Here is a 144179-nt window from a genome sequence, read left to right on the forward strand (position 1 = left end):
ATTCAGGTGTTTGCTTTCTCATTGAGGGTTTTAATATAGTTTGGATACAAGTCCTTTATCAGACATTATTTGCAAGTATTTTCTCCAAATCAATATTTTCATTATCTAATCAGTTATGTTTAAGAAAATAGAAGTTTTAAGTTTTGGTAAAGTCCTAATTATATTCATTCCTTTTATGAGTCACACTTTGGTATTGTATTTAAGAAATCTTAACCCAACCCAAGATCACTAAGATTTCCTCCTTTGCTTTAAATAATTTTAGGGTTTACATTTGGGGCTATGATCCATTTGAGTTAATTTTCATATAGTGCAAAACTCCAATATGGATTAAAGTTTATTCACTTATTTTGTTATGTATGACTATACAATTGTCCCAGCATCATTTGTTGAAAATATGGTCCTTGGCTCACTGAATTGTTTTTGTTTGTCAAAAATCAGTTTTTCGTATATGTGAGACATATTTGGAATGTGTATGTGTTCCATTGACTTATTTGTTAGTGTTGATGTTGATAGTACACTGTACACTGTCTTGATTAAAATCAGACAGTGTCAATCCTCTTAACTTTGTTATTATTTTGCAAGGTTATTCCAATTATTACAGATTCTTTGCATTTCCTTAAAATTTTAGAATCAGCTTGCCAGTTCCAACAAAAAAGCTTAATGAAATTTTAATTTGGATTACATTGAATATAGATCAATCTGGAAAAATTGAGTGCCTAACAATATTGAGTATTCTAATCCATGAATGCATTATCCTCATCATTTATTTAAATTCCATTTAATTTTTCTCTGCAGTGTTTTGTAAATCTCGCTTTAATTCTTTTCTCTTATTTTTTTGTTTTTAATTTTATAGAATTTTCTTTGTGTAATAAAGTTATATACTATAGTGTTATTCATAGTGAATATGTTCATATATGCACACAACATACCTTGGTGTTGTTTCCTTCTAACCCCATCCTGCTACCCTCCTCCTACATACTAATATACTAGTAAACATACTAGTAAAGTATTAGTAAAGTTGTTAGTAATATCTTCATATATGGACATAACAATCTTACATAAACTTCATGAAATGTTTCTAAGATTTCTACTTTTGTTGACACTTTAAATAGTATTAAAATTTTTTCATTTTCCATTTGATTGTTGTTCATATATAGATTACAATTGACTTTGTACATTGATTTTGTTTTCTGCAATCTTGCTAAACTCAGTCTCTAGAAGCTTTTTATAGACATAATTGTATTTTCAACATAGATATTCATGTTAGAATATTCTTTAAGACTTTAAAACAATGCTTTTGATACATGGATATGTGATCTTAATGACAACCACTGAAGGAGAAAGGTTGAATGCTATAACAATTCACTCCTGGTGATTGCTCCTTTGGAAACTGGGAGGTGATGAGTGGCACAGAAGTTTCTCGTGCACACACACACGGATCCTAGATCTTTGATTTCTCTGCACAACAGTGGATCTTCTCACTTTCACTTGCTCCAGCTCTGGCTGCTGTGGGTCTGTAAATTCCATTTAACAGTCATTTTTCATGTGCACTTAGAATACCTCTACAAGCCACATATAGGGAAAACCCTATATGGCTAGCTAGTTGCTAGCATACATTTCAAATTAATTATAGCTTTCAATTCACTGAGGGTAAGCTATGACTTTTTAAAACATTTTAAGGGCTCGTTTTATAAAAGGGGGAAGAAATTTAAGAAAAAAACCCAACTTCAACAATGGTACATTTTGCATTTTAGCCTTTCTTTGTAGTCCTACAGGTTTAAGAGTAAAAATGAAAATTTATTTTTTTATTTTTCCTAAGGAGGAAGGGACAGGGAGCTCAACCACATGATGAAAATTCATGTGAAGACTGAGCTTTTGAGGTGTTTATTTTTGCTGGCTCAGGGTGGCCTGATAATTGACAGGTGGAATTCTTGCCTCCCAGATGGTGCAGGCAGAGGGTTATAGAACATGCACACTCTCACCTCATTCCCTGACATGTGTCCATAGGCACTGACGGTGTTGGCTGCAGAAGCTCTGACCTGAACACAGGTGTTTACCTTCCTCATCCCATCCTCCTTTCCCCACCCTTCCTGGCTCAATATGTCTTGATGTACTTGCTGATGATGGTGCAGATAGTATCATTTGTGTGTGTGATTCTGGAATAAAAGGAAAGATCGCAAAAATCCTATACGTGTGTTCAGGGCAACCCGTGGCCTTTAATGCCTTACCATCTCCAGGACAATGGAAACTAGAAGGAAGATACTGAGTGGTCCAGTCAGGAACTCATAACCATCCACTGAACACGTTTTTCACAAGGTAGAGGTGTGGGGAGTGAGAGTCAGGACAATATGGCCTCCACTAGTTTCATTTATTTAAAAATATTTTTGATTGTCAATATGTTTTAGCCTCTATCCTACAGATAGTTAATCAATAAAACCAACAAAAATCCCTGCCTTCTAGGAGCTTATCTCTTAGATAAATGAGAGGATAAAAGAGAGGATAAATGATTCATGAGTAAACTACATAGTTTTATATTAGAAGGTAAAAAGTATATGGGGGAAAGAAATAGAACAGATTTCATATAACTGGAGAGGTGGTGGAATCTGGAGAAGAGTGAAGGATTATGATTTTAAATAAAAATTTCAGAGTGCAGAATTATATTTAAGCAGAGGATTGAAGGAAGCGAGTCAGTTATGCCAAAGAGCCATTTTAGCCAGTGTGAATGGTTTAAGTGGGACAATGCCTGACATGTTTGAGGACCAGTAAGTGGATTGCACCATAATACTGAGACCTGGTCCAATCTGTCTCAGCTTCTGATAGGCCTGATGTTGGAAAGAATCCCAGGAAAAGACTGGAAAATGGGTTAGGTGCTTTCTTAGAGTCCCTTTCAATCTCTAACACCATGATTTTTGACAGCCCTTCCCAGGAGGGTGCCAGCCTGTGCTAGGGTCATTTGATGTGTTTCCTTTTAATCTCCAGCCACTTCATTTAGAAGAATTGGGGTGAGAATGAACAATGAACAATAGTAGAAACTTCACAAGTGAAAATTAGTTTGAGTATTCTTGGAAAGGTATTGGAGTGTGAAGAACATGTGTGTTAGGAGAGACATAGTTGCCTGCAACTCTTCTAAATATTTCTGATAATGACATAACTTTGTCTTTGTCAAAATTTAAGTCCCAGTGTACATTGTGGGTGAGAAAAATAAAATAAAATATAACATATAAAATAAAATATAACAAAATTGATGACCTTGACTGAGCCACAATTTTGATATAAAGGCAATTTGCAAAGTGAATTTCCCAAAGCGGGGTTAGCATAAGCAAGACTGGTAGGATGTGTATATGGCTGCTCAAGGAGCTACTATAAGGATTCAACTAAATAAGTTTGATTCTCAAGAAAGAAAGGGAGACTATTTTTCCTTAGTATCAGAAGCTGGGCCATTTCTTGTCTAAACTAGCACTCTAGTTTCCTAAAATGCGGATATTCTGCAGAAGGTATCAGAGGTCAGAATGCTTGGGCCTCAGCTTTTCTAGAGGGAACAATATCTCTCAATTGCCCTCAATGTATTTGTCAGTATGAAAATGCTGTAATTATTCTATATTTTGATGAAAATCTGGGGACTCTAGGTCTGGTGTACCCTCACAGGGGGTGATGACTTTTCTGGTATGAGAAAGTGACGGTTCAGTTCAGTAACTTGCTACAAGAAAAAAGATCATACAATGGTTTCAGGTGAGAATCTAATTCTATTATTATATCGCTCTAATGTTTGGTCTTAATCAGGAATGAACATGTGATGTTTCAAAGGGAGCCACCAGGTGGAGGGACTTTATGTGGTGGGTTCTTTGTGGAAATCAGTTGGAAGTTAGAAGCCAGGTAGTAAGGGGGCTGTGCAGTTGTACCCATCCTTTGGTGGCTAGATTATAGGTGTTTCACACAAGGTGGACAGAGTTTGTGAACCTTGGGATCAGTCAACTGAAGTGATCAAATTTGTGATTCTTTGTGGTTCTTGATCCCTCTTGGCCTCTCTTATGTGTTTCATGAAAAGATTTTGGGAGTTTTGAATTATGTTAAGGAAATTAGTGTTGATGGAAAAGCAACTCACCACAAGGGCCAGTAAAATGCTGGTAATAGGTATTAGAATTAGAGGACTCTAAGGCAAAGAACAGAGAGGCCAAAGGGATCAATCAGGCTGCATACTTCTTTACCTCTTCTCACCTGGTGTCTCTTGCTTTTTACAAGTGTGCATCACCACACCTGGCTTGGTTAAGTTTGATAAAGGCAGTATTGTGCCATTTTGCACAGGTTTCTGAGAGCTGACTGCACACATTGCCTCCTGACTGACTGATCATTCAGTGACATCCCATGGATACATTGCCTTTGATGCTGAGGAGATTTACAACACAAATACTGTCAAATTGTACAAGTCAGAGCTTCCCCTGAGAGATATAGATGTTAAACATTTGCTAGCACAGTACTTATCCTAATGCTTTTTTTCACTTTCAATAGAAGAAAAATACAGTAAAAGTATTTTTCTTATGAATACATAAGGTAAAACAACAAAGAGCTTCCAAAAGTTTTGTATCTATCTATCTATCTATCTATCTATCTATCTATCTATCTATCTATCATCTTTCTATCTAGTTGCCCAATTTCACTCACAAAACAAGAGAGACATTTGGCTAAATATATTAAAAGCCAATTCAGAATTTTCTAGGTATGTTTGGCTCATTTCTTTTTACAGCGTGATGAAAAATTTGAAGTACTTTTTGAAGTTGGAGAACTTGGAACTTGATTCTTAACCTCTTGTCTTTAAGACTGGTGACACCAGGTAGATTACTTAAATTCTCTAATCCCTATGTTCTTCACCTATAAAATTAGAATAAAAACAATTTTACATGTGAGGAAGTTTTAGTTTGTAGAACTTTAATACTGGTCTACGACGATGATGGTGGTGATGACAATATAAACTCCCTGTGTAGGTGGCGATAGTGTTATTAGATTTGTGTGGTTATTAAGGACCAGTTAACTTTTTCCTAAAATAAGTAGGTTGGCTAGGTTGGCTTTTTCTTTTATTCTTTCCTTTCTTAATAGCAATTACGGTATTTTACAATAGCCAAAACTGACCAAGCCCTTTCCTTTTTGAATGGGTGCAGAGGAGGTCTTTCAAGTTCTAAATGTGTAACTGTTTAGCATTAACATTTGAACAGTGCTGGCTGGTTCTGCTGCTGATTGTCACCTCCTGCACTAGAGGATAGTAAAATATAAATACACATGGTTTACAGGCCAGTGGAAACAAGGAAGGGAAGCTTTTCCACACTCATTTCCCTCTTTCCCCACCCAGTCCCTTTCTCAAACTGAGCTTCCCTTTTCAGCCTCTTTGGAGTATCAGATGTTGATAATGACCTAAATACAGAAGTGCACTTTAGTGAGCTTGCCTGCCACTTATCAAAGCTGTACCATCCAGTTTACCCTTTCTGAGATTTCTGACTTCCTCCCTTATCTCTGGAATTGTCTTGCTCTTTCTTCACCACCCACACCCATCTCCAGAGCTCAGTACACACTTGTAGTTGTTCTTCCAGTTTGTCATCTCTTGCTTGTGGATTCACATATTATGTTCTCATTCAAAACACAGTCTTTGCGTCTCTCTCATTCACATTGTATACAGTTTGGATGATAGAGTTTGCTGTGACGTTATCAGTTATTTCATTTGGGCTTATTGTGCATTGGAAACTGACTAAATTCTTCTACGTCTTTTCTATGACCTTTCCAAGCCTTAATTTACTCATTTGTATAAAGAAAAAAAAGTATACTAACATTTTTCTCTTGGATTTGTGTGGATTAAATAAAATGATGTTTGATATATGTAAGAACTACTAACATAATGCTCAGCACTTAGTAGGTGCTCAACAAATATATTAGCTTCCTTCTCTTCTTTTGCTGTTCTCCTTAATGCCCAATACATTTAGCAGATTCTTATGGGATGCATTTAGCATCCCTGGAAGCATTTATTATATTCTCAAGAGATGAATGATAATAGAGCCACATAGATAGGAACTGTTTTTCCTGCACTGATACTTCTTTCTGTGTTGAGGGATTTCTGTTAGCAGAACACCTTGGTCTCACATCTCCAATAAGGACTATCTTATTGGAGAATAAGTTTGAGATAAGGAAGCTTTGGATAGGGAGATGGGAAAATTTGGATAGGAAGATGGGGAAGTAACTTTAACATGCTGTTTGTGTGCGCGCACGTATGTGTGTGTGTGTGTGTGTGTGTGTGTGTGTGTGTGTGTAGCAGAGAAAGATAAAGAGTACAAAGATTCGACTGCTTGTAAACACATTCTAACCTGCTCTTTCATGCTGAAAATTTTATAGGGGCAAGCTTGTTTGTGTGTGTGTCAACATTTTCTTTCAGTCTTACATGTTACCTTTGGGATTCAGTAACAAAGGGTTCATTGTTACTACACATGTGAACCATGTTCTCCAATATGAGATTGATAATGAATAAAAATAGTATCTTTATCTCCATGTGTTACTCTTTTGCTTCTCAATTGGATCTAAAATGGGCACTAAAAGTAGCTTTTTGTTGTTTAACCAAGTCTCTCTAATATCACCTGGAGCCTGTTCTTTCATTATATGGAATTTAAAGTTATGTCACTCTCATATACTCTGCTTCTCTTCCCCTATTTGAGTCTCTCATTTGAAATCACAAGTTTTATAAAATCATTGGAAGCCGTTTTTTCAATAATCTAAGGTATCTTTTATCACTTTGACTCTTTAAAGATGAATCTTTTTAAGTGTTTTCTGAAAATAATAGCTTGTCTTGGAGTTTTAATATTTTTAGTGTACTTCTCCCAAATTGAATGATTGTGGTGTTTTCCTTCTTAATCTTTATTTTGTGTAAAAATTATTTTTTTGTTCATTCCAATTCTTTACCAAATGACAGGATTTCACTGTAGATAGTGGTTAGAGAGCAAAGCTGTCAACTTCTGAGTGATTTTAAAATGCCCAGTGTGTGTTCTTTTATTTATTTTCTTTGGTTTTGCTCTGAACCTTTGTTAAGGGCCACAGAGAAGAGAGACCAGGAAGGAACTGCTGAGTAAGTATCAGGCCGAGGGAGGCTAGACCACCAAATAGGCTTGTGACTCAGGATGGGGAGAGGGGGCGTGTTCTCCCACCAAGCGTTTTTTTCATAGCTCAATGAATCCAGGAATAATTGATCATTCTCATGTGGAATGGGTAGCTATGAATCAATGCCATTGTTTGAGGGAGCAGGTTGTCAAGCATAAGGATGCGTCAGCCCCAAGAGACTGGCTGCAGAATTTCGGGGCATTTTGATGGGGACAAAGATTGCCAGTGAGCTCTACACCGGGGTAGAGGAGAGGCACAGGCGACTTACTCCTCTTCTGAGTCCTGATGGGTTTTGTCTTCATCATTTTTCAGAGTTGAGATTGGGGAAAATTTACCACTGACTGTGGAGCAGCGGGAATGGTTTGTCTTGTGACTCATTATCCATTCAGAACCATGGTTCGGTCTACTGTTCACAGAAGTGGACCACTTCGATGATGAGAAGTCAAGAAAACACAATTACATGTACTCTTAGCCTGATTTCGATGCCAGTTTTCAGAATTTTCACTTCATTGGCCCTGCCCACAGGAAACTAATATGAGTGTGTCCTCAGGGTCATATTCATGCATTAGGTAATCAACAGTTTATTGGTTTAATGTTTTTTGAACCTCTGACCTTGGTCTTGATGATGGGAATGTGAAATGAGTAAACTGTGGCTCTTGGTCTGGTCTGCTCTTCAGGGAGCTCACAGGCTATGGGGGGTGATATATAAATAGATGAACTGAGAGCTCAGGCAAATGAAAAATTAAGTGTTGTGGGAGAACAGAAGAGAAAGAAATGGATGAGGATATGTGTGGTATGTCTTTTCCAGGGGAAAGGGCAATCAGAAATGTTTGCTATTCCAGAAGACTGTATATGAGTTGGATGTCATTAGAATTTTTCATGGCCTGCTTCACTGAGTTGTTTTACTTTATGTGAAGATAGTCTGTTCTGAGCATAAATGATTTTTATCTCAGTAATCATTATAAAATCTAAATAAGTGTGTTTTAGAAAAGTAAATGTCCATGAAGCCATTGCCTAAGAAGAAAGTCTGGTCAGGCTGGATTATTGCAGTTGCTGGAGAAATTTCATTTTTCAAACATATTTGTAAACCAGGCACGTGCTTATCTGGGTGACCTTCTGGCAAGTAGGAAGGCTAATGCTAACTCTGTGCATCTGGGAGTGGTGGGGTTTGAGTTGTTTATGCCCAGAAGGAGAAAGAGAAGATTTTTATTCTCCAGACACCTCTTATCAGATGCAGAGTTGGAAGTATCCTGATAAATTTGGCACTAGTTAAACATCCGCCGAATTATATGCTCCCATGGGAAAAACCTACCCTTGAGAACATGGTCTTTTTATTTGCTCTGAGAACCTCAACTGCTAAACTGCACAATTCCTGGAAGCATCTTGACAGCCTGAATTGATTATGAAGATGGTGTAAGTAGTACTAAAGTTCCGGTGCCTTAGGGCATTAAAGTTCTTCATTGTGAAAGGAATAGTTGGGACATTTGCTGAAAGGGTGATGACATGAAGGAAACACCATTTTCCCTCAAATTGTAAAGGTTATCACAACATTACCTGAGAGCAGCTTGCACAATATTGAAGATGTTCTGTAGAACTGGGCGTGGTAACACATGTTTATAAACTCAGCTTTGGGAGGCGGAGACAAAAGGATCGAGGTCAGCCTCAGCAATTTAGCTAGACCCTGTTTCAAAATAAAAATTAAAAAAGGGCTGAAAGTATAGCTTAGAGATAGAATACACCCGAGTTCAATTCCTGTAACAAAACAAACAAACAAACAAACAATTATGTAGATCTTATGGTAGTCAGTGTTTTTATTAGTATCCCCTGGGAATGGACATGATCTGTCAAAAATGCTAATTTATTTTGGTTGTAAAAATGTGTCATGGAGGACAGGGCATGGTTCTGTGACTGACGTAATGGGTAGAAGTAGAAAAGGAAGGAAAATGATTTTTCCAAGCACATAATAGGTACATATGTGAAATCACTTAATCATCACAAAAAGGAGTTAGAGATCATTTCTCATTTTACTTTCTAGGAAGCTGAGGCACCAATAAATTAATGAATTGAGTCACAGCTGGAAGTGGAAAAGATACTGGACTTGGACTTAACACTCGGAGTATATACCCAAGTCTCATTTCTTTGCACAGGAGTCTTGAGTAAGTTATTAGTCTCTGAACTTAGTATCTGAAGTCTCAGTTTAATAATTGAAATGATAATAATTCTAGTAATACTATATTAGTGTGGTAGCTTATACTTTATAGATGATTTTGATATTGATTATCCCATTTGTTTGCTATATAATGCCTATGCAGTAGCTAGGGTAAAAGGTACAGAATAATGGAAAATTCTAGTGTCCTGGGTTCAAATTCTAACTCTGAGTGCAGCCTGCCTCCTTGAAATTCAGGCTCATTTTCAGTAAAATGGAGATAGCAGTACCTATCTGGCAGCACTGCTGAGAGACCGAAAAAGATAGATCAACAAGATGGGAAGCATGCTACTCAAATGTTACATGATTTCCTGAAATTGGTACACATCACACCAAGCAGTGAGGAGTTAGGAGCATGGACTTTGGAAGTGGGTGGATTCGACATTTAGTTCCCACTCCAGCTACAGGCTTTATGACCTTGTGCAAGTGGTCCAATCTCTCTGACCTTTAGTTTTTTTATATGCAAAATTGCCCATAAAACAATTACAACTTCATAAGTAGGTGAAGGGGGGATAATAAAATTATTTTTTAACAAAGTTTAGTGAAGTGCTCCCTTTTTTCTTACTTCTTTTCTCCTCTTTTTCTATCTTCCTTTTTTCTTTCCATTTATACTCTGGCACATGCATAGTACACTTTAGGGGATTAAATATGATCTTTATTAAAAGGTCCAGCTTGATATCAGAAAAGCACATAGGTTTTGGAGTTGGAAGGTTGAGGGCTGAAGTCTGGGAGTCCTGTTCTTCCACTCAGCAATCTGTGAAAGCCACTTCACAAGGCTGTTCATCAATCCATCTGTTAACAATTCTTACCTTACAGGGGCATTATAAGAAGCACAGTAGATGGTGATTCTGACGGCACTACTGTCATAGAGATATTGAAGTGCCATATTACAGATGTGAAATTTGGGGTATCAGACAGTGAATTAGAGTTTGTCTGAGGGCAAGTGGGCCTATATGCCAGTAGGTTTTAGTACAAGAAGTAAATCCTGAAAACAACAGCAACAACAATAAAACAACATACACAACAAAACTTAACAAAAGAAACCCCACAAATTCTGCCTCACACTGAACTAAGCAATAAGTCACTTCTCATCAAGCTACTTTCATTATTTGTCTCATTCGCCCAGTGCCTCTCTGCCCCTAAGACTGCCAGATTTATTGCAAGGAATCTGAGGCCCATAGAGGATTCATGTATTTTCCCAACCAGTATATTTTCAGAGTAGACTTACTATCATCATTAGTCTCACTAAAGTTCTGAATGTTAAAAAGAAGTCCTTTGACAGCAAATGTTGGGCACAGCTGCATCTGAGAAGGGCAATTCTTTGGTGACAAGGGCTGGATCTTAGTGATCTCCATATCCTAGTGCCAACCACAGTATGTCAGACACTGAGTAGATGTTCAATAATTAGTGAGAGTGGACGGATGTGGTTTTTCTTTGACTTAATGAAATGGCCACTTTGGAAAACCACACTTCAGGTGTGGCCAGCTTGACTTTGGCTTCCTTTGCTGGTTGTCTTCTATGGTTACAGAGCTCTTTGTCTGGAGAGCATTCCGCTCATATGGAGTCCTTTGTCTTATAGACTTTTTCCCCTCACAGGAACATAATATCACTTGAGAAACTCAGCTCTTAGAATCCCATAACTTCCCAAATAGGACATGAACTCATCCTGGTTAAGCTATCTTCACGATTCTTTTCCTACCATCCTGTCTTTTTAAATATATTTTTATTAGTGAATTTTAATTATATATCATAATGAGGTTCAAAATGACAGAAACATACCTACACACTATTCTTGGTGTGTTTCTCTCCATATTCCACTTTGCTTTCTCTGTACTGTTGTACTATCATTGAGATTGGGGATGATAACATTATATATATATATATACATATATATATATATATATATATATATATATATATATATATATATCACTATTTGAACTGTTCAATTGGAGTCTCTCATTTATTCAAAGTCTCTTTTGTTTCCAAATTTATCTCTAGCTTTCATATATGAGAGAAAACATCCTACCCTTCAGTTTCTGAGACTGGCTGATATCATTTAGCATGGTGTTTTCTAGCTCCATAATTTTGTTCTTCTTTATGGCTGAGTAAAATTCCATGGTGTGTATACACCACAATTCATCTGGTGACAGACACCTAGGCTGGTTTCATGATTTGGCTATTGTGAATTATGTTGCAATAAACATGGATATGCATGTATTGTTACAGTATTCTAATCATTCAGGAAAAGAAGAAAATAAACAGCCCCAGATCACTCATATGAACCCTTCTGAAAGTCTTTAACACTTAACTTAGTTATTATCATCGCCCATGGAGCAGAGCCTTAGGCAAAATGTGGGAAATGGAAATGGCCCCTGAAATGGAAAAAATGAAGAAAGGAGAAAAGTGAGATTAGTGAAAATGAATACAGTAGAAATCTCAGATTTATTCAGCTTTCTGAACAGTAAAGTGCTGATAGGTACAGGGAGCAATGTGACTGTAGGCTGTTTTCTGAAATCTCAAACAAAGGATTTGGAAAGCTGAAAGTCAAAAGCTATCTCTTAAGCTTCCCAGACAGTCCTAACATCTGTAGCTGCTTGGGGAAGACCACCTATTTAAACAAGAACTCGGAGCCCTGGATTCACGTGGGAATAGCATACAAAGTCATGAATATTCATGAGTAAAAGTGTGCAAAGTTCTCGAGTGTGCAGTGTCTAGAGCCAGCTAGACTCATGGTATTTCTTCAGACACTGAGCATAGTCCTTATCCCTGCAGACTCTCTCTATATCACACAACACTATCCAGGAGCTCTTTAGGGATCCAGAATCTTCAATACCTTCAAATGGAAGATCCATTTTGTCCTAAAGAATGTTCTCAGGAGCAGAGATATGTGACTTGGACACCAATATAGTCCCTTCTGGGTGGGTGGTTTGTGATTGGTGCATGGTACAGTAGTGGTTTGAGACTCTACATTTCTAGAATTTGAAGTTTTAGGGCACATGATCTAGGAGCACTAGTGTCTCCTTTTTCATACTCATTTTGGCTCTTTTTAGGGATGTGTTAATCTACACAAACTTTAATAGTTATTTAATTTCAAAAGAATACCACCTATTACGATTCTAATTAAAATTGCACTGCCTGAGTATATTTACTTTGGGAAGGTTACACTTGTTTTTAATGAGAGGTTTTCTTACCCAAGAATCAGTGTAAGGACAAATAAAGATTAAAAGTAGGAGGCTTGGGAGGATAAGACAGAAATATTTCAGGTTAGAAGTCAATGTACACTAACTTAGTGAGACATCATCTTTTTAAAAAATGGCTGGGAGCATAACTCAGAGGTAGAATAGATAATAACTAAGTTAAGCATTGAGGTAGAGGTGGGTCCAATCGTCAGTACTCCCCTCCCCCTAAAATAGGAGGCTTGAGTCTCCCTGTTGAATAAAGAAGGAAACTTTTAATTTCAGATTGTCATCCTGAATTTCTGTGTTCCAAAGACAGGTGGTTATATGAATCTGGAATCAAAGTTAAAAGTTTCATCTAGAGATACTAATTTGGAATCATTGGCATATAGTATTTAAGGCCATGAGATTGTTTGAGACCACTAATGGAGTGTAGAAGAAAAAAAAAGAGACTGATATGCTATTGGAGGATTTATGGAAAGGCCAGATTGCTGAAAGGAAAACTAGGTGATTATGGTATTTTGGAACTAAGTGAAGAAACTCTTTCAAGGAGAGGGAGTAATTAATTAATGCTGCTTAAGGCCAAGTAAGTGAATGTTGCATTTAATATGGACTAACATGGCAGTTATCTATTGCCCTGGACAGGAGATTATTCATGGAGTGGACTGTTTTCAGAATCAAAGGTGATAACTAAATTTATGCATAATCCTTAATTGTATCTTGATTAAAATACCACCAGCACCACCTCATCACTATTGCCACTACCACCAATAATCAGAAAGCCTATGAAGGAACAAATAGAGATTCTTTATTGGTGTATTATAATAATATATTGTGATGGAGTTTAGGATGGTAAAGGAATATGAGCACACAGCATTCACTGAGCCTTTAGCCAGGACCTACCCTGCTCCTCTCTGTCCCTACCTTCTAGTGTACCAGCTGCACTGTGATTTGAAAATGGATTTTCAGTAACATAGTATCAATAGAAAATTTTATGAGTGGGACAAATATACTGCTGTCCTATAAGAAATTATTTATATGTATATATATTTTGAAGTACTAAGGAATGGCATTATGTCTATAACTCTGAATGGTTCAGCCAAAAGAATGCACGTGTATACATGTACTATACATGTAAATCCATATGATATATACATAATAGTATATTTGTATATAAAAGGAAAAAGGGAGAGACTTTAAGAAAGTATGGGAAAATGTTGATAATTAATTAATTAATTTATTTTTGTGGTATTGGAGATGGAATCCTGGGGCCTTATATCCCCAGGCTATATCTCAGGCCATATATATATGCATATATAGTATATATATAAATATATATTATATATTATTATATATAATATATATTATATATAATATTATATAATATTATATCTATATCTATATCTATATCTATCTATCTATCTATCTATCTATCTATCTATATATTTCAGTATTGAACCCAGGGGTATTTTACCTCTGAGCTATACCTCCACCCTGTTTTTTTTATTCTTTATTTTGAAAAAGACTCACTGAGTTGCAAAGGGCCTCACTAAGTAGTTGAGGCTGTCCATGAACTATGATCCTCCTTCCTGTCTCAGCCTCCCAAATGCTGGGATTACAAGCACCATGCCCTACTCATTAAGAGTATCTTATATATGCCGGACAGTTACTTTTAAAATTGGCCAGTACACTGTTTGATCAGAATCAATTTCTTTTTCTAAAAAAATCTTATGAAGCATGTGTTGCCGACGGGCTCAGTCCTGTGGGGGGCAAGTCCACTCGCGGTCGGAAGCCTCAGAAAGATGGGGCAAAAGGCAGGTGAAATTCTGCAGAATCTTATCTGCAGTGGTTCTTTACCCTCTATGAATTCCTTAAGTTTTTAGGTACGACACTTTGGAAAAGAACCTGAGATGGACAAAGGCTTCTTGAGCCAATGACACTTTATTACAAAAAACCCCAAAATTTATACCCTTCACCAGTAAAGTTAATAATAAGAGAAGAAGGGGGTGGGTGTAATCACTGTGAAATAATAATGAATGACATGTAAACAAAGGTAATAAAACTAGTCCTTCAGCTGGCTGTTGATCTTCGAGAGATTAACTCCCTCCGGATTCTTTCTCAGGTTTTGCAGATAAGCAGTTCCAAACAGGCATGCCCAAGGCTTGGGGGCTTCTCGGGGAATCTTCTTTAACTTTCTTGGAACTTTCCATCTTTTTGGGCTCAGTTCATATAGCAAGTGTGGGGAGATGTGGTGATTCAGGTGGATGCGATAGAGTTTCTTCAGGTGTTGGCATCTTATCTTCTAAATCTGAAAGCTTAAGCATACTCACAACACAGTTTTGCAGACAAAATACCACAAACAACACCACAAAGTTCTTGGTTTTAATTGTCAGATGTATTTCCTTAACTGCTGAGCACTCTTCTTTAGACAACAAGCCTATTAAAAGCCTACTCATCTTTAATAATCCATTTTTCTGTCACAAACCCTCTGCAACTTGCTTCTAACTTTCTAATTCCTTTCTTTCCCAGTTGGGACTTTCTTATGATAAGCTCTTCTTCATGCAAAAATGCTTTTCTTACTCTTACACGGTATTTCCTTTCCTTCATACATATATATTTAGAACGTCTGTCCTTTATTTTGTCATATTCATTTCTAACCATGGGTCAGTCTCTGTCTCCATGAATGCTCATACTGAGGTAAAAGTCAACAATCTTTCTCCTTGAGTCTATTGTATTTGGGCAACTAAGTTATTTATCAACTAAATTGCTGTACGGTCACACACAAGGTTTTTATCTTCTCTGTCTCTAGGCAGGATCTCAAGGGTAAACAGAGTTACCTTAAACTGAGCTACCTTACCGGAGTTAATAGCTTAACCTAAATTAGTGATTGGAATGAGGGTCGGAGGCCATTTGTGATTGCTGCAGCTGGAGTGCTTATCACAGCATCTGAGTTCTGGCCAGTTTTTATTATTATTGAGCAGAGCCAAGGACGTTTAGACAAATTATTAGAGAATTTATTTCCTCAGACTCAATTTCTTTCATAGTCCTGTTCTCACATCACCGGAGCAATTCGTGTAGAGAGTTAAAAGAATACTAGAAGAATAATAGTTATGCAAGAATATCTAAAAGTGGAAAGATGCTTTTGGCCAGCGAGCACACCTTCTCTCGGGGCTTATTTCTCACTTTGAGATTTTGCCTATTTAACTGCGAAAATGCAGATGCCGAGAGAGCGTGGCTTTTGCTGGTATCTGCAAGCATGAATAATAAATATGGAACTCATTACTTCCTGAGATTATGTAGAATAAATACATGAGGAGGCTCAAGCAAGTTTTAGTTAAATTCTTAGATAAAAAGACCCATCTAGAAAAAGAGCAAGAAAGGGGCATGGAATATGGCGGCGGCGGTGGCTGCAGCTGCAGCAGTGACAGCTGGCAGTGGCTGAATTGGACATGTATTCCTCTGTGAAACCCCGGACAACAGATTTTGATTTAGTATCTGATAAGGACAACATACAGAGACATTTCCAGCCATAACTTCCTATCTAAAATACAAGAGAGGCTGGGCCCGGAGTCTGCTGCAAGGTGAGGCCAGGCTGGAGTCTGTCCTGTGGCAGGGCTGGGACTGGAGCCAGCAGGTCCCTGCAACTGTGCGGCCAGGAAACACTAAAAGCTGCCACTGCCTCACCTCATCTCTCAGCAGATTCCCAGAACCAAGTGATCTCTATTAAAAAAAATTGGTTGTGAGTAGATCATCTTGTCAAAGTTGCTCACCTCCTGGCTTTCAGGATTTCAGTAAGTGGTAATCAGTGTGGAAATTAAAAGAAGGACTTCCAAGGAAGAAAGAAACTGTAATTGATCAGATGTGGAGAAATAGAAGCTCTAATACTTTATTGATAGGACTGCAAATTAATGCAACTACTTTGGAAAACAGTATGGAAGATCCTCAGAAGAAGGAAAATGAACTTACCACATGATCCAGCAATACCACCTCTGGTATCTACCAAAAAGAATGAAAACCAAAATACCAAATTACTGCATGAGCAACCATGTTCATAGTTGTACAATTCTGAACTATAGTCCATTACTGAACTATGGAACCAGCCAAGATGTCCTTCAACAGATGAGTGGATTCCAAAACTATGGTATGTGTACACAATGGAATTTTGCTCAGCCTTAAAGGAGAACAAAATTATAGCATTTACAGTGAAATGTCACAAAAAATAAGAAATCAGGTGCTTCCCCTAATGTGTGAAAACTAGGGAAAAATGGGTAACAGGAGGAACTCTAGAAGAAGAAGGGATCCTATAGAGGAGCAATTAAGGTGGCCTATCTGAGGGGATGGGGGGGAGAGGGAAACTCTTTAAAGCACATGATGTACTTAAACATATCAAAGTCAATCAGGAAGCCAAGCATGGGAAGGAAGAAGGGGTTAGGGGTTGGGTAAGGGCTGATTGGGTGATTGTGTGCATGTATATCTCCACAAGTTTTTTTTTATCCCATTAAGATGTATGACTACAATGGACCAATAAAAATTTATTTAAAAAGGACCCATCTAATAAATTTAAATGGCACATAGGGATGTTCAGAGCCTATAACATTTGAAGATAATAAATGGGAACCAATTCTCATAGATTGCTATATCATTCTTGCATCTAATGTCTAAGGGCAAGCTGGTAAATGTTCAACTACACCAAGAAAAAGGGCGCACACTCTCTCTATTTCTCTATGTCTCAAGACTGGGTAATTTATAATGAGTAGAAATTTGATGGTTCATGACATTGAAGACTGGGGAGTCCAAGATCAGTGCCCCAGCATCTAGTTAGGGCTTTCTTATTGCATCATGCCCTGGTGAAAGGCAGAAAGGCGAGAGAGAGCCAGAGGAGAGAGAAAGGGAGATCAAGAAGGCAGGAGGGTGCTTAATGTATTCTTTGGTGAGGAACCCATTCCCAGGATAAAGAGCCCACTTCTACAGTAACAATATTAATCCACTCAGAAAGGCGGGGCCCTTATCATCTAATTCTCTCTTACAGGTCCCACCTCTTAAAAGTATTGTATTAGGGATTAAGTTTCTGACATGCTCTTTTTTCTTGTTTTCTTTTCCATGACACTAGGAATTGAACCCAGGACCCTACACATAAGAGGCAGGTGCACTACCACTGAACCACAGCCCCAGCTCTTCAACACATGCTCTTTTTTGGGGGGAGGATACATTTAAACCATAGTAATTTGTGTGAGTTATGAATATATTTGTGTGAAGTATGCATATATATGCATATATAAACTCCTATAAATATAACAGATATTTATATACAGATATATAGCAAACATTTACAAATAATAACATATCTAATACTCTACATTGTAAATTCCATCTAGCCAATTGATTCTCAAAGAATGCTTTTGCTGATTTTTGCAAAGTTCTTGTGCCAATCTGTAGTTTTAATTTAACCACAACCTGACAAACGGAGTTTCGTCCCAACTTGCTACCTCTTTTCTCAGTAAAATTTACTATCATTACATTTGTTATTTGACCTATACTTCAACTATTTCTTATTCTTGCATAATCACTTTTATTGAACAAAAATCCAGTCTCTGTACTATGCATATGAACTTCACTCATTCAAGTATATATGGCTTCTTTGCTGAAATGAGATAATAATTTTCATATATTGGAATAATTAAAAAATATTGTTATTTAAAATGCTTGGCTACAGATATGCCACACTTGTAAGTTTAATTTGCATAATTACCATTTTCTCCATCTCTTTTTTATGCCTGAGCAATGAGAACAACACATCAAACCCTGATTTTCAGCTTTTGCTGATTTCCATAGTGTAAATCCTATCATCATGGGCTGATTTCAAGTCATCAACATTGTGCCTGAGAGAGGAACTGGGAAGAGATGTCCACTAACATACCACTTGAGGAATTCCCAGTATGCAAAATGATAGACGTACCTGACATTGATAGCACAGAAAATTGCAAAATGTAGTAAAATAATTTAATGAAAAATGTGAGCATTTATTATCTTTCTATTTCAGTATAATTAATTTGATTGTTAGCTTATGTAATTTAATTTTGAAATTGGCTGTGTTTAATCCTGGCTCATAAAATTTCTGAAATTTCTACAGATGTGGCCTTTTGCCAGCTCGTGTTAGGCAGCTGTGTCACTGTGAATGCCATTGTCAGAGACAGAGTACTGGGCTAATTTTGGTCTATAATGGAATCATGATTTTCTAAAGCTGAATTCTCAAAAATAAACTAATTTTTTTCCAGTGACATTTTCTTCTACTCTCATGAATAGAGGTTAGCATGAGTTTCTTATCGACCTCTCTGTCTTATACTTTGCCTCTTTAATTCCACTGACCACCTTTTTCAGAAATAATGAGCACTACAAAGCCAAATGAACTTTGAAAAAGCAACTCCAGAGGCAGAAAACCATAGGAGTGTCAAAAAGCAATTCCTGGTCCCAGAACTCTCCCTGAGAACAAAAGCCTTCTTTTCCCTTCTTTTCCTTACTGAACTTAGTACAGCCCATTGGGTCTTTTGGACCTTTTCCAGTTAATAGGTTGCTTCTTCTGATATCCTAAAATACTAAGGTAATGGCTGTCCATCCGTGGAAATCTTTCATTGAGTGTTCTGAGACACTCCTCTCACAGATTGTCGGCAGGCTGGGTCCTCACTGCTCAGCTGAGTCACCCTGTGCTGCCATAGCAACGGCTTCAGGTTATCTCTGAGAAGAAGAGACCACTCTCATCATTGGCCCTGGGCTCTTGCAGCCTTGTTATCAGACATAGATCTCCCCTGCCCACCCTAACAGTTGCAAGTGATTCCTTTCCGTTGCTAGTGGTGATATCTGTGAATGATATGATGGAGCTCCCTCTGAATTTGCTTCGTATGTGCATACTATTTTTATTCCATCAGCAAAATGTGTTCTGATCCCAGCGTGACAGGCAAAGAAGGTTAACAAGACTGTCCTGGGAAATATGCAATACAATTAAGAGTGATACGGAGAAAACTTGCAAAAATGTTTGTTGAGAAAGAAAGCTGGCAATATAAACCGGGCATGGTGGCACACACTTGTAATCCCAGCATTCAGGAGAATAAGACAGGAGGATTTTGGATTGCGGAGAGCTTCAGCTACTCTCTTTCCAACTCAGTGAGACTCTGTTTCAAAATAAAGAAAAAATAGGGCTGGGGGTGTAGCTTGGAGGTAGAATGCCCCTCAGTTCTATCCCTAGTACTGAAGAGAGAGAGAGAGAGAGAGAGAGAGAGAGAGAGAGAGAGAGAGAGAGAGAGAGAGAGAGAGAGAGAAGCTGGAATTATAAACTTTACATTAAGCTGTGTAGAATTCATGGTAATTCAGTGAGGACCTTTTACTGCATTTGAAACATCAATGACAAGAAAACAGCCTGCAGTGATTTCTTTGATCCTCTTTGATCTTAAAAAGAAACATAATTTGGATGTGGAAAAATAGATTTAACTAAGAGAATCCGGGAATTCTATTTTTTCTTTCATTTAAATGGAAAGATGACAGCTGTGTCTATAAAAGCAGTCTGATGAGTTTTCTTTTGCCTACCTGCTGTGGCTATGGCCCCATTGTCTTAGAACTTAATACCTTTCTTCTAAAAGTCTGAGGTTGAGTTTCAGAGCTGTGGTCTCAGACCTGAAAAATAATACTAGAGAATGAGGAAGTAATTGCTTCTATGTACAGCGCTGAGTTAGAGATAGCACCTGATTCAGAAGAGATTCATGACTGGGGATGGAGCCCAGTGAAGGGTGCTTGCCTGGCAGGTGCAAGGCCCTGTGTTCAATCTTCAGCTTTGCCCTCTTTCCCCCACCAAACAAAAAAACAAACAAAGAAACAAAGAAACCAACCCCCCCCCCCACCCACCCACACACACAGAGAACTGGAAGTAAGGGCAGCAGGTGGGAAGGCATGAGAACCAAGTCTCAGCTCAGGTCACACAGGTAATTTAGAACCAGGAAAGGATGAAGAAGTTGGAGAAGGATTTGCCAGAGCCAAAGGCAGTCAGTCCACAACAATCCAACTCAGGGGGGTTTATAGAAAGAAGGGTCTTCCATGGGAGGAAAAGTCTGCCTTGGATGGAAAGTTGTATTTGTTGATGTTCCAATGACATGTGTGCCTTGCAAGTTTCTAGTCCTAGGATTACCAAGCTCTCGTGATCTTGACAAAACTCAGATATGGCAGAACCTGTAGAAAGTGATTGTCAGTTCGGGAGTTCACAAAGTACTTTTTGGTATCATTTAACGAAAGATTACATCTGTCTTTATAATCAGTGGATGTCACTAATTTTTCACTTCAAAACAAACCAGTGTGAAGGATGCTAAGGATGGATGTAGTGAACATACGAGCTTGTTCGTGATTCTATCACTCATCTAATTTGTTTCTCAGATGAACTCTCCCTTCCCATGTGGGAATACAATTAAAATGATTTTTTTGTGGTACAGGGGATTGAACCAGCTGGCTTTCTGCCTCTGAGCTACACCCCAATCCCTGTTTATTTTTTATTTGGAAACAGAGTCTCACTAAGTTGCTGATGATCTTGCTAAGTTGCTGAGTCTAGTCTCAAACCTGTGATCCTCCTGTCTCAGTCTCCCAAGTACTGGGATTATGGGTGTGCACCACCATGCCTGGGTGATTTTATTCTTATATATACTTTTTAGTTTGCTCTCTCAATATATAATTGGTTAAATGTGGGATCACAAAGAGCATTGACACAGAAACAAGAGAATAATTTTGTAAATTAATTTCAAGATGATCTTTCTACTTCATGATATTTAAGGTTCATTTACTTGATGAAAATTCTTCTATAATATCTTGATATATTTCGAGCAGTTAAAAAACTAATGTTGCTGGGCATGGTGGCACATGCTTGTAATCCCCGCGCTTGGGAGGCAGAGACAGGAGGATCGTGCAGGTTCGAAGCCAGCCGTGCACGCTGGCTTAGGAGACCCTGTTTCCAAATAAAAATATAAAATAGGTCTGGGAGTGTAGCCCAGAGGTAGAAGGGCTTCCAGGAACCCCAGTATCACCAAAAATAAATAAATAAATAAATAAATAATTAAATAAATAATAAAAACTAATGTTTATAGAAAAATCATGATGATGACTTTATTTTATTAGGAAGAAAACTATGTACCAGCAATGCATTGTTTGTGGAAAGAATTGTATTAGTCAGTTTTTTATTCCCCTAATGAAGTACCGGAGGTAGTTAACTTTATAACATGAGGTCAAATGTGGAACTTTCTGATTGTGACACATGTTGGTGCTTCAAAACTTGCAGATACTGAAACATTTCAGATTTTGGAATATTAGAGATACTCAACTTGTATGACATATGGCACTTTAACTTTTTTTTTTTTAATAAACTTTTGTTTTTTGGTGGTACTGGGGTTCCTGGAAACCCTTCTACCTCCGGGCTACATTCCCAGACCTATTTTTTATATTTTTATTTGGAAACAGGGTTTCTTAAGCCAGTGAGGCTGGCTTCGAACCTGTGCGATCCTCCTGTCTCCGCCTCCCAAGTGCAGGGATTACAAGCGTGTGCCACCACGCCCAGCTTTTTCATAAACTTTTATGCTGCAAAATTAATTTAGTGAAACTTAGATTAAAATGACTTCATATATCATGGTTATTATTAATAATAATATTAACAAGACTTTAATGATTCACACGATACTATCCAGAAATAAAAACAAAGCACATATTTATTTAAAATAGTTCTTTATCATATATGACTCAATAGTTTAGAACATTGTCCTAAGAGGATCTGGAGAGGCTTACTGCTGTTAAAGAATTTCATAGTTATATCCTATTAGAATTTCTATAGTATAAGATTGAAGCTGACAGAGTCCCTTTAAAACCATCTGGGCAGGGGTCTCAGTTAAATAGGTAAGAAATAATATCACTTAAAATTGCAGGCATCTGTTTGCGACAGACCAAATGCTGTACCCTGGGACAATGTCACACACTGTGAAAGTTTGATATGATATGACTTGTTAATAGCACAGATGGTACTCAAAAATGCTTTCCCTCTGTGGTTTTCTCTTTTATAAACAGAACACTTGAAATTCATTATTTTTGTAAAGGAACACTGAGCAGGAGGCAGCAGGAAATTTAAAAAAATAAATCTCCTAGCTCAAGAAACAACCTTTTTGATAGTCAACACTCCCCTGTAGGTGGAGTCAAATTATAGTTAAGTAGTGAAGAAATATATTTTGGGATAATTTTTTAAGATATACATATTTAATAATATCTGTATGGTAAGTATAACTATCAAATAAGGGAAGATTAGTTTGAACTTTTACTCAGTAGTTTGAATTTATTGGATGGACTTCTGGGATATGTATTTTTCTCATCTCTTCCACTCCAATCTTATAGAATAGGCCCCAGGTGTCTCCTGCCCTGCTAGCCTGTGGAAACCTGGAGAGTGTGTTAAAATTATGTTTTCCCACAGTAAGTATGGAGGCGTTGACACTACCACACAGTAAATATGGAGGCTTTGGCATTCTCTACAGGAACTATGGAAGTTTTGCCATTCCCCACAGTAAATACAGAGGCTTTGACATTCCCCAGCATGTCTTCTATGCACTTCCTGTATGTATGTAGCTTTCTTTTATTTTACTACCTGACAATATCCCCAGCCCACTGTCTACTAGAGGGGAATATGCGGGGGCTGCTATTAGAGGAGTGCTGGTGAACAGCGCAGCTTCCAGGCCTAGTGCTGCCTGGTGGGAAGCCTTTGGGTCCAGGAACGGTAAGCCTTCTATATTCATGGGTTCTGGGTTCATAGATTCATCCAATTGAGGATCAACATTACTCAGAAAAACACTGCACCTGTACTGAACATGCAATATAGGCTTTCCCCCTTGGCACTATTTTCTAAACATTATAGTGTGATAACTGTTTACATGGCACTTATATTAAGTGTTGGAAATCTAGTGATGATTTGAAGTACATGGGAGGATGTGCATTCATTATACACAAATGATGTATCACTTAATTAAGTGACATGAGCATTTGAGGATTTTGGTATTTGCAGGAGTCCTGGAACCAACTTCCCATGGATACTGAGGGACAGAAAACACAACTTTATTGTTTCTTCTGGGTCCTCCTTCCATGCCCAGACCCTTTATCAAAGTGTCCCACCCTCCAACTGGATTCTCCCAACTGGAGAATCTGGTTTCTTGGGTCCTGAAGTCACCCTGATGGATCTTGAGATTGAATTCCACAGGGAAATGTAGAGCCTTTTCTAAGTGGCTTTTAGTCTTTTGTCTTAGAAACACCTGAAGCTTTCCCCAAATAAGGGCAACACCTGGTGCTCTAGACCCAGGCAGGTGTACATGCACTAAAATATCCTGTCCACAGGCCTGTCTTCTGCCTTCCTCCAAGATACTGATACAAGGGTTTTCCTCTTATGGTTTTTGGTCTGTGAAATTCAAGTTGGCAAACAATAGAAGGGTTGTTATAGAGATATAAATATTTATTTAAGCCAAGGGAAGACAGAAGACCAAAAAGCTCCCCAACCCCACGCAGCAGGGAGAGGGTCCCTGAAAAAGAGTAATCATTAAAGTTCTTGGGAGATAAAATTTATTCCTTCTGCTCTTTTGTTATTGGTCAGAATTGGATCCTGGAGACCCGATATAATTTGCCCAGTTTCCATCCTTAATTTGACTCTCGATTCAAAAAATCAGTGAGCTCTTGGTGTCACTGTTATTAACCTTTTAATAAGCCTTAGGGCTGAAGTTTTGTACTAGCTTGTCCCATTATCTCTGTATCCATCAACCCTCTCTAGTTTTGTTATACAGATTGCCTCTTTTAACTAGTTAGGTTCCCAGGTCCTCTGCTCTGCTTCAGTATCACTAGTAAAACTTTCTTCTGTTTAGCCTCCCTTTCTCCATTTTTTATCACCTCAGATCTTCACTGGCTCACAGGTTCACCCCACTCAGCCAGACCCTGAATCCTGGTTTGGGCTCGGGAGGAAAACTCTGCTTTGATAACTGATAATGGCCAGGTGTACTTCTGCTGCTCCACAAATCCCTGCAAGATGGGCTGTTTCAGCTCAGACATCACAGCCACTAAGAAGCAGAGCAACCCTATTCTGAATGCACCTTCCTGACCCCTCCTCCATTGCTATTTCAACGACATCGTGGTTTCCCTCAGGTGTTTTTCACCAACCATAGAATGTTATATCTGTTCAGGACATTTGTGAGTGTGAAGGTTACTTTGATGTGTCAAATTGCCTGGGTTCAGCAGTGTCCAGATAGCTGTAAGGATATCTGGGTCTGTGAATGTTCCCAGAAGAAAGTAACATTTGAATCGGTAAACTAAATTTATTTATTTATTTTTATTTATTTATTTTTTTGGTGGTACTGGGGTTCCTGGAAGCCCTCCTTCCTCCGGGCTACACTCCCAGACCTATTTTATATTTCTGAAACAGGGTTTCTTACGCCAGCACGGCTGGCTTCGAACCTACGCAATCCTCCTGTCTCCGCCTCCCAAGCGCGGGGATTACAAGCATGCGCCACCACGCCCGGCGGTAAACTAAATTTAAATTAAAATTTTTAAGTTATATTAAAGAAAGATGTATTCTCACTGAGCCTAATAGGCCCATCCAAATTATTGAGGGCACAGAGAGAAGAGGAAGGTGAAAAAGAGCGAATTCTTTCTTCTTGCACTGATACATCTACCTTTTCCTGGCCTTGGACATCAACTTCTCTGGTTCTCCAGCCTTCAGATCTTGGCTTCAGACTCAGACTGAAATACACACTGGTTTTCCTGGTTCTCCAGTTTATAAGTGGGATGTCATGGGACTTTTTAGTCTCCATAATCATGTGAGGCACTTCCCATAACAAATCTTTTCTTGTATATCTCTCTATATGCTATTGATTTGGTGTGGAGATTTGGTTTCTCTCGAGGATCCTGGCTTGTATAGGAAATTCCTGATTTAAGCTTCTCATTTTACAAATGAAGAAGCTGAGGTCTATTTAAGTGGTCTTCCAAAGACTGAACTGAGACTGAAGGGCAGTTAGAAGAGGCTCTGTGTCTCCTTTTGCAGAGTATGTAGGGGTGACAAGATGTTTACCTACTTTACTTACTTTCTCTAGAGAGGTTCTACTTGGTTATTTTTTCTTGTACAACAGTCTGAATATTTTGAACAGAGAAATTATTAATTAATGTGATGATTATTTATATATTAAATTGGTAGTAACAACTTTGCTTTTTTTTTTCCTTTGGGCCTGGATGCTCATAATTATCTGATAATTGGCCAGTAACTAGAACAGCTTGGCAGATGTGATGAATTCTACTTTGGTGAAATAGAAACCACCTGGCCTATTTGTAAAATGATACTTATGTGCCATAACTTTCTAACAATAGTGTGACATAGTGGAAATCTTTGAACTGAGTCTCAGAATACTTTTGCTCAGACTCTACCTCTCAGTGTCTATATGACTGTGGAAAGTCATGCCATTATGGAATCTACAATTTTTTTTGAATCTGTAAAATGGGCACTGGAGTAACCCCTCTTTGCTTTTTAATGAGTATGAGGTTCAGATGTATAAGGCAGGTGAACATCTTCAGTATTAACAAGTGCTCTGCACATGTGAGCCACCATTAGTAATCAAGGTATATCTTAGGTTTTACTTCTACAAAAAATTACCCAAGATCAGGTAATTTATAGTTACAGAACTTTATTTCTTATACTTCTGGAGGCTGGGGTGTCCAAGGTCAAAACTCCATACTGGAGTATGGCCTGGTGAAGACTGCTTTCTACTCCCAAGATGGTACCTTGTTGGTGCACCCTCTGAAGGGAAAGAGTGCCATGCCCTCATATGGAGGAAGGAATGGGAGGTCAAGAGCGTGTTTGTACTCTCTGGGCTTGGGCCTAGGTTTTTGTGACATAGAAAAATTCACCAAGAAGGTCAGAATCAACAGTAAATACAGGATCTACTATGGTGCCTCTCTCTGGAAAAGGTTGAAGAAAATTGAAACCATCCAGCATGCCAAGAACACTTGTTCTTTCTGCGGCAAAAACAAGATAAAGGAATGGGAAATAGAGATATATTACTGTGGTTTCTGCATTAAAAAATGTGGCTGATGATACTGGGAACTACAATATCAGCGCTGCCCTCATAGTCAAGGCTACCATTAGAAGACTAAAGGAACTGAAAGAGCAGTAGGAGCCCTACAATTTGAGATGTCCCTAGCCTATAATGCATGAGTTAATTTATGGAACAATAACACAAAAGAACAAATAAGGAAATGAAAATTTAAGAGGGTGCTTTCATTGGCCACCATCTCTTTTAAATGTGTTGCTAATTCCATTTGTGAGGGCAAATCTCTTGTGACAATACTGTTGCATCGGGGATTAAATTTCAGCACAAGTTTGGAGTGTAATTCTCATTCATTGCAAGGTGGCTTAAGCCCACAGTGTCCTCTGTACATTCAGACTTTAATGAGGTCACATGATTGTCACTAAGCTTTGTTATTCTAGAGAAAGAATGAACCACAGAAGTTGTCTTTGACAGCTAAAAATGTATTTTCTTCTGCTGTGTAGATCCCAGAAAAGTTTTTTTTAAATTTTAAATGCATAACTGTTTCTTTTTTATATATTATTGGATAATTATAATTACAGCTCATAGTGATATTCAAAGAAGTACAAATGTACATGCACACAGATCTTGGTGTATTTCCCTCCATGTTCCTCCTCGTACACATTAGTGAGATTGGTAGTGGTACCTTAGAATATGGATGTATCATTATTTGAAGTGTTCAGTTTCTTTTTTTCCTCTGATTTCAAACTTTATAAAGCTACAATAATTGAAACAGTGTAGTACTGCTATAAAGGAAGATATATAAACCAGTGGAGTAAAGTAAAAGGCCTAGAAATAAATTCTTCCATATATGGTCAAGTTATTTTTGACAAGGTTTTCAAGAACATTGGGTGAAGGAAATAATAATATTTTCACTAAATATTGTTGAAAAATAATAATTAAATGAAAAAGTAAAATTGGGCCCTTATCTAACACCATATACAAATATTAACTCAAAATAGATAAAAGACCTAAATGTCAATCTTAAGACTATAAACTTTTAGAAGAAAACCTGGGTCATAAAACTTCACAACATCGAAATTGGCAGTGATTTCTTGGATATGATTTCAAAGGCACAGGCAACGAAAGAATAAACAAACAAACTTCATAAAAAATAGAAAATATTGTATATCCAAAGCAGAATTAAAAGTTACTGATAGAATGGGATAAAATATTCCCAAATGCTATATCTGAGGGTATATTAATATTCCAAATAGAAATCCTAAAAAATAGCAACAATAAAAGCACAATTTAGCAATAGGTAAAAGACTAAAATAGATAATGAATCCCCAAAGATTTTTATATGACCAATGAACATATGAATATCACTCATCATTATCATAATATAACTAATCATTAAGGAAATACAAATAAAAACTATAGTGAAATACTACTTCACATTTGTTAGGATGGCTACTTAACATGAATTACCTTACTCCAGCTCTTTACCTTGAGTTTGTTACTATCTTTATTGTAAAGTGTGTTTTTTGTAAGCAGCAGATGGATGGAATCTGGATTTTAATCCATTTTGCCACTCTATGTCTTTTTATTGGGGAATTAAGGCCATTTACATTCAGTGTGATTATTGAGAGATAACTTTTAATTCCTAACATGTTAAGATTTTATTTATGTTTGAAATACTGTTTATTCTTCTTTGCTTAGTTTTCTGCTGGATGGAAAAGCTTGTTTCTCTGCTTCTGGTGTGTATTACCTATTTCTTCTTTGTAGTTAATCTCTTTGAGTATTTTCTCTAGCACTGGTTTTGAAGACATATATTCCTTCAGTTTCTGTTTGTCATGGAAGCTTCTTATTTCCCCATTGAATATGATAGATAGTTTTGCTGGGTAGGAAATTTTTGGTTGTAAGTTGTTTTCTTTCAGAGTTTGGAATATGTTACGTCAAGCCCTTCTGGCTTGCATGACTTGGTTTGGGAATTCTGGAGTGATTCTAATTGATTTGCCTCTGAATGTCACTTGGCCTTTTGTTTTTGTTGCCTTTAAGATTCTCTCCTTGGCTTCTACATTGGTCATTTTGACAATTATGGGGTATGGGGAACCTTTTCTCTGATCCTGTCTAAAGGGAGTTCTATAAGTTTCCTAGACCAATGTATCGACCTCTTGCTCTATGTTTGGAAAATTTTCTGCTATTACTTCTTTGAAGAGATTATTGATCCCTTTGGTTTCACCTTCTTTTCCCTCCTCTATTCTGATTATTCTTAGGTTAGCTCTCTTAAAATGGGCCCATATTTCTTCAATGTCAAATTCCTGCTGTCAAATTGTTTTTTTTTTAAGTTATGCATTATGCATTTGATTTTGGCGTGATCATCTTCTAGGAGCAAGATTCTATTCTCCATGTGGTCTAATCAATTGTTTATAGTTCGAATTGATGCCTTTACTTCAATGATTGCATCCTTTTCTTTTAGACTCTCTCTAAATTCTTTTAGAAGGTCCTGTTTTATTTCTACAGTTATATTCCTGATTTGATCTTCTGGAGATCTCTGAATTTCTGTGTTTTCAGGTTCTGATATTGTGGGGTTATGGGCATTCATTGCTCTATTGTTGTTCCTCTTTTCCATGATTTCAGAAGTTTGTGCCTTCTTGGGGTTCTTCCTGGGTCACCACAACTTCACTTAGGGTGCTCTGGATCTTGAGTTTGTGGTAATCTCAGCTGCCACTACTCCTTTACTAGGTTGTATTGTAAAGTCTCAGACCCAGGGAGTTAATTGAGGCTGCGTGAGAATGTAGGGGTGCCGAGGTGGGTGTTTTCCCACAGGGAGCTACAACTAGGATGTGGTATCTTTGCCACCACTACTCCTTCACTGGGTTGGACTGCAAAATCTCAGACCCAGGGAGATTATCAAAGCTGCACAAGTCCCTAGGGGTGCAGTGCTGGGATTTCTCCTTTAGGGGCTGCAATTTCACTTATGGTTATTGTGCTCGCTGATCTGGAGCTGTCTCAAGCATGGTGAACTCGCCACTGCTGCTGGCAATATGGTGCCACTGTTTTGCCCTCGGCCGCGAGGCTGATGCATTTCCTTTCTGGTTTTGAGCTCCGTTCTGAGTCCCTGGAAGGTGTGATGAGCTTGGCCAGAGGGAGTTTTAGACGTTCTTTGCACTGAAAGAACTGCTGAATTACATCCAAGTGATCTGCAGCTGCTCATTTCAGCTCCTTGTTGACCTTTCCTCTCTGGAGCCTGGTGCTGTGAGGCAAGATGGCACTAGTGCAGCTCTGCTGCCGTGAAGTGGGCTGGTTTCTTCTCTGGTTTCTAGTTGTTCTTCTAGTCTTCTTTTTCTCTGTTCCTTGTGTTTACATCTCTGCTGATAATGTTTTCTGGCAATGAAAAGCTCTGATTTTGTGGCAATAGAGATCGAGTGTTAGCAGGACTCGTAAACGCTGCTTTTCTCAGTTGCCATCTTGCCAGAAGTCCCCAGAAAAGTTTTGACTGAAACATTCAAGTCAGTGGTTCTGTTGCTTGTGCAAGTTATGAAATGTACCAACTTCATCATATATTCAGGGCATCTGCTTTTTTTCTCTTCAAATAGGGCCATTGAGAATGTGGTTCAGCATGCAATGGTGAATATTTTAATGCAGAAAAAGCCTCCAAAGCCCCTTCTACTGTGGTTGTGTAGAGTTTAGGAGCTTAGCACTCTAGAAATTTGCAGGATAACTAGGATCTTCTCTTCCTGGTTCTATCTGCTACAAAATAAAGTGAGAATTGTCCCTTTTAGATCTGATTACAATGGAAATTTCAGGTTGAAGATTAAGCATTTATCCTATAAGCATTTCCTTTACAAGGAGATAGATGTTGGTCCTGATCCCCAGCTGTTGGGGATGAGGATGGATGAAGTATTGGTAACAATGCATTCCTGAGTCACATGACTGTGGTGGCAACTTTTTCTACCTGTGGTAGAAGATGACATGGCACATTTCCTTAGGAAGTGTCTTTTCATCTCCTAAGGAAAGTTAGGGGAAAAGTAAGATGGGATTAAATTCTACTTTTTCAGTTAGGTTTAATCAGAGAAGTAGAATCCAACTACTGACATAAAATAAAGGCTATAAAGTAGGGATTAGACTTTATGCAATTGTGGGACCCAGTAAATAATTCTATGGGAAGCAGTGATTTCTACATCTGGTGTGGGCATAGAATTGCTGTGGATCTGTAGGACTGCTGGGAAGAAAAGCTAAACACAAGGTAGGAAAAAGAAAAAACATCTGGAACTCACAAGGTTAAATTGGACTCCTCAAGGACAAACTGAGTTGGACTTCTGACAGCTGAAGGAAGCTCTCCAGTGAGAACTGGTGCTGCTACAAGCCTGGAGGATCCCACATCCTTAAGAAAAGCCAGCAGACCAATGATAACATCCATGACCTGCAACTGTACTTCATGCCCTTGACCAGTCTTCAGAGTGTAAAGGTTGCTTTCTGAAACTTAGGAAAATTCTTTTGTTGCCAATTCTAATCTGTCACTGCGCTGGGAAGGAAATTCTGAGACGCATGGTCCAGTTTATCTGACACAGTCCAAAGCCAGTGATTACATCTTCATGGGTTCCTTCTCCTACTTACATATTCAGATGCCGACTTGGAGATGGATTGCTCTCTTACCTTCCCAACAGAATTCTGTGCTCTTTAGAGAAGAGCGGATGACATCAGCTTCTGATTCATCTGAGGTTTGGTTCTGCAATGTGTAGACCATGTGCTTTTGTGGCTCTTTTCTCACATATTCCCCCCAACAGCCTTGAAAAATAGGCATTACATCATTGCACCATCTACATATCTCTTATTCATGGAGGACATGAGGTTTGGGAAGAGAAAAGGACAATAACTATCACAAAGAAGGCATTCCTTGCCTTTCTTGTCAGTAGTGATAAACTGAAAGTCTGAAGAAATTGTGAGGTTGGGCAATGTTGCTTGGAGACACTCTTTTTTGGATGGCACAGGCTTGAATGAACTGCCTTGGAACTAGTTGCCAGCTATGTGATGTTCACTGGCTTCTCAGGGAGCACGTGAGCACTTTCCCCATGAGCATGGACTTCTGCCCATATTCATTCTGTTGTCAAGTTAATCTGAGAAATAAAAAAAGGATTGTTCTGGCAGCTTCAGCCTTCCATTCTGCTTTTTTGCCACATCAAGAGCATTCCTAGCATTTTAAAATATGAGGTTATACTCATTTCAATCATAACTTGAAGCAAAAAAAGTTGACATTTTTAATGCATTTATAAACTCTTCACCTCCCAGAATCTTTTTCTTCTTTCTGATGAGAAACATCTGATTTTGGAAGCATCAACTGACAGAAAACATTCTGGCAGAAAAAAACATAGCCCATTGGGTACTTAGAACTTAGTTTCATAAAGTAGCCATATCTTTCTTTCTAGAATAGTTATTATTTGAAATACTAGCATTTTGCTTAGTCATAGTAGTAGTTTGGAAGCTTACCTCTAGTAAAAAAGGGTTTGGAGGAACAGAAAGAAACCACTAAAACAATATACATATATGAAAGTAATGATTGAAGGAAACTAAACCAACAGCCATGCAACAAGCATCTAGGAGACTTGGACTAAGAACTCTTGGATCTTTCTGGTTCCTTCTTCTGTTCACTAGTCATTCATCTGGACACCATCACTGTATTCTGAAAATTCGCCGATGGGTAAGTTATGTTTCTAAAGGGGCTTTTGGTCACAGAGAAAAGGTTAGAATATAAACAAATCAAGTATTCAAAGTGTTATTAAAAGTCTTTTAGGGTCACCAAAGTTAAAGGAAATACTTCCTAGATAAAGCTACCCTTCAGTTTGACTCAAATGTTGACTCAAATGTTACTAAATTAGGAGTTTCCCACAATACCTACCAACATGGTTCATGGGATGTGGATTATAGATGTGTCAAGTTATCAAGTTGCTCAGCTTTTGGCCTTTGGGTGGCTCCTCTATCTACTTCTGCATGTGGTGTAACTATTTTAAAAAGTATTTAAAAATATTTTAAAGTATATTTTAAAAGCATTTTAAGTATGTGTCATGGCAGAAGAAATGTTAGGGATCACTCTTAAGACACATTGGGAGATGAAAGAAAAAGGTGCTAGAATAAAGAGACAGGTGTGAATCATCACCTTTGACAGCTAAAGAATTTCGAACTGGAGAAAGCCATGCTCAGATTTTTATTTTAGGAACTTTGCTATTCTCAAACTATGTAGGTTTGATGAGAATACTATGAGATCAGAGACATAAAGACCTTTAGGGACTTTTGTAACTGATTAGGAGAGAGGTTGTTAAGCTTTGAATGAAGAACATTGGGATGGAGAATTAGAGATGAACTGAGAGATGTTAAGATGTTAGGATTGAAGTTGGTACAGTGTTGGACACCTGTAATCCCAAGGAATCTGAGACAGTAGGATACCTAATCTGAGGCAATCCTCAGCAATTTTGTGAGACTCTGTTCCAAAATTTAAATAAAATAAGCAGTGTAGTTCTGGGGTAGAATGCCCTTGAATTAAATTCCCAGTATTACATACACACACATGAAGATAGGATTGAGAAAGATACTTGGCTGCATGGTTTAGAGAAGGAAGAGATCATTCATTCATATCAATATTTATTGTCTATCTACAGTGCACTAGAAATTGTACTAGGCTCTGGAGAAATAATGGTGAGAAAAACAGATATCATCCCTACTCATGAAAATTACATTTTGATAGGGGGCTTAATGGTCAAACACACACACACACACACACACACACACACACACACACACACATATTCACATATATATAAAATTGTAAGTGTTCAGAAATACAGGAACAGAATGATCTGTTTTGTGTCTGTATATCGGATTGCCTAGCCTTGTCTACAGTGGAGGGATGATTGCCTTGAGGAAGGGTGGTGTAAATTGGGAGCTGGAGCATAAATAGAATTAAACTAGATGCTGGAGAAGGAGAAAACCCCAGGCAGAGCCAGCATGTGGATGGCATGTCAGTGTGGGAAAGGTAAAAGTGTTTGGGGTGCTGAAAGAAGAGCAGTGTAGCTAAATGCAGAGTAAGTAGGATGTGATGTGAGCTAAGGCTGGAGCAAAGGTAGGAGCCATGCAGGGCCTTGAACAGTGCACACAGGTCTTTGGTATTCCTCAGGGGAAATAAGGGCAGAGGTTTAAGCAATTAGGTTGTGTGTGTTTGATATGCTGATCACTTTTGTGTTATATATTTTGTACAGATCCCCAGGTCAGGACCATGGAGACAAATCAGAGAGGAACAAGAATGGAGGATTGTAGGAAGGCAGTCAAGTCTCCTGCAGTGGTCAAGCCTAGCCTTGGAGGGAACTTGAATGAGGGTGGTGGCATTAATGATGGAGAGAAGTGAATGGCTCCCAAAGGCACTGGATGATTAGAACCAAAGGGATGTGGTGACATATTGGGATGGGGAGTGAGAGAGAGAAGGGGTACTCATATGTGTTTGGTTTGGATGATGGGCAGGAGATTATTTCATATTTTCTGAAACTAGAAAAACAGGGAAAGGAGTAGGTAAGGGAGGAATGTTAATGACTTGGAGTTTGATGTGTGCCTATGGGATTTTTAAGTGGATCTGTGAAGTACTCATTTAGAGGTCAGAAGTACAATTTGGGGGAGATATAAACTTTGGTGTCATGAATCCAAAAATATAATAGTAGGATATATCTGATGAGCAAGCAGATTGAGTAGGATAAAAACAGAAAAGAGTTGAAGGCAGAAACCTGGGTGGTGCCCAAGGGCAAGGGAGGACCTGGGCAGAGGAGCCAGACACCAGGGGAAGGAAAGGGAGAAGCATCATCTTCAGACCAGGCCACTGATGACAGTAAAAGGGACAGATTTGCCAATGGCAAGAAGAGAACCATTAAGTGTTAAGTCTTTAGAGAACACTTATCACTCTTTCTAAAACAAGGCCTATGAAATAGCAAGATAACTTGCAAATCCAAGCAAGTAAGTATCCCAATCATCAGATATCCTGAATTTGTGTTTGTCCTTTAATCTGCTTTTTATTTTCCCCTAATATATTGGATACAGCATACTGAGACTAACTATCTTCTTTCTCTGGAAAATAGATTAAAATGAAGTCAGAAGAGTAAAAGAAACAATCTATCAGTAAAGCTATTGAATTTAATCTAACAACCAATTCTTATGTCCCTCCCCCTTTGCCCACCACATGTACAGAAAGGATCTCAAACTGTCAAGGTGTGAACTAATTGATTGAGAGATAACTGGGAAGGCTTCTGGTGGACTAAGTGATTGGGAAGCTTCCTGGTTCTTTCCCAGCAGGATGCTCAGGAAGTAATGTTTACTCACTGGGATGTAGCTTCCACCCTAAAACCTTGAAATGATGTTCAACAAATGTTTCCACTAATTGAAATCTCAAGGGTGTCTCTATTGGTGATTTATTGAGAAGTCTATTAGTCCATATTGGCCTCCCTTTTCAATCAACACATAGTTATTACCTAGCTGTCATTTGTGAGACACTGTTAAACACAGAAGTGGATAGAAAGGAAGATGAATTCTGGTTTCCTTCCAGTTGGGCTCACATTTACTCCAGGGAATTTCTTGACACCTCCATTCTCTGGTAACACTGCTCTCCTTTGAAAGCTTGGCAGGCTTCACAGACTCTTTTAAAAAGACAATGGGTTGGAGATGCTTGGACTCTGCAGTTCTTCTAAGACAGCGCTTGGCAGGTTAATTGTAAATTAATCAGAGGCAGATGTATTTAATCAGACTTTCTGTAGAAAGCACTGAAATGTCTACCAGCCTTGGAAACATTCTGATAAAGATAACAATGATTTGTATCACTCAGGAGAATTCTACATATTTATAGGCATTGTCTCAAAGCTTTCTGATGTAATTAAATAAAAATATTGACCTTCCTAACAGAATTAAGCATTTTTAGACCTACATGTGGGGTCATATCTCTCCCAGGTGGTATAAGACCTGTTCTTGCAATGGGATCAGAACTCAGTTTTATAGCCTGTTTGTGCCCATTGACCTTGAACAGGCTTTGTCCACACAAATTTACAGAGAAGTCTGCCTTGGACACTCTCTTCTCCATGCTTTTGTGCTCTCTTTCCCATAGGTGCTAATGCCCTCCTCTGGACTTTCCCCTATTTAATTACTTCTGCTGTACCCTTGTTCCAGGTGTAGCTTGTCCAAGTGTCCTATCCCTCCAAACTCTACCCTCTTCTTTCAAAGGTGATTTAGAAATCAATATCCATGATTTAGAAATGCAATAGTCCATGTTTGATTTTTAACAGTGGAGAGAGATGCAATACACTATTCTTCTTTTTGGTGGTACTGGGGTTTCTGGAAACCCTTCTATCTCCGGGCTACACTCCCAGACCTCTTTTTATATTTTTATTTGGAAACAGGGTCTCTTAAGCCAGCAAGGCTGGCTTCAAACCTGCGCATCCTCCTGTCTCTGCCTCCCAAGCGTGGGGATTACAAGCGTGCACCACCACGCCTGGCTTGCAATACACTATTATTCTCTAGTATGTATATACCTGAAATCTCAGCAGTCTGAATTGAGCAAAACAGGAAGCATTAGAGAAACTTGTCATGGATGTACTGCAGGCAATAAAGCTGGGCTTGTCTTTTGTGGTATCTCCTGAACGGTGAGTCAGACCATCAAGTCCAGAATGTCAAAAATTAGTTCATGGATTTCAAAATAAAGGTGATAATGTGATTCAAAAGGTTAGAATCATATCTACTTCATTTTTAAGGAAAATCTGTCTCTTGCTAAGATTTTATTCTCGTTAATCACTGGAGCTACTACGTAATGACCCCATCAGGTAAAAACCACAGGTTTCTTATGGCACTATAATTTAATAGTGTAGTATAGTAATTTAACCTTAATTATAGTTATGCATTAATTTGTATTTAATTGTGCTAATTAAAAATAGCTTAATGGCATACTGTCTAGACTCTGGCTTCTTAGCCTTTCTAATCACGAGCACTACTACAGTCAATATCAATATATTTGCTTCTATCTGCACTTCATTTTCTTTTATGTCATTTTTTTTTTTTTTGGTACTGGAGATTGATCACAGGGACTTTATACTTCTAAGCTACACCCTCAGCCCTTTAAGAATTTCTTTTATTTTGAAACAGAGTCTTGCGAAGTTGTCCAGAATCTCGCTATGTTGCCGAGGCCTTCCTCTCTCAGCCTCCTGAGTGCTGAGATTTCAGGTGTGTGCCACGAGACCAGCTATATTCCCCTTTCTTTATCATGCTTGTCCTCCTTTTGCAGAGGTGCTCTGGTCACAGATAGTGAGTTGTGCAGCTGCTGCCTTCTATCAGACACTCTGGAAGGGCTGGGTCAAATCAGAGCACAGTTGCCCAGAACTGTTAGAAGGCTCCTTTCAGCGGCCTGGTGTGGATAGAATGCCCACAGGTCACTCCCCGAGCTCTCCTGCAGGGCCGTTCTGTTCACACTTCTTCTCTTCTTCTCTGCCCTCATTCCAGGCAGAATACCACCAAGTTATCTCCCTGTGGTTTTTCTACAGCCTGTTCATTTCATCACGTTAGTCATGCTTCCTTTTGACTCCTCTTGAGGGAAGTTCATCAGTTACGTCAGCTAATCCCACAGATTCCATTTCACAACCCTTGTGTAGGTCCTCCACTTACCATTTGATGTACATTTATCATGCCTGATAAAATAGGCCCTGAACCAAGGTTTTTATGTGTTTTTCTTATTGTCTTCTTACTGCCACTCTGCTACCTACTTTATGGGTATGGAAACTGAGGCTGAGGGGATGAATTACCAAAGGAATTGACAAATGAACTGAACAATGATTAGCATATTTTTATGTTTGTTCTGTGTATTACAGTATGACCTAGTGTGTTTAGCAGTCATTCCTAATCATGATGCTTGGACACAATGCTGTGTGCAATCCAATGAGGCTTGCTTGAGAAGAGTTAAAACAGTTTTCCAATGACTTACTAAAATAGGTTTTAGCCTAATTCGAGGCCACCATAGACAGTCTGCTAAATTTTCTTGAACAGGAGATAAAAACCCAGAATCTGTCTGATCTTTTATAGATGGAGAGATTTTCAAATCTCAAAAAGTTTGCAGCACTATTTGCTTTACTTCTTTGCTAACAAGAGGGTGAGGGATTTTTTTCTTCCCCCAAATCTGGTCATGCTCATGAGATTAAGCAGACAGTGGCAGAGACAATGCAGTGTGCTCACAGTTATTTACCAAACTGTTTCATTATCCTCCAAGGCACAGGAGAAGATGGTATTTTCCAGACTCCTTGAAACTAGATAGTGTGCATGACTAATGCAAGCCAATGGAGTGTGAACAGGAGAAGCGTGTGTTACTTCTGTGAGATCACACTGTACCCGGTGCATCTTCCTTTCTCTTCCTGTCAGCTTGGCATAAGAACAGAAAGATTCCAAGATTGTATATCAGCATGATAGAAAGAGCCTGAATCACTGCGTCACCACATGGAGAAGAGGTGTGAACTCAGAGCAGACTGTAAAAAGGAACTGTTATTTTGTTAAGCCACTGAAACTTGTTTGTCATTAGTGCCACTTACCATGACTAATAGTTATATCTACACCGTGATATAGCTAAACCATAACAGAAAAATAAAGAACCGCTGGTATATATTTTTAACTCTCTTTAACTCTAAAAGTATATGGCCCAACTCTGACACTGGAGAGTTTATTCTCCTTTATCTCTAAACATTATTGTCATGATGATGATGATGATATGATGATTACCGCCATTATCACAGCCATTGCACTATTAGGACACTGACTATAGGTTAGACAAGATCCTAAGGTTTTCACACATGGCTTGTTAGGTAAGCACTTACCATCTGCTTCTCTCTATTCTACTTGCTCTAGTCACACGGGTCATATTCTTCAATACTTGAAAAATCCAAGCATGTTACTACCTTAGGGTTTGGCATTTGTTTCATCTGGCCTGAATATTTTCCCCAGATATTTTTCTGGTTGGTTCATATGAACCATTCAGGTGGTATTCTCAGGGGGTCTTCTCTGATTATTTAAAGTGCTTATCCAGTTCCTTTCTCTCTAGTCCTGTTATCTTGTCTTCATGGCTCATCTTTGAAATTGTCTGTTTCCTTACACATTGTCGGTGTCTTTTCTGGGTCTTTCTCTGTATCACTGTAGCTTCCGTGTTAGAAGAATGCCTGGGACATAGCAAATGTTCAGTAAATACTTGTTTATGGGGGAATAAATTAATTTTATGTGGTAGGAACTATTACTTTTTTTCTTTTTTTTTTTCTTTTGGTGGTATTGAGGTTCCTGGAAACCCTTATACCTCTGGGCTACACTCCCAGACCTATCTTATACTTTTTATTTGGAAACAGGGTCTCTTAAACCAGCGAGGCTGGCTTAGAACCTGCACGATCCTCCTGTCTCTGCCTCCCAAGTGCGGGGATTACAAGCGTGCGCCACCACGCCCAGCACTTTCTTTTTCTTTTTCTTTTTTTTAATTTATTTTTTAAATTAAATTTAATTTAATTTATTTATTTTTTTATTGGTGCACTGTATTCATACATCATAGTAGGATACATACTTTTGTAGACATACATGCACACTTTTCCCAGTCAGCCCCCACCCAATCCCCACCCCATTCTCTCCCTATCCCTCCCTCCCATGCATGGCTTATTAGTTGACATCTAGTATTATGGCAATTTATCTAAAATAAAAAATGATAATGTCACATAACAGTTTCATTTGTCTGATACCAAGCTTTTGATGACTTAAAGATAACATTTCAATATTTCTTTTTGCTTTCTTTCTTACCAAAGAATATTTTTTTTCTATTTTTTTTAGGTGAAACTATCATATATTTATATATTTATTTTTCAGAAAAAAAATCTATCCTAATATGGAATATGGAGTCTAGGTACCCAAAACGATCTTGAAAAAGAACAAAGCTAGAAGATATATATTTTCTGATTTCAAACCATATAAAGCTACAATAATTGAAACAGTGTAGTACTATTCTAAAGGCAGATACATAAACCATTGGAGTTAAATAAAAGCCTAGAGCTAAATTCTTCCCTATATTGTCAAGTTATTTTTGACAAGGTTTCCACAAACATTTGGTGGTAGAAATAATAATCTTTTAACTAAATATTGTTGAAACATAATAATTACATGGAAAAGAATAAAGTTGGACCCTTACCTAATCCCATATACAAATATTAACTCAAAATAGATAAAAGACCTAAATATAAATCTTAAGACTATAAACTTTTAGGAGAAAATCTGGGTCATTAAAGCTCACAACATTGAAATTGGCAGTGATTTCTTGGTTATGATTTCAATGGCACAGGCAACAGAGGAGTATACAAACTCCCTAAAAAATAAAAAAAAATTGTATATCCAAAGACAATGTAAACAGAGTTAACAGTTACTAATAGAATGGGTTAAAATATTTCCAAATGCTATATCTGAAGGTATATTAATATTCCAACTAGAAATCCTAAAAATTAACAACAATAAAGGCAAACAATACCCTTTAGAGATAGGTAAAAGACTAACATAAATAATGAATCTCCACAGATAACCAATCTTAGTTGTCTGTTGGATGGAAAATCTTGTTTCTCTAGTTCTGGAGTGTGTTACCTATTTCTTCTTTGTAGTTCATCTCTTTGAGTATTTTCTCTAGTGCTGGTTTTGAAGACATAAATTCCTTCAGTTTCTGTTTGTCATGGAAGCTTCTTATTTCTCCATCTAATTTGATAGAAAGTTTTGCTGGGTAGGAAATTTTTGGCTGGAAGTTGTTTTCTTTCAGAGTTTGGAATATGTTACTCCAAGCCCTTCTGGCTCTCATGACTTGGTTTGGGAAGTCTGGAGTGATTCTAATTGGTTTGCCTCTGAATGTCACTTGGCCCTTTGTTTTTGTTGCCTTTAAGATTCTCTGCTTGGCTTCCACATTGGTCATTTTGACAATTATGTGGCGTGGGGATCCTCTTCTCCGATCCTGTCTAAAGGGAGTTCTATAAGTTTCCTGGACCTGTGTATCGATCTCTTGCTCTATGTTTGGAAAATTTTCTGCTATTACTTCCTTGAAGAGATTGTTGATCCCTTTGGTTTCACTTTCTTTTCCCTCCTCTATTCCAATTATTCTTAGGTTAGCTCTCTTAAAATGGGCCCATATTTCTTCAATATCAGATTCCTGCTGTCGGATATTTTTTTCTAGATTAGAAACTATGCGTTTATTTTTGGTTTGCTCATCTTCTAAGAGTGAGATTCTGTTCTCCATGTGTTCTAATCGGTTGTTTGTGCTTTGAATTGAGGCCTTTACTTCATTAATTGCATCCTTTATCTCTTTTTGGCTCTCTCTGAGTTCTTTTTGAAGCACCTCTATTATTTCTACAGTTATTTTCCTGATTTGATCTTCTAGAAATCTCTGATTTTCAGTTTTATCGGGTTCTGATGTTATGGGGTTGTGGGCATTTATTGCTTCAGTATTATTCCTCTTTCCCATGATTTCGGATGTTTGTGCCTTCTCTGGTTTCTTCCCTTGGGTCACTATGACTTCCCTTAAGGTGTTCTGGATCTCGAGTCAGTAGTATCTCAGACCCCACTACTCCTTTACTGGGTTTTATCACAGAGTCTCCGACCCAGAGAGTCGATAGAGGCTGCTTTAGACTGTGGGGGGTGCCAGGTTGCACGTTCTCCTATGGTGTGATATCTCTGCTACCACCCCTCCCCCACTGGGTCAAGTCCCAGGGAGTACAGTACTGGGATTTCTCCTCTGTGGCCCACAATTTGACTCACTGTTCTTGAGTATGCAGATGTAGCTGTACTGGCCTCACTGAATTCGGTGCTGCTGCCGCCGGTGGCAATATGGCGCCGCTGCTACGCCCTCGGCTGTGGGGCTGGTGTTTTTCTTCTTGGTTTTGATTTCCACTCTGAATCCCGGCAGCGTGTGCTGAGCTCGGCCACTGGGAGCTTTAGATGCTCTCTGCGCGGAGAAATCCCGCCTGGCTGTTCCACAGTGGCTCACCTTGGCTTGCTGTAGCCGTCCCGTGAATTTGCCGGTGCCGCCGGCAGTATGGCGCTGCTGCCGCGTCTGCCGCGTCCTCGGGCGTGAGGCCAGTTATCTCCTCTGTGGCTCTGTTTCAGTCTGCTTTCTCTCTGGAGCTTGGTGATTTTTTGTTTCACTGGTGATGGTGTTTTCTGGCTATGAAAGGTGTTGATTTTGTGGTAATGGAGATTTGTTGTTAGCGGGGCTCTTAAGCCCCGCTTTTCTCGGTCGCCATCTTCCCGGAAGTCTCTTTTTTTTTTTCTTTTTAAAAATTATACCTGTTATGTAGGTTCTTCTGTGATGGGAAGTGAAAAATTCAATCCAAGGATTAAACATTTTTATTTAAATAATGCCAAGCCTCCAGATATTTGGAAATATTAAATATTTAGAATGGCATAGACTCAGCTACTTGACAGATAGATTCAAACAGTTTGGGTGGACTTAATACCTAAAAGCATTAAAATAAATTATTTGATGCACATTTGAACCATATCCACTATTTTAAAAGGCTAACTCCTATAAATATTTTTTTCTTTACAAATAAAAAATTTTTTTTGTTAAGGGAAAGTACCTCTTCAAAAAGCATACTTTGGAAATGTATTCTCTATAATTCTTCCTCTAAGACCCATCATGTTCATTAGCATATGCAAGGATTTGAGGAGTCTTATATTTAAGCCACCTGTTTAGTTTAATTGACTATTTCTCAACTTATTTGCCCTTGGACTCCCAACCCCATACTAACATTGCTTCAGGATATGTTCAAAGTTTATAGTAATTTTCATGGCTTCTACTAAGAGTTTTGCTCCTGAGTTTGCAGTTCTCCCTATGCACAAAAGCTTTGTCGTTGTATTTCAAAAACCTCTGGGACATAAATAGAAATAAGCTATGCATTGTTACATATTTGAAGTTCTCTATCTTGTTGAAAGGACTGTTTATCTATTTGTTATTTATTATTGCCTTCTTGATGTGGTCTAATCAACTTTCTTGTCATGGGTAGGGTTTTCCACATCTGGGTGCTTACAATATTTTCTTTAAAAATGTTGCGCTCACCAACTATTTTCTCTTATCTTAATCCAATTCTGCAAATGCAGACAGATTTTTTTCATAAATTCAGAAATGAAGTGTTGACTGAAGAAGAGGAATATATCCCAGATATACGATCAGCCCAACAAAAGAGGTCTTTTTTTTTCTGTAGGAATTTTCTGAATTTAAATTTCTCAATTATTCAAGCAATCATCAGTGCCTATTAATATATTTATTATGTATCCAATTTTATACTTGTTGCTGAGGTTTATGAAGAAGGATGGGACTGTCAATCCCAGGGGAGTTAGAGTCTGACTAGAGAGAAATCATACTTTTCAAACAATTAGAGTAAAACTCAGTCCATACACTATTGGGTATGAAATTCATAGCAAAATAAGGTCTCTCGCTTGGTAAAAATAATTACACATTCTAAGCTTATTGTTGTAGTTATCTCTACAGAATTCCTAACTACTCATTGGCCTACTATAATTAATTTGAAAACCAAAGAAATTCTTTGTGTGAACCTGTTAAGGCAAAATTGGGACATTTTGTCCAGTCTTAAGTATTGGATTGGTCAATTTCAGAGTTTATTTTTCATAGTTAACATATAAAATAAATTCTCATTTTTTTAGTTGTTATTTTCCCCATATACAAGTAATGTGGATGTTTTTAGACTAATAACTATAGCAATATTTTTTTCCTGATATTCACTTATCTTAGGCTATATAAACATGCAAATATGACTTAAAGTTAATTTTTAAGCTTGTCCTACATGCAGAAACAAATTGTCTTGTGGAAAGTTGGAGTGATGCTAGACCTACAATTCCCATAAAGTTGGGGAGTTTGAAGAAGAGTATGGTGCAAGTAGTTAACAGGCCAGTAAATAACCTGAGATCTTCAAATAGACGGCAAGGACCCATGAGTTTCCTTTAGACCTAAAACATAAAGCAAAGACATCATCTGTGAACATGATTCAAGAGAGGCTGTTGGCAGTGTAGGCACACCCCATGAATAAAATATATGGGGGTGATGTAGCTAAAGGTGAAAGCTGTGCCATGCCCCCATAGGATCATTAGGACAAGAGGCTTCTTAGGGAATCAACTGGGTGGCTTAGAAGGCTTCCTGACTGAGTCTGTGACAGATGCTAACCTTTCACATTAGGCTATGGGGCCAAATGCCCATACAGCTGAGAAGATGGGGACAAACCATACCAAGAATGGGAAGATAATCCTTGCCTTTTTCACCAGACCTTCCCTTACTGATACAGGACTATATTTTCCATACTTTCAGTGGTACGTGGTACATGTGGTAGGGCAGAAGAAACTGGGAAGAGTTTCTTTTAAAAAATAACTGAGTTTAGCTGGGTGTGGTAGCACACTCTTGTCATCCCAACATTTGGGAGGCTGAGACTGGAGGATCACAGTTCAAGGACAGTCTCAGCTACTTAGTGAGGCTCTCTGCAAGTTAGTGAGACCCTGTTTCAAAATAAAGAATAAAAAATAGGGCAGGGGGTGTAGCTCGGAGGTCTAGTGCCCCTGGGTTTCATCCCCAGACCTGCAAAACAAAAACAAAAACAAAAACAAAACCCTGAGTTTAAATTAAATTTTGACTTATTCTCTATTATAGTCCATTTTTTGTTTGATTCTGAATTCAAAATGGAGGACCCAGAGCTGAGATCAGTGAAATAAAATAGAGTTTTACTTTTGTAGAATTATTGTAACTAAGAAATCTCATGTCCACTACACATATAACAAGATTACACATTCTCTTCAAAATGCCACCAAAGCAAAGTGCTAGGACCTGGCCAGCTCAGCCACACAGGTCTCTATGTTAGGTGACATTCTTCTCTTTTTGTGACTTTTCATAAAAAATGAACCTGTTTTTTTGTTGCATGAAAGGAGGTCTAATGGCAGGGAAGTATGGAGAGAAGGAAGAGATCCTATAGACTTTTTTGCTCCAGGAAACTTAGGACTCTACACAAGTAAGTTCCAGAGTTGCTACAGATCTCATTCATTCATTTATGGAATTTGTTTTCACAGTGTTACCATTTGGAGCCCAATCTTAGGGATGATTTTCCTAGAAGAGTACAAAGTGTTAGAGTTCTGGCTTCCATAGATGGTCTAATAAGTCCCAATAGACAGCTATAATTTTAAAGCCTTTAAAGCATTTTCAAAGGGTAATGTCAATAGTAAAAGAATAAAGAAGAAAAAATATCCACATGCATCATAAATATGACATGGCTCATTGAGTCTTCTCATCTTTTTGACCTTTTCCTGTGATAGTGTTGGCATTATTTCTGTTAAGGAAACAATACGTGGCATTTTAATACTAAATTAGAGTTAAATGGATTTGAGGAGATTTCATCTGGGAAATAAGATCAAAGTGTTCTTTAAAAACACTTCTTTAAATTTTTTTGAGTGCAGTGTCTTTGGAAAATGTTATTAAAATATGAAATGCATTTAAGGGCAAAGTGAAGGAGAGACATATAGAAATCCAGGAAAAATATTTCTTAATTATGTGGTAAACCTTTTATTTAACCTCCTTCCTTCAAGATTAAACAACTGCTAGACTTTTTTTGTGTGTACATGTAGGAGTGGTCAAGATCCAGCTACATGTTGGAAGAATTTAGGTCTGGGAATGCATGGCTATGGGTAACTACCTTCTTGTGGGGTGTTTTTCCCATTCTTAGGTATAAGAAGAGGCAATACACATCTAAATAGCTGTAAAATATATAGTAGAACCATTAGCTAGAAAATCAAAGCTGTTTTTTTACTTAGTGTTTAGATGTGTCTGGGTACTTTTTAGGGTAGGAGTGAGCTAGCCATCCTTCCCTACAGCTACGATCTTTGCAAAGTGAACTTACAGTACCTCCCATGGTGGGATGAGATCTAACTGCCCATTCCTGGCATCTAGGTAGGTCTTGTGATTTGTTTTAACCAATGGCCTGCAGAAAAAATGAAATCATGACAACTCTAAGCCTGGGTCTCGGGAGTCCATGAGTGTTCCTATTGTCCTTGGAATCTCATCAGTATCCTATGAGCCAGCATCAGCTAGCATACTGGATAGTGGCATGTGACCCAGTCACCCTCGTCACTGACAAGTAGCTGACAAGTAGCCACCATACATGTGACACAATTTGAGATCAGCCAACTTCCAGTTAGTTGACCCTGGCTGCATGAGTAAGCTCAGCTGGAGATCAACTAAGTTGGCACAAATCTGCAGAAATATCTTGTTGAATCATAGACTCACTGGCAATAATAATAATAATTTTAAGCTACCATATTTTGGGATGGTTGGTTATGCAACAATTCAAACTCACGTAGAGATGAGGAGATGTTTTCTGGGAAAGCCACTGACATGGGATAGATTGGTACAAACACAATAGGGTCATTTGAGAGTGGAATAGTGGTTCTTGTTGCAGATGAAATGTGCGTGGTATGTGTGTGGGGAGAAGTAATTCCCCCCCACCATCACACAAACAGACAAATAGAAAAACCGTGGATTCTTGTCGTAAGCTAAGAATAAATATTCATTGCTTGGACAGCTGCTGAAGATTTAAAGAAGTTTATTAAAAAGATAGAAATATAGAGATAGTTACAGCCCTGTGCTGGAGCGGGGCACAGGGGGGCAATTCGAATGAAAATGCCATAGAACTCCAGTTTACTAAGTGTTTTATCCCGACCAAGTCCACGGCAGGTCCTTAGATCCATAGATTTGCCCATATCTCTACCCCCATCCTGTTTTTGCTATCTCTCTAGCCTGATTTGGGGCGGGAGGGGGATCCCTCCTGTCTCCAAACACAGGCCTCTACCTTTTGTTTCATCCCCCAAGATGTGTGAAATTGTTTCTTTTAGAAATGTAAAGAAACCTTTTTTCCTGGCTCCAGCCTTCCTCCTCTTTTACAAATGTAAATTACAAGTCTCTCCTTTCTGCCCTTACTGGCTTTTTTTAGTATACAGGAGATATATTTTCAAAATTGGAAATCTTTCCCAATATGCATACATTAATACATTTTGAAACCTCTTCCCAATACTAGTACGGTTCTCAATGTGTTGTTCCAGGATCAGCAACATCAACAAATTCTTAGAAGATCTTCTTCTAAGAGATTTATCATCTTTCCCATCTTTCCGTAAGATTTTGATGCACATAGATCAATTTTTTTTTTCTGCTTTACCTTTGGAACTTCTTCAGGTGACACTTAAGGATTTGATAAATTTGGAATTAGCTTAAACTACCTGAATAAGTACAATTATTTATGAAAGATGGGATTTCAGGCAGTTCTTTGAATGGCAAATAAGTCTTATTCAACTTGGTCCTATTTTGCTTTGAATCTCAGAAATAAAATATTGGCCTCAAAATGTGCAATAATGATGTTAAAAAATTATTTCCTAGTTTTTAAAGAATTGACTAACAAGATGGATCCTGCTGATGCCATCAAGGTGCCTGTTATTAGCACATCACTCTGGATACTATGATTATCACTACCAGAGCTGCTTCCTATGTGCAGAAACTGTGCTTAATCCTTCACACAAGTTATTCCAATTAATGCAAGCTGCAGTCCCTTGAAGAAGGAATTATTATGCCCACTTAAGGAATTAAGATTCAGAGGGACTTGGAGTGAGTAATTCACCAAATGTCATAGCTAGAATCTTTACTGAGCAGAAAATTGATGTATCTCTTTCTAAACACAATGAGAAACAGGAGTTGGTAAACATTTAACAGCTAGCTTTCTGGAAAACAATAACCACAGAATCCTGATCTGTAGCATTTGACAATTTCCTTGGTGTAAATATTTACACCATAGCTGATTTCAAGATATCATTGTTAAGGCAGTGAATGAGGACTTGGGAAAAAATGTGCACCATTAATTCTCATGACCCAACATGAGCCAGTGTTAGCCTGCTCTTTAAGGAAGGCATGATTGAATTCATGCTTGGCTCATGGTCATATGGACATATTAACCTTTTAAAATTTATCTTTAAAGTAATAATTCTCAGAGAAAGTCCATTTTGTGACTTTTGAATAAGATCTAATAGGCATTAGAATCACTTCATGTTAAATTCAAGTTTCAGCCCTAACTAAATATATTGAATGAAGTTACTTTCATAAACTTTGAGAAAATAGTCCTTTTATGAAATCAGAGCTGGGTGGAACTTTGGGAAAACATTCTGTCTTGCCCTCTGACTTTAGCCAGAGGTAATTGTCCAGGACAGATATTTTATCTTTTTAAAGATCTGTAAGCATAGAGACTCTGCTGTATTTCTCAGGATTCCTAATGAGTACTTTATCATCCTCAAGAAAGCTTTTTCCTAGGAGATATGAAAGCTCTCCAAATGTAATTTAAACCCATTCCCTTTGTTTTATCACTACAGACATGAAAAGCAATTGATTGGCATTCACCCTTTAGAAACTCTTCTGCTTTGACAAAAGACGTTAAAAGATTTCGTTAGTATCTAATTCCAGCTTATTTAAAAATAACCTTTCATCATCGCATAGAGAGGGAGATTTCCAGCCAGGCAAGCTGTCATTATTGGTCCCCTAAGAGTACAATCTAAAAACCTCTCAAATTTCCAGGCAAGAATGTCCTGATCAGAATTTGACATCTTCCCTTTTTGGTTTCATCCAGGGTTGATTTTTCTTTTTATTGTAGTAAGGACATTTAACATGAGATTTATCCCTTAACACATTTTCCAGTGTACAATACTGTTAACTATAGGCAACCTGATGTAGGGCAGATCTCTAGAATTTTTTTATTTTGTGCAACTAACACTTCATGTTAGATTGTTAAAGAGCAAGTTACACCAGACATATATTTTTAGTGATGTAAATGTATTTTCATTTATTGTTCATTGGGTTCAGATCTAAGAGGTGAATATATTTGGAGAATCTTGGCTATAATTCTTTCAGTAAAATAGGAAAAATTATACTGCCCTTAACGGGCATGGTGAAACTATGCAACAGAGAGGGAAAGAGATAATTATTTTAACAACACATTTGATTGTCTAAGGAAAAGCATAAGAAGTGGCATAAAGTGATAATTTTTTCCTCATATTGCTCTTTTCTATCCCAACCTCTTAACTAATAATAAACCTTTCAAATTCTCTAGGTAACTTCTCTGTCAGTAAGCTACCTAGAAGAATGGTATGAGAGTGTCTTTTTCATAAATTAACACCCTCTTCTCACCTTTCTCTCTGCCTATTGGTTTTGCTTATATTTTATTGTTGCCATGGGAAAATTAGATGCTGAGTTTTTAACCTCATTTTGAGTAGAACCAGAAAATTCTCTGGGAAATTTACAAGCTCTGACTTTTATGTCCCCAGCACTTATAGCCTGAGGATAGGGGACAATGGGGAAATCAGGTGCTGGTTTATGAGATGACCAAGAAAGTTGGATAATGGAAGGCATATCAGAAAGGGAAATTCAAATTCTGTACTTAAACTGACCAGGTTTAAATGTTAACTTTCCTGACTTAGCTGAGACTTTAGGGAATCATTTAACTTCTCAGTATTTTTATCTATCAAACAAAGACCAGAACAATGTACTGTAAAAGATAAACTGAATTAAAGTATATTTAACTACATAGTTTAATGTCTGGCACATAATAAGTGCTCAGAAATGCTTACAGACCATCTGTGTCCAGAATGCTTAGGGCTCCTAGGAGGCACTGGCCTCAATTTCCATGTGTTTTCCTTTGTTAGTGGAATAATGTCATTTTCCCTAATCCATGAATCTCTTTGCCTTCTGTCCTGATTACTGACCTTTCTCAGGTAAGTAGAATATGGAAAATTCCTATACCATGCATGAATGGGGTTTTATTTTTAAAAGATATTTTGGTTGTTGCTTTACAATTATGCATAATAATGGAATGTGTTGTTACATATTACTACACACACATGGAAATGGAGTTTAAAAGGAGTGCTTTTCAAACGAATCTACTTTAACTCCACGAATTCCAGATGAGTAGGATTCTAGTATGTTAGATTGCTGGGCAAAGTTTTCAGGTAAATCAATTCACTATTACCCGTGTCCTCCAAAGTCTTGAAATGCAATTCAGAATGAAAGATGCAGGATCAGTTCACAAAACGTGATTTCAGGATTAGAAGGTTCTCCTAGATAATAAAAATGTGGCCTCCCCAAACTTCAGAAAGACAAAAACCATTCCTATACTGCCATACCTATAAATACTGGTTGGATAATATACACATCAAGTCACTTCAGTGATTTATACAAATGTGAGAAAAAATTTGAACCTTAATACATTTTGTCATATTGTCCTAGATGTGGAATATTCCCCCAAATTTAATTTGAGCAACAAATACTAACCTATTATAAGGTACCTGCATTATTGAAATAGTTGCAGAATTGAAACCTTGGGATTTAATGGGTTAAAAAAATTTTTTTCTTCTGAAAACAAGCTCTGAAAGGATCTAATCATGCCTGCTGGAAGCGATGAGGGTGCAGGCACATTGGACAGGACTTTGTTCTTGGATAATCCTTAGACAAAGAGCAGACATAGGAGATGACTCACATTTTCGGATCAAAACAAGGACTCAGCAATTTTCTGCTGACCACATGAAAAAGAGAGACTTCACCTACAATATAGATTTGCTTGCAATCTGCAGCTTACAGACCGACCACTTTTTATTGTCTGGCTATTCATCATCTAATTCCAAGCAATTGTGAAGTTGTAGAATTAGAATTTGCTACAGCATAAAAATATTCATAAAAACTATGAAAACCAGGTAATTTCTTCTTCCAAGACAGGGGAAGCTAGAACTACATTTCCCAGAATCCCTGGAAGCTAGGACTGGCCACATGACAGTGTTTTGGCCAGTAGAATTTAGATGGCAGTAATATGAGTAGTATGTAAAACATCTGGGCCTTGACCATGAAACACCTTCTTCCACACACAGTATTATCACTCTCCCGTCAATTGTTCATTGGCTGTTGAAGTCCAGAGAAATTGTTGAGGATGTTGAGGTTTTGGAGCTTATCTGTTGTAGAAATTTGTATTGTATCTGAAATTTCTTGCAAAGGGATTAATTTTAGATGCTCTTACCACACAACAGGGTAACTGAGGCGATGAACATGTTGATTTGCTTGACTCTTTTAGCCATTCCACTATGTATATCAAGACGCCACATACACCTTAAAGATATGCAATAAAAATAAATGAGCACAGATATCTGTCCATATCAAATAATGCGAACTTTCTGCACTTAAGATTTTACATGGAGTTGTCATTCTACTCACATTCTATAGGATTTGTAATTTTTATTATTCATATGATCTTGAACTCTTGAATTGTGCTTGTTATTTCTCTTATAAGAACAAGTGAAGTCAAAATATATAGTTTTAGGGAAATTGAAAAACAGATATTTTTTTGAGTGTGTTTACTATTATTAACTTTACTTAGCTAATTGTTATAGTTTGCTTAAGTTTCCCTCAAAGGTCCAGGTGTTAAAGGCTTGGTCTCTAGCCTGTGGTGCTATTGGGAGGTGGTGGAGCCTTTATGAGGTGGTGCATACTGGGAAGGAATTAGATCACTGTGGGCATAGCCTTGAGAGGGGTACTGAGGCCCCAGCCCCTTCCTCTCTTTTTGCTTCTGACTCCTGTAGGGAGCAACTTTCTCTGCTCCACACTCTCACCATAATGTACTGTTTTGCAACAGGTTTAAAAGGAATGAAACCAAACAACCTTAGACCTCTGAAACCACGAGTCAAAATAAACCTGTCCTCCATATAAGTTGATTATATCATTTATTTTCCTGCAGTGGTGGAACGCTCACTAACATACCAGTTTTGAAAGCAAGAGCTGAGCTCAGGTAAGAATTGTCTGGTTTGCGAGCAAAACTAAGCAAACAAGCATAGAGATCAGAAATGGAGGCGGGTGCTAAACATTGTAGAAACCAATTGTTTCTAGACTCCAAACAATAGAAAGGATGAAATAACTGGGTTGACGAAGGGTCATTAGAACTCAGCTGCACTGCAAGGATGAAATTAAGGTGGGAGAATTTCTACCACCTTAATTTCATCCTGATGGCCTCCAGAGAATTGTCATTGATCATTAAATTGAGAAAAATAGGTGTGGTAGGGAGAGGAAAGTTTGGAAAATTCAGAGATAAAACTGATTTGAGAATTCCAGCTAGCAAAAATAATTCAGTTGTTTTTTTTTCTGACACATGAAACTGACAGGAAGCAAATAGACATGAGACTTACTAAGTTTCAAGGAGATGTTACTCTTAAGAAGCCATGGATATGAATTAAAAACCTTGGCAATCCATGTCTTTGGAAGTCAGGCTGTCACATGAGAATAGAAGGGAAGTGAATTGGAAAATTTGTACTGTCTTTAAAGACCATGCTTTCTTATTTTGTGTGGTGCTTTGGAGGATAACATGTGGGGAATCCTTCTGAGAGCAGAGAAAGGGTCAACAAGAACAATGGACAATAGAGTTCTTTCCAAGAAGCCTTCCTTATAATTGAAGAAGGCAGAGTTCTTGTTGATACCAAGTGGGTGGATCTGATGGGCGTTCATTTTCACATGGGGTTTGTAAAAACCTCTTGCGTGTAATTCTTTTTTTCTTTCCTAATCTGTTTCTTGGTTGTCACTCCCCAGGATAATCTTGGGGGCTATTTTTCTGTTTTTTTTTTTTTTTTTTTTTTTTTTTAATAGCACTGGGGATGGAACCCAGGGGTGTGCTACCTCTGAGCTATACCCGCAGCACATTTTTTTATTCTTTATTTTGAAACAGAGTTTCACTAAGTTGCAGAGGGCCTCACTAAGTAGCTGAGGCTGACCATGAACCACAATCCTCCCATTTCAGCCTCCCAAGTACTGGAATTACAAGCATGTGCCACCATACCTGGCTCTGTTTTGTTTTTTGTTATGCTTTGATACAGCAGTTATTAATAGCTGAACAAGCAAATTAGCCCCATTCAAATACCTCCTCCTTAGAGGCTAGCATCTAATGACTTTGTCAGTTCCATGTGTAGTAAACTTCAAAAATGTCACATCTTTAAAAAGATGTGAGACTTAGCAAAGCCAGTGAAAATGATATCTAATAGTTTCTTGAACTACCTGTGAAGTCATATTGAATGAGGATGTGGTAGAGTTCAAGTGATGGACACATGAAGAATGTTAGCAAGGCAAATGACAATATATGTACTTCCAAAGTACATATATTAAAATAGTTTTAATACTAGGGGCCATCCTTAGGAGAATGAAAGAAGTTCTTCAATATTTTTCAATAATGAATCTCATCATAATTATATAAATAATGTCAAATGTAAAGATAATTGTTCTATCATACTATCATTTTAAAAGTCAATGCTTGATTTGTTCTTTGTTTTAAGAATTAGAGCATAAGTGAATTTGTAACCTAAAAATGTAAAATCACTAAGTTTATATTCTTAGTTTTAATTTTTTTACTTAATTTTTAAAATGTTTAATATACTTTTATTGGTGCATTATAGTTTCACATCCTAATGCAGCTCATCGTGATAGTGATGTACATGCACACAGCACTTAATGAGGTACCCCGGTCAACTGCCCCATGCCTGCTCTTCCTCATCTATCATACTGAGGTTGGCATTCGTGTTCTCATGTATGTCCATAATATCAGTGGAAGGGCCTCCTTTGCTAATTATCCCTCCTTCGCCCATCTCATCCTGATCTTACTTAGCATGATATTCTCTAGTTACATCCATTTTGTTCTTCTTTGTAGCTGAGTTATAGATCAGATATATCCTTAATCTTTAATATTATTTTCAGAATAAAGGGTGTTTATTAGTATTTATTATTTAGGTGAAGGAAGACATATCATAAGATAGTGCTACATTAGTACTAGGCAGAGAGTTTAAATAAAGGAGAAACAAAGACAATGGTGCCTTGTGGAGAGGGAGAGAGTCAAGGGTGGAAGCCAATGAGAAAGAAGTGTGATGAGAGTGGGTATGACGCATGGTTTATCTGGCACATTGTGATTCAATGGATTATTTTTATGGAGTGTTTTAAATTTATTAGTTGAAAGTAGTCCCTTAATAGGATCTTATGTTTTCTCTTATATGTGGAAGCTAGATAGAAAAAAGACAAAAAAGAGGGGACTCTATAAAAACAGAAGGAAAATCCGTTGAGTAGAGGAAGGGCAACAGGAATGGAGGAGGGGAGAGAAAGGAAAGATACTGGGAATAAAATTGACCAAATTACGTTATACACATTACAAATATTTTACAACGAATCCCACAATCTTTTATAATCTTATTATAATTATAATGCACTGATAAAAATTTAAAAGTAAAATAAAAAATGAAAGATGAAGAAACGTCAGTGAGACATTCTGGTGGGCTTTGAAGGAGAAAACTGGCATGTTATGGAGAGGGCTGTCTGGCAGAGACAATGATTGCAAAAAACTGGATGTTGCCAGCACAGTGAACTTGAAAGAAGTCCCCGGGCCTTAGATGAGATAGCAGCCCCAGCTCACACCTCAGGCGCAGTGGGCAATGCCCTATTCAGAGAATCCAGTTGAGTTGTGCTCAGACTACTGCTACACAAAACTATGAGAAAATAAGTTGGCATTGTTTCAACCTCTTTTAAAAAAGTAGTCCCTTGATAAAAAAAAAATGAGTACCATAAAATTTTATCTCTGAGTTTGCTAAATCTTAACTTTAAATGGTTCAGCTCTTTCTGCAAAATATTATTTTCATAGTGCTTTTCCATTTTAATTTGATATTTATTTATTTAAAAAGGATGCAGATTATATCCTTAAGATACTTTTTAATAGGATGATGAAATTCATTTATGTGGTTTTCACTAGAATTATAAAATATAGCAGAGATTTGCAATAGGAGATTTTATTTTAAAGAAGATACTGAATAAAATAAGCTACTTTTTTCCACCTCTTCTCAACTTTTCAAAAAATATTTAGTTATTTGAAGTAATGAGCTTTTACTTGTGTCTGGATTGATAAGCAAGATTCACTCAACATGGTATATGAATCTTGGATATAAGTAATTAGAAATCTTTTTTGAATGCAGCAATTGATAGTCATGCTTAAAATGGCAGGCTCCTTTGATACAAATGCAATCTTATAAGTATTGTAACTGGGCATGTGAACTAATAATCACAGAACATTTTTTGTTCTTTTTAAAAAACATATTATTATATATCTTTTGTGTAATACTTTTAAAAAGAAACTATGTATACATCTCTCGCTTTCATCACTAAATTAGCCTCTTGAGTACTTCTCTGCCTCTTTTCCCATGCTGGAGCGAGTGTAAGTTAAATTGCAAATCTACTTATGTAGTATCACTTGTCTAAAGTTATTTGACTATTTTATCCTGAACTGAACTATACACTCTATCTCCAGTAACAATTCTCCTATTCCTGTTTTTCCATAGACATTGACATGCTGATTCTAAATTTATTTGGAAATGCAAAGGACCTAGAATAATCAAAGTAACTTTGAAAAAGAGTTGAAATACTTCCTCTACCTACATTCTAGACAGATATGTAGTAGTTAAGACATTATGGTACTATCATAATGATCAAACAAATTAATAGAACAAAGTAGACCAATATATAATCTCATATTTATATGGTCATTTGAATTGCAACCAAGACAATAGAGCAATCCAATGAAAAACATAATGTCTTTTAAGCAAAAAGTGCTGAAACCCCTGGAAATGTATACTGAACAAAATGAACCTTGGTCCTTATTTTACACAAAAATTATACAAAAATTATCTCTAGATGCATCATAGACATAAGTATAAAATAATAAAGCTTTTAGAAGGAAACATATCTGAGTATCTTCATAGTTTACAAAAGACACAGTTTGGAATAAACAAACTTTATAAACAAGACACTCAGGAAAATAAAAATAAAATTGTAGTGCTTTACCAGTATACATTCATTGGAATATCTAAATTTTAAAAGTCCAATTATACCAAGTGTTGGCAAGAAGATGGGTATAACCGGAACTCTTATTTGTTGTTGTTGGGGCTGTAAAATGTTAAGATTGATTGGAAAAAGTCCTGGCAGCTTCTTAATTATACATACACCTGCCTTATAGTAGCAATTTGACCACTATTATATATTATATTTGGTATAATCCCAACATAAAGGATAACTATAATTTTATTTTTCTGCTATTGGGAATCAAACCTGAGGGCATTTTACTTCCTAACTATATCCCTAAACTATTTTAAAAAATTTGAAACAGGTCTGGCTTAATTGCTGAGAGTCTTGCTAAATTGCTGGGGCTCATCTCAAACCTGAAAAATCTCCTTTCTCAGTCTCCCAAGTACTGGGATCACAGGTATGCAATACCACGCCTATCTAAGCATAACTCTTTTTTAAAAAAAAATTTTATTTTTTGGTGGTACTGGGGTTCCTGGAAGCCCTTCTACCTCTGGGATACACTCCCACGGGCTACACTCCCAGACCTATTTTTTAACTTTTTTATGTGGAAACAGGGTCTCTAAGCCAGAGAGGCTGGCTCCAAACCAGGGCAATCCTCCTGTCTCTGCCTCCCAAGCGCCGGGATTACAAGTGCCACCACGCCCGGCTAGCATAACTCTCTAAAGAATGGTCATGACAGCTTTATTCGTATTTTTTTTTTTTTTTTTGGTGGCACTGGGAGTGGAGCCCAGGGGATTTTCTACCTCCGGGCTATCCTCCCAGTACTAGTTTTTTTTATACTTTATTTTGAAATAGGGTCTCACTAAGTTACTGAGAGCCTCACTAAGTAGCTGAGGCTGGCTTCCAACTGTGCGATCCTCCTGTTTCAGCCTCCCAAGCGCGGGGATTACAAGTGTGTGCCATCATGCTTGGCTTACTCGTAATTTCTAAATAATGGGAATGGCTCTGGTGTTCACTAATAAAAGAACAAGGAAGTTGTAATATGTCCATACAATGCAGTATTTTTTTGGATTTTTTTTTTTATTGGTGCACTGTATTCATACATCATAGTGGGATACATACTTTTGTAGACATACATGCACACTTTTCCCAGTCAGCCCCCACCCAATCCCCACAACATTCTCTCCCTATCCCTCCCTCCCGTGCTTGGCTTAGTAGTTGACATCTAGTATTATGGCAATTTATCTAAAATAAAAAATGATAATCTCACATAACAGTTTCATTTGTCTGATACCAAGCTTTTGATGACTTAAAGATAACATTTCAATATTTCTTTTTGCTTTCTTTCTTACCAGAGAATATTTTTTTCTATTTTTTTAGGTGAAACTATCATATATTTATATATTTATTTTTCAGAAAAAAATCTATCCTAATATGGAATATGGAGTCTAGGTACCCAAAACGATCTTGAAAAAGAACAAAGCTAGAAGATATATATTTTCTGATTTCAAACCATATAAAGCTACAATAATTGAAACAGTGTAGTACTATTCTAAAGGCAGATATATACACCATTGGAGTTAAATAAAAGCCTAGAGCTAAATTCTTCCCTATATTGTCAAGTTATTTTTGACAAGGTTTCCATGAACATTTGGTGGTGCAAATGATAATCTTTTAACTAAATATTGTTAAAAATAATAATTACATGGAAAAGAATAAAATTGGACCCTTACCTAATCCCATATACAAATATTAACTCAAAATAGATAAAAGACCTAAATATAACTCTTAAGACTATAAACTTTTAGGAGAAAATCTGGGTCATAAAACCTCACAACATTGAAATTGGCAGTGATTTCTTGGTTATGATTTCAATGGCACAGGCAACAGAGGAGTATACAGACTCCCTAAAAAATAAAAAATAAAAAAAATTGTATATCCAAAGACAATGTAAACAGAGTTAACAGTTACTAATAGAATGGAATAAAATATTTCCAATTGCTATATCTGAAGGTATATTAATATTCCAACTAGAAATCCTAAAAATTAACAACAATAAAGGCAAACAATACCATTTAGAGATAGGTAAAAGACTAACATAAATAATGAATCTCCACAGATAACCAATCTTAATTGTCTGTTGGATGGAAATTCTTGTTTCTCTGGTTCTGGTGTGTGTTACCTATTTCTTCTTTGTAGTTCATCTCTTTGAGTATTTTCTCTAGTGCTGGTTTTGAAGACATAAAATCCTTCAGTTTCTGTTTGTCATGGAAGCTTCTTATTTCTCCATCTAATTTGATAGAAAGTTTTGCTGGGTAGGAAATTTTTGGCTGGAAGTTGTTTTCTTTCAGAGTTTGGAATATGTTACTCCAAGCCCTTCTGGCTCTCATGACTTGGTTTGGGAAGTCTGGAGTGATTCTAATTGGTTTGCCTCTGAATGTCACTTGGCCCTTTGTTTTTGTTGCCTTTAAGATTCTCTGCTTGGCTTCCACATTGGTCATTTTGACAATTATGTGGCGTGGGGATCCTCTTCTTCGATCCTGTCTAAAGGGAGTTCTATAAGTTTCCTGGACCTTTGTATCAACCTCTTGCTCTATGTTTGGAAAATTTTCTGCTATTACTTCTTTGAAGAGATTGTTGATCCCTTTGGTTTCACTTTCTTTTCCCTCCTCTATTCCAATTATTCTTAGGTTAGCTCTCTTAAAATGGGTCCATATTTCTTCAATATCAGATTCCTGTTGTCGGATATTTTTTTCTAGATTAGAAACTATGAGTTCATTTTTGGATTGCTCATCTTCTAAGAGCGAGATTCTGTTCTCCATGTGGTCTAATCGGTTGTTTGTGCTTTGAATTGAGGCCTTCACTTCATTAATTGCATCCTTTATCTCTTTTTGGCTCTTTCTGAGTTCTTTTCGAAGCACCTCTATTATTTCTACAGTTATTTTCCTGATTTGATCTTCTAGAAATCTCTGATTTTCTGTTTTATCGGGTTCTGATGTTGTGGGGTTGTGGGCATTAATTGCTTCAGTATTATTCCTCTTTCCCATGATTTCGGATGTTTGTGCCTTCTCTGGGTTCTTCCCTTGGGTCACTATGACTTCCCTTAAGGTGTTCTGGATCTCGAGTCAGTAGTATCTCGGGCCCCACTACTCCTTTACTGGGTTTTATCACAGAGTCACTGACCCAGAGAGTCGATAGAGGCTGCTTTAGACTGTGGGGGGTGCCAGGTTGCACGTTCTCCTATGGTGTGATATCTCTGCCACCGCCCCTCCTCCACTGGGTCAAGTCCCAGTGAGTACAGTACTGGGATTTCTCCTCTGTGGCCCGCAATTTGACTCACTGTTCTTGAGTACGTAGATGTAGCTGTACTGGCCTCGCTGAATTCGCTGCTGCTGCCGCCGGTGGCAATATGGCGCCGCTGCTACGCCCTCGGCTATGGCGCTGGCGTTTTTCTTCTTGATTTTGATTTCTACTCTGAATCCCTGCAGCATGTGCTGAGCTCGGCCACTGGGAGCTTTAGATGCTCTCTGCGCGGAGAAATCCTGCCTGGCTGTTCCGCAGTGGCTCACCTCGGCTTGCTGTAGCATCCCGTGAATTCGCTGCTGCCGCCGGCAGTATGGCGCTGCTGCCGCGTCTGCCGCATCCTCGGGCGCAAGGCCAGTTATCTCCTTTGTGGCTCTGTTCTCAGTCTGCTTTCTCTCTGGAGCCTGGTGATTTTTTGTTTCACTGGTGATGGTGTTTTCTGGCTATGAAAGGCGCTGATTTTGTGGTAATGGAGATTTGTTGTTAGCGGGGCTCTTAAGCCCCGCTTTTCTCGGCGCCATCTTCCCGGAAGTCACAATGCAGTATTTAATTCAGTAAAATGGGATAAGCAACTGATAAATACAAAAATGAATCTCAAAAATATGCTCAATGAAAATCTTAGAGTTGGAAAAATAAATGTATGTTGGAAAAAAATAACATAGATTCAACAATATTTTCATCTGAGGGATAAAATTGGATTTACTGGGAAGGAGGATAAAGGATATTTATGGGATACATGCAATATCTTGTATTTTTTTTCAAGGGTACTTGGAATCAAACCCAGGGTCATTCTACCTCCAAGCTACATCCCCAGCACTTTCTGTTTTGAAACAGTGTCTCATTAAATTGCTGAGGCTGTTCTAGAACCTGTAATTTTCCTGTCTCAGCCTCCGAAGAACTAGGATTATAGGTATGTGCCACCACACTGGGCAATATTTTGTTTTTTGATATAGCTTTGGCTTGTGCGGATGTATACATTTATTGGAGCTCAATGAATAATTCATTAAAGATTTGTGCATTCCACTGTATTAAATTTTACCTCAAAGGAAATAAATCATAGGTACTAAAATCTAATAATGTACATGCTGATTTATTTGGGAGGAAGTACATTAAGATATACAACTTTGAAATGCACAAATAAATAGATTGAAGACTACATAGAGGAGTAGATGGATGGTAGAAGTGTGACAAAGCATTATTAAATATTAGTTCTAGAATTTCAATGAAGAGTATGTGAGCATTTGCTATCAAGGTTTTAAAATGATTCTAAACATTTGGAAACTGTCAGAATGCTTTTGATTTTCAAACTTTACTATGAGTTCTTATTTCTACCAAAAGAAAGAAAAAACTACCTAGTTTCTCCTTAATTTCCTGCTTTGAGCACTTGGCTTTTCCTTCTTGGCTTACTTTTGTCCTGACTCTGACCACTGTGTTTTGTACTCTTTTGTTTACTTGCAGGTCTCCCCTACCAAACAGGAAAATGTTGCAGAGAGTGCTTCCTTTAATCTCACGACATCATTGTCTACATAAATCTTTGCACATAGCAGGTATTAGAAAATGGAAGATACAGAGTCATGGTTGCTGATTTTCATAAACATGGTGAATTTAAGGACTTGAAAGTCATAACTTTTCTTTTATGATTATCCTGGTGATTTTTCTTGAGAATGAGTTACAAGTCAGGAAAATAGTAATGTGCCTTCATCACTATTATAATGACAAAGGGTGAAAAACAAAACAAGAGAAACACCCAGAATGTTCAGAATTATCTAAGTCAGAAAGTATAAGAAAGAGAAGACCCAAATTTTCGTTAAATAAGATAAAATTGAGATAAGACTCTACATTAAAAATAAAAGCCAGCTGGGTGAAGTGGTGTGTGCTTCTAATCCCCATACTCGGGAGACATTTAAACAAGAGGATCACAGGTTCAAGACCAGCCTCAGCCACTTAGCAAGACCCTGTGTCAAAATGAAAAATAAAACTGGGCTGGGGGTGTAGCTTGGTGGTAGAACATTCCTGAGTTCAATCTCCAGTATTACAAAAGTAATAAATAAATAAATAAAGAAAGAATAAAAAATAAAAGCTAGTAAAAAGCTTCTTACCAAACCAATTAGTGTTTTCCTATAAGAAATAGGACTTAGGAAATTAACAATAATCTCTAAACAACCTTAAACTATGCTCTAAAGCCATTTTCTTACTGCCTATCATGTTTCACAAGTCTTTTTTTAGAGTATAAAACATAATATAATATATGGCATATTTAGTACCAAATGTTAGAAGCAGACTAGTTAGAAATAGACTTTATATAATTTTTTTTTTTTTTTGGTGGTACTGGGGTTCCTGGAAACCCTTCCACCTCTGGGCTATACTCCCAGACACCTATTTTTTATATTTTTATTTGGAAACAGGGTCTCTTAAGCCAGCGAGGCTGGCTTCAAACCAGTGTGATCCTCCTGTCTCCGCCTCTCAACCACAGGGATTACAAGCATGTGCCACCATGCCTGGCCTAAACTGAAAATTTAAAGTGCTTAAAACTCATGACATACCTAGAGAAAACTTACCAAAATGAGCCATAATATATATTCAGACATATTCTGTTTATGGATTAGAGGAATTTAATATCATTAAGGTGTTAATTTTCCTAAAATTGACCTATAGATTTTCTATAACACCATTAAAAATCTTAGCATGCTTATTTTAAAATTTAAGAAATAGTAAATAACACTGCTGAATTGCAGGGAGAAAGAATAGATGTATGTAGCATTGTAACAAAACATTTCCTAGAAACAGCTCATATAAAAATCTTTAGTAGTTTTTCTCCAAAATTACTTAAAACTGAAAACATTGCAAATACCTATTGAATGACTAGCCACATGTGGTATATCTGTTCAGCAGAACATCAACAGCAGAAACAAAATCCCCAGAAAAATAAGCCACTGCTACACACTACAGTCTGAATGCATCTCCAATGTATCAAGCTAAGTGAAAGAAGCCAGACCCAAAAACCTATATAACTACCTAAATACATTCCATATTCTTGAAAAGACAATATTAAAATAGGAGAATGGAGATCAGTGGTTGCCTGCGGGCTTTAGTTGGTGAAAGCTAACTGGCTATAAAAAGTCACAAGGGAAGGTTTGGTGAGATGTAGCTACTAAGCAGTTTAATTATTCATGATTACATTATTATGTTTTTTTCAAAATTCTTAGAACTATACAACTAAAAGGAGAAAAATTAGCTTTGTACAGATTGCATATCAATATTCATGATTTTAAAATGCAACTTGATAGAAATCACATACCTGTTTGCTACACAGACATAATCTCTACATTCTAAGGATATGTGCTCTAAAAAATCTTATAAAAATTGTCAGAACAAAAGAGAATCTTGTTTGTTAGCTTTATTTGTAAGATGTACAGAGATACAAGAGACCTATGACCAATTAGTGGTTTCTCCCAATTAGTGGTTACTAATTTGCTGAAAAGATAGTTTATGTATTTAAAAAATTTAAGAAAGTTCATTTTATCTTGATGTTCATTCTGTCAAGTTGTCTACTGCTTTATGAAGAAAAAAATATATATATACTTTTACTAAATGTGCCTTCCTTTTTCTATGTGGAAAATATGGAAACAATTATGAAGATTTTCATCATTTTGGGGTGAAAAGAATAATTGTTTTTGGTGGTATTGGGGTTCCTGGAAACCCTTCCTCCTCTGGGCTACACTCCCAGACCTATTTTTAAATTATTTTTATTTGGAAACAGGGTCTCTTAAGCCAGCGAGGCTGGCTTTGAACCTGCGTGATCCTCCTGTCTCTGCCTCCCAAGCATGGGGATTACAAGCGTGTGCCACCATGCCCAGTGAAAAGAATAATTTTAATTGAAAAGTATATAAAAATTTTTCCAAGTATTTAAAAATCAATCGATTGTACATAAAATCTGTTGAGTGAAGAATATGTTGAATTTAATTATCTAATTACAGTTGTGCATGGTGACACAGATTGAAATCCCAGGACTTGGGAGGTTGAGACAGGAAAATAGGTTCAAGGCCAGCCTCAGAGACTTAGTAAGGTGCTCAGTAACTTAGTGAGATCCAATTCAAAATTAAAAATAAAATAAGGCTGAGGGTGTAGTTTGGAGGCAGAACACCCCTGTGTTTCATTCCCAATACCATTCTCCTTATACTATATAAAGAAATATATGCAATTACATGGAAAACAATATGCCAAATAAGAAGTATCTTGCACCTATTAAAGATGGCAGAAGAGAGGAGTGCATCACATTTTGGGTACTCTGAAACTCAGAATTGAGCCACTAGAAAGATTGCTTCTTAGCAAGAGAAGAAAATCAGTCAAAACTCATCAGAAGAACATCAAAGCTTAGCTGAACTGGAAACTGCAAAGAGCAGAGGAAAGAAAGAACCCTGTGCATTTCATTTGATGAGTGGAGAGCTAAGCCAGGAGCCATATCAGTGGATTCATGAAAAAGAACTGAAATTGTCTGTTTGTAGATGACATGATACTATATCTGGACGACCCTAAAAATGCAACCAAATTTGTCTAGAGCTGTTTACCAAATTCAGCAAAGTAGCGGGATACAAAATCAATCTATAAACATTTCTATATACCAATCATGAATCCACCGATACAGAAATCCAGAAAACAATCACATTCACAATAGCGCAAAAAACAGTAAAATACCTAGAAATAAACCTAACCAAGGAGGTACAAGATCTATAGTGAAAATTATAAAACACTAAACAAATAATTGAAGAAGACCTTAGAAGATAGATTTTCCATGCTCTTGAATAGGCAGAATAAATGTCATAAAAATTGCCATTCTACCAAAAGTGATTGACAGATTCAATGCAATCTATATTAAAATATCAATGTAATTCTTAACAGTGCTAGAAAAATCAGTTACAAAATTTATATGGAAAAACAAATGACCTAGAATAGCCAAAACAATTTTAAGCAATAATGACTATGCAGAAGGTATCATGATATTTGACTTGAAACTATTCTACAGAGCTTTGGTAATTAAAAATAGCATGGTACTGACACAAAAACAGATACAGACCAGTTGATTAGAAGATTCAGAAACAAATCCATACACTTATGGTCAATTGATTTTTGACAAAGATGCCAAAAACATGCTGGAGAAAAGATAGCTTCTTTAAAAAATGGTTTTGAGAAAACTGGTTTATCCACTTGCAGAAAAATGGAATTAAACCCACTCCTCTTACCCTGCACAATAGTCAATTCAAGATGTATCAAGACCTGGAAATTAGACCAGAGACTTTTCAATTACTAGAAAAGGGCACAGGACCAAGGCTCCAACATACACGCACACTCGTAGAAACTTCCTTATTAAGAACCCCAAAGCACAAGAAATTAAAATGAGAATTAATAAGTGGACTGGTATTAAATTAAGAAGCTCCTGTGCAGCAAAGGAAACCATCAAGAACCTTAAGAGAGCACTAATAGAATGGGAAAAGATATTTGCAAGTACTCCTCTTATAAAGAATTAATAGCTAGAATATACAAAGAACTAAAAAAATTAACAATTGAAAAAACAAATAACACAATCAAGAAATGGGCAATTGAGCTAAATATTTCATCAAAGAAAAATATAAATGGTCAGTAAATATATGAAGAAATGTTGAATATTAATAACAATCAGAGACATGCAAATCAAAACTATACTGAGATTATACCTAACCCCAATGAGCATAACAATCATAAAAATACGAACAATAATAAATGCTGTGAGGAGGTTGGTAAATAGGAACTCTTCTACACTTTTGGTAATATTGCAAATTAGCACAGCTGCTTTGGAGATCAATGTGGAGGTTTCTCAGAAGATTAGGAATGGAACCACTATATAATCCAGCTATACCACTCCTGGGCATCTTTACAAAGGAATTGAAGTTAAAATATTATAGTGATACATGCTTATCCATTTTATAGCAGCACAATTCACAATAGCTAAATAATGGAAAGAGCCTTGGTGTCCACAAAGAGATGAATGGATTATGAAATTATGGGGTATGCACACAATGGAATTCTACTCAGCTATAAAGAATAAAGTCATGTCATATGCAGAAAAATAGATAGAACTTGAGAATATTATGCTAAGTGAGACCTGCCAGTCACAGAGTGTGAAGGGTCATACATTTTCTCTCTTTTGTGAAATTTAGGGAGAAAGTGGGATACAAAAGGAATTCACACGAAGGAGGAGAAACCCCAGTGAAGTAATGAAGAGCATCTGGAGGAGGGGGGTGGGCGGAGCATGATGAAGGAAACGCTTTAATTGACAGTATGCACATATACAATATCATTAATGTTAATATTAATATTATGTATGAGAAAGGTGGGGGTGGGGTGAGCTCTGGGGGGAAGCTCACCAAGTGCTCTGTGCATGTATGTCCCTATCATTCTGAGCTTCATTATGATACGTGATTGCAATGCACCAAAAACATTTAAAAAAAGATCAGTAATAGAATAGTAATTATGAATAAAAGATTTTGAGAAGATTAATATTAAAAGTATGGTATGAGGAGAGGTAATTATAAGAAGGTGAGTCTTTGAGAGAACTTGTATTGGGAGGGATTTAGTTAATATTTATAAACTTGGTTTCAATAATAGGCGAAGGAGAGATAAACAAGAGTTACATCCTATGGGCAAAGCCCTGGGCTTGCTCCCCAGCAGCTTATGTAAATTTATATGGGGAAAGAAAAGGAAAAACTTGCCATTGGAGTTCATAGACTTTACAAGAAAATGTGGGAGATAAGTCCTCCTCCCATATACTTACAGGCTGAATATTTTTTCCCTGTCTAACTTTGTAATTTGAAACCCTGACCCTCACTGTGATGTTACTGGGAGGCAGGGCCTTCTGGGTTGTTAGATGACAAGGGTGCTCCTGCTTAAAACAGCATGCCCTTCTTAAAGAGACCCTAGAGAGCTCTCTAGACCATGTTCCAGCACACAAGGTTCAAGTAGAAATTGGCAATCTGCAACAAGGAAGGATCTTCCAGAAATGACTGTGGGGCACTTTGACTTCAAACTTGTAGCCTTCAGAACTATAGGGAAATAGCTTTTGTTGTTTATAGCCTTCTCAATCTGTGATGCTTTTTTTTTTTAATTGCAACTGGAACTAAGACGCTCCTTCTCCTTTCTTCTTCCCCTAAGAACAGGTACAACTGGAACTTGCAAACATATATTTAAGGTGTCATTGCCCGGGCTATCCTAAATTATCATGAGCCCTAGGTCAGTTTTGTAAGTTAGGACTTCTTGAAGCAAGTGAATTAGGAGCTCTGATGCAGAATGAAAACGGGGGAGGGATTGAGATTCTGAGTGAGTTTTTTACAAAGTGATTGAGTTTGTAGCCTGCCTATATATTGAAATTAAATAGAAATGATCTTTACATTGTTTTATTTATTTATTTTCTTATATGTTTTTATATTATTGTCTATATATTCTTACATATTTCATATATTACTTAAGAAACATTCAAAACCACTTAGAACTGCAACAAATATTAGAAGGTGAATATGTGAGGTATTATATAAAAATATAAAAAACAAAAGTCAAGTATTAGGCATTATATTTTTTTAGATGAGGAAACAAAAAATTAAAATAGATTGAGCTGGAGGTGCTGGCTCACTCCTGTAATCCCAGGACTAGGGAGGCTGAGACATGGGAATGGAAAGTTTGAAGCCAGCCTCAGGAACTGAAGTGAGACCCTCAGCCACTTAGTGAGGCCTTGTTTCAAAATAAACAAGGTCTGGTGTATAGTATGGAGAGAGAATGTCCCTGGGTTCAATCTCCAGTACCTACCACAGTGTAGAGCGCTTGCATAGTATCTGCAAGGTCCTGGGTTCAATCCCCAATACCATGAAAACATCAACTAATTCCAGGAATGAGGAGAAACAGAAGTCTGTCTCCAACCTGTTGGTCCGTTTCCCTCAGAGTGTTTGGTCTAGTTTTGAATATGTAGTGGCATGCACTCACTGAAGTTTATATCCTAAAAAATAGGCACATAATTTGTCATCATGTCCTTTTGTTTATTTGTGAATCGGTTCCAGAGGTATTATTTTCAAAACAGTTTCATTTAGCTGAAACGTGTTGATGAATTATACAAATGAGGCTTTATAAGACAACAAGATTGCTTCATTTATTTCTATGTTGACATTTCTTTGGCTTCTTTTGGAGAGCTTATTTTCTATTAAGTCATTAATTAGTGATTTATCTAAAGAAACTCCTTAAGTATAGAGATTGTAGAAATGGATAGAACTCAGTCCCCAACCTAAGGATGTGGGTAGAACAGTGGGAAAGCATAGCCAGCTTTGCTGGCAGGGTGTTTTGGAAGACCTCACTGAAGTGATGTTACTGTGTTCAATTAGAATTTAGAAGGACGAGTATGATTATTTTAGGTGAATAAAGGGTATAAAGCATTCAGGGTATAGGGAATAACATGTTCAGTGCATAGAAGAATGGAACTGTAGTTGTGTTTAGATAAGAGCAAGTAGCTCAGCATTTCTAGAACTTACAGTCCAAAGAAGCATAGAAACAAAGTAGAACAGATTGAAAAGGGCCTGGCTCAGTAGGAGTATTAATTTACCAAGACTGCTACGAAAAAATCTCCAAAAACCAGAAGGCTTAAAACAAGAGAAATTTTCTCTTCTAAGTTACGAAGGCTGTTAAGTCTGAAATCAAAGCTCTGGGCCCTGCACCTTCTGAAGGCTCTAGCGAAGAAACCTCCCTTCCTACCTTGTGGTTGCTTGCAGCCCTAATGTCCTGAGCTTGCAGCTGCATCACTGTAATTTCTGCCCCACATTTATCTGGCCTCCTTGCCTATTTGTGTCTCTGCATCCAACTTTCTCTCTATAGAAAGACAAGAATTACCAGATTTGGGGCCCAACCTAATTCAGTATGATCTGATTTTAAACTTGTTTACATCTACAAAGGCACTGTTTTAAAATATGATCACCTTTGCAACTCCTTGGTGGGCTTGAATTTGTTTTATCCTTTTTTGTGTATATTTTTTAAAGCAAATTTATTGCCAGGTGTGGTGGCACATGCTTGCAATCCCAGCATTTAGGAAGCTCAGACAGGAGGATTGAGGTTCGCAGACAGGCTCAGCTACTTAGTGAGGTGCTTTGTAACTCAGTGAGATTAAAAAATAGGGCTGAGGGTGTATCTCAGAGGTAGAATGCTCCTGGGTTCCATCCCAAGTACCACACACACACAGGCAAAAAAGAAATTTTCTTATAGCAGCTTTAGATTCACAGCAAAACTGAAGGAATGTACAGATATATCATATATATTCCTCACCCTTACAGATTCACAGCCTCCTCCACTATCCATGTCCCCCACTGTAGTGGTATATTGGCAACTGGTGAGTCTACATTGATGGCTGTGAATATAGCTTAGTGGTAGAGCATGCATGAGGGCTTGCATGTAATGCTTAGTACCACAAACAAAGCCAATTTAGGCATCTCTCACTCTGCATATGACCCATATTTTACTCTGAATATGTATTTCTTGTTTTCCTAATTAAATCTCCACAGTGAAAACAACAATAACAACACCCAGGACATTTACACATCATTGCCACCCAAAGTCAATAGTGTATGTTAGGGTTCACTCTTCTTGAACCTTCCATGGGTTTGAACAAATATATCATGACATATATTTACCATTATGGCATCATACAGTGCAGTTTTACTGCCTTAAAATCTTCTGTACTCTGCTTACTTGTTCCCTGTCCCCTCTCACCCCTTAGTTTTGCCTTTTCCAAAATGTCATACCGTTGGATTCATAGACTACCTAGCATTTTAAGATTGGCTTCTTTCACTTAGTAGTATGCATTTAGGTTTCTCCATGTCTTCTCATGACTTGACAGCTTTCTTAGTGCTGAATAGGTATGTGAATTTTTTGGTTATCCAGTTAAACTAAGAACATCATGTAAAAAATGTACAAGATATGGTAGTCATTGATTGTTCTATACACTGAACCAGAGAGGAGGAAGCCTATGAGTGGTATACCAATACGAGAATATCCTTGAGGAAATCATCAGAGTATCTGAGGTAAGATAATATATTAATTCATCAAAGGTTGGGTCCATTCCCTTTCTTCTGATTTTTCCTAAACATTTATTTATTGTAAATTATATTTATATATTCTCCTATTCTGATTAATTTTGGATGAGACAGATTGTAGAAGTTCTTGATGGCAGATCTTGGATGTCATGGAACAGTAATAATCAAGAAAAAAAAAGGGATTTTACTAAAAAGTTGTGAAGAGATTTTTCTGATTCCTCTTATATATACTTCCATGGGTTCCAAGAGGAAGTGCTTTCTGGTCAAACTCTCAACAGGGTATACAGATTCAAGCCCTGATTTAGTATTTTGTTTTTATCTTAATAAAAATGCCTGAGTTGTGGGGGTTCCATTTTTAAGCAAAGTTGGAAAATTGATAAAAGAAAATATCAGAACTCTAAACATTAAATTTTAGAGCTAGTACTGAAACTTTTGGTATCCCCAAACCTGATTAAAATTATAGTAAAATACATACAACATAAAATTAATCATTTTAATCATTGTTTTTATATATGACCCACCATCCAATTCAGTCAGATTCTTTTCTACCGCCCATTTCAACTATTTTAAATGTACCATTCAGTGACATTAAGTACTTTCTCAATGTTGTACAACCATCACTAGTTGTGCAACCATCAGTACTAATTTCAAAACGTTGTCATCATCCCAGAAACTCTATACCCATTAAACAATATTCCTCATTCTCCATTTCCTCCAGCCTTAGTAATGTCTATTTTTTTTTCATTCTCTGTGGGTTTGTCTACTATACCCACAGGTGGAATCATAAACCGTGTGTCCTGTTGTTTGGCCTAGTTCATTTAGTCTAGTGTCTTCAAAGTTCCTCTGGGTTGTAATATATAATTCCATTTTGTTTTTAAGGCTGAATGAGATGTCACTCCATGCAGATACCACATTTTGTTTATTCATTATTTTATTGGTATTTGAGTTGCTTTTGTCTTTTGGATATGAATTTTGGTGTATTAATATGTGAATCTCTGCTTTAAATCCTTGGGCATGTATCTAAGATGAATGAATTTTGCATATATCATTTTTCTTTCAATTGAGTGGTAGCTGGGTCAGATGATACAATACCTATTTTGTAGATATATGAGTGAAAAGGGATATTAAATGACTTGTACAAGAACATTTAGCAAGTTAAAAGTAGAATTGGGAGAATTCATGTCTCCTAATTCATCCACTCCATTCATCACTCTACCTAATATCCCACTGGGCTGATTTGTTGCTAAAGCTAAGTAAAAAAATGTCCTAGAATGTTGATTATAAGGGTAGTTTCTGTGGACTTTTTAAAGGATAACATCCCACATCTGGTGATAAATCATCCAATTTAACTACACATTGGTCTGTATTCTGAGCATCAAGTCTGTACCAAGACTTGATGTTATTTTTATCTGCTTCTGAACATATTTTAGGATGCTATTTAGATCATGAAATCTTTTGCAAGGAGACCTCTCATAGCCCACATGTATCACCGTGGAGCAGCCAGGAGCACAGCTTTTCTCTTCATGACCTGAAAACAGTCTCTTCATTCAGTTCATAGTAAGAACCACACAAATCTGTTGTCCTGGAAGCTCTTGGGTCAGATAAATATCAATGAGCTCTCTTATATACTGTATTTACCAGTACACCTTTTAGAAATATAGTAATGATATTTGATAATTTCCAGAATTATAAGGATGAGTTGCCTGTATATTATGGGTTTGTGAAGTATCTATTTTGTCTTTCATTTGTTTCATACCTGTAATCTCAGCTACTTGGGAGGGAGACTGTGACAGAGAATCACAAATTTGAGGCCAGCTTAGGCAACTTAATGAGACCTTGTCTTAAAATACACAATAAAATGGCCTGGGGATGGATTTCAGTAGTAGAGCACCCTGGGTTTCATCCCCTGTGTCTGTCTGTCTGTCTGTCTGTCTGTCTGTCTGTCTGTCTCTCTCTCTCTCTCTCTCTCACACACACACACACACACACACACACACACACACATGTGCACACAGAGTTTTGGAGTTTCCCACTGATATAACCTGGAGCCTGGTATTCCATATTCTGGGTCTGGGGGAGCTTTTTTTGTGCTTTTTCTCACTATCTTTGAAGGCTTGCATACTCTGGGCCTCAGGTCTTGAGCAAGGGCCCTTTGTATTCAGAAAGAATTCCCTCCCCCTCTCCCATAAAAATTTGATTTTCATCTATGACTGGATTGTGTTGAGAGTTATCTTTCAATTTTTGGCTACCACAGCCAGCAAACTCTGTTAGCTAATTGCATTTTTGTCTAACTACAAACCCAGAGGCATTATACAAAGTTTTTATCTGACACTCCAAGGGGAAAAAGAAGAAGAAAAACAAGCATGCTGTAGGCTTTCTACTGAGTAAGTGTACAAGCTCTTTAGGGTTCTCAGCATCTCTTGCACACTGTGACCATGGTTTGAGAGGTAGCCAGGTTTGAACAGGGGTCAAACTCCTGTCTCCCATCTCCCTCAGGAGCGCTGTCCCTGATCTAAGGCACAGACTAAATTTGAACCATGCTATCTCTGTTGTGTTTCTAAATCTGAAACAGGGAGGTTGATTATCACTTTGCTCCTCCTCCAAACAAGAATTTCCTTGTAATGATGGACTTTGTTCTAGGGAGCGTGTTTCTCAACCTGACTCTCATGCTTGAGTAACTTGGCAGGCTCTCTGGTGCTTTGGGGCAATCTGAATCGCGCCTGAAACTGATGGGTTGCTGACATCTGGAGCTTTAATTAAACACTGAAAGAGAAGAGCATCTGGGAGCCAGGGCTGGGCCTTGAGAGGGTCTGTGTGGTGCTTTTTGTGTGTATATATATGAATATATATATTTTCAAAGACCATGTTTATATTTTCTACCCCAAAAAAGTTGGAATAAAGCCAGGTGTGGTCGCACACGTTGGTAATCCCAGTGCTTGGGAGGTTTAGACAAGAGGATCAGGGTTCGAGGCCAGCCTCAGCTACTTAGCGAGGCCTTGTTTCAAAATAAAAAATAAAAATAGGGCTGGGGGAGTAGCTTGGAGGTAAAATGCCCTGGGTTCAAATCCCCAGCAGCACAAAAAAATAGTTGGAATAATATAAATAACCAATCTTAAGTTGATCAAAATGTTGTGTCAAGAGAGATTTGTTTTCTTTTGTGAGTGTTATAGGTAATACCTGAAAGAACTGGAGTAGAATTTGATCATGAAAACAGATGATTGAAGGACACATTATTTCTCTGTTTTAACAGAATATCCCCCCCCTTTTTTTTTTGGTGGTACTGGGGGTGGAACCCAGGGGCTTTCTACCTCTGGGCTACACTCCCAGACCTATTTTATATTTTATCTGGAAACAGGGTTTTACTAAGTTGCTGAGAGCCTCACTAAGTAGCTGAGGCTGGCTTTGAACCTGTGCAATCCTCCTGTCTCAGCCTCCCAAGCTCAGGGATTACAAGCGTGCGCCATCACGCCCAGCTAGAATATCTCCCAAGATTTATTTTCACTGGTGTTAAGGGAAGGTGGTGGATTTCCACAAAGTTAAAGGTGATCAGAAAGCTCGTACTAGTGGATTTTCTGATTTATATATCAAATATCTAATTTAGTATATTATTGACTTTGATTATGCAAAACATTAATTACATGATCTTTATGTGGGCTAAAATCTAAATGATAGTAAATTAAAAGAAACCAGAGCACATTTCTACTTATCAAGCATTTATTCTGCAGTTGACCCTTGGGATACAAGCATTCATTCATTCATTCTTTCATCAAATACTTATTCTGTCCCTGTTATCTGCTAGACACTGTTGTAGATACTGAGATAAAATGATGGACCCCCCATAGTCTCTGTTACGGTGGAGTTTGTTTTGTTGTGGGAGAATCAAACAATAAAAAATTAAGCAAGAGTACAATTCCAGAGACTTATAAGAGATCTGAAGAAAAACGAAATGAAGATAGCATGCCAGATAATGCCTTTGTTCATTTGCTCAAAATAATTTTATTGAGAGCTCTCTCTGATGGGCAATGTACCGGCCACTGAATACCTAGTGGGGACTCAACTGGTGATAATTACTGAAAAGAAAACAAGGGCTGAGACTGACAAGAAGTGGGCTCTGGGATGGAAGTGTGTGTGGACACGGCGGTACATTAGACAGTAGCCTGGAAGGGTTTCTCTGAGAAGCCAATGAATGAACTGGAAGTGGCAGTGGGAATGGTGCTCTGTGTGTGCTTGTGAGTGTGTACATGAGCATGTATGTGTCAGCACGTGTGTGTTAGTATATGTGTATGTGTGAGAGCATGTGTGTACTGCATGTGTATGTGTGTTGGAGGAGTTAAATGGGGGATATAGGAAGATCATTCTAGATTGGAAGCTCCACACATTCAAAGGCTCCAAAGTCGAAAAGATTTGGTGAGAATTGGTCATGAAAGGCAAATTTAGTGATGTTTTTGAAGACTTGAAAACTTGTATGACCCAAAATAAAGTTGAGGTGAGACCATATGGGGGTTCTTGAAGGCCATATTGAATTTTTTAAAACTTGATTGTAAAGGCCATACAATGACCCGGAAGAATTTTGAGCCAGGATATAACACAATCTTATGTACACTAAGATTTTTCTTAACCATAGTGCAGGGAGTAGGTCAGAGAGGGCAAGAATAGAAGCTACAAGACCAGCATGGAGACTGTCTAATAATCTGGACAAGAGAGGGGGAGGAAAAAGCCACTGGCAGCCTGTATGAGGCACACACCTCTCTGATAGTCCTCCTCTTGTTCTTCCTCATGAGAACAATTAAGCAGAACACCCAATCTAGGCTTCTGCCTGTAGTCTGTTGAACGCCTTGACTAACTTGAAATCCATGATTTAGAGGTATCTGAAATAATAACTCCTAACTTGATTTTATTTAAAATGTTTCCTAAGAGAGACTTCCGGGAAGATGGCGACCGAGAAAAGCGGGGCTTAAGAGTCCCGCTAAAAACCAATCTCCATTACCACAAAAAGAGCGCCTTTCATAGCCAGAAAACACCATCACCAGAAAAACAAAAAAACCACCAGGCTCCAGAGAGAAAGCGGACTGAGAACAGAGCTCAGGGCCACAGAGGAGACACACGCGCCCGAGGACGAGGCAGCAGCGCCATACTGCCGGCGGCAGCGGCGAACTCAGCGGACGGCTACAGCAAGCCGAGGTGAGCCGATGCGGAACAGCCAGGCGGGATCTTTCGGCGCAGACAGCATTTAAAGCTCCCAGTGGCTGAGCTCAGCACACGCTGCAGGGATTCAGAGTGGAAATCAAAACCAGAGAAGAAAAAATACGCCAGCCTCATGGCCGAGGGCGTGGCAGAGGCGCTATATTGCCACCGGCGGCGGCAGCAGCAGTGAATTCACCGAGTCCAGTACAGCTACATCTACATACTCAAGAACAGTGAGTCAAATTGCGGGCCACAGAGGAGAAATCCCAGTATTGTGCCTCCTGGGACTTGACCCAGTGAGGGAGTGGTGGTGGCAGAGATATCACACCATAGGAGAGCGTGCAACCTGGCACTCCCCATAGTTTAAAGCAGCCTCTATCGACTCCCTGGGTCGGAGACTCTGTGATACAACCCAGTAAAGGAGTAGTAGGGTCTGAGATAATACAGACTCGAGATCCAGAGCACCTTAAGTGAAGCCATAGCGACCCAAGGGAAGAACCCAGAGAAGGCACAAACCTCCGAAATCATGGGAAAGAGGAATAACACTGAAGTAATGAATGTGTACAACCCCACAACATCAGAACCTGATAAAACAGAAAATCAGAGATTTCTAGAAGATCAAATCAGGAAAATAACTGTAGAAATAATAGAGGTGCTTCGAAAAGAACTCAGAGAGAGCCAAAAAGAGATAAAGGATGCAATTAATGAAGTAAAGGCCGCAATTCAAAGCACAAACAACCGATTAGACCACACGGAGAACAGAATCTCGCTCTTAGAAGATGAGCAATCCAAAAATGAATGCATAGTTTCTAATCTAGAAAAAGATATCCAACAGCAGGAATCTGACATTGTAGAAATATGGGCCCATCTTAAGAGAGCTAACCTAAGAATAATTGGAATAGAGGAGGGAAAAGAAAGTGATACCAAAGGGATCAACAATCTCTTCAAGGAAGTAATAGCAGAAAATTTTCCAAATATAGAGCAAGAGGTTGATACACAGATCCAAGAAACTTATAGAACTCCCTTTAGACAGGATCCGAGAAGAGGATCCCCACGCCATATAATTGTCAAAATGACCAATTTGGAAGCCAAGCAGAGAATCTTAAAGGCAACAAAAACAAAGGACCAAGTGACATTCAGAGGCAAACCAATTAGAATCACTCCAGACTTCCCAAACCAAGTCATGAGAGCCAGAAGGGCTTGGAGTAACATATTCCAAACTCTGAAAGAAAACAACTTCCAGCCAAAAATTTCCTATCCAGCAAAACTTTCTATCAAATTAGATGGAGAAATAAGAAGCTTCCATGACAAACAGAAACTGAAGGAATTTATGTCTTCAAAACCAGCGCTAGAGAAAATACTCAAAGAGATTAACTACAAAGAAGAAATAGGTAACACTCACCAGAACCAGAGAAACAAGAGTTTCCATCCAACAGTCAACTAAGATTGGTTATCTATGGAGATTCATTATTTATGTTAGTCTTTTACCTATCTCTAAATGGTATTGTTTGCCTTTATTGTTGTTAATTTTTAGGATTTCTAGTTGGAATATTAATATACCTTCAGATATAGCATTTGGAAATATTTTATCCAATTCTATTAGTAACTTTTAACTCTGTTTACATTGTCTTTGGATATACAATATTTTCTTTTATTTTTTAGGGAGTTTGTATATTCTTCTGTTGCCTGTGCCATTGAAATCATATCCAAGAAATCACTGCCAATTTCAATGTTGTGAGGTTTTATGACCCAGATTTTCTCCTAAAAGTTTATAGTCTTAAGATTTATATTTAGGTCTTTTATCTAGTTTGAGTTAATACTTGTATGTGGGATTAGGTAAGGGTCCAATTTTATTCTTTTCCATGTAATTATTATTTTTCAACAATATTTATTTAAAAGATTATTATTTCCACCACCAAATCTTCGTGGAAACCTTGTCAAAAATAACTTCACAATATAGGGAAGAAGTTAGCTCTAGGCTTGTATTTAACTCCAATGGTTTATATATCTGCCTTTAGAACAGTACTACACTGTTTCAATTATTGTAGCTTTATATGGTTTGAAAACAGAAAATATACATCTTCTAGCTTTGTTTTTGCTTCGAGATTGTTTTGGGTATCTAGAGTCCATATTCCATATCAGGATAGATTTTTTTCTGAAAAATAAATATATGATAGTTTCACCTAAAAAAAAGAAAAAAATATTCTCTGGTAAGAAAGAAAGCAAAAAGAAATATTGAAATGTTATCTTTAAGACATCAAAAGCTTGGTATCAGACAAATGAAACTGTTATGTGAGATTATCATTTTTAATTTTGGATAAATTGCTATAATACTAGATGTCAACCACTAAGCCAAGCATGGGAGGGAGGGATGGGGAGAGAATGGGGTGGGGATCGGGTGGGGGCTGACTGGGCAATGTGTGCATGTATGTCTACAAAAGTTTGTATCCCACTATGATGTATGAATACAGTGCACCAATAAAATAAAATAAAAAAAAATGTTTCCTAAGAAACATCATTTTTTCATTTGACCAGAACCTGACATTGATAACAACAAAGTTTAAACCTATACCTCCTTAGTCAATCAGAGTTTGAGTGTACAATGCTTGTTGGAAATAATATTGCAGCTTAGCTTATTTTCTCTGTCAGCATTGTTTGGGAGGATAGTATGCCTAGAAAGAGGCAAATCATGGCAATGGGTTTTAGATCAAATTTGCAATTTCTGCTGTAGGTGAATATTTTAGGGTGTTGCAGTGGAAAGAAGGGGGGTATTAGAGATAACCAGGCCTGAGTTTAAATCTTTTTTTTCCCATTTAATTCAGTAAATATTTATTGAATGCATTTTGTATTCCAGGCCCTGTTCTAGGCTCTGGGGATATATACATGAACAAACCGATAAAAAATTGCTCTTGTGGAGTCTACACTCTACTGTCATAAGAGATGGGATCAGCAATAAATTTACATAAATCCAATCACACGTGTGTGTGTGTGTGTGTGTGTGTGTGTGCGCGCGTGCATGTGTGTGTGTGTTATGCTAGGAATAAAACCCACACATGATAAGCAAATGCTCAACCATTAAGCTACATCTCCTGCCCTAAACATTGTAGTAGTGAATGCCATAAAAATCTATTGTTGGTATGCAGTTTTTATTGCAAATTGTACTTACTATATGCATAATATATTTATATCTACATATCATTTTATGTGGATTTAATCTATAAGACCTATAAATAAAACTTTATTGGAAATTTAAGAGATTTTCAAGGATTATTTTGAGCATGCTCTGTTTTGTCCTTAGGCACAGTCTTTAAAACCTAACTGCTTTATATGTTGCAATTCTGTTGTACCAAAATGAAGTCTCTGAGATTTTTGGGCAAAAGGGAACCTGGGTTTAAATCTTTTTAAAATTTTTTTATTGGTGCACTGTATTTATACATCATAATGGGGTAAAAAATTGTGTACGTATAAATGCACACATCACCCAGCCAGCCCCCACCCAGTCTCCACCTCACTCCCTCCCCATTCCTCCCTCCCATTCTTGGTTTAGTGGTTGACTTCGATATGAATAAGTACATCATGCTCTTTGAAGCATTTACCCTCTCCCCACCTCCCATCCCCACAGTTAGGTTGTCTTATTTGCACCTCTATAGGATCTCTTTTTTTCACCTGGAGTTCCTCCTATGACCCCATTCACCCTAGCTTTCATATATTAGGGAAAGCATCCAATTCCTTACTTTTTGTGACTGACTACTCTCACTTAAAATAATGTCCTCAAGATCCATCCATTTCCCTGAAAATACCAAAATTGTATTTTTTTTTAATGGCTGAGTAAAATTCCATTGTGTACATGTCCCACAGTTTTGTAATCCATTCATCTGTTGATGGACATCTTGGCTTGTTCCACAGTTTGTCAATGGTGAATTGTGTAGCTATGAACATAGATACACATGCATTAGTTTGGTAGTTTGTTTTCCTTTCTTTTGGGTAGATACCCAGAAGTGGTATTGCTGGATCGAATGGTAGATTCGTTTCCATTCTTCTGAGGATTCTCCATACTGTTTTCCTTAGTGGTTGCACTAATTTGCAATTCCACCAACAATGTTTTAGAGTTCCCACTTCTCCACATCCTCGCCAGCATTTGTTGTTGTTTGTGTTTTGAATGATTGCCACTCTAGTTGGAGTTAGGTGAAATCTCAGGGTAGTTTTGATTTGCATCTCTCTGATTGCCAATGATGTTGAGCATTTTTTCATGCATTTATTGGCCATTTGAATTTCTTCTTTCATGAAGTGTCTATTTAGTTCACTTGCCTATTTTTTGATTTCATAATTTGTCTTTTTAGTGTTGAGTTTCTCGAGTTCTCTATATATTCTAGATATTAGTTCTCTATCAGAGGGGTAGGTAGCAAAAATCTTCTCCCATTCTGTTGGTTCTTGATTGAAGTTCTTGACAGTTTCCTTTGCTGAACAGAAGCTCTTCAATTTCATGCAGTCCCACTCATTGATTCACCTTTTGGTTTGTTGTGCCTTTGGGGTCTTGTTGAGAAAGTGTTTACCTGTGCCTCTGTGTTGCAGTGTTGGACCTATGCCCTCTTTGAGGAGCCTTAAGCTCTCTGCTCTAATTTCCAAGTCTTTGATCTATTGTGAGTTGACTTTTGTACAGGGTGAAAAAGTGGGATTAATATCCAATTTTCTGCATATGGTTAACCAGTTTTGCCAACACCATTTGTTGAACAGGCTATCTGTTTTGTAGTAGTGAATGCCATAAAAATCCATTGTTGGTATGCAGTTTTTATTGCAAATTGTACTTACTATATGCATAATATATTTATATCTACATATCATTTTATGTGGATTTAATCTATAAGACCTATAAATAAAACTTTATTGGAAATTTAAGAGATTTTCAAGGATTATTTTGAGCATGCTCTGTTTTGTCCTTAGGCACAGTCTTTAAAACCTACTACTACAAAAACATACATACACAGTGTATGTTTTTGGCTCCTTTGTAAAAAATAAATTGGCTGAAAATGTGTGGACTTGTTTCTGGGTCTTCTATTCTGCTCCATTGGTCTATGTATCTGTTTTTGTGTCAGTACCATGCTGTTTCTATTACAATGGCTTTGAAGTATAGTTTAAAGTCAGGCATTGTGATTTCTCCTGCATGATTTTTTTTTTTTTTTTTTTTTTTTTTTTTTTTTTGCTGAACACTACTTTGGCTATTCTGGGCCTTTTGTTATTCCAAATAAATTTAAGGACTAGTTTTTCTATGTCTGTGAGGAATGATCTTGGTAGTTTAATGGGCATTACATTGAATCTGTAGATCACTTTTGGAAGTATGGCCATTTTGATAATATTTATTCTGCCTATCCATGAACATGGATGATCTTTCCATCTTCTAAGATCTTCTATTTCTTTTTTTAATGTTTTATAATTTTCTTTGTAGAGACCTTTTACCTCCTTGGTTAAGTTTATTCCTAAGTATTTTATTTTTTTTTTGTTGGTGATCTTGAGTGGAAGTGTTTTCTGAACTTCTTTTTCAGTGGTTTTATGGTTGGTGTACAGAAAAGCTTCTGATTTTTAAAGATTGATTTTGCATCCAGACACTTTGCTAAATTTGTTGATCAGTTGTATAAGCCTTTGAGTTGAGTTTGTTGGGTTTTCTAAATATAGTGTCATGTCATCTGAAAATAGTGAAAGTTTGAGTTCTTCTTTCCCTATTTGTACTCCTTTGATTTCCTTCTCTTTCCTTATTGCTCTGGCTAGAGTCTCAAGTACTATATTGAAGAGAAGTGGTGATAATGGACATCCTTGTCTTGTTCCTGTTTTTAGAGGAAATTCTTGTAGTTTTTCCACATTTAATATAATGTTGGCTGTGGGCTTATTGTAAATTGCCTTTATTATGTTGAGGTATGTTCCTTCTATTCCAATTCTCTGCAGTGCTTTTATCATAAATGGATGTTAGATTTTATCAAATGCTTTTTAAACATCTATTGAAATGATCAAGTGATTTTGTGATTTCTTCAAAGAGATTATTGGTCCTTTTGGTTTCACCTTCTTTTCCCTCCTCTATGCCAATAATTCTGAGGTTAGCTCTTTAAGATAGGCCCATATTTCTTCAATGTCCAATTTCTGTTGACGAATTGTTTTTTCTATGTTATGAACTATGCACTGATTCTTGGAGTGATCATCTTTTAGTAGCGAGATTCTATTCTCCATGTGGTCTAATCTATTGTTAATAATTTGAACTGATACCTTTACTTCAATGATTGCATCCTTTATTTCTTTCAGACTCTCTCTAAATTATTTTCTAAAATACTGAATTATTTCTACAGTTACATTCCTGATTTGATCTTTTGGAAATCTCTGCATTTCTGTGTTATCAGTTTCTGTTATTGTGGAGTTGTGGGAGCTCAGTGCTTTGTTGTTGTTCCTCTTTCCCATGATTTCAGAAGTTTTTACCTGTTGCTTTTGGTAGATTTCTTTCAGTCTCTAGGTGGCAGCTGGTATATTCAAGGGCAAGTTGTGATCAACAGTGAAGGTTGAGTAAGGAGGGAAGAAAGGGAGTAAATGGAAGAATAGGGTAAGGTCAGATAGGGTCAAATAGTATGAGTATATGAGTTTGTTAAAGTAGTATATACTAGAGATTAGAGATAGTACCAATGTAGTAGAATTCTAGTAACCAATGTATAGTTTCTGGTATTGTGATATGAATTGGATTCAATACGGGACCCAGGAGCAATAAAAAGAAGAAAAAAGATAGGTGTGAGAGAGGAGAGAGTAGATTTGTATAAGGGAAGAAGCTTGGGAGAGGATTTGGTATGAGGGTTAGAAAAACAACAAACAGAGCAAAACAAAAATCATACAAAGAAAACAAAAGACCCACAAACCCCTTCAAAAAAGAAAAAAACAAAACAAAACAGAAAAGCAATCAGGTATACACACACACACAAGAAAATAATGAAAAAACCCAAATAATCCCCCCAATAAATTGATGCGATACTACAAACAAATTCAGCAGTCTCTCTCTATGTAGCTACCGATTGCTACAGTGAACTTTCCCTCTGTGAGTCTGGTTCTCTGAGTCTTTTCAGTCTATGCAGATGGATGATATCAATGGGGTTGGAATTAATATTGAGTGAAGGTCACCCTCCACACTTTCCACAGTCTTGGAGCCTAGGTCTTTCCCTGCCTTTGTTGGCAGTGTATGCCTCTGAGACCAAACTCAATGTAGGGGTGTCAATTCTATACAGCTTGGGCTGGGCTATTCTGACCTCTCCCTGTTCCTCACAATTGGAATGTCTGTGGTGTTCCCAGCAATACAGCTCATTGTTGGGTTTAGAGTTAAGCATAGGATTCCCCCTACACTTTCCACTGGTCCGAGCCTGAGTCAGTCTGGGTTTCTGATATGATCCATAGCAGATTCCACTCCCACCTTCTCTGAGTTCTTATCCACTTTACCAGGACTTTACCTATTGTGCTCTGGATCTCTGGGGGGATGTAGTTATCTCCGCTGCCACCGCTCCTTCCCTAAGTTGTATCAAAAAGTCTCAGACCAAGGGAGTTTATCGCAGCTGTGCCAGACTCTGAGGTTGCTGGGTTGGGGGCTTTCCTTCAGGGAACTGCGAGTAGGGTATAAATTTCTGCCACCCCTATTCCTGCACTGCTTTGAACTGCAAGAACTCACACCCAGAGAGTTTATAAAAGCTGGTTGCGTCCCTGCGGATGCAAGGCTGGGATTTCTCCTGTAGGGGCTGCCATTTCACTTACGATTGTAGTGGTGCTCAGCTGGCGATTTTGCTGGAGCCTTCGTGGGCATGGCTAACTCACAGGCTTGCTGGCAATATGGCCTCTCTGCCATGCCCTAGGCAGTAAGGCTGGCGTATCTCCCTTACTTTTAGCTCGTATTCGCACTGAAAGAACTGCTGAATTATATCTGCCTGGACTGCATCTGGTTGCTTTATTTTTTTATTTTATTTTATTTTTTTTGCAGTTTATTATTATTATTTTTTAATTAATTAATTTATTTATTTTTATTGGTGTACTGTATTCATACATCATAGTGGGATACAAACTTTTGTAGACATACATGCACACATCGCCCAGTCAGCCCCAACCCGATCCCTACCCCATTCTCTTTCCATCCCTCTCTCCCATGCTTGGCTTAGTGGTTGACATCTAGTATTATAGCAATTTATCCAAAATTAAAAATGATAATGTCACATAACAGTTTCATTTGTCTGATACCAAGCTTTTGATGACTTAAAGATAACATTTCAATATTTCTTTTTACTTTCTTTCTTACCAGAGAATATTTTTTTCTATTTTTTTTAGGTGAAACTATCATATATTTATATATTTATTTTTCAGAAAAAAAATCTATCCTAATATGGAATATGGACTCTAGATACCCAAAACGATATTGAAAAAGAACAAAGCTAGAAGATATATATTTTCTGATTTCAAACCATATAAAGCTACAATAATTGAAACAGTGTAGTACTATTCTAAAGGCAGATATATAAACCATTGGAGTTAAATAAAAGCCTAGAGCTAAATTCTTCCCTATATTGTCAAGTTATTTTTGACAAGGTTTCCACGAACATTTGGTGGTAGAAATAATAATCTTTTAACTAAATATTGTTGAAACATAATAATTACATGGAAAAGAATAAAGTTGGACCCTTACCTAATCCCATATACAAATATTAACTCAAAATAGATAAAAGACCTAAATATAAATCTTAAGACTATAAACTTTTAGGAGAAAATCTGGGTCATAAAACCTCACAACATTGAAATTGGCAGTGATTTCTTGGATATGATTTCAATGGCACAGGCAACAGAAGAGTATACAAACTCCCTAAAAAAAAATATTGTATATCCAAAGACAATGTAACCAGAGTTAACAGTTACTAATAGAATGGGATAAAATATTTCCAAATGCTATATCTGAAGGTATATTAATATTCCAACTAGAAATCCTAAAAATTAACAACAATAAAGGCAAACAATACCATTTAGAGATAGGTAAAAGACTAACATAAGTAATGAATCTCCACAGATAACCAATCTTAGTTGACTGTTGGATGGAAACTCTTGTTTTTCTGGTTCTGGTGTGTGTTACCTATTTCTTCTTTGTAGTTAATCTCTTTGAGTATTTTCTCTAGTGCTGGTTTTGAAGACAAAAATTCCTTCAGTTTCTGTTTGTCATGGAAGCTTCTTATTTCTCCATCTAATTTGATAGAAAGTTTTGCCGGGTAGGAAATTTTTGGCTGGAAGTTGTTTTCTTTCAGAGTTTGGATATGTTACTCCAAGCCCTTCTGGCTCTCATGACTTGGTTTGGGAAGTCTGGAGTGATTCTAATTGGCTTGCCTCTGAATGTCACTTGGCCCTTTGTTTTTGTTGCCTTTAAGATTCTCTGCTTGGCTTCCACATTGGTCATTTTGACAATTATGTGGCGTGGGGATCCTCTTCTCCGATCCTGTCTAAAGGGAGTTCTATAAGTTTCCTGGATCTGTGTATCGATCTCTTGCTCTATGTTTGGAAAATTTTCTGCTATTACTTCCTTGAAGAGATTGTTGATCCCTTTGGTTTCACTTTCTTTTCCCTCCTCTATTCCAATTATTCTTAGGTTAGCTCTCTTAAAATGGGCCCATATTTCTTCAATATCAGATTCCTGCTGTCGGATATTTTTTCCTAGATTAGAAACTATGCGTTCATTTTTAGAATGATCATCTAAGAGCGAGATTCTGTTCTCCATGTGGTCTAATCGGTTGTTTGTGCTTTGAATTGCGGCCTTTACTTCATTAATTGCATCCTTTATCTCTTTTTGGCTCTCTCTGAGTTCTTTTCAAAACACCTCTATTATTTCTACAGTTATTTTCCTGATTTGATCTTCTAGAAATCTCTGAATTTCTGTTTTATCGGGTTCTGATGTTGTGGTGTTGTGGGCATTAATTGCTCCAGTATTATTCCTCTTTCCCATGATTTTGGAAGTTTGTGCCTTCTCTGGGTTCTTCCCTTGGGTCACTATAACTTCACTTAAGGTGTTCTGGTTCTCGAGTCAGTAGTATCTCAGACCCCACTACTCCTTTACTGGGTTGTATCACAGAGTCTCCGACCCAGAGAGTCGATAGAGGCTGCTTTAGACTGTGGGGGGTGCCAGGTTGCACTTTCTCCTATGGTGTGATATCTCTGCCACCGCCCTTCCCCCACTGGGTCAAGTCCCAGGGAGTACAGTACTGGGATTTCTCCTCTGTGGCCCGCAATTTGACTCACTGTTCTTGAGTACGCAGATGTAGCTGTACTGGATTCGGTGAATTCTCTGCTGCTGCTGCAGGTGGCAGTATGACGCCGCTGCTACGCCCTCGGCCGTGAGGCTGGCATATTTCTTCTTGGTTTTGATTTCCACTCTGAATCCCTGCGGCGTGTGCTGAGCTCAGCCACTGGGAGCTTTAGATTTTACCTGCGGCGAGAAATCCCGCCAGGCTGTTCCGCAGCGGCTCACCTCGGCTTGCTGTAGCCGTCTGGTGAATTTGTCGCTGCCGCCGGCAGTATGGCAATGCTGCCGCATCCTCAGGCGTGAGGCCGGTTATCTCCTCTGTGGCTCTGAGCTCTGTTCTCATTCTGCTTTCTCTCTGGAGCCTGGTGATTTTTTTGTTTCTTTGGTGATGGTGTTTTCTGGCTATGAAAGGCGCTGATTTTGTGGTAATGGAGATTGGTTGTTAGCGGGGCACTTAAGCCCCGCTTTTCTCGGTCGCCATCTTCCCGGAAGTCATCTGGTTGCTTTAGCTCCTTATCCTCTCTGGAGTCTGATTCTGTGAATCACGGTGGCCTTGGCACAGCGGGCCCTGCTGCGGAGGTGGACCACTTTCATTTGTGCTTCTCAGATTATTCTAGTCTTCCTTTTTTTCTGTCTCTTGTATTTATAGATTTTATTTCATTATTGAGAGTAGTTTCTGACTCTGTAAGGTGTTATTTTTGCCACTATGGAGATCGAGTGTCAGCAATGTTGATAGAAGCTGCTTTACTTGGTCATTATCTTCCCTGGGTTTAAATCTTAATTCCGCTTCTGGACCGACTGAATGCACATGGCAGGCCACAGAAGTGCTGGATGTGTGCTTCGCCAGCAAATGAGATGACAGTTTTGCAGTCATTGGTACATCCTCAATTTTCAGAGAGTGTCTGCTTCCCTTGCTTTCTCCTGACTTTCTTTTTCCTTATTCTAAGTGGCATCTCCCTTGTATTGGCTGTGACATACCCTAAAGATGTTTATTTAGGTTTTCTTCCATCATCACACAGATATGAAGGAGACAAGTTAATTTGGAAGCCCTTCTACCTTTGGGCTACACTCCAAGACCTATTTTATATTTTTTATTTGGAATCAGGATCTCTTAAACCAGCACAAACCTGTGCGATCCTCCTGTCTCCGCCTCCCACGTGTGGGGATTACAAGTGTGCACCACCACGCCTGGCATCTTTTTGCTTTTCTTCCTATGCTCTCTAATTCTTTCTTTCTTTCTTTCTTTCTTTCTTTCTTTCTTTCTTTCTTTCTTTCTTTCTTTCTTTCTTTCTTTCTGTACTTGGGGTGGAACCAGGGGCATTCTAACTCCGAGCTACACCCCCAGCCCTATGTTTTATTCTTTATTTTGAAGCAGGGTCTAAATTGCAGAATGCCTCACTAAATAGCTAAGGCTGTCTGTGAAATGAGATCCTCTTGTCTCAGTCTCCCAAATGCTGAGTTTGCAAGTGTGTACCACCATGTCTGGCTTCCTTCCTCTTTCTTGTCTCCTCTTCTCTCTCTTCCTTTATTTTTGATGAAAATGGTGCAGTTTATCAGTTCTATACTGACCATACAGCTTTGTGTCAGGGACCATGCTACTTACTTTCCAAGCATGAACTCACTTATTCTTCACAACAAAGTCAAGAGAAAGATCCTAACATCCCTATTGTACAAATGAAGAAGCCCTGACTTGGAGGAATCACTTGCTTAACCCATTTCACACTATCTGTAAGCAATGGCACTGGAATTTCACTCCCGGTAGCCTGACTCCAGAGCCCTTTTAGGGTTCTCTGGGCATTTGTTCATTTGCTCTGTCTCTTTAGACATTTTTACTAGGATTGGGGCATGAGACCTTCACAGCATCAGTGACCTTGGTGGAGCGGTGGGAGTCCTGTGGGAGGTAAGTAGGATTTGGTGTTTATTAGAGCATATATGTATGTATGCTTTTTATTCATGAAGCATAGTTTCCCTCCTTTATCATCCACCATCTGTGTCACACCTGGGCGCCCTCAGTCTTTTCCAGAAATATAGATGATTCAAACAATTATTTTCGTACAATGTCTAACTTTCAGAGGAGGGACTGGAGAGGAAAGTTCATTTACAAAGCCCAGTTATGCTTTTAAAGGCATCTTAATTTGATGAGCTGGAGAAAGCCAGGCTGCTAATTGATTAGCTTGTTTCTTGACCTGCTAATTGGGTCTTGTTCTTTATTCACATGGCTCCTAGGTGGTGTTGGCTGCAGTTGTGTGTCCTGATCTAGGCTTGCCAAGATCAGATGCTGTGGGGTGTAGCGTTAACAATCTGGCAGAGCATCTGGAGATGTAATGTAGATGCCGTTATGGAAAAATGAGGAATTTCCCTCCCAATTACAGAAGATTGTTCTATCGCCTGCTCTGTTGTTATAAGCTTGTTCTCTTACATACCTCCACTGTTAGAATTCCAAAATATAAGTTTTTTTTCCAAAGAAGGAAACCTGTGTAAATATAAATGTTATTCATATTACAAATGAATACTTTGAACTAAATGCTTGGTAGTGACCAGTTGATTGAGTATAGTGTACCTGGGATCAGGTTGAACAAGAGAGAAAGCTTCACGTGGATTTCAACTACCCTTTGTAGAGAGATGAAAGCTTCAGTAGAGTGTGGACAGAGAGAACAGGACAGAGGTCAGGGAAAGGATTTCAGACAGACCATCAGCCCTCGTGAGCTCTTTGGGTCTCTTGTGCCCTCTGAGCAAGGGGAACTCATGCTCTTCCCTTGGTTGCTTCCTTCTGAATCCTCAGCCTGTGGAGTGGTCAGCCACCATCTTAGCACTTACAAAGAGGTGAGGACAACCATAAATCAGTAAATATGGACTTTCTATTTTCAAAACAATGTTTCAAATTACAAAACATGAAGAGAATAAAAGTTACTAAAACTTTCTGAAGAAATAACGGTCAGGGATTTTATTGGTTTGTTATTGGTTTGTTTGGACAATAGGAATTATAATCTACCCTTTTTGAGGTAGAACACATTCAAGACATAGAGTACAGTGCCTAATCTTCAATAAAGAGTAGTAACCAGTTAATTCATATCTTAGTGTATTTCTGCAAACTTACCCATTGAATTATCCACTCTCTGCATCCCACTCTTTATTTCTTCCTTTTGCTCCTCTTTTTTAAACAATATGTAAACTGTAGACTACAAACATTGATAACCAACTCATATAATGTTTTATCTAGAATATTTCAACTGAATAATCCTTATTAAGAAAGTAGGCCTCATACCCCATTCACTGGTTATTTGGACAATGAATACTTATCATGATGTTTCTCTGGGTAGAATGGGAATAAAACTAGATCTGGTGACCTGCATGCCCACTGTCCTCTTCTCCTAGCCCGTTCTTTCCAGCTTATCCAATGGCCAGCAACTGGAAGCAGCTAACTCCAGGAAACACACATGCTGATTTTTTTTTTTTTTTTTTTTGGTGGTACTGGGGTTCCTGGAAACCCTTCTACTTCCGGGATACACTCCCAGACCTATTTTTATACTTTTTTATTTAGAAACAGGGTCTCTTAAGCCCATGAGGCTGGCTTCAGACCTGCACGATCCTCCTGTCTCTGCCTCCCAAGCGTGGGGATTACAAGCGTGCACCACCACGCCTGGCTACACGTGCTGATTTCAAAAGATTGATTTGATTGGAAAGTCCTTGAGAAAACCAGACTATCCTCAGAGTTAGACCTGCTGAAGACAAGTGATTGAGCTCTCAGAGAAATACAAAGGGGCTAATATTGGACCTACTATCTTGCCCTCTTGTCTCCATTTCCACCCCAGGCCTCAGTTGAGTCTTAATTTGAACTTGGGAATCATTTTGCTGAGAATTATTTTGTCTCTGAAATGAAGGTGTTAGAAACTGGGTTACAGTGAGATGACCTCTTGTTCTTCTTCCAACCCTGTGCCTCTGTGACTTTTATTAACAGAAGGAGAAAAAATGGTACCACCAAATGACATTTACTCTTTTGAAAATTTATCAAGAACCACACAACTTGAGGTTTATTCAATCAGTCCCTCTGAAAGTTGTGTAGTCTTTAAACACATGTCAAGCCAGCCTGGCTCAGTGCCTGTATATTTTACTAAGGGGTTGGTGGGCTTATTTGACTTAGCTCATGTGAGAAGTTGAATTGTTTTTTCCTTCCTTATTTGATGGCAGTGGCTACATCTAGTAGAATAGAGCTTTGTCCAGGAGCCCGTCTCATTCCTCACACACACGAGATGGCAGTGGTGGATGGCCTGTGTTTTCTTGAGGTTCTCAGTGAACCATGTGTTTCACATCAAGTAAGGAAATACCTATTCAGCTGAAAACTTTTCAACAGCCTCAAGTTTCCAGGCCAGACTTTACCTCTTAGCACATCTAGTCTTACTTCATGTTGGTTCTCCCTTAACATTGGCATAAGAGATGCTGATTCATGAGAGTAAGTTCCAAGACCTGTTGGAATTATGCCTCAAGTATTACACCCACTATTATTATACCCCATCCCAGTCCTGCCATTCTATTATAGGAAGGAAGCTCTATGGATGCTAATAATATTAATGGCATAGTAACTAATTATTCCCCTAGTTCTTCATAAGACTCCAACAAAGCAAGAGGAGGGAACAGCCTCGGAGAGCCTGAAGTCACTTGCTCAAGGTAGCAGAGTTAGCATGCAGAGTCATGACTGGAATCTAGGGTTGCAGCAACGAAGTTCAGGCTCCTAACTTCCATACCATACTGTCTTTAGGGCAGGAAAGATAGGTATCAAGGCCTGAGATGGAAAGTCATGCTTTTCTTCCTGTTTTGATTAAATTAATTTAGAGCAAAAGAGATCTTTGAGATCATTTTATTCCCACTTCCTGTAATAGATGAAGATGTCAGGCATTTGCTCCAGGTCACACTACAGCCAGCACCAGCACCAGAACAAAGGCAGCCCGTGCTCACTCTAGCATGATGAGCTGGCCAGGGCAAGAGTCTGAAACTAGAGGAGCCAGTGATGCTGGCCAAGAGTCAAGAGAGCTAAGGTTGTAGCTTAAATTAAAAATGAACTTATATTTTCTTAAAATAAAAATACATATTAAAGAATCCTACCTGTGTAAGGAATCAACACTTTTCTGGTGCAGTCCCCCAGTGAAATCCAAATTCTTTTTAAGTTCTCCAAGGTGATGCTTGATCGTCCCAGGATCCCCATCCCAAGGATTCACAGAGCTAGACTCTTCCAAGCCCCAGAAACCAAGCTCTTTTCCTCCATCGCCCCGCTCCCATCCTGTTTTCTGCACACTGCGGTTAAACACCTACCTACCTTCAGAGAAGTCATTCCTGACAGTACTCTATGCATGCCCTCTGCCTCATCCTTTATAATTTTCTTTCTTTTTTTCCTCCAGGTCTTACCACTATTCATACTGATGTCTTTGTTAATTTACTTGGTCAATGCTTGCCACTTCTGAATGATAAGCCCAGTGAGTCAGGGCCAAACGTGTGCACTTCAGCTCTTATACCCTGGCACATTTGTTGAGAGCATGGCTGGCTGGACAGATGAATGAATATGCTTCCCTTTGCCCACCCTCATGTATCTACTCCTTAGAACTACACTGCCTGAACCCCCTAAGGGGAGAGCTTTAAGTACTCCAATTAAAATTCAAAATTGTTCTCATAGACTAGTATACCTAAGTTACTAAGACTTTCTCATTTTGTTAAGCCAAATAGTCACACATTAAAATCCAGGGGCATGGCACAGGTGGAAGGTATTATCTTTGGGGAAAAATGAAGGATCAAGGGTTGCCAGAGAAGCTGGGCGTGGTGGCATATGCTTGTAATCCCAGCATTCGGGTGGCTGAGATAGGAAGATTGCAGTTTGAGGGCAGCCTCAGCTACTACTTAGTGAGGCCCTTTGAAACTAAGTGAGACCCTATTCCAAGATAAAGAATAATAAGTAGGGCTGGGGGTGTAGCTTGGAGGTAGAAAAAAAAGAGTCATCAGAGCTTGGGGGCGCTGTACCTAGGTAGGGCACGCATGCGACGGCTTACATATGACTCTTTTCGCAGAATTTCATACAGTTTAAAAAATATCTTTGAGTTACAATGAATACCTAGTAACTCTTTCCATAGATGAAGCTTCTCTTAGAATAACGAACATTATCAGCCGGGCGTGGTGGCGCACGCTTGTAATCCCCGCTCTTGGGAGGCAGAGACAGGAGGATTGAGCAGGTTCGAAGCCAGCCGCACTGGCATAAGAGATCCTGTTTCAAAAATATAAAATAGGTCTGGGAGTGTAGCCCGGAGGTAGAAGGGCTTCCAGGAACCCCAGTACCACCAAAAAAAAAAAAAAAAAAAAAAAAAAAGAATAACGAACATTATCTATTAAGGAGATCCTCTCATGCCTCCTGGTACCCTTGGGGTCAAGCCCAGTGCCAGGTACTCTGTGGATGTTTGTTAGACTGACTTCATACAGGAAATGAGCATATACATTTTAGTCTACAAATATTTTATAAATTAATATTAGTTTCAATAAAATGCATAAAATTGCTATTTTATGAAATTGCTGATGATAAAATACTAATAATGATTATTGAGTGCTTACCAATACCAGGCAACATGTTTCTTTGCTTTCAATATTATTACATCCTTATAATGAGCCTTTGGAAAAAGGCGGTTTTACAATTTCTGTTTCACTGGTGAGGAAGCTAAAGCTATGGCAATTGAAAATTCAGAACAACAAAACTGGAAAAATCAGAACAACAAAACTTAGAAGTCCAAACTGCCCAAGGCCATAGAACTAATCAGGGCAGAGTTGGCATTCAAAACTGGTCTCTGATTCCAGGGCATTTTGACATCAACTCTGTGTCATGCACACAAATTGACCTTCTCACCTTCCCTTTTTCCTGGTGATGTGGGCTAGACACAAAGAACCAAGAATGTCTATGGGATAGCAAATTTGGAAGGAACTGAACAAGAGTCCCAGCTGCCTGTTTGTGAGCAGGTTGCTACAGAGACTTCTCCCTTCTGTTAATCCCTTGGTTGTGTGTTTCCCAAGGAACTTTGTGGCACTCTTGGGGCCATAAGTCTCTTCCGAGGAGAGCCCTGGGACAGAGTTTCTTGTTAATTTTCACAGCTGAAGGGCAGTGGGAAGAAGTCAGGTCTAATTGTGTCTCTGAATGTCCTGACTTCTGGGGTATAGCACTGAACTCCTCTGAGGTGGAGTTTTCTCCCCTATGCAATAGGTCCAGAGAGTAACAGCTACTTAATCAGGCTATTTTCAGAATGGGAAGAGCAAGAAGCATTTTAACATGTTTTGTATACAACACTATTTTACAAAAGCAAAACCTTCCAGGCAAAGAACTTGATGTCCTTTGGATCAGGCAAAAGTGCCCAATATGGTTTACTGATTGGCCAGCATAGTGTCTGGGGTCTACCGGTCCTGAGTTCCACTGGCTAAGGTCCAGGCTCTGGTGGCTGGAGGATCCCAGCCTTCCAATGCTATGGCCTTCACAGTGGTTTGCAGTGTTAGAAAAGATAAACGAGGCCAGGCCGTAGGTTCCCGAACATCTGGAGTGCTTGCCCATCAGATGATTGCAGTGGAGCATGAATTGTATTCAGTCCTTTTCACCAGCACATTTACATTCACTAAAAGCAGTCACCCCTAATGTAAAATCCTAATAGTGGTGGCCAAATCCTCTGTCCTTTACTGACAGTCAGCCAAGCTTTGCATAGTAAGTGGACCGGAAAATCACCAAGGAGCTGAAGATCTGCCGGGGGAAGAAAGGAAACACTTGGAGTCACTTCTGAGTCAGCTTTTCTGAGTTACAGTTTTGTCCCTTCCCACATGAAGCATTTATAAAAATGTGCTTGGCTCTGAGAAACAAGCTCCTCTGAACAAAGAGCTGTATGCCTCAGCTAGGGGTGTTGAGTAGCTCTAAAGTGAGAGATGAATGGTTTTGCCTTTTGTGGTCCTGAAAATTGGGGGCAATACTTCCCTAGAAGAAGGGTTGAGTGAACCAATCAGACTGAACTCAGAAGGCTTCCGCTTAGAAGTCCAAACTAAACCACTCCTGACTTAGATCGGAAAGGGGACCTCTATCCTCACCATCACTGTTTATAAAGCAGCTGCATTCCTTGGCGGGAGAATATGGAGGTGAGTTACACAAGGAAACAAGTCATATAAAATCTTACTTGCAGCCAGGAGGTTTCTACTTTGAGTTGCAGGTCTTAGAGTTGCTGACAGTGGCTATGTGATTCATCACCATTTTCATATATACCTTAAAAAATGAAAGGGAGATTAGAAACTCCATCTCTAAAAGTAGTGAAGATAATGAGGACCCCACGAGGCTGCTTCTTATCCTATCTCATAATATGGACTTAGCGACCCAAAGGCCGGACCCTCCTGGAGCTGAAAGTGTATACAGCAAACTGCAACAGAGTCAACTCTGTGCAATGTGCAGCTGGACCCATGCCTGGTAACAGCTTGTCATTAGATAGTCTATTTGTTCTGAGTGTTTATTCTAAGCTTCTGAGTCACCACCAACAAAGATGAACAATTTGGATGACACATGCACTTTCAGGGTACTGCATCTATATGTGTTTTTTTTAAAGGAAAAAAATTTCTCTAGCAGGTCTGGAAGCAAGAAGGGGCTTAATTTCTGGCATCCAGAGGTTTCTTTTGATAGATCCATTGAAGTTCATCTAAAAATACCACCAGGAAGCTTGGACTTCCGGGAAGATGGCGACCGAGAAAAGTGGGGCTTAAGAGCCCTGCTAACAACCAATCTCCATTACCACAAAATCAGCGCCTTTCATAGCCAGAAAACACCATCACCATAGAAACAAACAAACAAAAAAAATCACCAGGCTCCAGAGAGAAAGCAGACTGAGAACAGAGCTCAGAGCCACAGAGGAGATACACGGGCCTCAAGCCCGAGGACGCGGCAGCAGCTCCATACTGCCGGCAGCGGCGGCGACTTCACCGGACAGCTACAGCAACCGAGGTGAGCCGCTGCGGAACAGCCTGGCGGGATTTCTCGCCGCAGGTAAAATCTAAAGCTCCCAGTGGCTGAGCTCAGCACACGCTTCAGGGATTCAGAGTGGAAATCAAAACCAAGAAGAAATACGCCAGCCTCACGGCCGAGGGCGTAGCAGCAGCGCCATATTGCCACCGGCGGCAGCAGCAGAGAATTCACCGAATCCAGTACAGCTACATCTGCGTACTTAAGAACAGTGAGTCAAATTGCGGGCCACAGAGGAGAAATCCCAGTACTGTACTCCCTGGGATTTGACCCAGTGGGGGAGGGGCGGTGGCAGAGATATCACACCATAGGAGAACGTGCAACCTGGCACCCCCCACAGTCTAAAGCAGCCTCTATCGACTCTCTGGGTCGGAGACTCTGTGATACAACCCAGTAAAGGAGTAGTGGGGTCTGAGATACTACTGACTCGAGATCCAGAACACCTTAAGTGAAGTCATAGTGACCCAGGGAAGAACCCAGAGAAGGCACAAACTTCCGAAATCATGGGAAAGAGGAATAACAATGGAGCAATGAATGCCCACAACCCCACAACATCAGAACCCGATAAAAGAGAAATTCATAGATTTCTAGAAGATCAAATCAGGAAAATAACTGTAGAAATAATAGAGGTGCTTCGCAAAGAACTCAGAGAGAGCCAAAAAGAGATAAAGGGTGCAATTAATGAAGTAAAGGCCTCAATTCAAAGCACAAACAACCGATTAGACCACATGGAGAACAGAATCTCACTCTTAGAAGATGATCATTCCAAAAATGAACGCATAGTTTCTAATCTAGGAAAAAATATCCAACAGCAGAATCTGATATTGAAGAAATATGGGCCCATTTTAAGAGAGCTAACCTAAGAATAATTGGAATAGAGGAGGGAAAAGAAAGTGAAACTAAAGGGATCAACAATCTCTTCAAGGAAGTAATAGCAGAAAATTTTCCAAACATAGAGCAAGAGGTTGATACACAGGTCCAGGAATCTTACAGAACTCCCTTTAGACAGGATCGGAGAAGAGGATCCCCACGCCACATAATTGTCAAAATGACCAATGTGGAAGCCAAGCAGAGAATCTTAAAGGCAACAAAAACAAAGGGCCAAGTGACCTTCAGAGGCAAACCAATTAGAATCACTCCAGACTTCCCAAACCAAGTCATGAGAACCAGAAGGGCTTGGAGTAACATATTCCAAACTCTGAAAGAAAACAACTTCCAGCCAAAAGTTTCCTACCCAGCAAAACTTTCTATCAAATTAGATGGAGAAATAAGAAGCTTCCATGACAAACAGAAACTGAAGGAATTTATGTCTTCAAAACCAGTACTAGAGAAAATACTCAAAGAGATTAACTACAAATAAGAAATAGGTAACACACACCAGAACCAGAGAAACAAGATTTTCCATCCAACAGACAACTAAGATTGGTTATCTGTGGAAATTCATTACTTATGTTAGTCTTTTACCTATCTCTAAAGGGTATTGTTTGCCTTTATTGTTGTTAATTTTTAGGATTTCTAGTTGGAATATTAATATACCTTCAGATATAGCATTTGGAAATATTTTATCCCATTCTATTAGTAACTGTTAACTCTGTTTACATTGTCTTTGGATATACAATATCTTTTTTATTTTTTAGGGAGTTTGTATATTCTTCTGTTGCCTGTGCCATTGAAATCATATCCAAGAAATCACTGCCAATTTCAATGTTGTGAGGTTTTATGACCCAGATTTTCTCCTAAAAGTTTATAGTCTCAAGATTTATATTTAGGTCTTTTATCTATTTTGAGTTAATATTTGTATATGGGATTAGGTAAGGGTCCAACTTTATTTTTTTCCATGTAATTATTATTTTTCAACAATATTTATTTAAAAGATTATTATTTCCACCACCCAATATTCGTGGAAACCTTGTCAAAAATAACTTGACAATATATGGAAGAATGTATCTCTAGGCTTTTATTTAACTCCAATGGTTTATATATCTGCCTTTAGAATAGTACTACACTGTTTCAATTATTGTAGCTTTATATGGTTTGAAATCAGAAAATATATATCTTCTAGCTTTGCTCATTTTCAAGATCGTTTTGGGTACCTAGAGTCCATATTCCATATTAGGATAGATTTTTTTTCTGAAAAATAAATATATAAGTATATGATAGTTTCACCTAAAAAAATAGAAAAAAAATATTCTCTGGTAAGAAAGAAAGTAAAAAGAAACATTGAAATGTTATCTTTTAAGTCATCAAAAGCTTGGTATCAGACAAATGAAACTATTATGTGAGATTATCATTTTTAATTTTTGATAAATTGCTATAATACTACATGTCAACCACTAAGCCAAGCATGGGAGGGAGGGATGGGGAGAGAATGGGGTGGGGATCGGGTGGGGGCTGACTGGGCAATGTGTGCATGTATGTCTACAAAAGTTTGTATCCCACTATGATGTATGAATACAGTGCACCAATTAAAAAAAAAATCCCACCAGGATCATCTAAAAAAAACCAAAAAACCGCTGTGTGTGGTTTGTGCTTCCAAAAGTAGGCTCCCGTGAAAGATATAGAGAATGTGAGAGATTTTAAGCCACAGAATACAAATTGGAGCACTATGGCCATTTATAGATAAATGCACATACACATAGCAAATTTTATAAATATATGTAATATATATATAACATCTGTAACATGCATGAGGCCTTGGGTTTGATTCTCAGAAACAGAAAATTCACTTTCTTACAACTGTATATGGCTATATGATATACATATATTTATATATGTGTGTTTATACATATAGAATGCTAAATCTCTGGCCAAATAGTAACATATATTGCCTTTTCAATTTTTATTTGGATTTTTAGGTTAAGTGTACATAAGCCATGTGGATTCTGGTATCTGTTCCCTAAGTAACATGCCAATCGCTCATAGTTCAGAGTCAAGGTCTTTTCTCTTCTTAGGAAGTGGCTGGTAACATCTCGGGCATTTTCAACGTGCCTGGGCCAACTTGGCAACATCCCACATTGGTGAAAGGCATGAGCACTTTTGTCTTTCAGGGAACACAGCCAAGCTGGAGAGGCGCTGCCACCCTTGACGTGCAGCTGTGCAGATGGGCAGCTGCATCTTTTTTCACAGATTAAAAAAAGTTTGCCTAACCAAGCTGCTGGGATGCAGTTTCCAGGCATTTGATAGGGAAGCAATATAGTAACATGCCATTCCTCAAACCAAAGCAACATATGCTCGGAGGTATTTTTTTAACTTTGTGAAGTCACACCCACATCTAGGTGTGTGAAAATATAGCTTGTGATCACTAAATATTCTCTGAGGACCTCTTAGTTACTTCCAGTCCTGCTTTCTGTGATACTATAGTGTGGTCCTGTGTAGTCCTTGATTCCTGGTATGAATAAATTCATTTGCATCTATTATCTTTCTTATTAAAACCATTTCACCAAAACACTGTCAAATTTACTTATTTATTTAACTTTTCTATCTATGAGGGCTTTTTTGGGGAAGATTTAAATGAGTTTATTCAAAAGATAGAAATACAGAAGACAGTTACAGCGGGGGTGCTTCGAATGAAATCACCAAAATACAAAACACAGAACAGCCTTTTTTTTTTTTTAACCTCACTGATATTATCTATATGCAAAATCATTGTATCGTAGTCTACATTTTGCTTTCCTTGTTCTTTGCAGTTCTGGAATCTAACGTAGGGCTTCATGCATGCTAAGCGAGCACTCTACCACTGAGCTACATCCTCAGTCCTCATTCTGCATTTCAATATCATGTACTATGATAATGCTATAGTTGAAGAGATAAAATCCCCACCCTCAATGAATTCAAAACCTAGTCTGGGGATAAGAGAAGTGACTTTAGAGACTTTGAAACCAAGTGACTTACTGATAGACTCTGGATGTGATGCCTGGACCCAAGTCTTTGCTCTGCCACTCCCCAGTCATCTTTTCTTGGGTGAGTTTACTAATGCGACTATCTCAAAGAAGATACTCAAAATCTAAGTGAGGATGAAAACTTTGCCTTTTAACAATGTTATTATGATTATCAAATGAGTTAATACACGTGTAAAGTTGCTTAGAACAGTGCCTGGCATACAACAGGGGCCTAATAAATACTAGTTGCTACTGTTATTACTCAAAATTTTGTGGGCAAGAAAGCAGATGTTGGTATTTCCATCAGAACCATGGGAGTAGGGGGAGTCAGCACCAAGTTTAGTTGACACAGATTCCTAAGTCTTCGTTTCAGAGTTTCTGATTTAGTAAATCTGTTTTTTAGAGCTTGAGATTTTTCATTTTGAATAAGCACCCTGGGGAATCCTGATGAAGGATGTTCACTGGTATGATGGAGGCAGAAGAGGCATCAAGGAGGTGAGAAAGTCTTTATTTAGGTGTTGTGTAAGAAGAGGCTTCACAGTGGAGGTTATTGTATGTACTCTGAGTTTTGAAGGATGAATAGAAGTTCAACAAGTGGAGGGAACAACACACATGCAAAGACACATGGTTGTGAATCATGGTGGTTATTTCTGGCACATCCCTTTTTCCATGTCTTTGGGCATGGGTTAAAAGGGTGGGTGGTTGGGGAAAGTAGTCAGTGATTAATTCAGAGACATCAGTAATTTCTGTAGAGCAACTAGTCATCAAATTAACCAATTCCAGGGAATAAATGGGTTACGTTGTTTTCTTATATCATTTGGATAGACATGAGGGCTGGATTGGAAGTTTTACCACAGTTAGTCATGGTTGTGATAAGTAGAAGTGCTCACCGCTGGTTAGTTAATCATGATGTCAGCTTCTTGATAACCACTGCTGGACCTTTCTGGAAAAGACTTAGCTTTGGCGCTATTAATGGGAGATATTCGGACACAGAAATGAGTTAAAAATAAGTTTGCGAGAGTTCTCCTTCTCTCCCCCTCTTGTGACTGCCTTCTCAAACAGGTAGCCTTCACGCACCTGAGATGTTTAGATATTTTGGATGTCTTAGATATTTTAGATTTAAATATTTGGATGTCTGGGGAGCAATTAGATAATGTTTCAAAACTCCCTCTACTCCAAAAAATGAGAAGGCATCTGGGGGACACAAATGTTAATTGTGTCCAAGTAAAATTATGAATATAGTGGGAAGGCAATGGCCCTATGTTACAGATAAATAAATAATTTCAGGAAGAACACATACTTTTCTTTTTGCTTGTTTTAGACCAAGAGGATTCACAAGTGAAATAGAACAAGTGAAATAATTGTGTCCAAGTAAAATTATGAATATAGTGGGAAGGCAATGGCCCTATGTTACAGATAAATAAATAATTTCAGGAAGAACACATACTTTTCTTTTTGCTTGTTTTAGACCAAGAGGATTCACAAGTGAAATAGAACAGGAAGAAGGTTCTATGTGAAATTTGGCCCTACACTTCATGGCAGAATGATGTTATATGGCAACCGTTTCGTTTATGGCAACTGTTTAGTGGACTCCACGAATCACCTGACACAGCTATGGAAAGAAAGGGGATTCATTGGAAAATCTTGTTTGGTGACACAGTTTTTTTTCCTTAAGATAAAATACACATTTTATTAAGACTGAAATAAACTATACAAAGTTGATTTTCTTCAAAAACAATAGTGATGTTTTCTCTATTATTTCTAGATAAGCCACGAAATATTTATTCTGTAGATTTTCCAGGGTTTGCTTATCAAGATGAGGCAGTACACATAGTCCTGGAAAGAGACAGAAGACAGTTAAGTCAGTTGCCTGTATTGAAGGCCTCTGATTCCGACTTGACCATGAAGCAGAACTGTTCCACGTTTACCTGCTAAAAAGCATATGAAGATGTAGGCTCACCAAAGGAATGTAAATAGCAAAAACTAGATGCAGAACATGGGTCTTCCACTCAAACTAACTGTAACTTGTTCCTTTAAATTCATTTGATAAAGATAAAATCTATACTGAGATGTTGGATGAGCTCATCAATTTCTCTAGTAATCCCATAAAACGTCTATTACAGATTTTTAACAACATACTTAAAACTTCTACTAATCAAGGATATTTTACAATAATGCTTTCCTTTCTTCTATACCTCCTTAAAATTTATTTCTTTGAAAACTTAACTCAATAACTGACAACTGATCCCACAGTGATGATAAATGTTATATCTAAAATGACTTAACTAAAACAATTCTAGAATGCCACGAGCAGAGATCACGTAGAATTGAAGTGCGGTATTTCCTGTCTTCTGGAAGAACAGGCAGGTCCTTGAAGCAGGAAAGTTCATGAAGGAGCCATTTAAATAGGCAAATTACCAGTGGCTAATGTGTGCACTGGGAGGCCTGTAGGCAAAGATATCCAGTAAGTGGCCTACGTATATACCTTACAGCTTTTCTTCAAAATACTCAATAGAAGCCGGGCATGGTGACACATGCTTGTAATCCCAGCATTTGGGAGGCTGAAACGGGAGGATCACGGTTCGTGGACAGCCTCAGCTACTTAGTGAGGCCCTATGCAACTCAGTGAGACTCTGTTTCAAAATAAAGAATAAAAACAGGGCTGGGGGGTATAGCTAGGAGGTCGAATGCCCCTGGGTTCCATCCCCAATACCTCAAAAAAAAAAAAAAAACTCAATATAAGAGAAAGCCCATTTTAAGTCTCTTGGGTATTTTCAATGGGTTGTGAATTCTCTGTAGGAAGCTCTGACTTAGTTGCATATAGTATGATATATGTGCCCACCATTAAATCCAGATCATGTTTTATATCTGGAAAGCCAAGTTACTTGACCTTTAGTCTGTCAAAGTGTTCCTCAAGTACTCTTTGAGATGCTTTTGTTCATTTTCATAACGCCCACTCTCAATTTTCATCACAGGAAGGATACATAGACCCTTCAGCAAGGCATACACATTAGAAGAGAACTTGATATCCGGCAGATAGAGGGCTTCATAAATGGTGGATGGAAGCTCTGTATCTTTCCCTCTGTGTTTGCATTTTATTCTCCAACAGTGAAGTTCTGCTGAGAGTGTGTCAGGATTGGGTAAGTCACTTCTGTACATGTCAGCCTGGTGCTTCTCTGACGTGTTGAATCTGAGCTGTCCCGTCACTGAGGGTACCAGGGATAAACATTTAAGAGCTCTGAGGTGCTGTTCTGAGACTATGTCTTTAAGTTCCTGAATAATGTGCTCCACTGTTGGAACACATAGGGTTTCCTTATGGTACCCCTCTGAGGTTCGTGGAGATCCTAGGTTACCTTGCTGAGCTCTGTGAAATTTCCCAGGGAGTTTCTTTTGAATAACGAGTTTTGTTGCCAAGTTTGTGGCTTCCTCAAACCCAAACTCATGATAAGACGAGATCGGGCGCATTCAGGGTGGTATGGCCGTAGACCCAAACTCATGATAAACTTCAGTATTTTCCATCACTTCACTGAGTGAAGGCAGCACTGCTGTCAAGCTACTGGCAGCAAAGAAGACATCAGAGGTTTGTCTCTGGGGATTTTTTCCCCCCAAAGGTCCTTGTAAAAGATAAGACATTTTTAAGAAGCTCTACAGTTATTCCGTCTAATATTTGTGTCACTATTTATACCATGTAAACATAAGACAAGTGCTTGCAGCAGGTCCACTAAAATTTCAGAAGCAGTCATGCCTGCCTGTCCACTGAAAATGGCAAATTTCCTTCAGTTCCTTACCCCTTTTCTCACTGTTCTAGAGGAGAACACAAATTACATTGTCAGGTTCTAAAAGCAATGGTGGTGATTGATGGAAAAAGAACAAACGTCTTCGGTCATTCCTAAGGCAGCAGATACCCCCACCATTGGCACTGATTTTCCTAAACACATGCTTAAGGCACAGGAAGAGCAGAGTAGGTAGACAGCTTGGGGAGATTTCTCTGAAAAACTAGAAGCAACAACTTTCATTTTAGAAGAAAATCCACTAGACAGGATGTAAACCTGGCCACGAAGACATCCCATATTTAGCCCCTACTTCTCAGTTATGGTTGTGTGAAATTTCACAGCCAAGATTTATGCAGTAGCTTCATAAGGGAGGAAGCCCACCAATTCCTCTCAGGTTATGAGATGCATAGGCAAACCTCACCAACACAGCCAGATGCCCTTCCGCTGCCAGGTCTACCACATCGTCAGTGATCATGGAAAAGAAGTGGGAGTCTCTCAGTTCCCTAAGGGTTTCCTCTCGAATGCAGTGGTCACTGATCTTCAGCATCTGTTTCTGCTATGTGTGTGTGTGTGTGTGTGTGTGTGTGTGTTTTCTGGTACTGGGGATGGAACCCAGAGCATACTTCTGAGCTACACCCCAGCCCTATTTTTTATTCTTTTTAGTTTTGAAACAGGGTCTCACTGAGTTGCAGAGGGCCTCACTAAGTAGCTGAGGCTGTCCATGAACTGTGATCCTCCAGTCTCAGCCTCCTGAATGCTGGGATTACAAGTGTGTGCCACCACGCCCGGCTTTCTGCTGTGTTTTTGAACAGAACAGTATGTTAACTGCTGTGGTCTCCAAGTACTTTCTCAGGACCTCTTCACCAGAATTTACCCGGCATTCCAGCAGTGCTTAAAAATTATCAGAAGGAATTTCATCAGCCTTATGCCTATCCAGGGGTATGTTTTGTTTTCCCATAAGAATCAAAATTTCAAATACAGACTGTAAGTGTTCTTTGTCTTCCTCCTGGAGGGTTAAGGCAAAATGTCTTCATGCAGCTCATCACCCGTTTCTTCTGCACTGGGGTTCTGAGCATTACTATTGTTTATTTCTTTATGTTTTTGCTCCTGTTCAGAAGTTTCATCAATTTTTTTTCTCTTTTAGTGCCTTGATTTCATCTTCACTCAGTTCTTTTATTCGTTTTCTGTGTTTACTATTATTCAAATACCTGGTAAGATCAAATATTGTTGGGGTTGCATTATCTTGAAGAACGGTTGTATAAGGATTAGTTTTACAGACCATAGAGGTTTCGAATGTTTGGCACACAGTCGATAATGTTAATTTAGTTGATGAAGCTTTTTATCTTTTAAGTCAGCTCTCCCACAATTCACCGACTTCTGGAGAACCTGAACCTGAAGAAGTCCAGGTCCGACGATGTGCTCTTCTGTGTGCAGTTGGGCGCTGCACAGAAGTCCAGCATGGTCGCCCACCTGCCCGCCGAGCAGGCCCAGCACTCCTCTTCCAGCCTCCTCAGGGCAGCCAACTGGGCCTGGGAGGGGCAATTTTTTTCTTGTTGATAGAGAAAAAGGAAGGAATAAAGTGTAGCTGAAAACTAATTAATCGGCATAGACAGAGTCAGTGTTCTTTGCTTTTCTTTTAACAATTGTCATTGTCTTAAAGTTCTATAGATATTGGTTTTTTAAAATGAAATCACTGATTTAGCAGGAACTATATTGCCCACATCTTATTTTACTGCAATAGGAAGATTCTCCTGTGTGCAGCTCCATTATTATACATTAGCTTCTAGCAATAACCAAGGCCTATCTGAAGTGCATATTTAGCAGGGAAGTAGGAAGCCTGTTCCTTGGTGCTCATGGCAAGTGGATGAAAACTTGCTTAAATACTTTTTGGGGTCACCCCGGAATATCTCTCAGCAATATCTCTTTCCTCCCTTAGGCATGGTAGCTTGAAGGTAGTGTTAAAAAAATGTTAATCCAACATTTGGGAGGCTGAGACAGGAGGATCATGGTTCGCGGACAGCCTCACCTACTTAGTGAGACCCTTTGCAATTCAGTGAGACCCTGTTTCCAAATAAAGAATAAAAAATTAGGACTGGGGGTGTAGCTTGGAGGTAGAATGCCCCTGGGTTCCATCCCCAGTACTGCAAAAAAAAAAAAAAAAAGTTAATGATTATTGGACCTTTCAGTATTTCTGAGAAAGCTTATGTTTAGATTTATGGATAACAGACCCAACCACGGGGTCATGATGGGTGGTCAAGTACTCGGAAACAGTAGGCTTATTGTGTGTCTAAGAGCTACTACATTCAAAGCAAACTGTGGCTTGGATGCTTCTGCAAATATACATTAGCCTTTAAGCAAAACAGAAGTTATACCAGCTTAATAGAAAAGAAAAAAAAATAAGAGAAGAAAGTGAGAAAGAGAAGAGATGAAACAAACAAGCACCCAGGGAACTTTCTTTTGCAATTGGGAACCGTTTTCCTTTTGACATTGTTTTTAAAGTTGCAGCTGCCCGTGTGAATGAATATGGGTTTTTATCCCTGGAAACAGAGGCCTGCTGTCTGCCGGATTCTTTTTCCTGTTTGATTGGCAAGGGCTTTCTGTCTCACTCCCATTAGAGAAGAAATACTGTTTAGATTTCGACACAAGATATTGCCAGTGGAATAAACAGTGCCATTTCACGATAGAGGAGATGTTCAAGATTAAGGGTTTATTTAAGCCCACTGGTGAACGACATTCCACTTGAATTAGGAGACGCTCTTACAGGAAGCAGCTTTATCAACTCAGTTTTGCTATTTTCCTACAGTGCACATAGACGCGGCATTTGCGGAGATAATCGCTGTAAACCCTCGGTTCTGCGCAGAACTGAATGCAAAGTGCGGCGCCTCTGCGCAGCTGGGCTGCAAGACCTGCGAAGACTGTGCCGGCTGTGAACGGCAGGGGGAGCTCTAAGACCGGCCGCGGTGGGCAAAGAGGCCCAGCGGGGCAAAGGCAGAGGGTGCAGGAAAGGCCAACTGACTGTTCCTCTCCTTTTCAAACGTGTCCTCTTTAAATGTAGGGAAGGAAAAAAAAAAAAAAAAAAAAAAAAAGAAAGAGTCATGAGCCAGAGAACCAAATATATGAAGTTGAAGAACTTAAAAAGAAAAATTCAGGGGACTGAGAGGAACCTTAAGGCTGCACCTTCTCATCGCGAAGGTCAGCCTTTCTGCAGCCGTCCTGAAGTAGCATCTCCGTCTCTTCTGCAGTCACTCCCCCAACCCCATCCTAACCTTCTATTTGGTCCTTCAGGAAGACCCCTGGTCCCCACTGACGCCATCACGCTTAGTAGAAGTTAAACCTGGGAATCCTGAGGGCAACAGGGGTGACTCACCCCCCCCCCCAAAAAAAAAAATAAAAAGAAGTGAGGCGGGAGGAGGAGGCTGGTCCTAAGCCCAGCTCTGCCCCAGGACCCTGCCTTAAACTCCGTGTTTTTTTTTTTTTTTCTTTTTTTTTTCTTTTTTGGGGGGAGGTGTATTGGGGATTGAAACCAGGGTCATTCTACCTCCGAACTACATCCCCACCCCGTTTTAGGTTTTTTATTTTTTTATTTTGAAGCAATGTCTCGAGACCTTCAGTACCTTAGCAAGACCCTTAATTTCCGTTGGATTCCTTTACTTGTCAAGTCAGGGAATGGGGCTACAAGGCCTCTGGGCATGACAACAGTTGGGTCTGTTCATAAAATTAGAAGTGAGAGGTTAAGGTAATACGTTAAGTCCGTCAATTCCAAAGCAAGATTTTTTAGTGTAAACTTTGAGAGATTTGGGGCAAAAGTGTTCTTTTATTTTATTTCTGGAGATCTAATTAAAAGTCTTCAGTACTTTTGTGTCTCTGGTGGTGGATCACAGATTTACTGAACCTCTACCCCATGGTCTAAAGGGAGATGTGCAAATTAGATTATACTTTAGTTAGTTTTCTTCCTGCTGCTTATTTACAAGTTAATAAGCGATTTTTTTATTAAATAAAGATACTGCTTAGTAAATTGACAGACCACACTGGCATTTGCTCTTTTGTTCTCAGAATAAACTTTAAATAAATATTTTTTGAAGAGTATATTCTAATTTAATTGGCTCTAGTGAGAATCAGGTTTCCCATTAGGATTTTTTATAGTAAAAATGTCAATCTGTGTCACATTTACTGTCATCAGTGATGGGCTAGGGTGTATTTTTACTGGAATAAGTGGTCACATATAAGGACTAAGCCTTGATACGTCAGAGATGCTGGATATAGATGTTAAATTAATCTTAAGAACACTACAGATGCTTACATTGTATTCAATCAAAAGAGTGTGAAGACATTGGTGTGCATGCTGTGGGAAGAATTCAGCAATAGTTCTCATAAGTGAGGGAGGTGCTTTTTAAATAACACGAAAGAATGGATAAGAAGTTAAAGAGAGGGCAGTATGTTTGTGCTTCACAGAAGATCAAGCCATTATTTCAGTGCAAATAAAAATTTTCTCTTGCACCCAGGAAGTAAAATGCTTCTCAGATTTATTCTGGAATGTCAGCACGACCTATTTTCCCTTAAGTATTTGTACTAACAATTTCATAAATTCCTTTAGGGCACGCTTTAGAAATCAACTCATTTCTGGGGAGCCTGTTTTGTGTGGAGGCTTTTGTAATAATGGATTTAAACAGTTGTTCACATTATTGTTTTTCCTTTTTAATGCATTTGTACAGTTATAGAAACAAACAACCCCCCAAAATACTCACATGGAATCATAACTTGGCTCACAGGAGGTGCTGAGTCCGTTTCCAGCTCTGATGACTGGCCTCACCACAGTGTGCTGAAGGCTGTGGGGTCTAGGCTGTGCCCGCCAGGGCAGACACTGTGTGCTTCTCAGGTCATTAAGCACGGATGTGCTAAGCATCAAAACTCAGATTTCGTGTGAACCTTGGCTGTTCCTTAGATCCAGTTTTCTGAGTTTCAAAAGGTGTATTTATATCAATATCAAAGCCATTCTCTATTAGAGTTATTGTTAAAAAAAAAGTTCTATGCCAGGGCAGTGTAGTATGTAGCAAAGCACTTATCTGGACCTGAACCACAAAGTCATTTTCATAATCATAGTGACAGCGTATTTGGGAAGACTTGCTCTTTGGTGGTCACGGTGCATTGGAATAGGTGATTAAATATGTGGTGTGGTTAGAATCTCTGGTGTGTGTGTGTGTGTGTGTGTGTGTGTGTGTGTGTGTGTGTTGCTAGAGATTGAACCCAGGGGCGTTCTACCTCTGAGCTACACCTGCAACCCTATTTCATTTTTAATTTGGAAATAAGCTCTCACTAAGTTTCTGAAAGCCTTGCTAAGCTGCTGAGGCTTGCTAAGCTGCTGGCTTCAGCAGCTGTGGTCCTCCTGTCCCAGCCTCCCAAGTACTGTGATTACGGGTGTGTGGTACCACTTCTGGCTTTAATTTTATTATTTATTTATTAATTTTTACTTATTGTTTAGTCTCTTTGATCCTTTGATCCTTTGTAAGATGGGATTTTTTTTTTGCAATTGAGGTGCTTGAGGCCTAAGGAAATGTATGTAGTGTGTGCATAACATGACAACTATTCAAAACAAGACTATTTTTGTTATCTAAGATGCCTTAAAAAAGATGTTATCTAAGATGCTAAAAAGCCTTAAAGTATTTTCCAAAGGGCCCTCAAAAATGTACTTAGTTTTTGGTGAAGACTGAGTATCTCTGAAATTGTTGGATAAAAACACTAACTACTCATTAAAAAAAGAAATCCCCTGTATTCTAAAAATTTTATTGCCCTTCCAATTTGGTTTTCACAATGTTTACATGATAGCAATTTAGTGCCCAACTCTTCCAGAGAATTATTAGTAAGAAACTAATCTATCCACTAATAAATAAGATGTAATTTGGGGCTTTGAGTCTAGTGAACACGTGGAAATAAAATTTTTCAGGGTATTAGGGTCTTTTCAGTTTCCTTACAAATTCATTCATGGTAGATAATTCATGAAACATCATTATTAAACAATAAGAAATTAAAGATTAAGTAATCTATCTCACTATTTAGAAAGGCCTTAGGAAAAAAATTATACACAATCAATGTTCATTTACTCCTTATTTTTAAGTGATAGCTATTGGCTGAGGACCACTGGTGCCATAGCGTCAGAAGTCTTGAGGTGCAGTTCTTATACAGCTAATTCATAGTTCAGAGTTAGAGAGAGCAATAGGGTATCACAAGTGCACTGATTACCTGGAGGCAAGTTGGGATGACTGAAAGGAAGGTTGTCAAGGGCCAGCACTGAGCCTCACAGTCTTAAGGCTTCCCGAAGCACAGTGCCCCCTGCTGGAATGAGAAGGCAGCACAGGGCATGCCAAGGATGTCCTGGGCCACTAGGAACTTCCTCCAGGACCAATTTATTTGTTCACGGACACTGGACTGGTTGGACCAGAATTATTTTTTAAGCAGGAATTTCTCTTTTAAACACAGTCATAGAGTCAGAAGGATCATGGATGTGACCTTTGTTTAACCTTGAGACTATTTATAATTTTAAACATTTTCATTGCTTAGTCGAACAGGAGAAACGTCTTCTGTTTCCACCTTTATATCTTTCATTATACTAATTGCAGGAAGAAGGCGTCTAGAGTCCACCATTAAAAGCAGTAAAGAAACTTTATCCGTGACATGAAACACTACACCGAGCCTATGTAAAACTGAGTTAAGGACTCACTGGATTGTGGCCTTTATTTGAAGTTGTCAGATGTGCTATTTATTGTGGGTTAACTGTTATAGAAGCATATATCTTTTTTTTTTTCTAGGCAGTAAAGGTGTTCCTGTAGTCTTATTTTATTTGGGAACTATGTTGTGATTAAATATAGTTTGTGGGGGAAATCATTATAACTTGGCTTTTGTACTTTATATGACTTTGTTTTAAATACTTTCATTAAAGAAAAAAACACTTCCAGGAACTTGGGCAAGTGTCCCTCAGAACATAGTCTGAAGTCTGTCAACACACTGCCTTCTGAAACCATACAGGACAGAATACAAGAATTCAAATCACCATAGGTGCAATTGGCTCCAGAAATTTGATACAAATAAATCTTAAAGTCATGTACCTCTATGTTAAGTATTTTGAAAACTATTTTTTTTAACCAGCAGATATTGCATGGTTGAAATAATGAAATGTGAGGAGTGGTTATCATTTTTTTTCTTTCTTTTTCTTTTTTATTTTAAAGAAAGGCAGACTGCCACGTGCAGCGCCTCATTTGGATGTGTCTGGAGTCTTGGAAGCTTGACTACAAATTGTTCTCCTACAAATGGACCTTGAGAGCTTGTTTGGAGGTTCTAGCAGGGGAGCACAGCTACTCATACACCCTTGACTAAAGACCGGTCCTCCTTTATTCGGGGAAGGTCATCCTCTTCGACTGAGCGTGCAGCTTTGGGAGGGACGCACATGGAGCGGTGAGGAAGGAAGGGGACACCCGCCTAGCCAGCCAGATCAGCCGAATCAACCCTGGCGATCAATGGGGTGACAGATGTCGCAGTCAGATCGCTCTCACATCCAAGTGGTTATCATTTAAGTAGACCTTACATACTTGGAATCTCAGAATTTCAGCTGTGGTCATTATTTTCTTTTTTGTTTGCTCTTTTTTGTTTTGAGTATTATAGTTAATAAACTATTAAACATTTAACTTTGTACTTATATACATGATTATAAAATACATAATGCAGATTAGAGATGTTAGTTACAACTGTTCAAACTTACAGAAAGAAAGAACATAAGAGTTTGAACTGGCTGGGTGTGGTGGCCCACACTTGAAATCCCAGCATTTGGGCGGCAGAGATGGGAGGAGAAGTTCGCAGACAGCCTCAGGTACTTAGCAAGGCCCTTCACAACTCAATGAGACCCTGTTTCAAAAAACAAAAGGACTAAAAAATAGGGCTGGGGGTGTAGCTCAGAGGCCCTGGGTTCCATCTCCAGTACCACACACACAAAAAAATAGTTTGAATGGAAGAGGGATATCGTGGTGGAAGCACACATTTAATTTCCAGTTTCAAGGCATTTTCTCTGTGGCTACATGGACTTGGTGAGTCATTGGGCTTTTGTTTATATCACCAAAGGAGGAGACAAAAGCAGTAATATTTGGAGCTGAAAGAACTCCTATTGTTTTCAAATATGGCTCAAAGCTGAGGACAAACACCGAGAATTCACATTCTAAAACAAAAAAGCTGTTATTTAAACCAGAAATCTCTTCTAGGAGTTGCTATCTCCATGTATGGCTCTGCTGTATTGTGCTTGCTTCAAGGTTATCTTGGTAGCACATGGGCATAATGGTCATATCTACTCATGTTCCATCAGCCAGAGTTAGTCCCCTGGCTAACCTAACTGCAAGGAGTCTGAAGAATGTGAAGTCTGTGGAAGTTGTGGGGATCAACTGCCAATACAGCAGAGTCATCAGCATGTTTAGAAGTGCAGTGGCTCTTCTCACGTCCTCAAAACCATGTGAAGTAGGGCCCTCAGGATCCACAGGTAGAGATGGAGAGGAACTGAAAGAGGGGAAGGCTATTCATGCTAGGTCACCTGCTTGAGCAGCAGGCTTACTGAAGTATGCCTTTCTCTGCATTTATCTAAGCAGAGAAAAGACAATTCCTGAAAAGTGGTGGGAAGGCAAAGAGTGGAGGCAGCACTGGAATACTCCACACTCACACTGGTTAGGATGCAAAAGACACAAGGGGAGAGGGGAAGACATGAGCTAAAAGGACTCTGAAAAAAGTTGTTGTAGTGAAGGCACTTACCAGTTCCCCATCCAGAAGAGAGGCTCCAGGGGGAGGGACATGGCATCAGGAGGTTGTGAGGCGCTCTGCCAGGGCCATGTGCTATGAGGAATTACAAGATGTGGAGCTACAGACAGAAATTCTACTAAGAGAACTGTGCAATGCTGAGAAACTTCCAAATAATTTCCTGCATTGGATCCCTGGTCACTCAGAGACAACTGATGCTGCTCAGTGATAGGGATAGGACGTGACGGACCCAAACTGAGGGGAAAAGTGGCAACAGAGAGAAGTTTGAAATGAAGTAAGAGACAGGTGCTTCTTTTCTCACCCAGTGATCCTACCGACTCCAATACCAGAAGCATAAGGAACAGTCAGAGGAGGAAAAATCCAATCTAGAGTATACTTTTCTTTATATTTAGGAGAAAGGGATGGGGAGGAATAAACGCAGATCATACCTCATCCACTGTAGCTAGGATGGAAGAGAAGTTTTGGGTTGGAAATTCAACTGTTTCTTGAAAATAAAAGTAATGAAAAATTTGATGATGCTATTTAAGGACCCCAAAAAAGAACTTCGATGGAGCAGGGTTGAAGGCTGTCATTGGAAAATTGGAAATAAAGAAAAATAATTATGCCTTATAATTGACTTTGATGTTTGTGAATGTATATCATGTACATTAGGGAATTTCACTTTCCCTGCCTTCTGTTCCCCTCAGTCAGGTCACCTTATTTGCTCATTTATGGTTTCTCCTCCTTTGTCTAGAGTTCCTCCTATGAACCGTTTACTCCCTAACTTCCACATACTAGGGAGAACATCTGATTTCTTACTTTTTCTGACTGACTAATCTCACTTAGCATAATGTTCTCCAATTCCATCCATTTCCCTATAAATGACATATTTTTGTCCTTCTTTATGGCTAAGTAAAATTCCATTGTGTACATATCTCATAGTTTTGTAATCCATTCATCTTTTGATGGACATCTTGGCTGGTTCCATAGTTTGACATTTGTGAATTGTGTGGCTATGAATATAGATAGGCACGCATTAGTTTGGTAATTTGGTTTCAATTCTTTGGGGTAGATACTCAGAAGTGGTATTGCTCGATCATATGGGAGGTTTGTTCCCATTCTTTTGAGGAGCATCATACTGTTTTCCAAAGTGTTTGCACTAATTTTCTATTCCACCAACACTGTATTAGAGTTCCCACTTCTCCGTATCCTTGCTGGCATTTGTTGTATAGAAGGGAGGAGGGAGGAATTGGGGTGGGAATTAGGGAAGGGCTAAATGATGTGTGCATGTATGCCTCTACTATCTTGTCCCCCATTAAGATGTATGACTACAATGCACCAATAAAAGAATTTTAAAAAGTTAAGAGAAGAGCCGGGCGTGGTGGCGCACGCTTGTAATCCCCGCGCTTGGAAAGCTGAGACAGGAGGATCGCACAGGTTCAAAGCCAGCCTCAGCTACTTAGTGAGGCTATCAGCAACTTAGTGAGATCCTGTTTCCAAGTAAAATATAAAATAGGTTGGAAGTATAGCCTGGAGGTAGAAAGCCTCTGGGTTCCACCCCCAGTACCACCAAAAAAAAAAAAAAAAAAAAAAGTTAAGAGAAGAAAAAAAGAAAAGAAAAATAATTATTCAAGGAAATACTCACAGATATAAGCCTATTCAGTAAACAGATTTTATGTGGACAGAAGTCTTTAGTATTTATGGTGGGTGAGCCCACTAATTTGAATATTGACTTAAGAATCAGACTGATTATGTTGTGGAGTCAAAAACAGCGAGACTGGACCTGTGACATCAATGACATGAGAAACACTGGAAGAGAACTACATGTTCGTAGCCCAGCTCTTTCATCTTTCACATGAACTGACTTAAGGACCAGAGTTGGCACATGATTAGCTGAAGATCAAATTGCAGCTTAACCACACAGATAGCTATCTTGACAATTTTTGGAGTTTTGAAAAAATGAATGCTCTATTTGTTGTTTTAAATGTGAGCTACTATGTCATTTAAGTTCAAAATAATTAGATTTGAAGGTGAGAAGATCATCCCTTTTTATGTTGGTCCTCTGCAGTGTTGAGGTTACCTTGACACTGTGACTTCAACTTTTCTCTAGGAGGCTTAAAACCAAGTGTGCACATTGATCAAAACTCTCCTGGTCATCAGAGTCCCTTAAAATCATAACTAAAGAATAAAAGAGCTTTATTATATATTCCAATGTCACTCTGCCAACAGTGTTAGCTTGTATTGCTGTTCCTTTGAAAAAGAACTTATTGATTGGTCAAATCCCCAAAGTCAACGCAGTTCTTGGAGCATTAGGAAATAATGCTCCATTTAATAACGCTGTGTTTTACTGATGATGTCATGGGACACGAGAAGGAATACAGGAAAACTTAATAAAACTCTTAATCAAATACTTGACCCCTCCTGTGTACCTTCCATGACCAGCTGCATCTCTTCACCAAGTGGAGATGCCTGTCTATAGCCTCTGTAGCTTCACTAACTCTACTTTTTCTTTCCTCCTAGAAAGTCCCATGACCCCTCTCCCATGGGAAACAATTAAACCTTTATTTTTTTGTACCTTTTTCTCTTATACTATCATCTCTCAAGGAAGGTTTTACTTTGATGGTAGTCTCCATAGAAAGTATAGGGAGATTCTAAATAACCAATAATTATTTCTCTGAAATTAACTGAATATTTCCAGTGCTATATGTAGCTTTTTTAGACAGTACTCTTCCTCTATTTCAGTAAATCATGTCTAAGAGCTCACCCAGTGGTTTGGAGACACAACACCCAGCTCCAGGACATAGAAGCTGGTGAGTTTTGGGTGCCAATGTGGATTTAACATTATCTTAGATGATGTAAAGAGAAAGTTCATGTTCTAACTTATCCCTCTGTACCACCACCAGGTTAGAGATCTGGCATATCCTGTTGTAGAACCATTTTTAGAAGCACTTTGCATCATCTTCTAAGGGCCTCTATACTTGTAGGAAACTATCGTAAAATTCAGTTGAACTTTTACAAAAGTATGAATAGATGCAATTCCATGACACTGTCAGTGCCTTATAAAAAGCTTATTCAGAATGTATTCACAACAGGTATGCATTCTGAGATCGGAGTCTGGGATCATGAGCTCTAGGAGGTACATGTATAGGGTTTGGTAGAGCATGAATGTGGTGTCTATGCTGGAAGCCAAATAGCTAGTTGGGAGCCAAGCTCACTGCCCTGACCAGCCTCTCAGTGGAATCACCTGCAGTTTTGTCACTGCCTGGTAGAATTTTTATGAGGTAATTATATCTATCATCTATCTATCTATCTATCTATCTATCTATCTATCTAATCTGTATCTGCAATATATATATATATATATATATATATATATATATATATATATATATTCATCTTAAATTTGAGAATTCTTGAAAATCTCAAGTATTTGTCTAAGTTCTCAAGCTGCTACTGTGTTTTCTTAGTCACTCCCAGCCCAGGCTAGTGTTTGTCTTATGCTACAATGAAGACATCTCCTCCATCGCCTGGACCACATTGGTATGTCTATTCAACCTCTTCCACAGTCTGCAATTAGTCTCTCCCAGGAAGCAGGGAAGCCAGCAGACACAAAACAAAGAGGAGGAAGAGAGCTTGTTATCAAGTACTCAAGGATTGTTTGATTAACATAGTTTTTTTTTCTTCATTTTTGATGAGTTGCAAAGGGCCTCGCTAAGTAGCTGAGGCTGTCTGCAAACTGCGACCCTCTGGTCTCTGCCTCCCGAATGCTGGGATTATAAGTGTGCGCCACTATGCCTGGTTTAACAGATTTGTTTAGAAAGAATCTTAGAGGCCATCTTCTTTCAAACTCTCCATGCATTAAAATTAATATTAGCTGAATTTACATCTCAACTGAGAAGTCAGTGCAATCATAAGGCATCATTCAAATTTATTCATTGTCATCTTGGGTCTCATGTTCTGACTCATCAAAGTACACGAGTAGCAAATTTTCACACCCATTACTTAAATTCTATTTTAAAAGTTTTTTTCTCAATTTCCCCTCTTTATATTTTAGTTTTGGGATTTCAGCTTGAATTAGAAATTGGGCAGCAGCCAGCAGTGACACGGTGGACAGAGAAAGTTTTCTGTTGGGCCTGCTTGAGCTGAAGAAGCTTTCTTCTTCTAAGCCACCGTGAAGGTGGGAAGGGTTAATCACCCAGTTCCTTGCTCCTTGCTCAGTTTCCAGAGGTAACCTAAACCCAGTGGAACCACACAGCGCACTCAGCTTTTCCATCATTTGTATTTCTGGTGCCTGAAACAATGTCCTTAAAATGAAAGAACCATTCTTGGCAAAAACAGACACCTGCTGTTTGGGTGAACTTGAGAATCGTTTGGTTTGCTTTAACAAAATAAATATTTCAGGGAAGAGCAAGTTCCAGGTCTGAAGATGATCGAGGTAGGGCCGGCTCCATGGGGTACTAGCCAAGGTATTCAGGATAATGGAAATACATGGTCTCTGTAGGAGAGAAGGAGGAAAGAAGGGAGAGGGCGGCTCTGGATGAGGTCATTAGTTATAGACAGTATGGTTTGGCTGGAGGAACAAGAGCTCTGTCCCTAACTAACTGGATGCAAGAATTGAATATGGGGGTAGCTTTGTTTCATGTCTCAGAGGAGAGTCCTCACAGAAGTCATTGTTCACATTTTTACTCCTAGCAAATACCAATTACATATATTCAGAAGTTAGGAGGCTGTCCGTATATATATATATAGAGAGAGAGAGAGAGAGTGGAAAGTATTAAAATACATATTATTGTCAAAAATGGGAAGAAGAGACAACTAAATTTATGCTATCCCTGAGATATGCCAAATACTATGCAGACATTTCACTTACATCTGCCAACTAACCTAGAAGCTATCTTATTATTACTATCATGTAGAGGAAGGAACTGAATTTCAGTGAGGTTGCATAAATTATTAAAGTGACATTACACTGCGATGGAAAAACCAGAATCTGAATCCTAGTTCTTCTGGCTCTGAAGTTTTGGTTTTCTCCAGCACAGGATTTAACAATCTGAAGTCTAACCCCAGGGCTCCTGCTGCTCAAGCTTTGTCCTGATCCCTGCTCCCGTCTACTGAGCTCCACCGTGCACTTACACGTATCACTTATTACCTTAAGGAGAACCCTACACACAAGATTTCTTACTCTTATTTTGCATAAGAAATAGAGATGTAGACAAATTAAGTTGTACTAAAGTCTTACAAGGGCTGGGACTGAGATTCACAATCTAGACCTCTCTGCAAAGCACATGTTGGGTTTTTGCTTTCTAAGTAGTAATTATTCTGAATACAATGAAGTTAAAATATTTCAAATATAATTCTTTTTCTGGGATAGGTGACTTTGTACCACAATACTTTGGAGAACATCGTGTGTGTGTGTGTGTGTGTGTGTGTGTGTGTATGTGTGTGTTTTAGGAGGACAAATAATGGAAAAGACTAGGTTCAAGGTACCTCTCTTACATCTGTTCTGCTGTCAAGTAGCAATATATAATTAAGCCCAAACTGTTCTAAGTAAAAAGTATAGTTAACAATATTTTTTGTGGTACTGGAGATGGAACCCAGGGGCATTCTGCCTTTGAGCTACACCCCAAGCCCTATTTTTTATTCTTTATTTTGAAATAGGGTCTCATTGAGTTGCAAAAGGCCTCACTAAGTAGCTGAGACTGGCCGAGAACCATTATCTTCCTGCCTCAGCCTCCCAAATGCTGGAATTATAAGCATGTGCCATCATGCCCGGGTCTAGAAAACAAAAAATTTGATTAAGCTAAAAAAAAATCTGTCAAAGCATGGATTCAGGAGTAAAATGAGGAATGAGTCAAAGACAGAAGGGACATGTTACTTTTCTCCTTTTCCCAGTGAGCTAATTCTCTTCCTCCTAGTTGCTGGTACCTTATTAAGGATTATGACTAGAGCTTTGTAAATACCAGATCCTATAGTCTTGCAATAGAATTTAATTCAATATTCATATTCCTTTAAAAAAAACCACAGGGAACTTATTATACATCTGGCCCTGTGCTAGATCTACTAATAGTTTTGCAATGCTTAATATCTGTCCTCAAGGAGATGACAAGTTATTGGGAAAATAAATGCATATGCTTAAGTTGTGAAGGGAGCATTTCTGATAAGCTCTCATAATTAAAAAAATCTAAAATTCTAAAAGACTCAGTAACAGCCAATCAGAGATGTTCTTTGGACTCTCTCCTCTTGTCCCTAGTGCCCAGTTAAATTGAAACACAGATATGAAGTCCTACAGGTAAAAAAAGAGGTATAGTCCAAGTCACCAAGTTGTTTCTGTGAGTGAGAAGATATTCTCATCTAAAATTAGAGTTCAATCAAGCCGGGCATGGTGGTGCACGCTTGTAATCCCAGCATTCGGAAGGCTGAGACTGGAGGATCGTGGTTTGCAGACAGCCTCAGCTACTTAGAGAGGCCCTTTGCAACTCAGTGAGACCCTGTTTCAAAAATAAAAATTACTAAAATATAGGGCTGGGGGTGTAGCTCAGAGGTAGAATGCTCCTGTGTACCATCCCCAGTACTGCAAAAAAGAAAAAAACTTAAAGCCCAATCAATGAATATAATGCACCAATAAAAAATTAAAAAAGAAGTTCAATCAAGTATAAATTTTCTCCTTTCAATATAATCCATACTTTAGTGCAACCAAAGCTTGAAGGGGGGGGATTTATTTTATAGATATTTCAGTTAAGAAATATAGTAGGAATTATAGAATTACATATTGATCTTATTTGTATTTTGCTTCAAATTAATGTACTATAAAATATTCAATGACAAAAATAATAGCATGCAGCTAAAAACAACTAAAATGGCCAAAAAAGGGTAAATGAATCAATAAATGTGATATATCCTTACAATGGAATAGTACCAAGCAATAAAAAGAAAAAAATCTGCTGATTCACTCACAAAATGAAGGAATCTTAAAATAATTATGCTCAGTGAAAAAAGCCAGTCCCTCCTAAAGTTTATGCAGAACGTTAGGAAATCCCAATTAAACTATATTAATAGAAAGCCAGTGGGTTATCTGGAGAGGAGGGTAAGTTGGGGAAGGCTAAAGGGAAGAATATAAAGGCACAAACAAACATTTGGGGGTCATGGACATAATCATTATGTTGGTTGTGGTGGTACTGTCATAAGCATATATATTTGCCAACATTTTGACAAGTTATATTCTATAAAAACTGTAGTTAATTGCATTTCAATTATGCTTAAAAACTTCTTTTAAAAAGTTAAAATAAAAAGTGCAACAAAATTCTTTCCTATAATGCATGTATTCTTGACTTTCAGCTAGCTAACTCTCAGTTAACTTCCTAGTACTGTTTCTCTAGCAACCTCACAAGGTAACATGTTTCCAAGGTTACTAGGCAACATTGCTTATGGCAAAAATGACTCCTAATTGGTAAATAGTATTTGGATTGAGAGGAACTAAAAGCACACTATAAATACTTCTTGGCGACACCAAAGAAAAAACACAAATGAAAAACCAAAATTCAAAATAATTTTCCCCATAGAATTGGCCAAAGATGACAGTATTCACTAGTCTAAATGGCACTGCTATTTGTTAACGGTAGAGATACAGATAACTCTTGACAAATGAGAAAAAAAAAAAAAAACCTTTTTCCCAGTATCAAAGCAAAAACAAAACAACAACAAACTACTGCTGCCGGGTATGGTTATACATACCTGTAATCCTAGGACTTGGGAGGCTGAGACAGGGAGATCACAGATGTGAGGCCAGCTTCAGGAAAGTAGTGAGACTCTGTTTCAATAACTGAGTGAAATTGCAGCCCCTAAAGGAGAAATCGCTGTACTGCACTCCTAGGGACTTGCGTACCTTTGATAATCTCCTTGGGTCGGATATTTTGCAGTCCAACCCAGTGAAAGAGTAGCGGTGGCAGAGATACCACATCCTTGTCGCAGCTCCCCATGGGAAAATGCCCAGCCCAGCACTCCCACGGTCTCGTGCAGCCTCGATTAACTTCCTGGTTATGAGACTTTGCGATACAACCCAGTAAAGGAGTAGTGGCGGGTGAGATTACCACAGACTCGAGATACAGAGCACCCTAAGTGAAGTCATAGTGACCCAGGGAAGGCACAAAATTCTGAAATCATGGGAAAGAGGAACAACAATAGAGCAATGAATGCCCACAACCCCATATTATCAGAACCTGATAACACAGAAATTCAGAGATCTCCAGAAGATCAAATCAGGAATATAACTGTAGAAATAATACAGGACTTTTGAAAAGAACTTAGAGAGAATCTAAAAGAAATAAAGGAATCAAAGTAAAAAGTAAAAACAGCTAGGGTGTAGCTCAGAGATAGAATGCCCATGGTTTCAGTCCCCAGTACCAAGAAATAAAAACATGCAAACACAAAAAGTAAACAAATAAAAATCCTACTGGTATGCATTACTTAAAATTGGGTGCATGAAATAAAACTTTAAAATATTTTGGGTTATCCCATTTTTTGCCTATCTTAAATTACTGTCCAATGTGATTTCTATTATATAAAAGAATATGACAAGGGCAATGATAAAGATATTCAAGGGCACTTGGGGATATGTGTACATGGGTGTCCATACCTGTGGTATAGATGAGAATATGGAAACAAAAAGAAGCTGGTTGCTGGTGAAAACAGAGAGAATGAACAGAGCAAAGAGGTGATGTCATTTCACAGTGTCTTATCTGTGGTGTTAAAGAACTTAGACTTTATCTAAGATGATGGATATACCTTCCCTCAAACAGCCTTTGCCTCTTCTCTCTTTTGTCATTCTACTTTTTCTCAAACATCACATCAAAATGACCATCCTAGAAAGACCAATCAATCATGGTGCTTCTTGATAAATTCCTTTGTCTTTTTTATAGTACCTATTGTTATGAGTACCTATGGTTATTGGTTGTTAAGGATCAATATAGAACATCCCCAGAAGAACTCACATATTAATGGTCAGAGTTGATGTGATTAAATCATGAGGGTTATAATTGCATCTGTGGATAAATCTAGTATAATGAATTTATAGGCTGGTAGAGTGTGGCTGGAGAAGGTGGGTCCCTGGGGGTGTGGCCCTAAGGACTGTGTTTTTGTCTTGGAATCTTCATTCTTGCTCTCTGGCTTATGGCCTCCATGATGTAAAAGCAGAGCCCATGCTCTCCCTCTGTTTTCTGCCACCATGGCCTGGGATCACAGATGTAACCTGGCCTGATATGGACTGATACCCTGAGATCTACAAAAACTGTGAGCAAATAAGTCTTTCTTGTTCTGAGTTGTGTGGTCAGTTATCTTGGATTATAGAAATGAGAATGTTGACTACGACATTGATCTATCTTAAAAATTGTTTTGCTGATGTCTTCCTCAAAATGTCATCCTGTGAAAATTAAGACATGTCTTTTTCATTCACTCTTCTGTCCCTGGCACTTGCAATGCCTGATATGAAGAATTTGCCCAACACTGCAAAATAAATGAGTAGGGACTCATTGGTGTTTTTAAAGTAAAAGGATGACAGTGTTTTATTTGTCAACCCCTATGCTGGTGACTACAAAAGAAAGACTTAAGGATAAAAAGATAGAAAGCAAGTAGGCCAGTTAGGATACAGCTCTAGTAATATGAGTAAGAGATGCTTATGGGTGAAATAGGGAGTGGTGGCTGGAGAGAGGGAGGTGAATTATAAAAATATTTCACTTGGAAATCAACAGGACTTGATGGTTGTTGGATATGAGGTGTGAGGAAGAAGGCATCAAGAACAACTTCCAAGGTTTCAGTTTACAGGATTATGTATGATATTAATATAGGTGATAGTTGGGTAAGGGACAATTTATGGGGAAAATAACCGGTTTGATTAAAACTTTTTTTTTTTTTTTGGTGGTACTGGGGTTCCTGGAAGCCCTTCCACCTCCGGGCTACACTCCCAGACCTATTTTTGCATTTTTATTTGGAAACAGGGTCTCCTAAGCCAGCGCGCGGGGCTAGCTTCGAACCTGCGCGATCCTCCTGTCTCTGCCTCCCAAGCGCGGGGATTACAAGCGTGCGCCACCACGCCCGGCCTGATTCAAACTTTTGAGGTTAAGATACCTTTTGTATGGCTGGGTAGGATTTTTTTTTGTGTGTGTGGTATCAGGGATGGAACCCAGGGGCTTTCTATCTCCAGTCTACACTCCCAGACCTATTTTTTACATTTTATTTGGAAACAGGGTCTCACTAAGTTGCTGAGAGCCTCACTAAGTACCTGGGGCTAGCTTCAAACCTGCATAATCCTCTTGTCTCAGCCTCCCAAGTACTGGGATTACAAGTGTGTGCCACCACGCCCGGCTCTAGGTAGGAATTTTTAGCAGCAAACTTGTAAATGTAAGTCCCATTCCTAGGCTAGGGGGGACTTGACTAGAGAAATATATGTTGAAGTTGGCAGTGTGCAAGTTGTAGGTGGCCATAGTAGAGTTTGAGAGTGGTTTTGACAAATGGTCCACATCTCAAAGATGGGCAAACTTTTACAGGAAAATAGAAGAGTATTTCAAGGTAGACATAATTAGACAAGAAAATATCCACTTTGGATCCATAATGTACTCTATTAGAGAGAGTGGAGATAATCAAGGAGGCAGGAGTGATTTGATTCTTGAATCTATTTATACAAACAGTGAGAAGATGGTAGAATGTGGTATCAGTGATAATTCAATAATGGGGGAATACAGCTGTGAGAAGCTCCAAACAAGTGAGGTGTAGAAATATTGAGTTATCTTTCATTGACTGAAAAAGGAAAAGGTGGTTGGAAGAGATTAGTTTTAAGTACTAGACTCTGCCACATAATTTTTCAGTGCCCAAGTTGACTAAGCATCCCAGATAGTAGCATTTGGCCCAGTCTAAGTGGGATGGCACAGAGCTCGTGCAGGATGGAGTCTGCCATGACTCCATAAAGCAGCCAAGAGGGTCCCAGTGAATTTTAGGCTTCTTGATTGCATGGAAAACTCAAACAGGTATATATCCTAAGAACCAGTTAATAATAATAAAAATAAACATGATTAAAATTTTGGCTATCTGATGGTAGCCATCTTAGCTCTCTTCTCTCACTGGCTTAGTAGCAGTTCTTCAAAATGCAACTTGACTTTTAGTAATGTGAAAGGTGGATATTGTATTAGTGGGGTTTGGAAAGTGAGGTTAAATTGATACTTGATAAATCTAAAATATCAGTAGCCCAATTTTTTTAACCAATTTTTGTGTCATGAGGAAATCATGGTTTTACTTTGCATTTCTCAGCTAATTCAAAACCACAAATGTTACATGATACTAACATAATATAAAACAAGTAATGCAATGCAACAGTATGCAAATTTTCTATGAGTCAGTCATAGATTGTTACTTATATGGAGGCCCCATTGAGTCTCACCTCCCAGTATCCAGGTCCTTCTGTAACCTCTTCCCACAGTGAATCTGGTCATAATTTTGTGGATCACTTTGGCCAATAGGACATATGCAAGCAGGGGATTGAAAAGTACTTATTCTGTGAGGTTTGTCTTGGAACTTTGTCTCTTACAAGCTACTTACTAAGCTAGGGCCTGGTACAGGCTGAGAGACCCTGTGAAAAGAGACTCTGCCACCTCAAAAGCCATATGAGACTTTCCTGCCCAGATTGACTGCTCAGATGAATGAAGCCATGTGAATGACCTCATATATACCAGGTAGAAATGGATTGCCTAGCTCAATGCCATCAACCCACAGAACCATAAGTAATTTTTTAAAAATTTCTTGTTTTGAGATAGTTTGTTATGCAGTGGCAGATAACTGATACGGAGTTTCTTCCAAGATAATCTATGCCTTATAAAGTCAATCTTTGAGGACCAGTTGTCTCATGATGCTGTCTCAATCATAAATAATCCCTTTATGTCTTTTATTGTGAGGTCAAATGACTTCTCCTTTGTTGAAGAAGAAGATGGGGCTCCACCATGTTGCTCAGGGTGATGTTCATATTTTTGTTGTAACCAGTTCCAATTAATACAAATATATTCAAGGTTTACTATACTTCACATTCATGTGTCTGGATCTTATTGTTATTTCCATGATTGTGTCATGGGATAGTTCTTGGTCAAATGACTTCTGTTCACAAGTGCCAAAAAGATGTTTCCAGTATTATTCTAGGGATTCCATCAGTTCTCATTTAATGGAAGTATGAAAAACAACCCAATGCAAATCCAACACCCTGTGACCCACCTACCACAACCCCACCCTACTGCTTACCCTTGACTCCCACTGCTCTTCCAAGAAGGACAACAAACAGGTCATCCAACATGTGGACTTTATAATCTCTGCTATTTTAACTTTTTGAAGACTCCTTGCAACATTGGCAAGCAAGTTAGAGCTCTGCAAGTGTCCATTTGGTTGCAAAACACACAGGAGCTTTCTCCTGACTACATGATTGTTTTTCCATACACAAATGACTTTTCTTTGCAAAATATGCTCAGGGCAAATGTCCAGCACCAAGTAAATTCCCATGCTTTTGTATGCAGTTTTCTTTCCTACAAAGGTGAACTACTTATAAAAATCCAGGCAGAATTAGGGGATTTCTCACACTATCATTGCCAATACTGTTTTGACATATTTATTAACACAATGACATTTGTTTGAGGCTAAATTGGTACTACTATAACATATAGCAAAACTACATTTTTTATGTTAAAATACATTGGATAGCTTTATTTTCACTTCAAGTTTTTAAATTCTAATAGATTAAAAGATAATCTTTTATATAAGCCAATAATTTCTAAGTTCACAAATGGAACTTTATGTACAGTCTGAAGAGGCTCTTCAAATTATCATTTCCTATAATCTAATTTCAGTGTTATCATCTAACTTGTCTTGGATGAGTTGTGGTGGAGATACCAATGATGTTGATGTATCACTGGCCATTTTTCCAGTTCTACTGTGGTCACAGCTCTGATCCCTTTCAAAAAGGTAGTTGAAAACTTTGTTACTGATAGTTAAAATGGCCATATGTCCAGCAAGAATCACTTATCATACTTTTTCTAGGAGTGGAAATGAATTTACACTGAGTGGTGACTCAGACAAGGATCTTCTCTTTAAAAACATTATTGAAGAAAAACTGATATTCAACCAAGGAAAATTCCTCTCCTGTGAATCAGTATTCCCAGAAGAACAGAACTTCAAGTTCTTAATGAATGATTCCATTTAAAATTAAGAGGCCATAGTTTTTAATTAACTCTTAAAATGTTCAATTTATATATGTTGTATCATCAAAATAAGTAATACTGCTGGAAGATATAATGCTACTTTTCTAATGTATGTTCTTTGGTATTACTCCTGGAAGATTCTTGGCTTCAACTTGAGTGGTATTTCTTATGTTCCTATATTCATAATGAGAATGTCCTTTAAAACAATTCTTAATATGAGGTGAGCGACACAGCAGGCTTTACCCATTATCTTTATCTAAATGCAGTCCAAGTGATGAACCAATAATATTTCTTATTTCAGTGATATTTGATGACTGTTTTGAAATAGTGTGGCTCAATTTTGAAAAGATTGTGAAATTCAGACTTCAATATTAAAAGTGAAGAATTATATGTTCCCCATAAATTATATATTCTGGAAACCCCAATTACTTGATGGATGAAGGCAGATAATTTATAGAGGATTTATGAACTGCAAAAGAAATTTTACTTTTTTGGAACTTATATTTGAGTTTAGTGAGCAATTATAAATATGCTCTGATTCTAAAATAATTCAAATTTTCCTGGTTGGTAGCTCTAATAATTCAAATTTTCCTGATTGGTAGTTCAAGAACTTAGTGGTTCCTTAATATATTCCCAGGTCCCACCTTACTTACACATAACATGGTGTGACAGGTTGGATACCGACATTTGAGAATGACTATGTAGTACCCCAGTGGCTAGTTACTGATTATGAGATGGTATGTCTTTTCACACCTAATAGATAATTACACTCTGTGTGTTTGGTTGCTCTTAGACTTAAAGGTACAGTTGATACCTGTGTTTGTGTGATAGGGATTTTCTGCCTTGTTTAATTTTCCACCAAAGAAATGATATAACTCACTTATAAGCTATAATATTATGGTTAGAAATCAATATTAAGGGTTTAGAATAGTGTTTCTAGTAACAAATAGTATGAAAGTTTTAAAATATTTTAATTAAGTTTCTAAAATGGATTTATGTACCCTATTAAAAATTAAAGAGATCATACCAGATTGCTCTAGCTCAGCAAATCTCAACTGGGTGATTCTGCTCTTCAGGGAATTTAAGCAATGTCTAGTGGCATTTTTTTGTCATTGCCACTGGAGAAATACTATTGGCATTTAGTGGGTCAAGGCAAGGGATGCTGCTACACACCCTGTGGTACAAAGGACAGCTTTCCTTTCCCACACTCAGCAAAGAATCATCTGGTGCATAAGTTAACAGTGTTAAGGTTGAGGAATTCTGCTTTTGGTCTCTATGGAGACATGACTTTAGGAAACTGTAGTTTAATAGGATATGCACTTGACCAGGAATTTGGACTTTTGGGTTTGGGTTGTCATGAATAGACTAGAAAATTTGTAGGAGAATAGCATACCTTACTCAGTTTACTTATTTATAAAATAAATTATATTTTGCCTTGGAAAGGGAAGGTAATCTTTTTTTATTGTGGTACTAGGGGTTGAACCAAGGGGCATGGTATAGAGCACGAACACAAACAACTTCAGGTACCCAAACAACTTGTTTGGACATGCCAGCATATGGCTCAGACCAACATGCTGTGTAGTGCAGTTGATAAAGGATGCTTGGATCCTTTATCCAAAAGGATGCTTCTTCTCTGATGGACTTACATCATCAACACATCTGTGGTTACTATGGTTACTAAAAAGTATCTGGTAAGGTTTGATAAACTTGCCAAAGACACTTGGCAGCACCTACAGAGGTTCTATAAAAGAGCAGTTTTTTCAATACACAGCACATTGAACTTGCATAAGCCATGATAAGTCAACCATGTGTGTGACTCAGAATCAACTTGACTCAGGCCCTGCTTTTCCCTGACCCAGGATCAGTGCAACTCTTCTGTACTGGAACCAACTTTGGAATCTCTTTTTCCCCTCCTAGACTTAGTTCATTATTCCCTTCTCCCCTGCTTGTTTTTAGCTTCCTATTTGCTAATTATTTGAAGTGCTCAAATGCTAAGCCTTGTATATTGTCTAGCATTCTTGTCAATTAGAATTGTTAGTACAAATGTATTGTTTGATGTTCATTCGTAGCTATTGGCTTTGGCACAGCAGCCACCCAGCCTCTGAAACTAGCTTAACTTTACTCAGAAAATTTCTTTAATAGTTCTCTGCATGCTACAACCTTCAAGAGTTTAATAAACTTTGTGTCATTGTGGAAAGACACAAGTTGTGTGTGATGTGACTTATTAGTCTTTGAGTCTTGTGGCTGTTGCTCATGCTAGGCATTCTACCTCTGAGCCACATCCCAGCCCTATTTTATTTATTTTGAAACAGGATCTCACTATTTTTAAAAGGGTCACCATGCTTGGTTGAGACAATCATGTAAACATAAAAATAGAGTAATCACGTGTAGTGGCACATGCCTTAGTCCCAGATCTTGTGAGGTTGAGACAGGAAGATAGTAGCTTTGAGACCAGCTTCATCAAGGTAGTGAGACCCTGTTTCAGAATAATAAAAAAAAGGGCTGGGGGTATTGCTCAGAGGAAAAATATTCCTGAGTTCATTCCTTATGTACTAAAAAAAGAAATAAAATGGAGTGAGAGTATAATGACTTTAATGTTGATTCTGGTTCTTTCGTGCGGGTGGTAAGAGATCGGAGAGAATGCATTATTAATTTTTAGCACACACAGATTAAAAATCATCCACATCTTCTTTGTTGATGCCTGGATTCTGTAACTATAATTGCTCCAGAATTCTTTTCTTGGACAGCTCATTTGTTCTCCAGGGTTCTGATCCTGCAGGGATTAGATCCTATTCTTTTCATCCTTCTTTGGTTCACTATGGGGAGGAAGGAGCTCCTTGTGTGTTCACATACTGGCATATCCTGCTGATTAAGTAAGACCACACACTTTATTGTTTTGATATTTGTGGGATAGTGTAAGTGTCTTGCTGTGGCATTCTGATGGGAGCTGCCAGACAGTGTGGGGCTGGTAACTGGTGCTTAGCTTATGGAACAAATTGAAGAAACTCTGTTCCAATGATGCATATTCAAAATTGATTTTCCTTTTTGGCTGATCATTAAAGTTTAAAAATAGAATGTCTCAGCTTTTCCATAGATGTGACCGCTGAGTAAAGATGCCGTATCCAAATATATTTTGTTCTTGTATCCAATCTCTCCTTTTCATACAGTCTGGGTCTAGAATGAAAACGTAGCCTCTTAGCCATTGGGGTGGCTGCATGAGGCCCATATGCAGTATTCTCAGTTACACCCACTATTGTATTCCTGAACAATGGGTGAGTCAGAATATTTGTTCACAGAAAAACTCATGATTGTATTTAGAAGAAAAGTAGCAACAGACCCCTCATCTTCCTATGTACACATCTACAGTATCCTACATTACACATTTAAATTTTACTTTCTGAGACATAATTTTGCAAAGAATCTCCTTCTTGATTCACACCTTCACCATCCCAATGGCTTAGTCGGCACTCCTTGGGCTACTTGCTTTTTTATGTGCCCAAACATTCCTTGCTTTCAGATAGGTTAAACAGTTGTGTGCTTGGAGTAACTGCATTCTGATATTAGGTGGTTAAATAATTTCAATTTCTAATACCCCACATTCAAGCTTTTATCCATTAAAGAAGTCTTTTTTTCTCTTTTTTTTGTGTTCTTAGATCTCTCCTACTCTAGTCTAAGTTGTTTAATTTAGCTTCTGTACTTTGGTTGATTCATTGATGTGAAACTTTTAAAGAAACAACAGGACACAAATATCTATTCTGCTGTAGTGAACAGATAACACCTGTACCTTGATATCTTTCCCTTTCCCTCCCTAGATAGTAGCTAAGGGTATCGTGCAGCTACGTTTTTTCGTTGGGGCTTCTCTTTAATTTTTCCTGAGAATTTTCTTATTAAATATTGTTAAATGAGCATAAATTGGAAGGAAAAGCCAATATCTACCACAATCTTCCTTTATATGCTATGTATTTTATTATAAAGAAAATGATTTTTTTTCTCTTCTTTCCTTGTTGGCAAAATTCTAAGTAGCCCATGCTGAAGTGGATCATTTATGACCTGGAGAAGCCATACCTTAGAAGGCTGTGACCCCACTCAGTTTCTTGTTGCAATCAATGACATGTCTTATCTGCATTTAAAATAGTTGAAACACAATTTTAAGCTGGGCATAGTGGCACAGGCTTGTAATCCCCGCGCTTTGGAGGCAGAGACAGGAGGATCGCACAGGTTCGAAGTCAGCTTTGCTGGCTTAAGAAACCCTGTTTCCAAATTTAAAAAAAATATAAAAATAGGTTTGGGAGTGTAGCCCGGAGGTAGAAGGGTTTTCCAGTCCCACCAAGAAAAAAAAAAGTAAAATATGATTAAAAAAAAATTTTTTTTTTTTGTGGTGGGACTGGGGTTCCTGGAAACCCTTCTACCTCCAGGCTATATTTTTTAAATTTGGAAACAGGGTCTCTTAAGCCAGCAAGGCTGGCTTCGAACCTGCTCCATCCTCCTGTATCTGCCTCCGAAGCACGGGGATTACAAGCGTGCGCCACCACGCCCGGCCATATTTTACATTTTTCGTGTGGTTCTTGGGGATGAACCCAGAGCATATTCTACTCTCAGCTATTCTCCCAGCCATATTTAATTTTTTATTTTGAAATGTGTTCTTTCTAAGTTGTTGAGAATCTTGCTAAGTTACTGAGTCTGGCCTGAAACCTGTGATCCTCCTGTCTCAGCCTCCCAGGATTAAAGGAATGCACCACTTCACATGGACATATTGAATTTTTATGTGATCACATCATTTATAACTCAGAATCAATTCTTAAAACGTTTTTTCTGCATTCACATAATAATTTCTCGTATACTTTGTTGTAACTCTACATATAGTTCCAAAAACATTTCAATCTTTCAAAAACCCAGCTATATTTCTTGCTTTTTCCCTTCACTTTCTAGATCAGTAAGTTATTAGGTAAAACAACACGTTCCCTCAGATGTCTTTGGTTTTTCAGCTAGATTTTTTCTCTGTATTCTGTGGGGAAAGAAAAAATCCAAATGCCAAACCTTAAAGCAAAAGAATCCTCCTTTCTTGGGTGAAGGTGAAGGTGGGTTAGATGGATGAGATGGCAAGCATATAATTCATACTTTTTCTTTTATTTCTGTCACATGTAGTAGTTACACATTGGAACAATATGTGTCTTGGGTCACTGAACACAACAGATTAAAAAATGAGAACAAAGAGTCCCTCTAAACAGGTGGGCTTAGTCCTCAACCCCTTCCCTTCAGTGCTTTTCTTCCATTGTCAATTCCTCTCCTGGATACCTCAAACTCCTTGCTCTTTATGGCTGCATGTGAGATTTTAAAATAGATGCCATCATCACTTCTCAGCTGGAGAACGTCACTTTCTATGCATCGAGAGTGACCTCCTTTGTTTCCATTTTCTCGCAAATGCAAAGACCATTATTCTGTACTCCCATGCTTAGAGCCCTCCACTTGTTTCCTGTTGCCTTCAGGATGTTTCTCCATGCATCACCCGAGCGCACTCTGCCAGCAGATCCCTTTTTTCTCTATCACATTTACCCATCACAACCCAGCCTTAGTAAGTTTCTTTGAACCTATAAATTGCCATGATCTCTTACCACTTTTTTTTTTTTGGTGGTACTGGAGATGGAACCCTTCTACCTCCGGGCTACACTCCCAGACCTATTTTATATATATATTTAATTTGGAAACAGGGTCTCTTAAGCCAATGAGGCTGGCTTCGAACCTGCGACATCCTCCTGTCTCTGCCTCCCCAGCACGGGGAGGGGATTATAAGCGTGTGCCACCACGCCCCGCTCCGTGATCTCTTGCCTCTGAGACCTCCCACATTTGTGTTCTGTGATAGAATGTCCTTCCTGTCCCACCTTGCTCTGCATAGCCAGCTTCTTTTCCTAGTTTGAGTTTCTTTCTTAGACATTATTTCCTCCTGGAGGCTCTCTCTGACCTTGCTGGGCTTTAATAGGTGATCTTGTGATTCATTCTTTTAGCGCCCTCCGCTATTCATTGTTTATCTTGTAAAATCCAAACTCCAGATCATCTTGCTCAATGTTATGGTACACATAGTGTAGCATCAATTAAGTGCTCCACATGTATTTACTGAGCTTTTATTGACTGCAAGGACTAAGGATTAGTGTACCTCTGTACACTACTCACTAAATCAAGAAAGGCATCTATCAACTGGTAAAATTCCTTCTTTGGAGTAACCCTGAATACACTTCTATATGATGTAAAGTTGTAGCTCCGCCCTTCCTACCCATCTAATATTCCTACTGAGAACTATAAAAAATGAAGATGATATATATTCTTTATTTTTTACCATGTGTCTAGCCTTCTTCTCAGTGCTTTCCATGAATTAACGTAATTCTCAACCTAAATATTTACTCTGTAGTAGGTTGTAAAGTGGGTATTACTATTATATACATTTATTCATTGGGTAAGGATTTGAAGCTTAAGCTTAGCCACACAGTGAGCTGTGTGAGCCAGAATTCAAGCACAGCCTATGGGTCAGTCTACTCTGCTAAATCTACTTTAATGAACTGAGAGCAACTTAGATCATGATGAACATTTTGATAATTGCAAAACCTTATTGTTATATGTATTTTGTGAGCATATTTCATTATCTACTTTGAATGGTACTGTGAATCATATAAAGTAAGTTTTACTTTCCCCCTTCAACTGTTGGTGAATCTTAAGGACAAACTGGTCAAAAATGTCTGAACTCAACCAGCTAATGAAAAATAAATGGAGAATCATGATTCAGTTGTCCTGATTAGTTAGATGTTTTCACTAGAACTGTGTGGCCTTGAAAATTACTTGACAAGGCAATCAGGCCTCACCCTATCCTTTCCAGCTTCACCTTCACCAGCTTTTCCTACTTGTCCTACCTGTGGCCAGCCCAAACTACCTGTTTTTTATTTTCCATATATGCAATACACGATCTTGATTTACACTGTGTTTTTGACACCCAAAAATGCAGGTCAGAGAGACGGCAGATTTCTAAAAATAAGGAAGCTTTGCTTGGATCAAGTTAGACAAGTGGGATTGACAAGGTTTGCTGAGCAATGTGGGACAGCGGTGCTATTTCTACTCTCCCATCCACAGATGCTGAAGCTGAATCACTATTCACTTCATCCATGCTTTGCAATTAGCAATTTATTTATTTTCATAGTCACACTTTTGCAAATGACAAATGAACAGTAACTTTGTGGAGGCACAAGGAGTGAAAATAGCCTGTTTCTTTGGTCCATAATTGAAACATCCTAAGCTTTCAGACACATTAATAGACAACATCTGCTAAAATCAAGAGAAAGAGTGAAAAACAGGATATGAGGCTTTGGGGATTAGAGTGAAAGGTATCCAGCTCGGACAAAGCTCCCATGACTGGGGTAACTGAGGCCAAGTGACTTGGTTAAGTAACACAAAAACAACGGAAGAGAAATTGTACTGGAACAGAATTAATTTTATTCATCTTTTTCATCAGTGTCTCTCTAGCTAGACAGATAATATAGAGAGACATATAATATACTTTTGAATCAAAAAGGTGAGTCAGTTTGGGTGTTTGGTCTCCTGGGATGGCTGGAGTAGAATCCTTTCTACTTTCTCTTGTTATCACAAAGACTGCTTGAATTAAAAAAATCTATTAAAACCACAATGACCTTTTCACTGTCTTCAGATGGCTTCTAAATAAATGAAAATAATGAAATTTTCACTTAGTTCCAAAGGAAAAACATACAACCATGAAAGCAAGCTATTATGCTAATCATTTTTCAAACCAAAGCCATTTGTAGAGTCAAATTTGATTTATTGTTTGCAAAGGCTGAATGCCTTCATGACTGCCATTGCTCCAGTGTGGCAGGATGGCAGGCTCCCACCAGTGAGGAAGTAAATACTGATTCTAGTATGCAGAATGAGGCACATACCTCTGTGGCTATATTTTGCCTAGCACCATTTAGAGGAGATTATTTTATCTTTTAAGAAACATTTTCCCCCATTTCAGAAGATAATGTTGTTTAGAAGGGCAAGTTATAGCTTATCCAAGGCCTAGCAAATGTTTTCTGGGAAAAAAAATCCAGATTGCAAATATTCCTGGCTTTATGGACTATAGGTTTTCTGCAAAAGCTACTAAATTTTGCCACTGTATTATGAATGCAGCTATAGACAATAAGTCAAGATGTTGGCATATTTACTTTATTTATAGAAACAGGCAGTGGGATAGATCCTGGGTCACAGTTGGCTGATTTCTGACTTATGCTAAACATTCCCATTATGTTTAGTATGCTTTTATTTGTGCATAGTAACTATATATCATATTGAGGTTTAGTGTGAGAGAAATATACATGCACACAGCACCCAGTGCATTTCCTAATATTTAAATATAATAGTGTTTCTCTTGTGATTCCAAACTAGGTTCAATGACTACTTCAACTTGTCTAGTTGCATATACTTAAAGCAGGGCTTTAAGTAGCTGCATAGTTAGTTGCTTTCTTATTTTATTATAAATAATAGGACTTACAAGTTGTTACCAGAGGTAGCTACCTATTTCATCCTTTGGCTTTGAAACAAGTGTGAGAACATCACTGTATTGAAATGAATCCAGTCTAAACCAGGCTGCTCTTTGACACCATTCAAGGAGAATTAGAAACCGAAGACCCAGTATACCTATTAGAAACTGGCGTTACTTACGAGGCATAGATCTCAGAGGGATTTTATGAACAACAAAGTTCCTAGCACAAAGGCTAATTTTTTTCAGAGGGATAATAACTATATTATTTTTTCTGAGGAGAAAAATAATAGACTATATTATATTTCTGGCTCTACTTCCAGCTTGAAATGCTTGGACTCTACCCACACAGGTAATAGAGTGGTTTCCTCTCTTCCCTGTAGCTGAGTGCACACGTTTTATTTTTGTCCTTGGGGATGGGATTAATTCTGCCTACCTCCCCCCACTTCCCTAAAGTGTCTGGACCTCCAGGTGCTTTTGGAAGATTAGTAACTCTTTATGCAACCCCAAGTGAGCTCCTCAGAGGCAGGTGGGCTTGCCTCTCTGTATACCTGCTGCCATAGAAGCTTCATTTAACATCAAAAGGCAACCTTCCCAAGGGAGAAACAGTTCTGAAAGCACTGGGAAAAGGAGATGTTTCCCTTTCTTTCTTACTTTCTTTCATTTTTTTCTTCTCTTGCCTTCATTCCCTTTCTCCTTTTATGACTCTCTGGGGCCCGATGACATATGATCATTCTGTACTATTAGTCACTTTTTTCATTTCCAGTGAAGAAACAATTACATAAAAGATACGTTCACTGAGTGCAGCAGCAGATCATTTGTTCTGAAGTTTATGTGCTACCATAAGAGCTGTAAAAGTCTTATCAGCATTGCAAATGGTAATTCCAGCAACAGAAGCCTTCTCAGATTCTTCGAAGTGAATGTTTTGAGATTGGAACATGAAGTCTATATTTTGGAACACAAGCTATAAAGCTGGCTGTAGCTTCCTCGAGGCTTTCTATGTGTATGGCCTTGCGTATCTTTCCTGCCTGTGGATACCTTGCCCCAGATAAGTGCTGATACATCTGTTCAGCATCCCTCGCTATTCCGAAGTCCATCCAGCCTCTGTTTCATTTCCTCAGGTTCCTGCAGCTTCAGTCTGTGGTCAATATTCCTTTGTGAAAGATGAGAGGAACAGGCCTATCCCTCACTATTCTGGCTGATAAGGACTTAACCCTCTCTCTTTTTGTGGTGAAGTATCCAAACAATGAAAAGCTGAATGAGATAACAAACTGAAACACTATAATAGTTGCTTTCTTATTTTATTATAAATGATAGAACTTACGTTACCAGAGGTATATGGCTATTTTATCCTTTGAGAACATCACTGTAATGACTTATATTGAAATGAATCCAGTCTAAAGCAGGCTGATCTTTGACACCATTCAAGGAGAATTAAAAACTGAAGAGCCAGGACACCTATTAGAGGCTGGTGTTAGGAGGCAGGGATCTCAGGGGGATTCTATGAACAACAAAGTTCTTAGCACAAAGGCTACTTTTTTCCCAGATGGATAAAATTTGACAACTATATTATTTTTTCTTTTGATTTTTTTCTGAGTAGAAAAAGAGACAGACTTTATTGTAATTTTTATTTGATCCTATATCATTTAGTCAAGCCAATAATACAGAATACATTGTATGATTAATATATTAGAACACAGAGATGAAATGAGCACTAAATAAATTAGGCATACTTAATATAGAGGCTCTATTGTATTTTCATAGATGACATTCTACTTTCTTTCTTATTACCACTTCTTTGGCTCTATAGGATCTTGATGGAAATAAAGACTCAGATGTAAAGATGGAAGGTAGTCACAAAAGTTATAAATGTTTATGATTTCATTCTTAAAGACCCATAGAAAATCCATCTGTCAATATTTCTTTGCACTTCATTGGAAAGTATAGATCCTGCAAATTGCCTATGTGAGCTATTTAGTCATTGCCTTCCTGGGCTGATGGCCTGCAGACTTTGAAAAATATTTTGTTTCTCAAATTTGTTTCTAGTAATTTATAGGAAAATCTCATGGGATTAGAAGTAATCTAGGTATTCTGGAGGGAAGTCACCCTAGTAAAAGGACAGAAAAACTGGTCCTGTACCCATGGGCCAGGTGTTTGTATGAGAGTGGACTGAACATTTCCTTTTCTGGGCTTCAGGGTGGCAGTCTCTAAGTAAAGGGTTACAGTCTTATGCAAAAACTCATTTTTCAGAGCTCTATCAGAGCAAGGAAGTAGGGGTGACTTGGAGATTTCCAGTCTTGCTGGGAAAGAAAGTTTCCTTAGTGAGAGCTTGGTCAAGGGCAACAACATGGTATGCTCTTGATTACTGAATCTTGTTTTATGCAAAAAAAGAAATGAATTGAGGTGTTTTTCTTCTTCCTCGTAGTGTATATAGTGGTAACTGGGTAGGAATGGAGCTACTTTTGTTACAATGCAGCATTTTTAGCATAAAACTGTTAAACACTCACATGCAAATTCCTGGAGATGACAACTATAGAACCCTAAAGAAACAGACTAATAAGACTACAAAGGAGTTCCATAAAAACAAAGAACGGCTCCAGTTCTTTACAGTGTATTCATCATTCCTCTGCTCTCTCTGACCTTCCCCTTTATCTATGTCTTCTTTTTTGTCTGTATATTTTTTATAGTCCCCTTTCTTTCTATACAAAACTCATTCTCTGTGAGACTCAACTTGTCCTCTTTTGTACCTCTCATTGTGTGTGTGTGCATAAACATTATATTTTAGAATAACATTGAATTATTTAACATAATCATTGAATTCAGAAAAAAAAAACTGCAAAGCTAGAACAGAGTTACCCTATATTCTATACCCAACTTTTCCTAATTTTAACATCTTACATAACTTTGGTACATTTTTCAAAGCTAAGAAGTGAACCTTAATAATAACTATCCTATAAAAATTATTATTATTTCACCAGCTTTTCCATCAGTATCTTATTTATTTCTAGGATACAATTCAGGATGCCATGTTGCATTTAGTATACTCTTCAATTTATTTGCATTTTGGGGCCTTTTTATTTCCCTCAGGCAAGGATATAGCAGTATTTCTTTCTTGGAAAAGACGCCTGGCTCTATCTAAAAAGAACATTCTGTATTTCTCGTGTCTCTTCTTGAAGCACATGCCCAGAGCATCACGGATTTGTTTTGACCTAAAGTTAATGCACCCTAATAATTGTATTTTATATTTTTTCATTTGTAGAAAGTGTCTTTTTCTTACCCACCATACTTTCTATTCTGTTTCAAACCCAAAGGAGATCAGATTAAGAGGTGAAATTTACTGCTGAGAAAAAGCAGGCACAGGGAGAAATAAGAGCAGCTCTAGGGGTGCTGGAGCTCTAAAACTTTTAAGGTGAATTATGCCAGAGCAGTTAAAAAGTGCAAATAATTGTCAGATAACACATATGTGATGGGCTTCCATGCACAGAGTATTCATGAAAGCTGGTATCACTAATTCAGAGTGGTAAAGAAGGCTGAGTGGGCCTGTAGAGAGAATCGAGTCTTCTTTGGTTACTTTATGGAAAAGAAAACTGGAGCCAGGAAAGGAATTATCTTGACAAAGTTTCAATGGAGAGGAAAAGCTAGAATCTATGTCCTTCTTCCTCTGGTCCAGTATTTCTGAGGTCACTTTTGCCAAGAATAGCTCTATTAACAGTACCATGAGAAAAGTAGTTGACATGTTAATTAGGTCATTTAAATCAGGGAATTACTAGAAATATAAGCCAGGTGTGGTGGCACACGCTTGTAATGCCAGCATTTTAGAGGTTGAGACTGAAGGATCCCAGTTCATGGACAGTCTCAGCTACTTAGTGAGGCCCTCTGCAACTTAGTGAGACCCTGCTTCAAATTAAAGAATAAAAAAAATAGGGCAGAGGGTGTAGCTCGAAGGTCAAATGCACTTGGGTTCCTCAGAACTTTCAAAAAAAAAATAGTAACATGTATATTTCAACCTTTTTTTTAAAAAAAAAAATGAGTGTTAACAACATAAAAATATAGCATGAGGATAATTTGCTTTCTTACTATGAGTCCAAGGATGATATAGAATTCATGTTATTATCTTTTTGTAAGTCATCATTTCCAAGTGGATTTTTTAAAAAGTGGACTGAGCACAGAAAACTATTCACAAAGCAACCTGTGCATAGATTGTCTACAAACTAAAAGTGATTAGCTGCTTATGGATATTGGTCCATGTGTATTACAGAGGAGACAGAGAGGGCATGTTCACCTGAGAATTTCCTTAGGTGGAAAATTAGCTAAGAGATGTAATCAAATGTTCAAAATTTGTGTCGTCTTTTGTAAGAAGCTTTTTTTTCAGCTACTTCAATATGGAGTTACCCCGTCTTTTCTTCTTTCTCTAAGTTCTATAGCACTTATTCAACCTGTCACATTGTCATTTAGCATAAGCAGTTTCTCTCTATTGCATTAATATGCATATTTTGTTTTACTCCAGAATATTTTAATGACTTGAAGCCAATAACATGACTTACACTTTTATGTGACTGCACAACATGTAGCCAAAGAAGAATCACTCAGATGAACTTACTGAGTTCAGTTGAGCCAGTTGCTACTTTTTAAACTTTTTATTGTTGCATTGTTGTCATGCATCTTAATGGAGTACAAGATGGTGGAGGCATACATGCACACATCACTCAATTAGCCCTTCCCAATTCCCTCCCCATTTCCTCCCCCTCTCTTCTTCTCATGTTTGGCTTAGTGATTGACTTTGATATGTTTGTTAATGTACATTATGAGTATTAGAGAATTTCACTCTTCCTCCCTCCTATTCCCTCAGTTAGGTCACCTTATTTGCTCATCTATAGTATCTCCTTCTTTGTCTAGAGTTCCTCCTATGACCTATTTCTCCCTAGCTTTTGCATATTAGGGAGAGCCATATGCTACTTTTTAAGATCAGCCAAGAACACATGTGACTCTTGATGTCAAAGGAGTCAGGGAGGTGTTCTTTGTTTAATAGCCCTATGATGGACACATTAGAGAACAGCCTAGGCAGATAACTGTGATGCCAGGACAGAAGATCTTCCCTCATCTTTAGGAAAATCAAGGGCCACTCAAGGCACGTTGTGTATTCTCACACTCATGAAGTAAGATCTGAACTTAACTTCTGAACTTTTAATGTATGATAAAAAATTTTCTGATAGGGAAGGTTGCTAGGTACTGGAATTAATTATGAAGGCAAGTTCCGAGATACTTTCTTTTTTCTTTTATCTCTTTTCTTTATTTTTTCTTTTAATTTATTTTTTATTTTTATGTGGACCATATTGAAAATGGCATACATTCAGACTGTGGTGGGTGCCCTCCCCCCCCCCAATTACCCTTTGCCTCCTCCCAACAATGAGTGTCCAGGTTAACCATGTTATATTTATACTTCTACACATATTCGAATGTAGCTCCTCCATTAATCAACAGCCTTCTTCCTCTCCTATCTTTTCATTCTAGCTATGCTGAGATTTCCCTTCCATTATCTGAAGTCCCTCTGGTATCCCTAATACTCCCTAGTTTGGGCATATTAGAGAAAATATATGTCCCTTCTTTTTCTGTGCTTGGCTGATATCACTTAACATAATATTCTCCAGGTCTTCTTTATAGCTGAGTAGAATTCCATTGTGTGTATTTCCCATAATTTTGCAATCCATTCATCTGTTGAAGGAGACCTAGGTTGGTTCCATATTTTTTTTTTCATAGTTTTTATTTTTTTTTATTTTTTTTAATTAATTTATTTTTTTAAATTGGTGCATTGTAGTCATATACCAATCACATTGGAGTACAAGACTTGAGAGGATATACAAGCACACATCATCCAATTAGCCCTCCTCCAGCCCCCGTCCCATTCCCTCCCCCTCCCTCCATCCCACACTTCTTTGGTGATTTACTTTGATACATTTGTTTATGTACCTCCTGCATTTTAAAGAGGCTCCGTCCTCCAGTATTACATACCCTCTGATTGGTCACATTAGTTGCTTCACTATAGGGCCCTTTCTATAGCTCAACCTCTTCCTGTTGCCCTTTTCCTCCTAGTTATTGCTGATTAAGAGAAGCGTCTGATTTATATTTTCTGCGATATTTCTCTGTGCATGATGCGTTGCAAGTACCAATCTCACTCTTGATGGTCCGAGTAGTGGCCTGGCTACTCAGTGGACTGATCCAGACCTCGCTGGCTCACGCAGCGGCCTTGCCTCATGGGAGGACCCAGTTCTGGTCTTGCTGGCCCCTGAACCGGTCAAACCCCTAAGCTGGCTTTGGTCCCGACCTTGGAGGCCGCAGGAGTCAACTTGCCTCACGCCAGGCTCCGATGCTGGCCATTGGCCCCTGCACCGGTCTAACCCCTTGGCAGGATTCCAATCCCGGCCTCGGAGGCCCCAACACTGGTAATGCCTCATGGCAGGCTCCGATGCCCGCCTCACTGGCCCCAGCACCGGCCTAACCCCTTGACAGGCTCTTATCCTGGCCTCAGAGGCCCCAGTACCGGCCTTGCCTCAAGGCAGGCTCCGATGCCGGACTCACTGGCCCCAGCAGCGGCCTAACCCCTCGGCAGGCTCCGATCCCGGCCTCAGAGGCCCCAGTACCGGCCTTGCCTCACGGCAGGCTCCGATGCCGGCCTCGCTGGCCCCAGCACCGGCCAAACCCCTCGGTATGCTCTGATCCCGGCCTCGGAGGCCCCAGCACTGGTCATGCCTCACGGCAGGCTCCGCTGCCGGCCTCGTTGGCCCCAGCACCGGCCTAACCCCTCGGCAAGCTCTTATCCTGGCCTCGGAGGCCCCAGTACCGGCCTTGCCTCACGGCAGGCTCCGATGCCGGCCTCGCTGGCCCCAGCACCGGCCTAACCCCTCGGCAGGCTCTTATCCTGGCCTCGAGGCCCCAGTACCGGCCTTGCCTCAAGGCAGGCTCCGATGCCGGTCTCGCTGGCCCCAGCACTGGCCTAACCCCTCAGCAGGCTCTTATCCTGGCCTCGGAGGCCCCAGTACCGGCCTTGCCTCACGGCAGGCTCCGATGCTGGCCTCACTGGCCCCAGCAGAGGCCTAACCCCTCGGCAGGCTCTGATCCCGGCCTCAGAGGCCCCAGTACCGGCCTTGCCTCAAGGCAGGCTCCGATGCCGGCCTCGCTGGCCCCAGCACCGGCCTAACCCCTCGGCAGGCTCTTGTCCTGGCCTCGGAGGCCCCAGTACCGGCCTTGCCTCAAGGCAGGCTACGATGCTGGCCTCGCTGGCCCCAGCAGCGGCCTAACCCCTCGGCAGGCTCCGATCCTGGCTTCGGAGGTCCCAGCACTGGTCATGCCTCATGGCAGGCTCCGCTGCCGGCCTTGTTGGCCCCAGCACCGGCCTAACCCCTTGGCAAGCTCTTATCCTGGCCTCGGAGGCCCCAGTACCGGCCTTGCCTCACGGCAGGCTCCGATGCCGGCCTCGCTGGCCCCAGCACCGGCCTAACCCCTCGGCAGGCTCTTATCCTGGCCTCGAGGCCCCAGTACCGGCCTTGCCTCAAGGCAGGCTCCGATGCCGGCCTCGCTGGCCCCAGCACCGGCCTAACCATTCAGCAGGCTCTTATCCTGGCCTCGGAGGCCCCAGTACCGGCCTTGCCTCACGGCAGGCTCCGATGCCGGCCTCACTGGCCCAGCAGCGGCCTAACCCCTCGACAGGCTGCGATCCCGGCCTCAGAGGCCCCAGTACCGGCCTTGCCTCACGGCAGGCTCCGATGCCGGCCTCGCTGGCCCCAGCAGCGGCCTAACACTTCGGCAGGCTCCGATCCCGGCCTCGGAGGTCCCAGCACTGGTCATGCCTCAAGGCAGGCTCCGATGCCGGCCTCGCTGGCCCCAGCAACGGCCTAACCCCTTGGCAGGCTCTTATCCTGGCCTCGGAGGCCCCAGTACCGGCCTTGCCTCACGGCAGGCTCCGATGCCGGCCTCGCTGGCCCCAGCACCGGCCTAATCCCTCGGCATGCTCCGATCCCGGCCTCGGAGGCCCCAGCACTGGTCATGCCTCACGGCAGGCTCTGCTGCCGGCCTCGTTGGCCCCAGCACCGGCCTAACCCCTTGCAAGCTCATATCCTGGCCTCGGAGGCCCCAGTACCGGCCTTGCTTCACGGCAGGCTCCGATGCTGGCCTCGCTGGCCCCAGCACCGGCCTAACCCCTCGGCAGGCTCTTATCCTGGCCTAGAGGCCCCAGTACCGGCCTTGCCTCACGGCAGGCTCCGATGCCGGCCTCGCTGGCCCCAGCACCAGCCTAACCCCTTGGCATGCTCCGATCCCGGCCTCGGAGGCCCCAGCACCGGCCTTGCCTCACGGCAGGCTCCGCTGCCGGCCTCGTTGGCCCCAGCACCGGCCTAACCCCTCGGCAAGCTCTTATCCTGGCCTCGGAGGCCCCAGTACCGGCCTTGCCTCACGGCAGGCTCCGATGCCGGCCTCGCTGGCCCCAGCACCGGCCTAACCCCTCGGCAGGCTCTTATCCTGGCCTCGAGGCCCCAGTACCGGCCTTGCCTCAAGGCAGGCTCCGATGCCAGCCTCGCTGGCCCAGAACTGGCCTAACCCCTCAGCAGGCTCTTATCCTGGCCTCGGAGGCCCCAGTACTGGCCTTGCCTCACGGCAGGCTCCGATGCCGGACTCACTGGCCCCAGCAGCGGCCTAACCCCTCGGCAGGCTCCGATCCCGGCCTCAGAGGCCCCAGTACCGGCCTTGCCTCACGGCAGGCTCCGATGCCGGCCTCGCTGGCCCCAGCACCGGCCAAACCCCTCGGCATGCTCCGATCCCGGCCTCGGAGACCCCAGCACTGGTCATGCCTCACGGCAGGCTCCGCTGCCGGCCTCGTTGGCCCCAGCACCGGCCTAACCCCTCGGCAAGCTCTTATCCTGGCCTCGGAGGCCCCAGTACCGGCCTTGCCTCACGGCAGGCTCCGATGCCGGCCTCGCTGGCCCCAGCACCGGCCTAACCCCTCGGCAGGCTCTTATCCTGGCCTCGAGGCCCCAGTACCGGCCTTGCCTCAAGGCAGGCTCCGATGCCGGTCTCGCTGGCCCCAGCACTGGCCTAACCCCTCAGCAGGCTCTTATCCTGGCCTCGGAGGCCCCAGTACCGGCCTTGCCTCACGGCAGGCTCCGATGCTGGCCTCACTGGCCCCAGCAGAGGCCTAACCCCTCGGCAGGCTCCGATCCCGGCCTCAGAGGCCCCAGTACCGGCCTTGCCTCAAGGCAGGCTCCGATGCCAGCCTCGCTGGCCCCAGCACTGGCCTAACCCCTCGGCAGGCTCTTGTCCTGGCCTCGGAGGCCCCAGTACCGGCCTTGCCTCAAGGCAGGCTCCGATGCTGGCCTCGCTGGCCCCAGCAGCGGCCTAACCCCTCGGCAGGCTCCGATCCTGGCCTCGGAGGTCCCAGCACTGGTCATGCCTCATGGCAGGCTCCGCTGCCGGCCTTGTTGGCCCCAGCACCGGCCTAACCCCTCGGCAAGCTCTTATCCTGGCCTCGGAGGCCCCAGTACCGGCCTTGCCTCACGGCAGGCTCCGATGCCGGCCTCGCCGGCCCCAGCACCGGCCTAACCCCTCGGCAGGCTCTTATCCTGGCCTCGAGGCCCCAGTACCGGCCTTGCCTCACGGCAGGCTCCGATGCCGGCCTCGCTGGCCCCAGCACCGGCCTAACCCCTCGGCATGCTCCGATCCCGGCCTCGGAGGCCCCAGCACTGGTCATGCCTCACGGCAGGCTCCGCTGCCGGCCTCGTTGGCCCCAGCACCGGCCTAACCCCTCGGCAAGCTCTTATCCTGGCCTCGGAGGCCCCAGTACCGGCCTTGCCTCACGGCAGGCTCCGATGCCGGCCTCGCTGGCCCCAGCACCGGCCTAACCCCTTGGCAAGCTCTTATCCTGGCCTCGGAGGCCCCAGTACCGGCCTTGCCTCACGGCAGGCTCCGATGCCGGCCTCGCTGGCCCCAGCACCGGCCTAACCCCTCGGCAGGCTCTTATCCTGGCCTCGGAGGCCCCAGTACCGGCCTTGCCTCAAGGCAGGCTCCGATGCCGGCCTCGCTGGCCCCAGCATCGGTCTAACCCCTCTGCAGGTTCCAATCCCGGCCACGGAGGCCTCAGTAGTGGCCTTGCCTCACAGCAAGCTCCGATGTCGGCCACTGGCCCCGGCGCCCGCCTAACCCCTCAGCAGGTTCCGATCACTGTCTCTGTGGTTATTATTTCAAAGGTTCCAGTTGTAGTGTATCAGATCTCTGCCTCCCCCGAATATTGGCCACTGGCATTGCCACTGCCTCCACCGTTTCAAATCCTTCCCAGGCTCTTTTTCCACTCTGAATGTTGTCCAGTGTTCCTAAGCATGCGTGATGGTAGCATTCGACATTTGGTGTAATTTCTCCAAAAAAATATAAAGTTGGTAAGATCCGGTTTCTGCTTCTCCTGAATACAAGTCTCCACCACCATCGCGAAGAACTCTTTCAACACCGCATTTCTCCTTGGTCTCCGCTAAACTCTCTCCTTATATGTGATGTCTGAGATTCTTAACAATATAGAGAAATAGCAGTCCTCTTTCATGGAGAATTTTTCCATAAGTTCCAGTGCATTTAGATAAGTTTTGTCTGCATCTCCAGTGTCCTGGCATCCATAACGGCTTTCTTACCACCTCTCCGATATTTTTCTTTATCTTTTTCTGTTCTGGGCCCGGTTTCTCCAGGGTTCTGGCGTGCTACTCGCAGTTCGGCCGGGACCCAGAGTCCCGCGATCCGGGCCCCAGCTGGCGTGCCCTGTGCTCGACCCCCGCCCAGAACCCAGCGTCTTACTGGGCCTGGTTTCTCCAGGGGTCTGGCGTGCTACGCGCAGTTCGGCCCGGGGCTCCGGGTCCCGCGACCCAGGCCCCGGCTTTTGTGCGCCGCGCGCGACCCCTGCCCAGAACCCAGCGTCTTACTGGGCCTGGTTTCTCCAGGGGTCTGGCGTGCTATGCACAGTTCGGCCTGGGGCCCAGAGTCCCGCGACCCGGGCCCCATCTGGCGTGCCCAGCCTGCGACCCCAGCCCAGAACCCAGCGTCTTACTTGGCCTGGTTTCTCCAGGGGTCTGGCGTGCTATGCACAGTTCAGCCTGGGGCCCAGAGTCCCGCGACCCGGGCCCCATCTGGCGTGCCCAGCCCGCGACCCCCACCCAGAACCCAGCGTCTTACTGGGTCTGGTTTCTCCAGGGGTCTGGCGTGCTACGCGCAGTTCGGCAGGGGCCCAGAGTCCCGAGACCCGGGCCCCATCTGGAGTGCCCAGCCCGCGACCCCCGCCCAGAACCCAGCGTCTTACTGGGTCCGGTTTCTCCAGGGGCCTGGCGTGCTACACGCAGTTCGGCCGGGGCCCAGAGTCCCGCGACCCGGGCCCCATTCCATATTTTGACTATTACAAATTGTGCTGCTATAACCATGGGTATGCATGTTACTGTAGTTCTCTGATTTCAGCCCCTTTGGAAAAATGCCCAGGAGTGGTATAATAGACAGATCATATGGCAGATCTATTCCCAGTTTTCTAAAAAATATCCACACTGATCTCCATAGTGATTGAACTAGTTTGCACTCCCACCAACAATGTAGTTCCTCTTTCTGCACATCCTTGCCAGCATTTGTTGTTATTTGATTTCTTCATGTTTGCCACTCTGATTGGGGTTAGATGGAATCTCAGTGTAATTTTTATTTGCATCTCCCTGATGGCTAAATATGTCGAACATCTTTTCATGTATCTATTGGCCATTTGTATCTCTTCTTTTATGAAGTGTCTAGTCAATCCAGTTGCCCATTTCTTGATTGGGTTGTTTGTTTTGCTGGTGTAGAGTCTTTTGAGCTCTTTGTATATTCTCGATATTAGCCCTCTATCAGAGTGGTGGCTGGTAAAGATACTCTACCATTCTGTAGGCTTTTTCTTTAGGTTCTTGATGGTTTCCTTTGATGAGAAGAAACTTTTTAGTTTGATGCCATCCCACTTGTTAATTCTTGCTTTAAAACAATTCCATTCACTATAACCTAAAAACCAATAAAAGACCTAGAAATAAACCTAACCAAAGATGTAAAAGACCTCTACAATGAAAACTATAAAACATTAAAGAAAGAAATTGAAGAAGACCTTGGAAGATGGAAAGATCTTCCTTGCTCATAGATGGGCAGAATAAATACCATCCAAATGGCCTTTCTGCCAAAAGTGATCTATAGATTCAGTGCTATTCCTATCAAAATATCAACAACATTCTTCATAGACCTAGAATAAATCAGTCATGAAGTTTATAAGGAGAAAGAAAAGACCCAGATAGCCAAAGCAATCCTCAGCAATAAGAACCAGGCAGGTGGCATCACAATCCCTGACTTCAAATTATACTATAGAGCAATAATAGTAAAAACAGCATGGTACTGACACAACAACTGGTATACTGACCAGTGGAACAGAATAGAAGATACAGAAACAAACTCACACACCTATAGTCAATTATCTTTGACAAAGGGGTCAAACTCATATGCTGGAGAAAGATAGCCTTTCAACAAATGGTGTTGGGAGAACTGGCTGTCCATTCATAGAAATATGGAATTAAATCCTTACATCTCACCTTGCACAGGAATCAACTCGAGATG

The sequence above is a fragment of the Muscardinus avellanarius genome (assembly GCF_963383645.1).
Source record: "Muscardinus avellanarius genome assembly, chromosome: 7".
NCBI lineage: Eukaryota > Metazoa > Chordata > Mammalia > Rodentia > Gliridae > Muscardinus > Muscardinus avellanarius.